This window comes from Ptychodera flava, unplaced genomic scaffold (assembly GCF_041260155.1).
Source record: "Ptychodera flava strain L36383 unplaced genomic scaffold, AS_Pfla_20210202 Scaffold_29__1_contigs__length_4469600_pilon, whole genome shotgun sequence".
In the NCBI taxonomy this organism is placed as follows: domain Eukaryota; kingdom Metazoa; phylum Hemichordata; class Enteropneusta; family Ptychoderidae; genus Ptychodera; species Ptychodera flava.
The window spans coordinates 4,324,907-4,469,085 of record NW_027248351.1 but is presented as its reverse complement, the minus strand read 5'-3'; the positions used below and the strand labels follow the sequence as shown (position 1 = coordinate 4,469,085).

General features: G+C 36.8%; 4 protein-coding genes, 1 long non-coding RNA gene and 1 pseudogene across 5 annotated transcripts in view; 4 read left to right on the top strand and 2 right to left on the bottom strand.

Moving 5' to 3' along the window:
• LOC139127159 (uncharacterized) overlaps positions 1 to 4,352 on the top strand; it is a 6,938-nt gene extending 2,586 nt beyond the window's left edge. The window contains exons 5-9 of the mRNA XM_070693079.1: positions 54 to 206; positions 628 to 789; positions 1,193 to 1,399; positions 1,982 to 2,269; positions 2,661 to 4,352. Coding sequence (XP_070549180.1) covers positions 54 to 206; positions 628 to 789; positions 1,193 to 1,399; positions 1,982 to 2,269; positions 2,661 to 2,782 — 932 coding nt within the window. The 3' untranslated portion in view covers positions 2,783 to 4,352. The remainder of the gene's footprint in view (positions 1 to 53; positions 207 to 627; positions 790 to 1,192; positions 1,400 to 1,981; positions 2,270 to 2,660) is intronic.
• A 374-nt stretch (positions 4,353 to 4,726) lies between these two features.
• LOC139127160 (uncharacterized) lies at positions 4,727 to 12,088 on the top strand. The gene is made up of 5 exons (XM_070693080.1): positions 4,727 to 5,019; positions 7,478 to 7,666; positions 8,102 to 8,418; positions 8,980 to 9,193; positions 9,796 to 12,088. The coding sequence occupies exons 1-5, from the start codon at positions 4,920 to 4,922 to the stop codon at positions 9,987 to 9,989; spliced, it is 1,014 nt and encodes a 337-aa protein (XP_070549181.1). The 5' UTR covers positions 4,727 to 4,919; the 3' UTR covers positions 9,990 to 12,088.
• A 3,469-nt stretch (positions 12,089 to 15,557) lies between these two features.
• On the top strand, positions 15,558 to 31,035 carry LOC139127231 (uncharacterized). Its single transcript, XM_070693145.1, has 8 exons — positions 15,558 to 15,976; positions 21,855 to 22,007; positions 22,887 to 23,048; positions 23,343 to 23,647; positions 26,892 to 27,108; positions 27,354 to 27,503; positions 27,777 to 28,075; positions 28,922 to 31,035. The coding sequence occupies exons 1-8, from the start codon at positions 15,670 to 15,672 to the stop codon at positions 29,144 to 29,146; spliced, it is 1,818 nt and encodes a 605-aa protein (XP_070549246.1). The 5' UTR covers positions 15,558 to 15,669; the 3' UTR covers positions 29,147 to 31,035.
• Positions 31,036 to 56,243: 25,208 nt separating this feature from the next.
• Positions 56,244 to 84,645, top strand: LOC139127210 (stomatin-like; annotated as a pseudogene).
• Positions 84,646 to 95,482: 10,837 nt separating this feature from the next.
• On the bottom strand, positions 95,483 to 96,766 carry LOC139127101 (uncharacterized). The gene is made up of 3 exons (XR_011550927.1): positions 96,648 to 96,766; positions 96,216 to 96,369; positions 95,483 to 95,600 (listed from the first exon to the last, which is right to left on the bottom strand). It is a non-coding gene; the product is annotated as an uncharacterized lncRNA (long non-coding RNA).
• A 5,194-nt stretch (positions 96,767 to 101,960) lies between these two features.
• On the bottom strand, positions 101,961 to 110,876 carry LOC139127155 (uncharacterized). Its single transcript, XM_070693074.1, has 5 exons — positions 110,869 to 110,876; positions 109,306 to 109,360; positions 107,975 to 108,040; positions 107,689 to 107,890; positions 101,961 to 102,049 (listed from the first exon to the last, which is right to left on the bottom strand). Exons 1-5 carry the CDS (start codon positions 110,874 to 110,876, stop codon positions 101,961 to 101,963), a joined length of 420 nt encoding a protein of 139 aa, XP_070549175.1.
• Positions 110,877 to 144,179: the final 33,303 nt, after the last annotated feature.

Sequence of the window (144,179 nt, the reverse complement as noted above, 5' to 3'; positions counted from 1 at the left end):
ACTGTCTAATTATTGCACCGTTCAAATAATATATCATTCTTCCTTTGCAACAGACATCAAACCCGGCACATGTCCAGCGCCTGGAGGCTCCAGTGTTGGTATTTGCATTGAGATGTGTAGCGGCGATGCCGATTGTACCGGAAACAAAAAGTGTTGTAGTAATGGCTGCGGTCATGTCTGTGTGTCGCCGGAAGTTGAACCAATAGGTATGCTTTCCATAAAGTCAGAAGCCATGCATATCATTCACGGACACTGCATTAGATTTGTATTAACATATAACCCTTGAATTTTCATTCCCTAATCTTGATGGTCGTAGACTATTTATTACAGTAGTGTGGTCTAACCCCATTCACGTAACATCATCAAAATTCTTGTCAAGTACACAGTTGAAAGAATAAAAAGTTGGGGTAGGGGGAGAAGTTGCTGCTACAACATAAGTCAATTGCACCTAGTATTAGTATATTTCATTTATTTCGTCAGCAGAGCCGTGAGTTTATACAAACAACACAAATTATCAATGGCATCATACGCTTACCCCATCTCGCTCCCACTGTGCTATGATGGTATTTACATAACAGACGTTCAAATTAGATTTATACAATCATTGTTTCTGCCAATGTTTTACAGTGAAGGACGGTGTCTGCCCTGCTGGCTCTGGAAGTAGTCGTACTAGTGTTGTTCGCTGCATGCAAGTGTGTGAAAGCGATCAGGATTGTCCCGGACGGAAGAAATGTTGTCAAATCGGATGTGACGTCATCTGTGTGGATCCTGTACCCGATGTACCTGCTGGTAAGTACGCATGTGCGGCAAACAGTTCTCATTCTTGTACGTTGCTGCCAGTGGGCATTCCCTGTTGGCGTTCTCTTCATAGCAAGGCATGCGTAGTAGACGTGGTCGTTTTAGTTTTGATGGCAGAATAACATCAAAGTAAAACATTTATGTGAAAGTAATGATTTTAGTTTTTTTCTATACATTCATATGCAATAGATCACAATTTTGTGCAGATTTATATGCCACGAGGGCGCAATTTCTATGCATGGTCGAAATCACATTTTCTTATCTAATGTTAGCTAAATCATTCAAAATCTGATCACGGCATATTTCTTACTGACACTCTGTACCGGTACTGCGTGTTTTTAATTGACAGTCATTATCGGGAATAATGTTTCACTACCTTCCGTCTTTTCCACAGAACCCGAATACGAGGTTTGCTGGAGTGGTAATATGTGCAACCAGTGTGACAGAGATTGGGTTGGCAGCATAAACGGGTTGGATGTCTGCTGCCCTCAGTGTCGACAATCAGGATTACGTGTCATTGCTGGAAACTGTACTTGTGCCAAAGATTGGTCTCCGGACGATGATGGTGAAGATGGCGATGGCGACAATGATGATAGTCGGAGTAAGATTAATACTTAGTAGAAGTGGATTTATATCGATATGAGAGGTAGAGAGAAAGAGAGAGAGAGAGAGAGAGAGAGAGAGAGAGAGAGAGAGAGAGAGAGGTGTCCATGTTTGCCACCCATAGGCACAGTCGCTGGTGGTTCGATGCACAACGGCCACTGTAAGGTGTGCATTAGAAAAGTAGGCCACGCAGCGGTGGTCGTGTATGGGTTCACAAGCGACTGTGTCCATAGATACCTTACGTACATAATGTAGACATTATCGTTTGAAGTAAATGCTCGGAACAAAGTTACTATGTCAATTTTTAAGGTATTGAGAAACTGGATGTTCTACAGTGTACAAGTCAAGCCCTGTGTTACAGAACAGTGATCACCTGCCTGGACCGTAAAAACCTGTATTCCCTGATGATATAAGTTGACTCAATTTGATTGAAACTACAACACTACAAACTGTGGTCAACGAAAATGCTCGTACAATGGTTAAATTTGCAAAACAGTCAACATTTACTATTTACTGCGACATTTTCTGTTTACTCTTCAGTTGAGAGCCTATCATATTATTGATCTTTTCATTTCTATAGTAACCGAACACTCGTGGACACGAAGGACCTTTTTATATGATGACAAATACAACGGTTGTCATGGTGACCAATATGTCAAGTTGAGCGGATATGACGTCGGAAGATATGTTGGCGTGATTCTGTGTTCGTCACGGAGGTACAAGATCTTCCTAAGCGATGACTTGGATGGCGTGTTCCTGAACGTTGCTGATTCCAGCGGTCATGGTCAGGACCACTGTGAGTTCCTTGGAGGTACAGAAGAGTCAAACAACATTGACAACGACTTCTGGGATTCGCCATTAACACGTGGTAAGTTTTGGCATGAATCATTTTTTTTTTAATTCTTTAAACGTAGCAGCAGCCTCCATCCAGATATAATCGACTTGAATATTGTTGAACGATCCTATACTTCTGACATTGGTCAAGTTTTACATTTATATAACAACATTGATCAGTTGAGGATAAATGCTTATAGCGTTTCAAGATACTACCAGACTATCACAGTATATTCCAAGCCAACATATTGCTTATATCATTTATAGACAGGAATTGCACATTTTACGAACCTTTGCTTGTTACAATCACAAAAATTTCAATGTGTTTCAAAGGATGAGACTTTCTGCTAGACGGTAAGAAGTGAATTTCTTTACCATCGAAACAGTTTGTACATGAAATGACTGCTGCGCCTTTGTATTTGTAGGTTACTACCGATCACAATGGGGACAGAGCCCTCGTTTGGCGTCGATTGGTGGAGGGACAGGAAGTACATGGACTGGAAAATTCTACGTGAGATGGATAGAGTGTGGATTGACAATTCCATAAATATCAAAAAACGGGCTTCGCTTTGAAAAGCAGTTCTTCATCGTCATTGAAAGTTGTCCTGGCATCAATGTCAAACACAAAAACTGATTTGAAATGCAATATGGGTATTGCCATATTTTCTGACTTGCTGTGACTTTCGTTTAATGTGTAGCACAGTACAACGTTTTAAGATAGAACGCGCCTTGGGGACAGATACTCGAATTCGCAAACTTGTACGATACTTCTCGGTCTACCACTTTAGCTTCATGTTGAAACCATAATATAACAGTGAAGCTTTCCCTGTCACGTTTATGTCAACTTTTGTTTCTTCCTATAGAGTGAACGCAGATATGATGGTTAGACTAGTTTACAAGTTTGTTCTTCTTAGTAGTAAAGACTGCACAGTGACCACTGATTTCTATTCTTGATTTCAAAAGAAAGGCGGTTCAAAGTTTCTTTGTCGAAAGATTTGGTAAAAGTTTAAGTCTTTTAAATTCGAAATGCGTTCTACCTTAAATGTGCAGAGAATAACACGATATGTGTAGTGTCTACTTGACCAGGCATTTCATTACTGTACAGTGCAATAAATTAAAACCGAAATGGACCACGGTACAAACAAACTCACGAGCGCAAAAGCGAGTAGAATATCACGCGCATTTTCTTGCGCGTTTACACCTGGTTTGTTTGTACCACCATCATGATCACGTAATATTTTGGGGATATTGAGTATGTAGAGCTCATTGCGTCCTTTTTATTCTAGAATAGAACCATTACATAGATCCCATCACCTTAAGAATTGTTTAGCTATTCGGTCTAATACTTTATTGTCAAATATTGTGACATAATATCTTCGCTGATTATTGGTATCAAGACATGCTTTTGTGTACACTGTATTTTATATAGTTGAAACTGCAAAATGAGTTTTATCTAGGAAAGTAATTTTTAAAAGTATTAATGTAATGCTAGTGACGTCAACATAATTTCGTGTAGTTAATATGAACGAGCATGTTTATTTCAATGTGTTCATTTTCGAATACCTGTTTTCTCAATAGCTTTTTTTTCTAAATCACGCATCATTCACTCGTGATATATATATGAAATGTTAATTTCCAAGATATATTTCATAGTTATGATATTATTTTTTGCATGCATCAGTCGGCTACAACTTTGTACATGTTCAAAGAAATTCAACAATGGTGTTTTGATGTTAAATTGCAATCAAACCAGCGCTACAGTACTAAGAAAAGTTGAAAATAAACACTAAACCAAAAAATATATACTCTTAAAAACAAACAAACAAACAACTTTGTGCTGGCCATAATCACGTGACGTATCCTTTACGATTTGCAGCACGTGCTGCTTTGTTTTTAAAGTAAATTATAACAGTATTCAGCAAACATTTAGCAGTTTTGTATGTGAAGAGTCGATATTAATGTATATAGTAAAAGTTTATTGTTGAGATTGGTAAAATATCATGAAGAAAAGAGGTCAAAGGTCGTAAAAACCACATGTCTTCTTTTAGATGAAGTTGTCAAATACTTTCTCAACGAAACAATAAATTTGGCGATTACTTTAAATTTTGAATTTGTAATCAGCGTTTCATGCGTAATTTTTTACTGTAAGACAACTCTTTCGTCTTTCAGTTACTTTTGGTTGCCGAAAGTTCATTAAGGTGATGTCTTAAAATGTTATATTCCAGACTGCAAACTGTGTCGTTTTCAATTATTGCTTTCGTGCATGACTCGTAAATGGTGACGTGATTTTGGTCATGACGTCATGTCTTTCAATTACATTGCAACAGAATGCTATTCTGACAGGATAAGACCAGAAGTTAAAATTAAAATCGACAAACAAATTGGAATTCGATGTCTTGTAATGGGTTCCAATAACTATCGGTCCGTTTCGCCCGTAAAATTACACAATAAATAACCCTTATGCCAAACTCGCGTTCGCAACAGGTATCTCGCGAGAACATAGAAAGAGAAATGGCTTGGAGGAAGCCGAAAGGACAGTCGAGATTTCAACGGTCATAGACCTTCCATAAAGTGTTTAATATAGTGCCCCTTGCCATATACATTGGGTGTGTTCATATTCGGGCAACGCGGAAGGTTTTCCAGGACAGGTAAACAACCAACATCATGGCGGAAGTCTTCATGTCATGCTGAAGTTTACAGGATCGAATGACTTGACAATCAGAGCAGTAAATGATACAAACTCTTGTTATAATTGGTATAAAATGTTCGCGCTTCAACTCACAGGTAAGATATCAGCAGTCTGGTGAATTTGTGCGCTTCTTGTCCATGTTGATAAAACTTACGAAGTGCTTTGTGTCAGCGACACACTCTCCGGTCATTGTCAAGTGTTCTCTGCACATTTTGACGCCCTGAAATCAATCTTGTCCATGAATCACTTGCTAGAACCTAGGTATCTGGTAGATAGGTCATGTTACATAGCAAGCTGACTCATCGTCTGTGTTGACACTCACACTCTCTGTATGGATGGATTGCTGTGTTCAGTGACAACGCAAACTTACACAATGTTTGTATTTACATGTGAATGGTCTTAACTGTAGACTGATTTATTGAAATGCCGAACCGTGACTAAATGCCATTCAAACCTGTTTGTGCTATTTAAGTACAATGTTCTTACCCATTAGTTGTGAATTTCGGAACTGACACGCTATATAAGCATTACATGAATGTAATGGAGGCCTGTGACCTGAAATCCTTGAAAGGTCAACATCTTTTGTCCAGAAAGTGTTTATTTGTTTTTGTTCATGAGACAGTAGTCGCCTGTATACGTTTTGTTCCGATCAACACTTTGATGGCGTCTGAGATCACACTTTCATTTCAACCTGACCACAGTCCCTCAACAACCTAGTCCCTCCACAACCTAGTCCCTCCACAACGCGATGCCTCAACCCTTGGAAGTCTTTGTTTACCTCAATGCTCCACCCCTTTGCTAAACCATACAGTTTCTCCACCACCAGTGTAGAAATGACCATTGTTTAGGGAGTGATTACCCCTATCGTGAGGACATTGTATTCATCTTGGAGATTGTTACCTTTTCCTATCATCACCAAGAACGGAACAACTTTTGATTGGTGACTCAGGTTGTACAAATACAAAGAGCTTATTCTGTAATGCACAAAGTCATAAATGTCAACTTGAAAACAGAGTAACCTTTGAACTCTCTTATTTCCTGTTTGCTGTCATATCCTTTGTTGAGCGATTACAATGCGGCAATTACGTACCCTTTTCACTTTTTGCTGTGTACAGAAACTTTTAAAATTCAACATTTGAAATCCGATGAAGGTAGAACGGCCATCAGTGATGCGACAGAGTCGGGGACCGTGTATTTAAACCAAGAGGAGAAATGCGAGTTGTTTCAATTTGGGTTAAACGCGGTTACTCCACCTTGGTAGAAATGAAATGTAAAGAACATATGATTCCCTATGGTGCTAATTGTCGCTTATCCATATCAAACTCTGTCACGAAAAAGACGCGTTTCTAGACAGGTGAACAAACAGAACAATTTGTTGTCAGTCGTCACTCCACCAATGGCCCTCATATCTTTGATCAATCTGTCAGCTCCAGAATAATTGCAACACGGTCGCCAGAGTTGAGATGATAAACAGTGTCCATCATGTCGACTAAACTAGAAAGAAGTAAAGGTTGTATCAGTACAACCAGATGACCAGAAGCCGCATTGTTAAGTTAGGGAAAGGAAAATGTTTCAAACTTAGGAATTGCTCCCTTTCATTGGAAAGCTTAATACCGGCGAAAGTCGCTGACAAGCCAACTTTCGCTATCGATATCGATTTTGAAAATTATGTAAAGTCGGCGGTGTGTTTTTTTCTATGAGTCGACAAGATCTGACCACCCAAATATGAGCATCACAACAGGAAATATCTCTTTCATATTAGACTCTATCTGGAGTGAGAAGATCTCTGCTTGTGACGTGCTATGGAAAAACGAGAATATTTACTGCTCAAAATTGTACAGTGCGAATATTTTCAACCGTGTACAGCGCAGTGTCATGTTTTATTCTCAACTTTTTTTCATGCTAACGTGAAAAAGATGATGAGACTGATATAAATCTACATGCACAAGTATGAGAAACAACGCCATTTGGCTTTGCAGCCTTTTTATTCACAAATATTAATGTATGGGAAGTAACATTAACTGTTATTCGCTGAAAATCAGTTGTCTGAAATATTGTCAAATGAATAAATCCAGAAATGTGATTCACTGTCGTACGAATATACTGTTTGGAAGCATGAAAGAACGCCATAAACGTACATTATTGTGTATAGTGCACGTGTATTTCCAGTGAAACAACGCCATGCGAATACATCACCGTTGATGGCGTAATTCCGGTTTCAGTGAACAGGACATATTACTGTAACATGATGGAATCTACAGTCATCTATTCAATGTTTCTGTATTAGTTCTTGTTGAAATTGTCTACATGTGATGTATTTTTGTCTTTTGTTCTCCTTCCGAAGATTTGACCAGTAAATCAACTTTTTAAAGGTAACACTGATAACAAAGCTTAAGCTTATTCCTTCAACATAAGCACATACATGTACTTGTAAATTGGATGAAATAGGTAATCCATAGAATATTATGAGTGTCACGTAGATCTACGTTCTCATTCAACTTCTGTTAGTATGTTACTAATTTTGAAACCTGACAAGATGAACTTTCTCTGCAGCGTTACTTATTTGCAGTGTGGGGATGTCTGGAGCTACATTCATCTGCATTGGAGATTATACGAATGACCTTTGCTCCTTGACCTCTGACCAGTCACCTTGTCCCCACCCAGGATCGCCATTATATCAGGACTGTGTCAGTGGTGTGTGTCGATGCACAGGTCAAGGTTACTCACCATGTACATGTCTGCGTACGTATCATTGATTTTTATTCATACGGTGAAATCTAATTTGTTTGCTGTAGGGGCTCAATCTCAAATATTGGCTTGTGAATGAAGCAAGTCTTCAGTATTGATAGCAGAGTAAACTGAATCTCATAGTCTGACATGCAACCACAATAATGTCACAAAAGTTTTGTTTTTAGAACTATCAAGTTTTTCAGAGGAAGAACTTTTAGAATCAAGTTGAAGTACACATATCAAAAGGTGACATTTTAACGACAAAGATGTCATCATGATTTTTCAAAGTGACACAATGTAGCAAATTGTGATTTTGTTGAACCAATATTTTGAAATATTTTCTGTATTTTCGGACCTTTGGTTATGAATTATTCGACAGTAATTAATATATTTTTGTTTTCACTTCTTCAATCATGTCATTAATGAATTGCTATTTCGACATCAAAGCCTCTGTTGGTGAGTGTGAAGTCACAGCAGATGCTGCTGGTGCCATGGCAACCTACGCTTATGGAAACGGGACAATCAGAGGCAACCATCTTTACAGCTGTAATGGCCGCCACGAGAATCTCGAACTTCACGTTATCGCCAACTACGAGAGTAACGGTCTCAGCAATGGAGACTATCACACCACGGGGAATACCAGAGTTCTAATACACGGGCGTTGTAATCGCGTACCAATAGTTCTTGTCTTTGCTTCGTACAAACCTGTCAATTGGATACTAGACTTTGCTGACCCGGAAGTAATTATTTCAAAAGTGTTACTTGTAAGTTTCTTTTTAATTATTTTAAACGATCGATTGTTTTGCCCTGGAATAAGTTTACAAATACGGAAAACAATCATTGATAAAAACTCGGTCCCAACGTTGAGTTTCCGTAGGTGTTTTAAATAGTTGATAAAGCATAGGTTTATCTGAAGAGTTTGTATGTGGTTAGAAAATATAGAAATCTTAAAGAATCTCATGTTCGTAACTTGTACTAGAAGCATATTATGCCAAATACAAAGGGTGTTGCAAGCATGTAGATTGATTCATGACATTATCATTTGGTATCATATTGAACATTTAAAATGCCAATGGATTGGTGACAAAGCTTACCCATCATGGAAGAGTACCGTATCGGGGAAATATCCTACGTCTTTTTGCGATTGAAATGCGACATGTGCCGATACTTTGACTTGCCTCAGGTAGGCAATTTGGTTTCATTTCCATCAAAATTACAACATGCAGACAGTAGGCTTGCCAAATTATTCTTAGATGAAAAGTGTTCGTGTCTGAGACCTGACAAAAAACAAGCAAATAATTGCTCCAGGAACTCTCCGTTCACAGATTTCATCATTTGTGGACCGTAGTTATATCAGCCACCAACACGGAAGAGTGACGAATATCGAACGCAGCGACCAGTTGCCATGGGGATATGGTGATGATAGCGAGGCTGGTGATACAGTCGGTCTTCTGAAATATTTAATGGGACGATTTGGTCACGTGACGTCTTTCTCTGGCACGCTTAAAGCAGACAAGTGGGAATTAAAGCTGATTTCTGGTAAATTACACAAACTGTCATTTCCTATTTTGGAGAATTAAGTCGAAAAAACTGTCAAACAGAATCTTCGAGTTATGACATTTCTCTCTAACTGAATGTCTTCACTGATTATTTGGACTTTTAAAAAATGTCGACAAAATTTGAAGCACTGGTAACCAAATATTAATAGTTTTTCGTCAAGTCACTCTGAAAGAGAAATGAGAGAGAAGGCAAGAGACTGAAAAACGGACAGACAGATGGACAGACAGACGTCGACAAACAAACGGACAGACAGACAGACAGACAGATAGACAGACAGGCACGCACTGGTAAACCAAATATTAATAGTTTTTCGTGAAGTCACTCTGAAAGAGAAATGAGAGAGAAGGCAAGAGACAGACAAACGGACAGACAGATAGACAGACAAACAAACAAACGGACAGAAAGACAGACAGACAGACAGACAGACAGGCAGACAGGCAGAGGCGGAGGGAAACATTCAAACTCACTGAAATAAAATTTCTTTTAGATATTGAGCAAAAAGTGATTTTTTGTACGTATGCTCAGAGTTGTGCGTTTATCCTGACAATAATATAATGACTTTACATATATTTCTCACTTAGAGGACATAGCGCTGGATGTAACAACAACAGGCCCGGAGCTTGAAGACTGCTGGTCGGGTGAGCAGTGTAATTCATGCAAACAAGATTATGTTGGTGCAATCAATAATATTCCAGTATGCTGCCAAGGTTGTCGCGTGCCTAGATTTGTATTCGTTTTAAACCGAGTGTCTATGTCAGGTAGAACAGGTTCCTGATGAACCATGTGTACCAAATGTAACGGACATGACGAATGAGACCACCACAGGACGAGATCTCGCCGATGCAGGACATGATCAAGCATGTTGGATAGGAGAACAGTGCGCTCCGTGTGCAGAGAGTGTTATCGAGCGATATAATGACACATTAGTATGCTGTCCACAATGTGGTGCCGATGGCTGTTACTGTGACGTCATCTTATTGAAAGACACTGGACCTGTCAGCACTGGAGTTTCCCAGAATGCATCTCTGTTACTGCAATATGTGATCAACGTTTGTGTACTCATTGTTGTTCGTACCGAGTTGTTCACCTCAGCTTCTGAAGTAATGGTTTGATCAGTTGCAAGGACAATACGACTGCTATGCTGGGTAATAATAGATCAAATTCGTCTTAAATTTGCAATGCGGTTCAGAATTGACCCTTTTTGAACTTATATTTCAGTGATGTAACTTTCTCGAAGAATCTTTAACTATTTCATTTGAAGATTCGGTCTTTAACCAGAAGACTGGAAGGAAACTAATTGGAATGAACATGTTTGATTTTCGAAGACATTGCTGTTCCAGTATGTAAAAATACAGCAAAAATGTCGGAAAATATACATTTTGGGCCAGATTGATGGATGGAGCCAAATAAATAGTGACAATTAATTAAGAACTGCTACACTACGTTGATGCAGACTGTCGACGGCCACTCCTGTGTTCCTTGTCAGAAACATTGACTTAGCCACTAGGCGTGGGTCGCCATGTCTCGGTGTATAAGTCTCATCGATATTCTGAGCATGCATTTCGGGCGCTATATATAATTTGTTCATGATTACAACATAATCAAGAGTTTTATGTCTATTTCTGAGGTAGGAAGGTAGGAAGAAAAATCGAAGAAATGGACACTTTCTCGCTTTTTGCGAGAAGTAAGCGAGAATACATAACTTTCTCGCAATAACCTAGCGAGAATTTAATTTTCTCGCAATCACCGGCGAGAACTGTGTTCTCTCGCTCAGCATCTGCGAGAAACTGAATTCTCGCGATCAGTCAGCGAGAATTTTTTTTTCTCGCTTTGAATCGCGAGAAATTGTATCCTTCTGTGTAAGCATTTCACAAAAATTTCACAATTTCTCGCAGATGCAGACCGAGAAAACATAGTTCTCGCTGATTGATTGCGATAATTCAATTTCTCGCATATGCATGTGAGAAAGCACAGTTCTCGCAGCTTGATTGCAAGAAAGTATGTTTTCTCGCTTACTTCTCGCAATACAGCAAGAAAGTGTCCATTTCTCGCAAATTTCTCGCAAATTTCTGTACTAGTGTAAAATGTTGATATGTTGTGAATTATTTGATTCAATATTGGAACCCAAAATTTACACATTTTCTGTTCATCGATATTTAGTTGAATATATGAGTTTATATTTACTTGCTCTCAGTCTTTTGGCATAGAAATATCAAAGCAGAGTAAACTGAGGGATACACTTAGCACACTGTCGCGTTAAGTGCTACTGGCTGTTGCGTTGGTGATATGATCATGATGAGTGATAGGCCAGCCAGTAACCAAACCAAACTTGAAATCCCTAATAAATGTCGTCGGCCAATATGCACATTTTGGTATTAGAGAAACAAATAATACTCAGCGACAACTGGAATTCAAAATGGCCTCAATTGATTCCTGTGTCATCTCCTCCATGACAAAAAATAAAATTCATGATTTTCACAAAACTAAGCTGGTGAGACCTTTATTTACTCGATAAGCTTCAAAAAGAGTTCCCACAAGTGGTAGACCAAGGGAAAAATGAAAAAGTTTGAGAGTCGGAATAAACGGCGAGAGCTCAGCTAAATCATTTCTGATGGTTTAATAAAGCTGATTGACATTCGAAGTTACTTGCAACGAAATTAAATTGCTGGGTACATATGTAACATCCGCTTATCTTGTTTTGACTTTCGACTCTTAAGTTTTGCCGAATCATCGAAATCAAAGTTTGATTACCTGAAGAAAAGTACATATACATCTACAGTGGTGGACATGAATCCTGATAACTTTAATTTGATGTTACATTCGTCAGACTTCAAATGTCAATGACACAGCATTAATTGAATGCACACAACCGAGTGAGATAATCTGGTGTCGTTTTGAAATATTACTAACAGCGATTGGCTGGTACATGTCACGTGGTATAATAACTGCACAAAGCGAAAGAGTGTTGAAAGTTCGTTAAATAGCTTACACTTCGCGGCATCGACGGATCTAACTTTTTTGTGCTCAGCTGTTCCAGTTACCTGTTAGCAAACTTTCATTCGAACTTGGAGAGTGAATTGCTATGGGTAACATGTTGAGAATGACTTTGGCTTTAACAGGTAAGGTACATATAGCAGTTTTTAATGGAGTACTCTGTATAGTGTTGCCACTGTGTACGTTCTAGTCTATGCCATACGTGTTCAAATCATATTGCTGATTCACAGTACCGATTCTAGAGTTCTCAGTTTCAATAAATCCTTACCCTTGAGGAAATAAGTACACAATGAAGTTTATACATAAGTACGATTTCAGACCATGGACGTTCCACGGCAAAGTTTGTCGGGTGGCTTTGCAGGAGCACAAAACGATTATAAAGAAAATGACGATATACATTCAAAGACGACAGTGAATATTTCATGTTTTCTTCAGTGAGTTCCAGCGCTGCTTTGTTTGTATTCATTGCAAGATGTCTGCCTTTTACGTTCATATGTTTCGTTGACATCTCTCTAAGCCATTTTGCTTACAAATACGCCCCACAAACTACATATAAAATATTTCACGTCAACTCAATAACCAGAACCAGAAATCGAAATTTGTTACCTACACACGGGTCATTATGCATGACAGTAAAGATGACACAGCCGCCCTCGGCTCGGTCACCACTGTCACCGTCAAGAACACTCTCCCTTGGACAGGCAACACATTATCTCCCTTCTATCATGTGTAATTATTAAATATAAGTTCATTTAACGAAGAGCTGTTCGTTTTGTAAGAACTGGTAGTGTTGAACTTTAGAGAAGAGCACATCTGTCCTCGGATAGTCATAGTAACAGATATGCACGTCACAGAAGGGCTTCAGATAACTTTAATCACAGAATGAAACCGTTTGGTGAACAACTTTGCAATATATAGCTTTGGAAAACCGTGTTCCGGTAGAACAGATATGTCGGGCGTTCACTTCTGAAACACCACAAGACGTGTGAGGTACAGCTTTACAAAATGGCATGAAAGAACTGGTTCTACGAAATGACCTGATGCGTTAGGTTTCCAGAAAAAGTGGCAAAAGAAAGCGAAAGTAACCAGTTACAATTATAGTGAAAATATTTACTGACGCGCGTTGGCAATACGGTGCAAATCATCAACTTATCAAGTGATCGGAGAACTGTTAGTTTATATGACGGAATATTTTACAATATGCTTCAATGCCATCGCAATGTTCAATTACGGGAGGAATATTAAAACGATCTGCTTGATTAATCTTTACTGACAAATCTTTCTTTTGGATAAAGTACGCAAAAGAACTGAGCAAACACCAAGTAAAGTGTCCGTATTGGTTCATTTGACAAACTTATAATTTGTGTGTCAAACAGAAAATAATGTCATTTACAAATCTATCTGTTTTCTCCTTAAACAGTTCTTTTGGTTTATTGCCTGTACGGCTGTACAGCTAACAGAGTAGAGTGTTGGGCTGGTGACCAGTGTGATGATTGTACAGGTCACTTCAGTGTTGCAGGTCAGCGCAGGTGTTGTCCGAACTGCTCTCCAGCCAGCAGTCTGCAGATCTCTAATAACAACTGTTTCTGCGGGCGAGAGCCCGTAGACCAGCCTGTCACATCGGCATTGTATACAACACATGCTACAACGGCTTTAGTTCGCGATGGACGGTTGTACAAAGCATGCTGGGAAGGCCATCAATGCGAAAAGTGCATGTCGACTTGGATAGATTACGGCCAGACAATGTGCTGTGATCAGTGCGGTCCAAATAATTACCTCTACTATGAGAATAACAACTGTTACTGTGGAGTACATGTCGAAACACCCGGGCCATTGATCAGGAACGGAATTCATTACAAGCCTTGTTGGAGCGGATCGTCGTGCGATGGCTGCGGGTCCACCTTTATGCAAGGTGGCGAATTAGCGTGTTGTGAAGATTGTGGTCCGACTAACAATCTGTACAGTTACAACGGTTATTGTTATTGTAGCGTCGTCAACACCAATGGTAGTCACAGAAATAAATCATTCACATTTTCAATAATAACACCGATTTTAGCCCGGATCATGAAAGGTATCATGCATTTTGAATAACCAATAACGTAGCCAATGATAGAGTGGGAATACTGATAATACTAAACCATCAAATGTTCTGTACTTCATATAATATAGCTTAGTAGCAATAATTGAGAATGGGATTTACTTTGAACAATATCAAGCACCAAGTCTCTTGTCTCATAGGTCTCATCACTAATGTTCATTATTAGTAATCAAGCTTAACATATGTCATCAAATTGTCGTTCATGCTTCAATTTGATAATTATGTAATCCTTTGGTATTACTTGTACTCATCAGTTTGTACACTAGATTAGACAACGTCTACTAGGGAATTGAAGATGATTTCAAGTCAAGTTTAAGCAGTTATTTTTTTGTATTTGTAGACATTCCGATGACGTCACTCAGAAAGTCTTCTTGGACTGCGCAGTACCATGTCTTAGAAGACAGCTGATATTAAAATCATATGTCAGTATATCCTTATCAAACTGACGTCGATTTTAGCAGTTCCTCTCGTATATGGGTTAGTTTCTGTCAATTCGAAGACGTTGGTCATGAAGAACAAGTTTGTACCAATGACCAACAAAATATTGATAACATTAAAATAGAACTGATTAATTCATTCGCAATGGCTTCTGTGGCTTTGAAAGACTTTGTAGCAGTGTTTACTAATTTTGAAGTGTAAACGTTTATCAGATACAAAGAAATTGCAGCGAATCTGTGATATGTACTACATTGATGACTTACAAAATTCTACTAATTTAGTTATAGACTTGTCGCTTTACATTGTTATGGCATTACATCTTATATGTAACAAATAAACATAAATTAATAAAATAATATAGCTATGTATTCTGACTATAGAATATGTTTATTTGTTGTTGAAACCCCTGATTTTATCACATGATCATTCCAAGTACTTTATCGGGATGTTTATTATTACCAAATTATACTTACATTTTTTTCTAGTCAAGAAACATTTGACAATGAATTACCGATAACGGCAGGGCAATTATGATTACATCTATACAAATCTATACTTGTCATTCACTCCATAGCTGTGAGTATAAATGACCTCTCTCTCTCTCTCTCTCTCTCTCTCTCTCTCTCTCTCTCTCTCTCTCAGCATGAAGCCATACCAACAACGGTATTTGCAAGCTTACACTTGAATATTTTCTTTATAAGTGTTTGATTTTTCTTTCCCGTTCCTGTTTACTGTTACGATTCTTAATGTTCAGAACAATTCAATTTTCACAAGAGGAAAGCAAATGTCTGTCGTTGAGGGCGTTGTCTCCACAACTTACCTGTGTTTTCCTTGAAGGCTGTCCAAGTCTTCTGTCACTCTCTCTCAAACCTTGGTCAGCGACAGAGGCTGAACACGTCTAGCAGTGTAACTGACCACACAAGTAATGGAAATCTTAACATCTCTCTTCAGGCTCCTCACTTTACTGGTGTTGTCAAGACTTTCATTCCAACAAGCAACAGTCGACAAAACCGATCAATGTTTTGACAGTCAATACAAGTGTGCGTCTGAAAATCAGTGTGCCTACACCTTCGTGTTGCCCCGACCCAATGGCGAGACATGCCCCTCTGTGAGGGATACTGTAAGAGATATGGGCAGACTGGTGTCAGAGAACGAAGAATTGAAACAAAGTTTGCAAGAAATCCAAGGCGAACTGACACGATTGAAATCTGAACAGGAAAACGGACAAACAGGTAAGGGAACGCTGTGATCCGAACATCGCTGTCACAGAAATAAATTTTGTTCTCACAATTGAAGCGATTTTGAAATACTAGTTTGGTGAGTATTTGTTTCGTAGGAAGCTGTAATTGATAAAGAGAATTATTCTATGTATCGTCGTGGGCTTATGTGAATTCAGTTAATGTAGAAAGGGTTGATGCAGACTTACCAGACCGTAACAATTCTCTCTGCTTTGAGTTTACTTTGCATTGTTATAGGACAATCTGTCAAGGTCATCCTTTGTGTCAGTGGTGCTGCAATGGAGTAAGTGTCTAATTTTAGGTTGCACACATTCTCATCAAGACATGTTTTACGCATAGTACTGTTGGCTGAACCTAACTCAATGCACTGTCGACTTCTCAAATCAAACTCTTTGGTTTTGCGAAATGTTATACAATGGGCGACAATTGAAGCTTTATAATGTCAGATAATGAAAAACACAATGAAAAGAGGAAGCATAACATACTTTACTGGACTCACTCAATATAATCTGAAGAGTTTAAAATAAACCGTGTTTTTCAAAAGCAAACCGTAGTAAGTGTAGTGTCATGTGAATTTAAACTCTGTGATTTTCATTACTCCGAGATTGTTTTCAAGCTTGTCCGCTATCATGAGCTGACCTTTTGAACTTAAAGTTGTCGAATGACACTGAGGTGCAATCAAACGATCAAGACATCCATACGAAAGATATAAGAAAAGGGCCATTACGTCTCACGAGAAGTCGGTGAAAATATTGACATTTATAGCGAAATCTGTTGATGTTGTTGGTGGTGGTTCTGTTGCAGTCACACTAATATTTGAAAAGACAATACAAATACGTTAATTTTGCAAAACATTAAAAAATCTCATCACGGAATCTAAAAGTGTTTTGTTGCGTGCTTATTTGCTCGATTCGTCTTTCAAGGGATGGCTAAATTGCCTCTCAACTTCGCTATGTAATGCCATGCAATGAGTAACTCCAACAGCCTCTCGCTGGATGACCGTCGAGGGACAACTAGCGTAAGATTATAATATTAATACTTTATATCAATGAGTTCATTTATTTCCTATTAAAGTCTTTGCAATTGGAATTCCATTTCAGTGACGGTAACGCAAAGTTTCAAACAAATCATAAAACGTGAAACCGAGTTTTATATTTACAGAAAAGATCACTGTTGCCGTTCACCGTCAGGAACAGAAATAATGGATAAGCTTCATCAGCCACACATTCCGTAAAACCCTGCATAATTATTTTTTAACCTTCCTTTTCATGGAGGCTTTTTCGGATACGGCGAAAATATGTAGATCAGCAAACAAACAATCTGTTCAGATACGACCTCGCCGGAGTAATTTATTTAATTTACTTTCGGCTCTATATTGTAACATTTTGCGAACGACATAAAATTTTAGGTCGTTTTCTATGACTGTATAGGAGACCTGATAATTATAACGTGCAAAGTAAAAAAACGGGATAAATTGTAGTCAACGGACAACTGACTATTTTTGACAATGTCCGAGTTCACATAATTTTTTTGTCTTGTTCTGGTATGGAACCGTTGCTTGAAATGTGATATCGTTCAATATAAAATGCTAAGCAAAACCGTTTTATTCGTAAGATTTGTAAGAGCACAGCAAATGAAAAGGTGGACATTAAGACCCACTACCAAATGCATTCATCAATTGTTTAATAGTGGCCCAGATTGCGTATACTATGGGATATTTCAGCATATTATTGTTAGATCTCTCCAGCGACCGAGATCATCCTGGTCACGTGTTAATATCGGACTATAGCAACTTATTAACACTCGCCAAACCATTATGTAATGATCGTGTCACAGTTGTCAGCATTCCGCCACGAACTGATACTCAAGATGTACAAGGGAAAATCGATGAAGTCAATCATGACCTGGCACTGCTCTGCCAACGCGAAGGTGTTACATTCATCGATAATGACTGTACATTCAAATTTCGTAACAATTCTGTAGACATATCTTTACTGTATCGTGATGGCATCCACTTGAGTGTCAAAGGAATACGGAAAATGCTTGAGAATGCACAACTCGGCCAGATGTTTATCCCGGTAAATCATTCAATCAACGCAATGAATACTCAAGAATGACCAATGCAGTAATCGACCAAGGCCTCCGAGACCAACACCCAGGTAATCAGCAACCCGTAAGTTATCACCATAGGAACAACATCGGTGCTAACAAAGCCAGGTACGAACCCCGCCAGCGAAACAGTAATCAACCGACTGTTAGATGTTTCGACTGTGGTACTTCAGGACATGTTAGAACCAGGTGCCCACTGCGTCGGGAGACAGATCAGCGACGTTTCCATTCTAACGTCAAGTGTCACAATTGTGGCGAAGAGGGTCATGTGAGCAGAGTATGCAGACACGGGATTTCAATCACTTGCTGGTCCTGCGGTTATCCCGGTCACAAGGCAAAGGATTGCCCTACAGCATAGGAATTGGGCCAAGAAGAGTGTGCCGTCCAATCTGAAGTCACGAATATTCAACCGTCGTCGCGTAATACGTCTCTGGACAAGTTATATCTACCCTTTCACAATGTCACCACAGGTAAAGGTTTGCGCATTGCTCATTGGAACATACAACACATTACCAACAAGATTGATGAACTACGCCTTTTACTTTGTCATAATAAGAGACCTTTTGATATTCTTATTTTAAGCGAAACTTTTTAAGTGACTTGAACCAAGACTCCGACTTTGCAATTTCTAATTACGTCATTTGTAGAAAAGACCGTCCTACGGTATGGGCGGCGGTCTTGTAGCTTACGTAGCCTCTGATGTGCATTTTATACGGAGATTTGATCTTGAATCCAATGATGTAGAAGCGATTATCCTCGAGGTAATCATTTATCATGCTCGCCCTCTCCTGGTAATGGGTATTTATCGACCACCAAGTTCATCCCTTTGTGTTGACCGCAAAATCGAATCTGTTATTGAGTCGGCTCAACTTGAAAATAAGGAAATGATTGTACTGGGGGATTTTAATATTAACCTTCTTGCATCGAATGGGGAGAATCACTATTTATACAGATGTATGATGTCATTGAACTTTGAACAACTTGTGAATAGTCCTACCCGGCCGGTTTCTGGTACTGTTTTAGACCATATCTATGTGAACTATCCCCTTCATATTTCTTCTGTGTGTGTACCTGAAGTAGGTCTCTCTGACCATTACCCTATCTGTGTAATTAGACGCCATAACAGAAATTGTGGTGGTACTGGTGATCATATATATGTTAAGCACAGACAATATCGTAATTTCGTTCCAGATAATTTTACCAGAGACTTGAACTCAGTCTCCTGGCCTTATGTTGACAATATGAATGACATCAACGGCACTTTTAATGAGTGGATTAATTCCTTTAATTCTGTTTGTAACAACCACGCCCCCTACAATGTCAGAAGAGTTAAAAGGCTAAAACAGCCACCATGGTTCTCTACACATATTTTAGATCTCATGCACGCCAGGGACTTCAATCTTGTCAAGGCTTCCCGTTCAAACTCGCCTGATGACTGGTTCCTTTACAAATCTCTTAGAAATAAGGTTGTTCACACCATTGCCTCCGAAAAACGTCGTCATTATAAAAATGTTTTTACAGAAAATTCCAGGAATTCTTCGGTTGTGTGGCGTACTGTTAATGAAATACTGTCCCAAGGAAACTCCACTTCCCAAAGTCCCCGTATTGTTCACAATGATGTGTTGCTCTCTGACAATAAGGCCATCGCAAATGCGTTCAATACCCACTTTACAAGTATTGTAAATAGTTATCGCCAAAGTGTTCACACTGAGCCAGACTTTAGTCTGATTAGAGCATGGGTAACTGAACAAATGGATCCTGCTCCCGTCACTTTTCAAATCCCACCTATTTCCTGTAGTTTTGTTATGGATCAACTTTCTTCATTAGATATCAATAAGACCGAGGGAAATGACAACATTTCCCCGAAACTTCTCCAAGTTGGTGCTGCCAGCATTGCTGATTCTGTCACGAAAATATTTAATTTGTCAATTGTAAATGGTTCGTTTCCGAAATGTTTTAAATGTGCTAGAGTTTGTACCAGTTCACAAGAGTGGGTCAAAACAACTTTTAAATAACTACAGGCCCATTTCCATTCTGCCTGCTTTATCGAAGATTCTTGAGAGGCATGTTTATAAGAGTTTCTATGATTATCTTCAAACAAACAATCTTTTGATCAGCTCGCAGTCTGGTTTTAGACAATTTCATTCATGCCACACTGCACTTCTTAAGCTTACAGACCAACTTTTAAATAATATTGATCTGGGTTTGTATAATGGTTTAATGTTTTTAGATCTATGTAAAGCTTTTGATCTTGTTGATCATCAAATTCTCATTAGAAAGCTTTCTATTTATGGTGTTTCTGGTTCCTCTTTAAGCTGGTTTCGATCGTACCTCACTGATAGGAGTCAGTTTACCAGCTACTTAGGGGAGAAATCATATACTTTACCAATTGTATGTGGAGTACCTCAAGGCTCCATTTTAGGACCACTTTTATTTCTGATTTTCATAAACGACCTTCCTTTGTGTCTAAATATGTGTAACTTAGACATGTTTGCTGATGATCAAACTTTATGTGTATCTGGAGATGGTATTGATGAAGTTGAAAAAACAATTCAGGACGATGTGCTACCTATCTCTACCTGGGTTAACAACAATGCGATGTCCATCAATACCACAAAGACAAAGAGTATGATTGTAGCGTCAAACCCGAAGGTTAAAAATTTAAAAGAGTCAGATGTAACAATTAATGTATGTATAAACAACTGTGAGATTTCAAATGTTTTCAGTCACAACCTTCTCGGTATTGAAATTGACAGTACTCTAAGTTGGGATAATCATGTAAATAAGCTGTGTAAGAAATTATCCATGAGAATAGGAGTCTTGCAAAGGCTGCGTCCTTTAACTCCTTATAGTGTCCTTATTTTAGTTTACAATGCCACTTTTCTTTCTGTTTTCGATTATCACTGTACTGTATGGGGAAACACCACAAAGAGTAATTTACAAAGAATTTACAGGCTTCAAAAGAGAGCGGCCAGGGTTATTTTAGGTGTTGACATTACAGTTTCTACACGTACACTTTTCTCTCGCCTTCATTGGCTACCCATTGACTTTCGAATTGATTATTTCATTGCTGTAATGACCTTTAAAATCTTGAATGGGCTTGCACCTGATTACTTACACCAGTTCCGTATATCTCTGACGTGAGTAATGTTACTACCCGTAGTTCTAGTAACAGGAATTTATACGCTCCAATTTTCAAAACAGCTACTGGACACAGATCGTTTATTTATCAAGCCACAACGATTTGGAATAATATTCCTATTTCCATCCGAAGTGTTGAAAGACTATCGCAGTTCAAATCTCAATTGCGCAATTTTCTTTTTCAAAAATTCATTAATGAGGGTTCATCACTGGATTAGATGCTTTCGTTGTATCTTTTCTTTTTTTTCTGTTGATGTATAATTAATTACTCTGTATTGATTTGTTGCTTTCTGGACGAGGGCTCTGATGTAAATTACAATTCATTTGTTACTCAGATTACCCTCTATAAATAAAGAGTAATAATAATAAAATAATAATAATAATGTAATTGAAATAATACAGGTGAAGAGTTTCTCTGAAAGTATATCAATAAGAAAAGATATTTCCGACGAGAGTGAACACTGTGGACTTAGAGCAATTAGCATCATCGCTGGTAACCTAGGAAGTCACTACGGTTTGCAATCATAGTCTACATACATAGTTAGACCTCCAGATTACTCTAATGGTTAGCTTCCCCTACCTAATCCTTACGCGAACGTATTTGACTGTATTCATTTTACAGATAAAAGTGGTTCTTGCCCTGTCTTCGTAAGTAATCTACTTAACGCCTGTCTCCTGATGTGTGACAGCGACTATGACTGCCCAGGCCGATCAAAATGCTGTCAGAATGGATGCTCTAAGGTTTGCGCTGATCCCTTGACAGTTTCAACAACGGGTAAGTCGCGGCAGTTACGGGCTAGTTGTGTGTGTGTGTGAGAGAGAGAGAGAGAGAGAGAGAGAGAGAGGAGAGAGAGGAGAGAGAGAGAGAGAGAGAGAGAGAGAGAGAGAGAGAGAGAGAGAGAGAGAGAGAGAGAGAGAGACAGACAGACAGACAGACAGACAGACACAGTGTGTGTGTGTGTGTGTGTGTGTGTGTGTGTGTGTGTGTGTGTGTGTGTGTGTGTGTGAGTGAGTGTAAGATACCATGTAAGATACAATGATGGAATTATTGAGACCTCTATGCCGTAGTGAAGTTTGAAGCATGTAGTTTTCTGTAGTTAAGATACGGATTCTTCTTTTATCAGAAGTTTAATCCTAAATGCCAAGTTTAATCCTAAATACCAAGTATTCCACACATTAGTATAGTCCGTATGTATGTGTTATCATAAATGTTACTGTTGACGATTGAAGTGTGGTGCTGACTGGATTCCATTAGTTCACCGTAATATCAGTGCATGCTATAGAAAATGCCTTGTGTTGGGAGGGTTGATAGTTTGTATATCAGTGAACCAGGCAGAAAGGGTATTTATTTCAAAAATTAAAAAAGATTAAGGAATTGTAAATCCGTTACAGACTGTTCTTTCATCTGCAATGATGTAAGTTAACAGATGTAGCATTTCGTCGGCGAACAACAGTCAACGGATTAGATCTGATTCATAATTAAACTCCGAGTTGTAGATGACCAAAAATTAACATCTCTGAATCCAAAATCGTGGGTAAACATATATGTTATAGGAAACATAATATTTAATCCAAGTATTTCAATTCAAGCGGAAAATCAGCATGCATAAATAACAACGCCAAATCATTCCTATCTCTGAATAAATCCATGCAGCTTACACAGGCTCAACGACATTTATACAATCCACCATGATTCCAGATGAGGAGAGAACGCAATGTACAGGATACTGTTCAGGAAGTTATAAGACGGGAGCTTCCTGTGTCAATGGTTTCTGTCAGTGTCAGTCACCAAACTATGGAATGTACACCTGCTTACGTAAGTTACTATATTGTCTTCTACTTGCAATCAAACCATATAATTTTTATTATACTGTTGCATAGAATATGTTCCTTCTTAATTAACATAGAAACAGTAATCCTTGAGGATAGCTTGATGCAATTCAAAATCCAAACTGACGACCAATACATGATTTTATAATTAGTTGTTAATGTCATAAGATATTATGCTACATGAATCTCCAAAGATTCAATATCAACAAAGTTGTTCTCTGATTTTCGTGATTTATCGGGTTCTTAATTTATTCAATTTTGTTGTTTTTGGTTTGTATAGCTGTGGTCGGAGGATGTAAGATCAGACGAAGAGCTGAGAATGCTGCAGCAACTGGTAAACTTGAAGGTGAACCAAGAGATATCTACATGTATAGCTGTGTGGATCACGGCAGCAATAATGACTATGAAGTACATGTGATTGGTGTGTATGAAGGTAGAGAGTACCGTACTCCAAGAAACAGCACTGTTTACATCCAGACGATTGGTCAAACAACAAAACCAATTGTGTTGGTACTTGGTACTTACAATCCAATAAACTGGGTGATACAAGTGCCTACTGATATAACTATTGATCGTGTTATTTCTGTAAGTAAATTGTCTATTTCTATTTACTACCTGTGAGTATGTATCGGTCTGTATGACACTTTCTTTGTCAGTATGTATGTCAGTACATATATGTATATATGTGTGTATGTCAGTTATATGTATGTGTATGTCAGTTTGTCGGTATGTATGTATGTATGTATGTACGTACGTACGTATGTATGTATGTATGTATGTATGTATGTATGTATGTATGTATGTATGTATGTATGTATGTATGTATGTATGTATGTACATACGTACGTACCTACGTACCTACGTACGTACGCACGCACGCACGCACGCACGCACGCACGCACGCACGTACGTACGTACGTACGTACGTACGTACGTATGTATGTATGTATGTATGTATGTGTGTGTATGTGTGTATGTATGTATGTATGTATGTATGTATATATATTAATGTATGTATGTATGTATGTATGTATGTATGTATGTATGTATGTATGTATGTATGTATGTATGTATGTATGTATGTACGTACGTACGTACGTACGTACGTACGTACGCACGCACGCACGCACGCACGCACGCACGCACGCACGTACGTACGTACGTACGTACGTACGTATGTATGTATGTATGTATGTATGTATGTATGTATGTGTGTGTGTATGTGTGTATGTATGTATGTATGTATGTATGTATGTATGTATATATATTAATGTATGTATGTATGTATGTATGTATGTATGTATGTATGTATGTATGTATGTATGTATGTATGTATGTATGTATGTATGTATGTATGTATGTATGTATATATATTAATGTATGTATGTATGTATGTATGTATGTATGTATGTATGTATGTATGTATGTATGTATGTATGTACGTACGTACGTACGTACGTACGTACGTACGCACGCACGCACGCACGCACGCACGCACGCACGCACGCACGCACGCACGTACGTACGCACGCACGTACGTACGTACGTACGTACGTATGTATGTATGTATGTATGTATGTATGTATGTATGTATGTATGTGTGTGTATGTGTGTATGTATGTATGTATGTATGTATGTATGTATATATATTAATGTATGTATGTGTGTATGTATGTATGTATGTATGTATGTATGTATGTATGTATGTATGTATGTATGTATGTATGTATGTATGTATGTATGTATGTATGTATGTATGTATGTATGTATGTATGTATGTATGTATGTATGTATGTATGTATGTATGTATGTATGTATGTATGTATGTATGTATGTATGTATGTATGTATGTATGTATGTATGTATGTATGTATGTATGTATGTATGTATGTATGTATGTACGTACGTACCTACGTACGTACGTACGTACGCACGCACGCACGCACGCACGCACGCACGCACGCACGTACGTACGTACGTACGTACGTACGTACGTATGTATGTATGTATGTATGTATGTGTGTGTATGTGTGTATGTATGTATGTATGTATGTATGTATATATATTAATGTATGTATGTATGTATGTATGTATGTATGTATGTATGTATGTATGTATGTATGTATGTATGTATGTATGTATGTACGTACGTACGTACGTACGTACGTACGTACGCACGCACGCACGCACGCACGCACGCACGCACGCACGTACGTACGTACGTACGTACGTACGTATGTATGTATGTATGTATGTATGTATGTATGTATGTGTGTATGTATGTGTGTATGTGTGTATGTATGTATGTATGTATGTATGTATGTATGTATGTATGTATGTATGTATGTATGTATGTATGTATGTATGTATGTATGTATGTATGTATGTATGTATGTATGTATGTATGTATGTATGTATGTATGTATGTATATATATTAATGTATGTATGTATGTATGTATGTATGTATGTATGTATGTATGTATGTATGTATGTATGTATGTATGTACGTACGTACGTACGTACGTACGTACGTACGCACGCACGCACGCACGCACGCACGCACGCACGCACGCACGCACGCACGTACGTACGTACGTACGTACGTATGTATGTATGTATGTGTGTGTATGTGTGTATGTATGTATGTATGTATGTATGTATGTATGTATGTATGTACGTATGTACGTACGTACGCACGCACGCACGCACGCACGCACGCACGCACGCACGCACGCACGCACGTACGTACGTACGTACGTACGTACGTACGTATGTATGTATGTATGTATGTATGTATGTATGTATGTATGTGTGTGTATGTGTGTATGTATGTATGTATGTATGTATGTATATATATTAATGTATGTATGTGTGTATGTATGTATGTATGTATGTATGTATGTATGTATGTATGTATGTATGTATGTATGTATGTATGTATGTATGTATGTATGTATGTATATATATTAATGTATGTATGTATGTATGTATGTATGTATGTATGTATGTATGTATGTATGTATGTATGTATGTATGTATGTATGTATGTATGTATGTATGTATGTATGTATGTATGTTAATGTATGTATGTGTGTATGTATGTATGTATGTATGTATGTATGTATGTATGTATGTATGTATGTATGTATGTATGTATGTATGTATGTATGTATGTATGTATGTATGTATGTATGTATGTATGTATGTATGTATATATATTAATGTATGTATGTATGTATGTATGTATGTATGTATGTATGTATGTATGTATGTATGTATGTATGTATGTATGTATGTATGTATGTATATATATTAATGTATGTATGTATGTATGTATGTATGTATGTATGTATGTATGTATGTATGTATGTATGTATGTATGTATGTATGTACGTACGTACGTACGTACGTACGCACGCACGCACGCACGCACGCACGCACGCACGCACGCACGCACGCACGCACGCACGTACGTACGTACGTACGTACGTACGTACGTATGTATGTATGTATGTATGTATGTATGTATGTATGTATGTATGTATGTATGTATGTATGTATCTATTATCTATCTATTATCTATCTTTGTGCAGGTGTGTAGTGTGCAGTTGTAATACTTTGAAAACATCGTCACGTCAACTGGAAATTTAAAACACTACTTCATTATAAGTGAATTCAGCGACATCCTAATAGTTCTGCTACTTTAAACTGCATACCGGCCTTGCGATTATATCGTGGTACTCTAAATGAACTATTAACAAAATGTTGACACTGTTACACCGAAATACATTGTTTGTCATTATTGTTTCTGATTACTATTATCCTAAGATTGCATATTATGACGACGACACCACCGTGGTTGCCCGTGAGGGCGCTGTGAACACTATCGAGTCATTGAAATACACCAATGCGATACCATCAGGCTATGGTGATGATAGTGGAGGAGGCGATACAGTCGGCTTACTCATGTATATCAATGGAAGATTTGGACCAGTGACGTCATTCAGTGGAACCTACAAAGCAGACGAATGGCAGTTGTCCGTCGGTGTGTAAGCTTGTGTATTAAACGTGAAAAAATCTAAGAGAATGAGAGAGAGAGAGAGAGAGAGAGAGAGAGAGAGAGAGAGAGAGAGAGAGAGAGTCACAAACTTGAACATTGGACCATCAGACACACACAATGCCATTCTCGTCGAACCATGCTAAACTCATAGTGAACTTTAAATCAGAGTTGTCTATGAACATCTAACGTTCAGTAACGTTTCCTTTGTATTGGTTCATACACTGCTACAGGCTCGACGGCATTGCAAACTACCATGATACCAGATGAGGAAAGAATTCCATGTACAGGATACTGTTCTGGAAGTCATAAGACAGGAGCTTCCTGTGTCAATGGTTTCTGCCAGTGTCAGTCTCCAAACTATGGAATGTACACCTGCTTACGTAAGTTACTATTTTGCAATCAAACTCATCTTTATTATGCCATTCAATTTGTTGCTTAGTAACATAGAATTGGTAGTCGTTGAGAATAGGTGGATGAAAGAAACACTGTATGTAGCATGACTATCAGTACATCGTTTATGATTACATGTTCATGTCATAAGATATTATGCTACATGAATCTCCAAAGATTCAATATCAACAAAGTTGTTCTCTGATTTTCGTGATTTATCGGGTTCTTAATTTATTCAATTTTGTTTTTTTTGGTTTGTATAGCTGTGGTCGGAGGATGTAAGATCAGACGAAGAGCTGAGAATGCTGCAGCAACTGGTAAACTTGAAGGTGAACCAAGAGATCTCTATAGCTGTGTGGATCATGGCAGCAATAATGACTTTGAAGTACATGTGATTGGTGTGTACGAAGGTAGAGAGCACCACACTCCAAGAAACAGCACTGTTTACATCCAGACGATTGGTCAAACAACAAAACCAATTGTGTTGGTACTTGGTACTTACGAACCAATAAACTGGGTGATAGAAGTGCCTACTGATATAACTATTGATCGTGTTATTTCTGTAAGTAAATAAATCTTTTGATAATCGTCACGTTAAATTAAATTCTAAACAATATCTCACTTTTACGATTTTGTGTTGACCTCATTATCCCTGTAAACTGAATGCAGTCTCTAAATTTGTATTGTGGTGTTTTGTTGACATTGTAACAAAGTGTTTATAGTATAACACCAAAATACATCAGATCTCATTTTGTCCAGTCATATTGCACAGTAAGTGAGGCTACCCACAATTCCCTTTGATTTGTGTGCTCAGACATTATTTGCTAAAGGCTTTTTCAATTTTATCAGTTTCTGAACAATTTGAAACTTAAATTTAATTTAAGGATTATTGGTTAAAACTATGTTCCAAAATTATTGATCATGTTTAAAATTCAGGAGTAAATTGAATGAGAAGTCGATGTTTGGAGGTGCTAAAAATTGTAGACTTGTCATGGTAAAGTTATCAGCAACTAAGATGGTCTCATCATACCACTTGTCAGACATGCAAATTTCCTTTGTTACAAACATTTAAAAAAATCAATACCCTTTCTTTTGCCAACACAGATGCAACTTATTCTCTTAGTTTCCTTGAAAATATTGTGTATGGCTGTCAAAAATCTATGTCGACAAAATCACAAAATTGTTATCTCCTCTGCGGAAAAGGGGTTGATCTTCTCATTATTCACAGTGAGAAATTAGAGAATTATGATTATCAAAACTATGGTCCCAGAATTTTGATATATGGACCGAGCTGTTCTGTGTACAGAAGAAATTTGCTCCAGTTCAGTGAGTGATCCCCGTGTGTACGGATCATGGAGAATTGTGGGTAGCCTCACTTACTGTGTATTGTTTCTGCATATATCCACAGATTGCATATTATGACGCCGAAACCACAGTAGTTGCCCGTGAGGGCGCTGTGAACACTATCGAGTCATTGAAATACACCAATGCGATACCATCAGGGTTCGGCGATGACAGCGGAGGCGGCGATACAGTCGGCTTACTTGTGTATGTCAATGGTAGATTTGGACCAGTGACGTCATTCAGTGGAACCTACAAAGCGGACGAATGGCATTTGTCCGTCGGTGTGTAAATACGACAATCCTGAGAAGCAAAACTTTGTTAATAGAAATGGTCATGAAACTGCCAATCAATGTACCGATTCAAAGGTGTTGACACACATTTTAAAAATACAACATAAAAACTACAAAAAACAAACAAATACAATGATATTATTGGAACACTTTAAAAGTTTCAAAAGATGGCTTTTATCATACAGAGGATATGTTTTATTGGTTTGGTGATTTCGTTTACGACATTGGCGACATTGCCGAAAGAAAAACTATTAGCAGAATCCATAATCTTTAAGATAATAGGTCTACCCATCTAGAAAGTGAAAGACATAAACTTGTACCCACACTTACCTCAGTGAAACGTTCGACCATTCCTTTCAAAATCAAAAATACATATTGAGCTCGTGAAAGAACGAATTATGATATTACCTATAACATATGTAATCTCCTTCATTTTATATGACTGTTTCTCCAGTCCCACCATCAAACTGTTATATCCAAACATCAATATGTTCAAGACTCTGTTATATTTCACTCATTCTTTCTTAGCTTTCGAAATTGAAATTTTAACTTTTTATACTGATTTTTTTGATGTGTTAACTCTATGAGAAAAAATAAAATGTTTGATGTTCAAAAAGAACTAAAACAATGTACATTTTTCCTACTCTAACAAATCAAAATGGGCCCCATAGATGGAAGACCTCACTTATCGTAAAGATTTTAGAGTCCATATATTTGTCCGGGCTCGAAGCGCATTCCATCTTTATTATCGTTGAACTTGCTATCACTTAGAACAGTGTGGTGTAGTTGTCTTCCACTCAAATTAATTTTTTTGTGTTTCTTTATAAACCGTGTAGTTTCCTGATACAATGAACATCTGTAGGCAGCTGTATACAGATTAAGTAGTAGATGTGTAGTAGTAGTAGTAGTAGTAGTAGTAGTAGTAGTAGTAGTAGTAGTAGTAGTTTTTGAGAAAAATTGATAAAACCCCCAAACAAACGTGAAACATAAAGGAGGGATAGCGCGTGCCAAATTTCACTTTCCCATAATTATGGATGTCCAAGATTTTCAGTAAAGACATTATGTGATTCATTATTTTTTTCAAATTTGAGCAGGTATATGTATTTTCATTTTGTCTGACATATGTATGTCTGTAATATCCGACAGCTTAATATTGAGGACAGGATGCATGTAATCAGTTTGTATATTTCAGTATTTGTTGTTGTAACGGTATACACGTTGTAATTACATTTAACAATTTACGTTGCTATTTTAAATGCAATCAAAATTGCACCATGACGACCGGAACTTGTCTTGTACTACAATACCACCTATGTTTCATTCCACACAATAGTGTGCATGAACATGCTTTGATTTAAAAGATATAAAAAGTGTAAACCAAGAAGATAAGATTCATTGGGCCTGGAGAGGATTAACGATGGAGAACCTGATGCAATTAATTTGAGAGAGGTTCACCATTTTCCATGGACACAGTTTTTGAATCGCACCAGCCCCCCTCCCCCTGTTAATTTTGTCCAGACCCTTAACATTTAGCCATTCCAATAAACTTTATATATAAGCAAATCCATGAAGGAAGTCTGGCTTCTACCTCCATGATGTAAGCCAATCCATGGAGATAGCCTAGGTCCTACCTGCATAATAAACACAACGAAATCAACACATTATTATAGTGAATTTTCGTTGTGAGATATATGCTTGGAAGGCTGGCTATCATCATGAGGTTTTTTGCTTTTTAGTCATTAACATTTACAAAATATTAATGATCAATTTACAACTTTCATGTGAAGAGGAGCTGCTTAAAGTAAACACCAATCAACTTTTACTTTTTCACACTGAGTGTATACTCATTAGAGTAATTCCAGAATAAATTCAACACAGTATTTTTAATAAAAATTGTCGTATTCGATTTCTTTAGTCTTAAACATGAACATAAAATTATCATGATTTTATAAAATGCAGCACACACATTTATTCATAGTACGTACATACAGAGAGAGAGAGAGAGAGAGAGAGAGAGAGAGAGAGAGAGAGAGAGAGAGAGAGAGAGAGAGAGAGAGAAAGAGAGAGAGAGAGAGAGAGAGAGAGAGAGAGAGAGAGAGATAAATACTACTGTTTATGTAACTGTAAATGGTACGCGTTGACAGTCTCATTGCAGGTGAGATAATCTGCCTGATAACTTTCCTGTATTATATACATTTTCAGACAGTGAATCAAAGAGACAATAAATAAACAATTGCTGGTGCACGTGGCACAATGTATAATTTTCTTATCTGACTGAGGTGGCGCACTCTTCCAAGATCCTGTGCGACTGGTGTCTGCTTTCTGAGAACAAGTAATCAGTTAAAACATTCAAAATGAAGAGAGCTATACAGCTAACATAATCTGTCAGAACCAAGTCACTTTATTGGAAATAAGTTGATAAGAAATGGCATGAAGTCAAAGGTCAAATTGGTTAAAAATGGGCAGACATCTTACTCTCGCCCATCGTCCGCTCTCACAGGTCAGTTAGTTCAAATTGAGTTGTCAACAAATACGCTACATCTTGACACTAGCTATTCTGACATGAATTGGAAAGTTGAAGAGACTGTGTCCGTAATACAAACAGGAAAAACAAATGAAGGATACATCAAAAGTCACGACCAATCAGTGTCGTGCTCAACCAATGTGACGTCATGCATATGCGTGGGTCACAAGACGGCTATACACCGTTGATGACTATTGTACATCGTCATGCCACAGTCTAGTCATTAAATCAAGGGTTGATTTTAAAATAAGCTTATGTAATAGACTCTAGCCCCGATGATGTACGACCTTTCATTCAAAGTGTAGGTGATAACTTCAATGTCAATAAATTTAACACCTATAAAATGCAGTGTGTTTTTTTTCCTACGGAACAATGAGTTCCTTATTAAAACCAGAATTCTTTCTATTGACAGATGGATCAATGACAAGTTTTAAAAACGCCTTTGTCCGGTACAAAATTTCTAAACTAAAAAAAAAACTCGACACCATCTTACTTTTTTCCTTGGCTTGTAATCCACAATGCATAAGGTTTATTAAATGACGCTTTTGTATATATCGATGTCTTCTTAAGCTGTGATTTGTATTTTCTTTGTTTTTTCATGTATTCATTATTTGCGTCATGTTTTGCATGTAAATGCATAAAACTTGTTACCGAAATCGAAGAGAAATTTGACAGCTTTCTTGGGCAATCCGATACACGTGTTATGGAACTGAAAAACAAAATGTAATGTCAGCTGTATTGTTCTGGAGTCGAGTCATTTATTGGAAGCTGTAAAATGTCCCTTTGTTTGCTGCAACGATGGAATGTTGGATGGACAAAGAAACCAACGCACTAAAAACTCCAAACCAAAAAAAATATGTTCCTTAACTCAACCCGGAACCAACCCCGGATACTGTGAGTTGAAGATTATGTAATCCTTTTGTTCTGAATTGGAATTTCCAATCGTGGTTACTTAAAGTTCGTTTCATAAATAGAAACTCAATTGCAAATGGAAATGCTACCCTAGGTTATCGATCATAAAACAGACTCAGTTTTTCATACAACCCCCTAAGTTATCGAGCATAAACTCAGACACAGACGCATATTCAACAAAAGCACTTGATTTTCTAGCAACTCCCTCAAGCTATAAATTTCGTTGACCCTGAAGGTAGACAGTGCCTGTTGGACAGATATTCGGACTCTCAAATTTTTACTTCATGCTTTATGATCTATCGCCTGCATGGGTTTATTTTAAATCTCTTGGCGTAAATGAACTTTTCAAATATTTTAATTCTCAAAAAATTTCCGCATTCACTTAACATTCAATTCTAAAAACTGGTAAGTTAAAATTGAAGGTAGTGTCGAACGGTGTCCCACGATTTTTCCTTGATTTTTTGAAAGAATGACTGAAAGTTTCAAAAAGGAAAGTTTTAGCAAAAGGTAGAAGTGTTTCAATGTCGGGGCGCGTTCTAACTTAAAGTTGACCCGAGTTCCGAGTTCGGTTATCATTATCGGATGACTCAATTCTTCACAAGCGGTTGCCATGGTTCTTTTCTCAGATTGCCAAATGTTATATGCTAGACTCTCCACAGTCGCTGTGCCTTGTTTTGTGCGCGCCAAAGTTAGGCCTGCATTCGAAGGCTGCGCTGTGCAGCTGTCTGTGAGCACGCGCTGCCAGACACAGCGACTGTCGGTTCTTGCAAGTATATGAATATTCATAAGGGTAGTGACGTCAAAAGAAACACCTATCTAACGGGGCGGAGAGAATATATACCAGTAGCTGGTAGACCTATATACGCGGTATGTTTTTATTTTTCATTTTTCATTTTATTTGGCTATGGTACTTGTCATTTTTTGTTTTGATGAACGGATGTGTGGAGTTCTATAAAGTACCCGGATCAGGCAGAAATCCGACCGGTCGCTTGCAAGAACGTCCAGACCCTGGGATTCGCGTCGCGTCTCTGAAGGGCGCGCGCGTGTTCCAACTGACTGACACTGGGAAGAACGCGAATCGTAGGGTCTTTGCTAGACTAGTTATATGCCTGTGGAGTACGGAGTTTTTTTACTTACTATATCAATGGTGGAACCGGTTTAAACCGGTTATGTATGCAAGAGTTGGACTGGACTCTCTACTATTATGACGTAGTATAGCAACGACCCAGCGTTTTACGTCTCATTAGTAAAATTAAATGTTCAATTTAAAGATGTGCATCCGGGGATTGCTGATGAGGGCTATTTTTCGTTCAAGATTTCATTGGTGAAGGCCCTAGGATCACGTGGTTACACTTCTGTAAGCCACATGAATAGATTATTAACTTCATTTTGTTAGAATCTGAAACAGCCATCTCCGTCTCTTTGAGAAGAAAAAAATAATTGTCATCGGAGACAAAGTCTCATCAGCTTTTTCTTTGCGTTAACCTTTATAAATATTCACAAATATGTAGGTATGAGTTAATGCGAAGACATGAATATGAGAGCCAGATGATTCCATTCATAACGCGACAATAATGATGATTAGTGTAGCCTTAGAATGCGCCTCGGGACAGATATTCGAACTCTTAAACTTTTCCAATTTTTTGGCTCACCACTTGTAGGGGCTTGTTTAATTTAAATTTTGTGGAGTAAATACAGTTTTCATCGGCCTAGTGTTTTTTTGTTTATCGGGAATTTTATTTTCCCTTATGAAGATGACATGTGACCATTTTGAATTCAAAGAAACGGTAAATATTTGATAATTTGTTTATCTACTAACAACTTTGGAAAGTGAAACTCGATTTTTATTCTTGATTTTGAAAGAGAATAGTTCAATAAATTTCATTTAGGAAAGTTTGAGTAAAAGTTTAAGTCTTTCATTTCAAGGTGCGAACTACTTTGATTAAAAATAGGCTAATTGTGTCTGACATAGTGGCTTCCTGGTTAATTTTTCATTTTTAATGACAGGATTTAATAGCAGTTGAGAATAATGTGGAGGAAGTACAAGAGACAGTGCAGTACGAGGAATTGAAAGTAATTTTATTTATAAATCGATGTCCTGACTCAGTTGGAATCGTGCAAGTTTTATTTTCATTTGACTTTTTGTTTTTTTATTCATTACTATTTGTAGTTGTATGGGAAGCTGGTCGTTAAACAGCTTGCCAGATGTGACTTACTGATTTCTCCATGGCTGAAAGATTACACACTGTATCGTTGTTAGACTTGGTTCAAGTGGGTGGATTAAAAAAAAAAATCATTTGTAATAGTTTCTTTTGTGTCTCTCTATTTCACACAAACCAATTTGGAGTTGGGCAGGACATGTTTTCTGGCGATTTAACGTGTTACCTTCGAGTCTGCGCAGTAGTGAGTTAGTCTTTGCCGGATTCACCTGTATAGCGTTCACCCCGCTCACGTGAAAACAGAACACAAATCACCGCGTTCACCCTCCTAAAGCTTTCACAAATCACAGACTTGAACCAAGTAGTAAAAAGTTGAAATGCGTGAATTTTAGAAGAGCAAGAACAGGGCCGGTCAATAATAATAAGAAGAACAACAGAAGAAGAAGAGGAAGATTTTTCAAATCAATGTTTATTACCAAAATAAAACTCCTGTACAGAAAAAGTACGTAGCAAATCATTTCAGTTTTTGAGACCAAAACTGAAAATTGAATTCAGACAAAAGGTAATAACATTTGATGATCAATTACTGATAAACTGAGCAAAGAAGAAGAAGAAAAAGTATAACGACAAGGATAATCATCATTATAAGAATGGCTATACATCTCATCAGAGAAACATTTAGATTTGTACTTCTTTTTGTTAGTGAAAAGAAAAGGCGAATCATCGTGAAGACGGCCATTTCATTTGGTCAGACGCAGTTACAATTAGGTCTATATCAGGTCAATTTGTCTTTCAATTCAGATTTGACACTTTTTTTCAGAATTGGCAAAGCGTATAAGATAACTTTACCCGAAAGAACAACATTTTCTTGTGAAAATTGATCTTGCTAAGATGCGGTAGTTTCGTCTGGTAATGATGTTGTGTGGTCGAAATTTCTGTCTCTTAGATTCTTTCATTTCCAGAAACCCTTAATGGTTAATTCCTCGTGTTCTTCAGCAGAGTGTCCTTACTTCACACTACGTTTTGTACACGTTTTCCCCTCGAGGCAATAATGCACTTGTAACCTCCACAAATGTAATAATCTCCACAAATGTAATATCAACCACAATTGTAATAAAATGCACCCATAAATGTAATATCGCCCATAAATGTAACAAAAATCAACCATAAATGTAATAAAAACACCAACCACAAAAGTAATAAATGGTAACTATAAATGTAATAAAAAAACACCCATAAATGTAATACTTATCAACCATAAGCTTAAATGTAATAAATCTACTTTGTTGTTGCAATTGAGGAATTAGCCCTTAAATATTGATCTATGTAATAAGGAAAGCAACTCCACACATTATTCATTTCTTAATTGTTTGCGTTTAGTGTGTTTTGCATATTTGAAAGTGTATTTTACGTTTCCCTGTTTTGTGTACAGAACTGATTGGCCATGGCTAGACACAGCTGTAATCTGAACGTCAGTGCAGTCTCTACTCCAGAGTGGAGGAGACTGTATAACACTATGATCCTTTAACGCCGTTTTTTTCGAAAATTAACTCTTAATCAACTGCCTCAAATTCGTCTTCAGTGGATAAATTGTGTGGAATAATCGATAGATTGTCTGTATTCTTATGTTGTCCCACTTGAAGTTTGTTCCTTCACTAGGGATGCCAGGATGTCTAATTTTGTTCTACTGTGTTCAAGGTAGTGTTCGTATTGTTTTTTACTAGATTGAAATATATGTTGTCGTCAACATGTTTTGTGTCGTAAGTTTCTGTTATAAGGTTTTATATTCTCTGTTATTTGTTCTGAGTCATATGTCATAAACTTTGTGTGGTATCACTTGTTGACGAGTTATTTTGACGCTTCCTTATTATGTAATTATCAGTGTCTAGAACTGCTGTTCCACTTCCATTATCTAACGGTTTGATCAGTACCTCGCCGTTTCCTGATAGCGTTCTCAAAGTATTCTATTCTGTGTTTCGGAAAGGAAACCTAGTTTCAGGAAAGTATGCAATAACATTACACTGGTCTTATTAAAGTTATTATTTACTCAGGGCATTGATAAACAAATGATCACATATGCAAGTTCAAGTTTATTACATTTATGGTTGAGTTTTATTACATTTGTGGTTAATTTGTTTATTACATTTGTGGTTGCGGGTTGTTACATTAGTGGTTGACTATTTTATTACATTTGTGGTTGATTTTATTACAATTGTGGTTGCAGCACTTCCTCAAACTAAAACCTGAAAGACTAGTGTGGTGGAAGTTAGGGGCTACATCAGGGACTGTTACAGGAAAAGCCCTACACATTACAACAGCCAGACTACACTTCCAACGTAAGCGATGACTTGACATTTGACACTTTGGTTTCAACACTGAATATAAAGACCGCTTTAGGTGTAACATGAGCTGCAAACATTTTGACCCCGTCACTAAGCGACATTTGTATAGTGACTATTCGTACCACGACTATTCCTTTCTCAATGAAGAGGGCGGTGAACGCGAACAACTATATCTGTTCAAAATCTACCTCCTTTCAATAAATTTAGTTCAAGTGTGTGATTCTTCAATGTCATTTCATTTGTTGTTAGTGATTTGAATTCATTGTGTATATTGTTGCACCAAATAACAAATGATACGGCAATGCGGTGGAAATTCGGATAAACTTGCTGTATTAATTTCTGAACCAGCAGCCGTTAAGTATGGACTGATCTGTTTACACTATACCATTGTATTCTACGTTTCTATATTTAGTTACGAGTCTGAGTTTTCTGTCAGTTGAAATAAAAAAAACACCTGAGAAAATTTAATAAAAGACTGTGCCATTGATACAATGTAATCGATACTCGTCCTCTTTTTGTATCTCACCGACTTGTACTTCGATCGCCTAAAATGACGTCATTAAGGTGTGACTGTACTGACATATGCATGACGTGCTGCCATGTTGATGCATATAATGATTGGTTAAGCGAACATAAGATGTGAAACGATTAGTTGCCGTGTAAATAAATAAATAAATAAATAAATAAATAAATAAATAAATTTAAATAAACTGTCTTTCCATCAGGATAAGATCTTTATTAACTTACAGTTTCACAGATCACACAAATCAACACACTAAATTATTTAAATTCAAAGTATGACTGAGAAAAAAAATTAAAAATAAAAATAAATTAAACGAAAATTGTATATTACAAAATACAAAACACGCCTAATCGACGAATCTTAAAACTGTTATGGTTCGAATCCACATTAGTAGTTTTCGTCAACGTATCGCACTCTATTGTGAGGGTGATCTCCATTTTCTATTGTAAATTCTATTCTCTAAAGGTCATCGGCATGGATGGCTGAAAAGGATTAAGACAGGGTACGTGGCGTTGCTAGGAGACGGTGAAGGGCATTGAAAAAGGGAAACAAAAAGTGTCTGCTTCATGTTGGGAAAAAAACGCCCTGAATTTATTGACCACTGTGACTCTAAACTTTAATTGCATTTTCTTTAACACAGACAGTACGCTAATAAACTTTGCATTGGGCCAAAAAATAAATTGATTTGTTTCTGGTCATCGCGCGCATCATTTCATAGTGTGTGCGTCAACTCTTTTTTTCCCTGTTTTTCATTTGCCCCTATGGAAAAAGAGGAAAATGTATCAAATTCAAACAAAAATAATTTTAAAAAATCGAAAAAAAAAAATCGCGTCACCGCATCATTTTTGCCACATGCCAATGACCAGAAACAAATCTATTATTTTTTTTGGCCTTACGCAATTAAGTAGAACATTGTCGTTAATTTACGGGATTGAGATATCATTACCAAAAATCAAAAAACAACTTGAAAATGAGTCCTGAACTGAAATGGATGCCACGATAGGTTATTACCCAGCGATTAACCCTTTGAGCGCTGTAATTTTCTCCCGCCAAAATTCTAGTGCCAAATTTTACCATTTTTTTGAATTTTTCTGTAATTTTTTGATAATTTTTGGACCAAACGGACATCACATTTCATTGGCTATAGATTTTTCTCAAAATTTTGGCAAAAATCTGAGAATAATTGACTGGGGTTTATTTCATTTAGGGAACAAAAATAGACTGGCTGCTAAAGGGTTAAAGCTCACTGTTCCCATTGGCGGAATAGCTAGCAAGAGAGAGTCGTGGTATAGAAACAGAGTAGTGGCTCAAAGTCTTAAGATAACACTGTTTATTTCTTAAATATGGATGTTACATACTGCTAGGTGTTGTCCCTTCTTCCAAGGTATTCGTAACCATAGCTGTTAGGCTGCGTTCACAAATAACGGTGGGGGAGGGAGGGGCTGAACGAATCGCGATTGAAGTCTTATTTTTTCAGATCCCAGCTAATACCCTAAAAATGTTTCGAGTCCTTTCCCCGTCTATATGATCAAAAATTTTCAAGTCTCCCCACCCTAATTTATGATATTGCCGCATTTGTATCGGGGATGCACGCAAAGAAAAAAAAAACATGTATTGGGCAGTTCTGCTTGTAGATGTTCAACACAGTATACCTGTTATTATCAGTGTTTTTGCTCTGCATGTTTATCGAAAGGGCCAATTTCTGCCTCATTTCTCAAAATTAAGGGACAGGCTTGACATTTCTGGGGGCAGTCACTTTTGATGTTGATTTTGCCTTCCTAGGAAGCGCTTCCCCGATATAATCGTCACCCAGTTCAGTTGCGTCGTCTATGTCTCATGCAGACATCGACCACGGTCCCTCCACAAATCGACATCATGTTTGTCGGCATAACTTGTGATGTGCTCGGCTACTGTCCGTCTTCTGTCAATTTGTCACCCACACGTATCCCCGACTCATAATTTGACATATTTGTTCCAATGGTCTGAATTTGGGGGTTGTAACTAACTTGACCACTATCATAACATAATACATAATATTGTCCTAGTATCCATGGAGATTAAACCGCAACTATGTCGTTGACTGTTCATTTCAATGCGTACATTCCATGCCATGCACGTCACCAAAGCTGAATGACAGGTGATATATTTTGTCTTTTCCGAGGGAGTATTATGAGTAGAAGCAACAGCAAATTCACGCTATGCGCTTTGGTCACCCCATTCTATATGTGGACGTCTTTGCTTGGTGTGCTTTGTGCGCGATTTTCGCGCTGTCAAGTAACTTCTTCGGGGCAGACAATGGCTAAAAATGAACAATTTGCGCAATTGCGCAGTCGAGAGAAAACCGTGTGTTACCAGTTTGCAGAGCAATATAGTATAAGCAATTCTCAAATTGATTCATCTTTAAACACATCAATTTAGCCGAATTGAGTTAATCCAACTTTGGCCAGGTGAATGGCACCTGCTGAAGAGCACACAAAATGACGATCATGAGAGAGTATGCAAATTGTGAATTCTTGGCTACATCAGATGCTACTGATAGGTTTTACAAAATTGACAATACTGGAGGGGTATAATATTCCATCAAAATACACGTTTTAATCTAAAATGTTTGGTATAATTATGGTAAATATGGTAAAATTTAAATAATTCCCTTTAGTCAAACATGGTTTCATTTAAATTAGTCTTTACTGAGCAAAGTTTTACTTTTTTGTTATTTTACAATGAGATGTGAAATTTAGAAAATCAAGCATGTTATGTTAACCTTCATCTTTTTTTTTCATATTTGATTATTCTCATATGCCAGAATAGAATTTAAAAACCCTTGATAACTTTCAAGCCTCCTTGTCTTCCATTTGTTCAGTTTGTTGTTTTCTGGTCTGATCTTCAAGTTGTGTACAAGTATGTTTGTCATTTGACCCAAGCTCTTCTTCAGCTACTGTTACGTGCAGAGAAAACGAACAAAAGGGTGAACTCAGCAGTTTCCGTTTAAACAAAATTTATTACGAAAACAAAACTAATTGCTTAGTCAGGGACAGAGTACAAGCTTTAAAAGTGTACAGACTACTTATCTCAGCTGGGACGGCAAAGCTCCAGTCTCAGAGTTGTAACAGTCAGTCGGATGAATGAACAGTCCTTTGGCTTGCAGGCTTGAAGCTGCACAAAGTCCACAGTATAAATCCAGCGTTGACAGTGAAGGTCTTGAAAAGTCTTGAGAATGACTACTGCTGGAGTTTAGTAACACACAAGAGACACGATCCCAAAAGTCTGACTGGAAGCTGTGCACGTCCCTTTTATAAAGGCACATAAGAACAATCTAGAACTTTTATTGACATGCTAATTACTGTTCTAAAATTATCTCTCTTACACAACTAATCAACTTTCCAGAACATTCCAAACATGACTAATTGAATTCAAGGTTGTGAGGTCATCAAGGGCAGTGACCTTGAGAATGTTCTAGACTAATTGAACTCAGGTCATGATGAGTGTGGGGGAAATGACCTACATAACACACCCCTCTTCAAAAAAAGAAAATTTTTCAAAGAAAAATCTTTCTTTTACAAATGTAATCTTGAAAAGGATTTAAGTACTCAAAATTTGTTTTACTCTAAAGTAAAATTTCTTGAAAGTGAACAACAATAAACTCTAAATACGAGAGAGACAGTCTGCAATTAAATTGTCTCTGCCTTTGATATGTCTAATGTCAAGATTAAAGTCCTGTAACATTAAACTCCATCTTAGCAATCTCTGATTTTTGCCTTTAAATTTCTGCAGAAAAACAAGAGGGTTGTGATCAATATGAACCACTATTGGCTGATTTGAAGAAGTAACATAAACTTCAAAATGCTGTAAAGCTAATATCAAAGATAAACACTCTTTTCAATTGTAGAGTAGTTTCTCTGGGATTTGTTAAATTTGCGTGAAAAATAGCAAACAGGATGATCTATACCATGACTATCCTCTTGCAATAAAACAGCACCAGCAGCCGTATCACTAGCATCTACAGCTAATTTGAATGGCAAAGTGAAATCTGGTGCAGACAACACTGGGGCACTTTGCAGTATGGCTTTAAGTGTATCAAATGCCTGTTGGCATTGCTCTGACCAAACAAACTTTACTTTCTTTTTAAGTAAGTTAGTCAAAGGCTCAGTAATTGTGGAGAAATTTGGACAGAATTTTCTGTAGTAACCAGCCATACCGAGAAAGCGCATCAGTTGTCGTTTGCAGTTTGGTACGGGAAAACTTGAAATGGCACTGATTTTGGCATCAACAGGTTTTACCTCACCCTGTCCTACAGTATGTCCGAGGTAAGTTACCCTAGCCCAACCAAACTCAGATTTGGCAAGGTTGACAGTCAACATTGCTTTGCTCAGTCTCTCAAAGAACTTCCGCATGAGCTTGATGTGTTCCTTCCAGGTGTCACTATACAGGACTACGTCGTCAACGTAAGCTGCACACCCGTCTAGCCCGGATATGACGTCGTTGATCATCCGTTGGAACGTTGCCGAGAGTTCTTCATTCCGAATGGCATCACCTTGTACTGGAACAATCCTTCTGGTGTAACAAAGGCGGATATTTCACGAGCACGATCCGTCAGAGGGACTTGCCAAAATCCCTTCAGTAGGTCAAATTTCGTCACGTACTTGGCTTTTCCCACTCGGTCGATGCAGTCATCAATCCTCGGGATTGGGAAAGTGTCTGTCTTTGTTAAAGTGTTGACCTTCCTAAAGTCCGTGCACATACGATAACTGTGATCTGATTTGGGAACAAGTATGCACGGCGAACTCCAGTTACTTTTACTGGGTTCAATAAAGTCATTGTCCAGCAGGTATTTGACTTCTTCCTGGAGATATTTCGCTTTTGTTGGATTCAGTCTGTATGGATGCTGTTTTACAGGCTTACTGTCCCCAACATCAACGTCGTGATAGATAACGTTTGTCCTCGTTGGAACATCTTGAAACAGGTGTTTATATTCATGGAGCAGTTCTTTCACCTGTTGTTGTTGTTCTGGCTGGAGGTGTGCCAACTTTGTAGACTCCAGCTTCTCCAGGATTTCTGAGTTCTGAAGCTTGACCGAGCCCAGCTTTGAGTTTAGAGTATTTTCACTCAAGTCAGTTTCAGTATCACTATCTTCATAATGGTTTGAACTGACTGCACTGACAGGCTGAGTTATAGTAGGATTATCCCTATCAAAATATGGCTTAAGCATATTTATGTGACATAGCTGTTTTTGTTTACGCCTGTCAGGTGTTATTATGATGTAATTTAAATCACTCAATTTCTTATCAATTAGGTATGGCCCAAAGTAACGAGCATGGAGTGGTTTGCCAGGAATTGGAAGTAGAACAAGAACTTTTTGACCTGGTTCAAACTTCCGTTTTGAGGTGCTTTTATCATATTTGGTTTTCATTGACTGCTGAGATGACTCAAGATTTTCTCTGGCTAATTCACATGCTTTAGAGAGTTTCGTACGAAAATCTGACACATATTGCAAAATATTCAGACAATCATCATCGTCTGATAGGAATTTCTCTTTAACGAGCTTAAGTGGGCCACGGACTGTATGTCCAAATACAAGCTCAAATGGGCTAAAACCAAGAGACTCCTGAATTGACTCTCTAACAGCAAAGAGCAAAAAATAAATTCCTTCATCCCACTGCTTCTCTGTGTCAAAACAGTAGGTCCTAATCATGTTTTTCAAAGTTTGATGAAATCTCTCAAGAGCACCCTGACTTTCTGGATGATAGGCGGATGACCTATACTGTTTAATGCCTAGCTGATCCATTACTTGTTGAAAAATACCAGACATAAAGTTGGAGCCTTGATCGGACTGGACACATTTAGGGAGGCCAAATAAAGTGAAAAATCTGACTAAAGCTCTCACTATAGTCTTTGTCTTTATATTTCTCAGTGGTATGGCTTCGGGGAACCGAGTTGATGTACACATTATTGTCAGCATGTACTCATTCTGATCTTGTTTTTGGTAGGGGCCCAACACAGTCTATTAGAATCCTACTAAATGGTTCTTGAAATGCAGGAATTGGCTGTAAAGGGGCCTTTGGAATGGTCTGATTCGGCTTTCCTACCATTTGACATGTGTGACAAGTTTTACAGAAATGTGCTACGTCCTGCCTGAGATTAGGCCAATAAAAGTGACTGAGAATTTTATGATAAGTTTTCCTTACTCCCAAATGACCAGCCCAGGGCGTTTCATGGGCCAGGCGCAATATTTCAGCACGATAGGGCTTTGGAATCACAATTTGATGTTTTATAGCCCAATCGTCATCAACCAAAACATCTGGAGGTCTCCATTTACGCATGAGAATACCAGATTTTGTATAATAGGAAACAGAGCTATCTGAAGTTTTACCTTCATCATCTACCTGTCAAACAAAGACAAAATATCTGGGTCTTTGTGTTGTTCTGCAATGAGATTTGATCTAGAAAATGTCTGACTTTGGTCAGCAGAAGTTTTACTGGAAGTTTCAAATCCACGAGGGATAACGGAATGCTCCGTGTCAAACACCTGACTGAGAAAGGTGTCATTTAAGTCAACATCTGTGACATTATTTTGAGAGTATTTTGATTCTCGGAAGTTTTCTTTGACATGGCTCGAGTAATGGCACATGAAGGAAATAAATCGGGTATCTCTTGTTCAATTGGCTCTGGATCCTGATCTAAACTAGGATTATCAGTCACAAGTGGATTAGTAATGACCTTGTCCCCAGCAAGGTCGTTTCCAAGAAGAAGGTGAATCCCTTCAAAAGGCAAAAAAGGCCTAATACCTAAAGCCACAGGTCCAGAAACAAAGTCCGAAGACAAATAGACATTATGGAGAGGAACAGGAATGTAGTCATTGCAATCTACCCCTTAATAAGAACTTTAGAACCTGAAAATGACTTTTCAGAAAACGGCAGGGTATCTGCCAACAAAAGAGACTGGGAAGCCCCGGTATCTCTTAAAATTTTGACAGGGGTAGCGGAAGAAAAATCACTAGAAAGTGATATAAAACCATTATGAATAAATGGCTCGAAAATACCCATAATGCTATCTTGAGAAGAATTGACCTTGACCTCATTAATTGGGGATAAGAGGGGTTTAACCTCAGAAAATGTGTTACACACATTATTAGACTCTAATTGAGTTGATGAAGAAATAAAGCCGGTGGCTTAGATCCACTTTGACCACTTTGACCTTCACGTTTTCTTTTCAACTTGAAACACTCTGACATTAAATGGCCGTCTTTCTTGCAATAATTACAAGAACGTGTACCGAACTGTTTGTCAGAAGGAGATTGAGACTTGGGATCTGATGATGTGGAAGTGTTACTTGAACTCTGTGAACTGTTGTCATTTGATTTCTACTCTCCTTTGAAAAATTCTTGGATGAAAAGGAGGAGTTAAATTTACCTGCATTGTTTCTGTATGAAAAGGACTGGGATGGTTTGCTGAGAAATGAAGATTTGTGGGTCAATGAATAATCATCGGCCAAACGTGCAGCAACCTCCAATGTATCTGCCTTTTGTTCATTGATAAACGTCTTGATGTCACTCCGAATGCACCTCTTAAATTCCTCAATCAAAACAGTTGTCGTAATTTGTCATAATTCTGACTGACCTTTTCAGAAGAACACCAACGATCAAACAGTTGTTCTTTTGTTCGAGCAAATTCAACGTAAGTTTGATCCTTCACCTTCTCACAATCCCTAAATTTCTGACGGTAAGCTTCAGGCACCAATTCATAGCCCTTGAGAATTAATTCCTTTACAGAATCATAATTTGAAGCCTGCTCTACTGACAACTGAATGTAAATTTCTCTGGCTTTACCCACCAAAGCACTCTGCAAAAGCATAGACCAGGACTCCTTAGGCCAATTCAGACTCTGAGCAATTTTCTCAAAATGGAGAAAATATTTATCAACATCCTTTTCTTGGAAAGGGGGAACTAACCTGAAATGCTTAGTGATGTCAAACTTGTCTGAAGGGAAGAATTTTCCTGACTGTCCAAGCTCTAAACGTCTCATTTCTAACTGCAGTCGGTGTTCTGCTAATTCTCTTTCCTTTTCTTTTTCCTCTCTTTCTTTCTCCCTTTGTCTTTCTTCCATTTGCAATTCTTTTTCTTTCATTTCCAATTCCCTCTCTTTCTGTCTTTCTTCCATTTCTAACTGCATTTGTATTTTTTCTTTTTCTAATGCCTGTCTCTCCTTTTCCATTTGTAATTCTTTTTCTTTCATTTGTAATTCTTTTTCTTTTTCTAATGCCAATTTTTTAGCTCGAAATCTGCCTGTATTTCTAATTCCAATTTTTGAGTTGGAAGGAAGACTCAAGCTCATAATCTTTTAAGGCAGACTCCTCAAGATGGCCAGAATTAACTAAATGTTTTGCAATCTTGAACTGTATTTCTCGCTTGCGCATAGATCTTTTGACATCTACTTTAAGGAAATTGGCCAGTGCTATGAGGTTGTCTTTTCTGAGGGAATTAAATGTGTCCTGATCAAGGTCATCCATAAATTCGTCTGGCTTGAATTCCGCCATGATTGAATTTCGCTGAGTTCACAGTATACAGTAGTTTTGAAAAGGTAGGCAAAATGTTGTCAAACGGCTCAAAATATTCGTATCCCGGACAAGCCCCCAATTTTGTTACGTGCAGAGAAAACGAACAAAAGGGTGAACTCAGCAGTTTCCGTTTAAACAAAATTTATTACGAAAACAAAACTAATTGCTTAGTCAGGGACAGAGTACAAGCTTTAAAAGTGTACAGACTACTTATCTCAGCTGGGACGGCAAAGCTCCAGTCTCAGAGTTGTAACAGTCAGTCGGATGAATGAACAGTCCTTTGGCTTGCAGGCTTGAAGCTGCACAAAGTCCACAGTATAAATCCAGCGTTGACAGTGAAGGTCTTGAAAAGTCTTGAGAATGACTACTGCTGGAGTTTAGTAACACACAAGAGACACGATCCCAAAAGTCTGACTGGAAGCTGTGCACGTCCCTTTTATAAAGGCATATAAGAACAATCTAGAACTTTTATTGACATGCTAATTACTGTTCTAAAATTATCTCTCTTACACAACTAATCAACTTTCCAGAACATTCCAAACATGACTAATTGAATTCAAGGTTGTGAGGTCATCAAGGGCAGTGACCTTGAGAATGTTCTAGACTAATTGAACTCAGGTCATGATGAGTGTGGGGGAAATGACCTACATAACACTACTTCATAGTCAGAGTTGTCTCTGTCACTCGGTATGCAGTGGCAGTGACACTGCCTCTAGGCAGTAGCAGGGCAGTAGCTGTATATAAGGTAGCATGCTCCTCGAAAGTGAAAGACTTCAACTTTTTTACTCAAACTTTCCGTATGGAATCTTTCGACCGTTTCAAGAATAAAAGTTAGGGGCCACCATGCAATTTTGGAACAGAGGAAGCAAATTACCCAATATTTTCCGATATTTAAAATTCAAATTGTGTTAACTCTAAGGAGAAAAAAAAATGAAATTTTCGATTTTCGAAAAACTAAGCCGGTGAAAGTTTCCTCCAAGAGCTTCAAAATGAAACCCCACAAGTGGTATATCAGAAAAGAATTGTAAAAGTGTGAGGGTCCGAATATCTGTCCCCTAGGCGCGAGCTACCTGAACTGTGATAATTTTGACAATAATGTTGTTCAGTTTATATATACAACTGCATTCTTGTTCTACTTCGTACAGTGTGTTGAACCGTTCAGTATTCAGCTTGCCAACACGGCCTGTGAATATGTACCATGCATTTGTATCATTGACAAATGACTTTCAGTCTGGAGTCTCATTCAATTATCAACCAATATTCATATATGTAGGCTTTTGTCGACAAACCGAATATTATGTGTTTCAGCATGCTGTGGGGAAACAGCAAGAACAGTATTACAATGATTATATCATGCTACCATGCACCATTCTGATTGGACGAGAGCTCATTCCACCGATGCTAAAATACTGTTTTAGCAGTGATAATAGTGGTAAAACGGGTCCCTTAACCATCATATTTGAAAATTTCCCAATTTTTGCATTTTGAACTCACTTTAATATCTAAATTCAATCCGGAACTGTTCGTTTTGTTTTAAAGACCAAAGTCCGAATTTCGATACACAGATAAAGTATGGGTCCGTAACTCACCTCTTGGTGAAAATAAGTTGAGATCGATGATGAAAACAATCTCCGAAGCAGCACATTTAGGCAAGGTGTATACAAATCATTGCATAAGAGGAACAGCGCAACTTGCACTTTGCCGTATTCAGGAGGAGTGGAAATGCGATAGGCCTCATAATGTACTTTATAATATACCGCTCTTTATCACATGAACTGGCCCGAATCGCTTCCTGTGTGACGTAGAACAGGACGGATTAGAAATCCGAATTATCATTGTTCGACGTCATCAACCGGAACGTTTTTTTGTTGCACTTTGCCGTGACTCTTTTGTTCACAGACCGATCTGTCACCATCGATGCCGTGCTTTCATGACATTTTTACGAAGTGGCAATGGAAACATGGAAGGCATGTCCAACGAAATTTTGAATCGCTAACGCTGTAGCTTTTCCAAGGAATAGAATAGTGTGCCGTCACGGTAGCGACTCTTGTTCCAGTCTACAGTCGTGCGGGCAGCTCAATGTGGACGTTGAACCTGGCGATAAACCCGACAGCTACACCTCAACGTAAGTTCAACTGAATAAATAAGTATCATGTGATCTTCGGAAAGCGACATAGAAGGCAAAAATCATTCGACGAACAACTATAAATTCCCTTCATCATATAGAAGAAACCGTAATTTCTCGATTGGAATCAAAGCTGCAGCGTGTAGCTGTGGCGAAGACATCAACTTCAGATCTGTAGCCTGAACTCTGCAGTTCAGTGCATCGCTACTAACTTGTGTTACCGAAAGATGAATAAGACAATAAACACAGTTTCAGTCAAGTGACAAAAATTGGATGTATCTACAGGCGAGATATGTGTCACTGCAAACATCAAAGTTCGTACGACATAAAATATTGACGGCCGGGATCGGGATCGGCGAGTATACACTGACGGAGACAGGTAGTGACGGCCCGTTGTGGCCACGTATTCATTCTTGGTCAGTGCAGCGGCTGCCACCGAGTTGAACTTTTTGGGCACGCCTAGATCGTAAGCTCGTAATATTGTGAAAGCTACGACACCTCTTAGAATAAGAACTACTGTTTCGATCTTGTTGTTGTCTTCCCTTCATAAATATTTTTGAAAATATTCTTAATAACTCTGGATACATATTATCCATATGGCTATCAAGCGGTAGCGTGGTGAAGCACCCCTGGCCAGCCGATGGCAGACTTCCTTAGCTTTCGTCTCTGATAGTGTGAGTTGAGTATGATCATTGATTTCTAGCATCGGGACAGCGCGAGAAAATGATTGACACGTGACTGAATCCGTACACTATGATATCTGATTGGTTAAGATGGCATTCGGTGTATCACAATTTCAACGTAATCGGAATTATGAATGAAAGTATATTTGCATATCTCCAGGGCGATGAGCCGTTTTACTCATTGAATGAAAGTAATCCCGGGAAATGAAACCCAGATCGCGACAATATTTTTGCAATCCTTGACTATAATTTTGATTCATCCACATCAAAAGAAAAGCAATTAAATAAATAATCCCATGGTATTTTTCTCTGTTTGACGTCATCGAAAACTCGTGTTTTTCGCGGAGCCGCACAACTTCTCGCCTTCGGCTTGCAGTTGTACGGCTCCTCGAAAAACACTCGTATACGATCATGGGTCAACCGTTCACTTGTGAGAATTAACCAGATTGATTCACACCAGTAGTCTGGCTATTGTGTAAAGACTTACAATATTTGTAGAATCTTTGCAGGAACTTTTGGAATTAACCTTCTACCCAGTTATATTTGAAGGTTGTGATCCGAAATTCTTAGTTTTGGCAGCCACTTCCTATAGGTAGAACATTTTATATCTAACAAGTAACTTTCAACTTCAAATTTTGTCTTAAATAGGGTGTTCAAACGATGTGGGATAAAGAACTTTAGAAGTTCAAAATAACAAAAGCGATGACTCTTGGCCCCTGTGCGACTACCACTAAAGTTGACATCTGATACCACTAGCAGTGTCAGCGTCAAGCTTTCACTGATTCGGTCCAAATTATAAATCAAAAACAGCACCTGTACCTGTGACTTTACTGTATCACGTTTGCGGCGCTTGACGCCTACGGTACAGAGTGAGACAAATCTATTTTTAGTATGCCAAAAGCCAGGACTATTGTTCTTATGTAAATTTACGAAAGAAAATGTTATTTTGTCTTTGAATTCTGTGTCTGTGTCTGTCACGTAGAATGGCAAGTTAGTTTTCGCGTTGCGTGTGAATGAAATGCAATATTGATGAATGTAACGGATGTTATCGCTTGATACTGTGTGCGTGTTTTCAACATAAATCCTATAACTTATGCAAAATGCTCGGTCTTGGGCGATGACTTTCCAACGCTCGATCTCTCTCGTCCCTCTATCCACCGGTCTGGAAACGCCTATTGTAAAAGGTGTCAATCACCTAGACCGCACAGCCGAACCGCGATACGAGAGCCAGTCACGTGATAATGCGTAGCTTGGGTTTGTCCTGCATGCCACAGTCCCCGATTGTGTGTACGCTTTTCTCGAATTTTCGCTGTTTTTGGCTCTATTAAGTGTTCTCTGCGTCTATCTACGACACGAAGACAGAAATTATCATATCCTGAAACCGGTGTGTGTTTTTGGTGATCCTTATCCCATCGTAAATGATGATAGTGTGCGATAATTTCTGGGGTTGACCGCTGCGAGTGTGTTGACGTACGTAGCACAAGCAACGGCTGGAATCACACCGGAAAATTTTTGGTCCCTTTCTCTTGCAATGCTAGTAGTCAGTGTCTCCAAATATGATCTAAATATGTTTTCTGTGTAATATTCTGTGAAATCATGTCTGTTAACTGAACAGAATAGGAAAGACAACTGCAGAAATGCATGTAGATTTTAGTTGTGTGGTCGCACATTTTCCCATGCAGCGTCAATATGGCGAACTCTCGATACGTACGCTCGCTCAGGCACGGCTGGAAACACACCGGAAAATTTGTCGTCCATTTCTCTTGCAATGCTAGTAGTCAGTGCCTCCAAATATGATCTAAATATGTTTTCTGTGTAATATTCTGTGAAATTATGTCTGTTAACTGAGCAGAATAGGAACGACAACTGCAGAAATGCACGTAGATTTTTTTCGCATATATATTTTCCCATGTAGCGTCAATATGGCGAACTCTCGATACGTACGCTCGCGCTCAGGCACAAAATACCTTTTACAAAATGCTATCATGTCAACACAATAACAAGTTTGGTAATGAACTACTCAGCTGTCGATGTTAATATTCAGCTGATTTTGCCTGTCTTCTTGATTTCGGGCAATAGTCCGTGACACTTGCGAACAGTGCATGGCCATTTTGTTTTTCGATCGTGATCATAATGCAACCATAATGTGTGGTCCCTTTCAAGCTTTATCTAGAGGGGCAACGTTACCCATTTAATGAAAAAATAAATTGTTTAGTGTTTCTAAAGTGAGCAAGTTGTAATGTTTTGTGATATTCTTAAAATAACAACCCACAAACGTCATGTTTTTGAACGATCACATTGCGGCTGTCATCATGGTCATAGGATCGTGGGGTAGCGACATCGATATAGCGGCCAGTTGAACATTGTCAGTGTCCTTTGTTTAAGGTGCGAATCGTGTATTGGTTCATATCACGGAGTGTCACAAAGAAACCAGCCACGTTTCCAGACCGATGGATAGAGGGACTGTATGCCCAGTTTTCTGCATTCTTTGGGGCTTGAAGAGACAAAAATGCCCGAATGAAGAAAGACAAACAAAGACACACAAGTTGATATAATAGCAATAACCACCGCCACAGTCGGGTGTCAAATCGATTTTGGTACAAATCGCTCCATATAGCACTCGCCTATCGGCTCGTGCTATATGTCGCGCTTTGCACTCAGTAAAATCTCGTGTATACCCGGTACTCTCCTTCGGCGGCAGGGTTATTGCTTAATTTGAGAAATTGCATAGAAATATTGATTTAACTGTCAACAGTTGCAGCTTTTGCCCCAATACTAGCACTACTTGTTTGTTTTTTACGAAAATGCACAAATTTTGCGATTTTTTCTAGACAAAACGAATGAGACAAAATGCTTGCAGATCATATCTTGTTTAATTATTACAAACAGAACAATTGGAGACTTTCAATTTACAGACATCAAGATATTCCTAACAGTTTTATATTTTAAAGTAACGCGCCCGAAGGGCACGCTGAAAAATGTTAAACATACAGATATCTCTGATATATACATGTTGATATATTAAAGTTTTGCACTAGGACGGGGCTCTTAAAAATATGTCCTATCATTATTAAAGTTACGCGCCCGAAGGGCGCGCCGAAAAATGCAACTGGATGATGAAATTTGTGGCTTGAACAATGCATTTTAGGCAAGTATTAGTCCGTGTCGAAATTCAAAAATACACTGACCCCCCCTCCCCTACTGGGCATTTCAAAAACATGGTAACTCCCCTATCACCAAAGTCAAAAACAGGGTGAACCCCCCATAAATCCCCCCCCCCCCGGCCGAAGAAACTGACCAATCCCTTACGTGCAAGTAAAGCATGGACTCCTCATGTCATCATCTGTACATGTGGATATCACGCGTGATCAGACCCAGACTGCTGCGTCAATATCATTATCATTTTATGGTTTTGTTTATGATTTCTTGACTTATTGGTCACTATGCGAAAGGTAACAAGTGTAGGTATATTACGTAATAACAGCAAAGTTGACGCCGAAGTGAATGACCTCTGTAACAAGGTGATAACTTTATTAATCATAACAGACTGAAGATCAGATGTTTCAACAACAGAACGTATTGTCTTATCATCAATATGCAGTTCTCACTCGTCATCGACTGTGTGATAAATCTATTTTGGTATAGAAGTGCAGACGATTACAATATGCCATGTCGCTAGACTCTCAGTGGCTCAGCCTATTTGCAAAACATAGATATAATGAATTAGACCACTCTTCTATTTGTCTTTTCCCTTTCAAATAAGTTCCAGTGATTAAATATCTATATTATCTGCGACTTCTCAAATGGTGAAGTAACAAATCTATAAAACAAGAACAGAAATAACCATATACTTTATCATTGAACTTATAGAGCTGACTTTGACCTACAGCTGCAATTTATGAGTCAACGAACAAATCACAATAATGTCTACAGGTACATTTTTTAAATGTCATGTCGAATAATCGACAAAAACACTATGAACTATTGGCTTTATTGGTTTTATTACAATCTCATTATGACTCTTTTTCTGTTTGTACACCGCTGATCTGACAAATTTCTGGACAAGTTGGACGTTCAACTTTGTTGGCGGAAAATGTTATTTGACACTGAGGGTTGACAGCTAATAGAGTAAGTGCTGTGCGCTATTGTGAAAAATAACTTTACTCGTGTTCGCAAATTAGAAATAAGCCGAGTTATAGAGAAAAGACAATTGAAACAAAACAACTTTATGGACTAAGTGGATAGAAAGTCAAATTGCTCGTAATGAGGATTATAGGCAGATGTCCCGAGACTTTTTTAAAAAAGAAGCAGCTTTGAGCAAACAAAACAGAACTAGATATAGTTAAACAAAATTACGAAACAATCAACAACAACAACAACAACAATAACCAACAAACAAAACATTAGTCATCACATTTCGTAAACAGAATATAGAGGCAACGAGCATTGTTCAGGCTTTGACATCGGATACAAACTTAACTTCAATCGTTCATAGGGCCTGCATAGAATGAGGGGGGGGGGGAGGATGCGTTTCTAATGCTGGGATGTATGATAAATATCGACCCTCTATTGATTGCTGGAAAAAAGATATTCTCCCTTTTCCCCGAACAACATTTTTTTCTTATCGATTCAGCTGAATGATGATACATATTCATTGAAACACAAGTTAGACGCTGTGGTCGGAATGCGTATGAGGGCGGGTTCATAAAGTTATATTTTGAGTTACGGTCATCGTATTTGTTGTTAAATAAAACACCATATCCACATTCAGTGTTGTCAGTGTTTGAATAGAACATTATCCTGTTGTATGTTAACATTTGTGCCATTCTTTGTGCGTATAGTTGTGGTCGGACAGATTCACAGGACTTGTTTGTGTGATTTACTCAGGCCAAAAAATAAAAATAAATTGTGCTGTAGAGTAGGTCGGCAGGAGTTTTTCTCCAAGATATTCTTGTTTTGAAATATGCATTTTTCAGGGGTTCAGGGCGGTCAAATACTGGCAACAACATTTCAAGGAAAATGTGTCATACATATAGAAGGAAAAAACATAAAAGACATCCTCTGTCAAGCAAAAATCAAATGCCAAGTAACGAACGCGTGATTCAACAGTTTTTTCTTTCTTTTTTTACTTCCGTATTTACGTACCTCTAAAAAGTTTAGGGCCGGCAGGTAAAAAATAGGGTAGGTCGGGTTATTGGAACAGCACAATTTTTTTTGTCTGGCCTCATAATGCATATTCATCACACTGTGCACGGTTTTGCAGCCTTGCCAAACGAACAGTCATTTCCCAACCCCTGCCCCACCCCATCAACCAAATCAGTGCTACGATTTTGACGTCATAGGGAATCGGCAATGTTTCTTGAAAATTGCTCGCGATTGGGAATTCATGAATGGCAAATCTGAAAAACGATCTTGTCATCGACATAGGGCCTATATGATGATTATTGCACATACTTATGACCCAGCCTGGTTGGTTCTGACCTATATAAGCAGATAGCGAGTCAAAAAGGCATGCACGTGAGTCACGGCGTTGTCGGAAGTAGCGACCTTTTAGCACTGAGAGGTGACCGAACTTTTAAGGTACTGAGCGCTATCGGTGACAAATATTCAGACTCTCAAAGATTTAAAATATTTGTCGGTGTTTCATTTAGAGCTGGACAAGTAAGTAAAGTTGTCACTTGCTTACTTTTGTAAATCGAAAATACAATGTTTCCCGCTGTCAGAGTCAACGCCATTCAAGAGAGGGCGGCCATGTTAAATTTAAGTTTCCCTAAATATTATAATTTGTTTCCCTGGTAACAGAGTTTGCCGAGCTGATTTTTAAGCTTACTTTTTATTTTCAAAGGGAACGATTTAAAAATTATTTTCGGAAATTTTTGGCAAAGTTTAAATGTTCCAATGTCAAGACGCGTAGCTTTTCTGTTACGAAAAATTAAAGTTTGTTAGTTTTCGCGGTGTTTCGTCTTCTTCAGTTGTTTGTTTTGTTATGAATAGATCTGCAGCTTGTAGTCGGAACATTTTTGTTCATGAGAGCTTACAAATTCTCTGATGTTAGTTAGACCTCATTTGATACGTGCACGTGTTGATCATGGTTGTTACATTCCTAGCAGGCCTACACCTGTAGAAGGATTAGACAGACAGATAAGAACATCATTGAGTTCACACGAACATAAACAGTAGGAATCATAACAGAAGCCATACATTGACTGACAAACGCTGAATAATTTAGACGAATAACCTAGTTCTATCGCCGTTTTCACATCACGGGCCCTGGACTTACACCTTGTCAAATAACAATCCTCTCATTCTGTTTGTCGACAAGGGGAACCGTTCCTCGGTTCCATGGAGGGTCATAACCAGCTAGGTATTTACGAAGATAATTAGATCGTGCTGTGGAAAAAAAAAGAAAAAAAAAAGAGAAAATGTTGAAGAGCTTTCTAAACGAGCTATTGTAGAAGGTTTTAGAGAAATATAATGATCGTAATATATCGGATATTTCAGATTATGTTTATAAATTTCAACGTGTCGTTCAGAACAAGCTAGATTAGAAAGTTCGGAACGATAGTTTAGGCAGATCATCAATGTCTAAACTTGAGGATAAAATATGTAACTTTATTTTAGAAGTTTAGACCGAGGCTATTACAGTTTAGCTTTCTAGTTGTTAATACTCCTGTGAGCCCGATAAGTGCAAAACTAGGCTACACGAACTAACGCAGGCCGCCACGACATTTACCACACATCACGACCTGCACGCAAATTTTGTGTCACAGTTTATTTTTAGGATCAAAAGGTTGCTGGTTACGCGAGTCTCTTTTCTACTGTCTAAGCTTATGGTTACACTGTACCGCGTCTTACACTCTTTTATTGTCGCGAGTTTAAACTGACAACAACGCTAAAATCAAGTTTTAGAGTTCACAATAGACTGAAATCCCAAGATATCGATCATGACCCGCAATGGGCCGTTCGGCAGAGTGGTGGCCACACGCGAGCCGACGACCGCACACTTTCATTTGTCTACGTTATTTGTTGCGTTGCGCCTATTGTGGAAGCGCATTTACATTCAAATTTATACGATGACGGAAATTTTCCTATACACCTTTCATGATAATTGCAAGGTTGGAACCAACCCAAAACATTTCCCCACTATGTACATGGCTTTCAATAGGTCAATATTTAGTTTAGTCTAAATACATGTTTACTTGTGACAGTTGCCTTGCCAACATAATCTATGCGCAAATATGACCTGTCACAACAAAGTGAATCATGGGAAAATCTTGAGGAAGCTAAGGGGTCTTAGCGAATATAGAAGTGCGTGTTGTATGATGGCCAACTGACAAAGATATCGTCAGTTGTGGCCTCTGCTTGCTCCAAGACTCTAATCGGACTTTGTCACCACATTGGTCAGAGATAATAATCTCTCACGTAAGGAGTACACCCACCGTGCATGTCTACGAACAGAATAAGTCAAGACCCTGGCTACGAAATGGCTGATCGAAACAGTAAAACTATGAATTTCGACGCTCCGATAGGAGGTAAGGTCACGAAATTTTTGACATGTTTGACCGTGGCAACGTAGTGTGTACCTCTGACATGAACTGCTGGACTCAAAATTGTTAGAATTTATGAGAGACGTCTTTGGTACAGTAAATTAAAACTGATAGCCACCCCTTTTGTCTCATTCATGCAGATCTGCAGCGATCTGCACGAAGGGTGAATATGTAATTAGTCGTGCGTGTGTTAAACTGTTGAAGGTAGCGGTGAGAAATTCTCATATCAGGGTTGAGATGTCGTGGGAAAGTAATATTTAGCACCGTCCTTCCATGGTTGCAGGGACAAGATTTAAGAGTTTCAACGATGGTTTCAAGGCGTTGACCGTGTTCATGGCGTATGATTCCAAAGTCTTGTACTCTGTGTGTGTCGAAGCGACGTAGTTGTGATGTTGAGGGTTACACGTTTGTTCACTAAAATAAAAATAAAAATAGCTGCACGCGCTGCGACATTGGACACTGCTTTCAAAAATTAAGACAAATTTCAGTCAATTATAATGGCCGTCTTTACAGCTTGTAGTCTAAGTTGTTGATATATCTTTCAGTGTCGATTGTAAAATTAACAGTCGCCAATTAATTTGTCGTCATTCTTGTATTTGTATTTCAAAATATGTAGTCTAAATTTACAGACAAATATTATTTTCGCATATTAATGAGTCGTTAATTGCGAAGCAAATGAACTGGCATCTAAAGTCCTAAATATTGATCTTGTCTCGAAATGTTTACAATGCAGATGTTGTCTAACTTACGTTAATACTCTTGAGGTAAAACATTCATGTCTACGTTCAATTGGAATTCTAAAAAAATGTAAAAAATGTGAAAAAAAATAACGGCGTGCCTCCGAACAAGGCGACAACAACACAGAAAGTATTACAATATTCAATTCTCGTATTTATGAGTTGCAAATAGGTAACTTGAGGCGATGTTAAAATAATCAGTTCTCTTGATTTTGAGATTTATAGGAAATTTTAGGTAGTAAAAGCAATGTTTTGACGTGACTTGTAAAATTTCTTGATAGAAAGTGTCATTTCTAGCCCCCCGTAAGAAATAATGGTAGTCCCCTGTCTCACCAGGGTGTGTCGATATTGCGGCCTTCAGGGAAAGGGAAAAATATCGATGTCGACAAACAATGTGATGAACTCATAAGGAGATTCAGCTTTGTCGTTTATAGTTAAGTTTAATGTAGTTTCCATCAGTTAATTCGGGTAAAACTGCGAATTTTCGCCCATTGCGTGTCTGAATTTCTGAAATTTCTAGCCAGATGGGAGTGTATGTTTTGTTTGCGCGTGACGTCAAGACTCGATCCAGGTTACGCAACGTGTTTCAGTGACACAACATACAATCGATAACGTGTAACAACGACATGCTCCAAAATTAAATAGTAAAGTTAACCCCACAATTGATTAATATGGAACATGATTTTTATCGCTATTGAACGGAGTTAATTTGATTTTTTTGAAGCCCTTACAGTAAGTGAGTTGATCGAGGCTAGTTGAACAACACATCGATCAGTGTCACGCGAAGCCCTTTTGGGGTCAAATCATGCACTGAGTGCGTAGTGCACAAACCTATTGTCCTTTTTGTAACGTCAACGGCCTTTTCATCTTTATACATATCACCCTGACCTGGGGTTGGGTTGGGTTTCAGGCAAACAACGTCTAAGGTCGCTCTATGAATTGGCCACGCTGTTACAAAATACGCCACTGGCAACCCTTTCAATGGAGAGAGTTCACAAAATGGAACCATGGTGAAGAGCAAATTTTAACACCTTCTTGGCAATTAATTTAAACGCTTGATGACAAAACAAAAATGTACCTGCATTGAATATCACTAATATAGTGTGTGTGTGTGTTTGTGTGTTATATATATATATATATATATATATATATATATTATAACTGGACCACAAGTTAGTATATTCTGATTATATTACATTATTACCAGTGAATTTTTCTGATGTCATCCTCTTAGAATATTATTGATCATGTGTACAATTATCGAGTATTGTGGCCCCAGATGTGTTCTACATCTACAAATTCCCAGGCATTGCCACAACTATAAAATAATAGTAATAATGTTCCCCCTCCAAGACCATAATGGACTCAAGCAAAATTTGCACTCCATAATGTGCTGGCTTGGCCTCATTCAATGTTATGCAAAGTTTGCTTTCATCAATTTTGGTCTTGGAGGGGGTACACTATTGCGTTAATAACACCATTGGAGGTAGTAGATACAGATGACACCCAGAGAATACAGTGATGGGGAAATTAAGTGACTGTAGTTTCTCAGAAACATAACATTCATTAAAATGTTGGTAAATTGATGTCATTTCCCAGTTCCGTAAAACACTCAAATATCACTTTCAAATGATTTTTTTTATAGTATCATATATTCACAGCCCAATATGAAAGATGCTTGCTGAACGTTTTAGGTTGTTTAGATATTGCAAGCTTACAAGTGTGTTTGTTGTACTTTCCAAACATTGTGAATTGTCTAATTAATAGTAATACACAAATCACTCTTCTAAGTTTGATGTTGGACAACCTTCAGATTTTCCAAATGTGAACTTCATAATGACAGAGTTCCTAGGCTGGTAATGTTAAACTTGCGCAATATTTTTCTCCTTTTACATGCTGTCAGGATTTTTGGTCAAATATTATCTGAACACAAACAGTTGACAACAGATAGTTATTAAAGTAAAACAAGTCAAAGCTTCAAATATGACAAGGCTGTATGGAAATGTCCTCCAAGATACTTGATCAGTTCACAGTCTCTGTGATCAGTGATATGTAGAGAGGCAAGGTGACCCTGTTTACTGTCAGTCAGTCACATGCCTGATATTTGCATAACAAAAGCCAGACTCCATAGCTCTGCAAATATGGACGTTCTTTTTTGCTGGCAGAGTAACAGAGTACAGCTAACTCTGTATTCTGATAAAGGTTTAATTTTGTAGAGAGAAGAGACCATTTTGATTTCAAGAAAATCAGAACTGTTGAACCCTTTTAGAATCCTAAATTCAGAAATTTTCTGAACATAACAGAAGGTTGATATTACATAACTTGCCGTATACCTGGTACAGATATTCTTGTAAGTTTGATTACATAACATGACATAATAGGATAGATTTTAGTTCATAGGATTTCAGCTTTTCAGCAAATTCGTATTCTTACATTTTATTAGTCAGAACCACACTGAAAGAGAAGTTTAACTGAAGTGTACTGACACCCATGTTTACAGACAAAAACGCCGAGAAAAAAAATTGGTTTTGAAGCAGTGCCATAATTTCTGATGGTCAGAGAGAATACATGTATGTATATTAATGGTCCATTGTAAATTTGAGTACACAGTTTTATGGACACATTTGCTTGATCAACGTGTGTTTTATCATAGACTGTAGAGGGGGATGGTTTTATTTTGGTTGTGTTTCATAATGTAGAAGTGTATTAGATGACTTGATTGGCTGCTTGACATGGATAATTACTGAGTCATCAGTTATCTTCAAGAAAACAATAATTTTATTCAATCCACAAGTCTTGTCAGAGTAATATTACAATATTCACCTGTGTTTTTGATAAGAGTAAAACTGACTCTTCCAAAGTTAATTATTCAAACCTGTCCTATTAGTGTTTACTTTTTGTCTTGAGGGCTGAGCCATTCACATTCTGCATCATATTTAAAGCGCTGTTCACGTAAAGCTTTTGATGAAGTTGTCCCTATTTTTAACTTTGTCTTTTTCATATTCGACCCATAAAATAATTTCAGAATGCTGATGTTTGCTCACCCTGCACCCCATGTTCACCAGTCTTTCCAATCGCTGGGTTGCCCTCTGGTTTGCCCATGTCAGTTCCCTACAGCTGTACCTCTAGTACCCATACTCATGACAGTATTCCGTGACAGTGTTCACCTAGCAACACTCTTTGTGTGTTCAGAATGCAATGTCACTATTGACAAATGACTTCCAGTTCAAACTAGAATTCATTTGTCAACATTGTCATTGCATTGGCAGACCTAATACACAGGGTTGAAAATTTACGGGGTAAATTATTCCACCTCCCCAGCCCCCTCCCCAGCCCCTCCCCCTAGTACATGTATAACAAATGCAATAATTTGCTTTTTGCTGAAACTGTTGAAAAGAGGAAGATTGTTATACCAGTAAAGTAATTGACAGAGATAATTCATTTTGGCTTTAAATATTTCATTTTGTTTTGTTATTCGCAGTATAAGTTTTCTATAAAGTATGATTTTTTGGGGAGTGGGATATACCAGGGTAGGTTGTGAGATCAGCAGAATATATTGCAACTTTCAACACTGTACACAGTAATTTGTTACAAGACAGTATGACATGTGCTTCCCACCAGACATGCAAATAATGAAATTATGTTGACAGCTGCTTTCTGAAAAATGACAAACTATAACATATGTTACAATAACACAGGTACATTTGGCACTTATCCTAATTCTAGGCATAAAAATTCATGTGTATTTTGTACATGCATATACACTGTACCTTGCTTAGAACAGTCAGATGGTTAGGCATTTTTTTTGGAAAGATTCTCGGTTAGCAAATAATTAGTGGTGACTGTCACTAGCAGTTTATGAAAATGTTCTCACTTACATTATTTTTGCCAACTGCGTCACAAAAACCATGTTTTGTACATGAGTTGATTGTGTAGGCAGATGTTACTTTTACATTTATAGATACACGATACAAATAGTTGTGATATCACATTTGAGATATGTGGATGATATGTCTTGTTCAGACCAATGGCTGCAAAATTGATAATCAAACTATTGTCTTGTATTTTAGAAATCATTTTTTTGACCTGATTTTAACCCTTTGAGCACCAAAGTCAATTTTGACGCCTTTATAAAATATACCCCAGTCAGCTTTTTTCAGATTTCTGCTGTAATTTTGTTAAAAAACTTTAGCCAATGAAATGTGATGTCCATTTGGTCCAAAATTATCAATAAATTACAAAAAAAATTCATAAAAATTGGTAAAATGTTGCACTAAAATTTTGGTGGGAAAAAATTACAGCGCTCAAAAGACAACAGTTTTTTCAAATCATTACTTTGGAAACTGTAGACTGGTCTTTCAATCCATGCATATCAGATGTATTCTTGCTGTATACACCTGTGGAATTTTGTGTCCAAAACTGAAGATAGGAACTAAAAGAAGTGCATTTTAAAAAAACAATGCAATCTTTTGATTATATGTAATAGGATTGCAATTGTGGCAGGGTTGAATGTATGTGATTGCCAGGGGCACACTGATCCTTTTCTCAAAGCCACAAGTCAAATAACTGTGGTTTGTGCTCTCAGAATATTTTTACAATTTACACTTTTAGCTCTTGAACTTCTGTGAAGTCAGCTTGAAACTTTCCATTATCTTTGTAAAGGGGAGGGGAGGGGCAGACTGAAAATGTGTTTTGTTGACAGATTTCAATAGATGAAAGAAAGTAATGGCGATATGGCACATCAAAATTGACAAATTTAAGACATAAAAGAAATGTCCCTCAATGTGAAGTACAACAATAAAAGATTTGATTTGTAGTTACCTATCCAGAACCATGTTCTATTTTTGAAATTTCAAATTTCAATTTTATGTATGCAATTATATTTATGAACTTGAATTTATTTTCGTGAAAATTTCAGGCTTTCAGACAAAATGAAAATTAAAAAAATGGAAAAACAGGAGATATCTCATGTGAGTTTATCCGCATGATGTATTTTGACACGGCAGGTTTGACAAGAAATCGTAGTTTGAAATACAAATAGTGTTGATCAGAAACAGCACTTGTATTTTATTCCGTCAACCATGAATTGTCAAAGCCTATATTTTGATTAGTTTTTGTGGCACTTTTCGATTTTGTCGTTTGTAGTTAGAGTGATTTCAACAATTTCCTGTCTTGTCAATACAGGTCCCACCACCTGTGTCACATTGTAAACATTGTGCGCACAGTACATAATATGACCATAAAATATTATGAATAATGCTGACTTATATTTGCCTGCAGTGCTAGTCCAATATCCCTCATTAAATATATTTTATTGACTATGGTATAGCATAGATTCAGGCTACTGCACAATAATTAGGGAGCAGTGGGAAATAGCTTGGGGAGGGGGGGGGGGGTGTCAGGACATAAATGTACATGTAGCCCCTGATGCAAAGCACCAACGTTATCTGTCAAATTGATGGTAAAGAATCATGTGACATGTCAGAGATGATGAGTTTGATAAATTTATGGTTCCTGCTGTGAACAGTTTCAGAGAATTGAATCATTTTGATTTCAGACACATACATTTACTGCATTCATTCATGGTATGGTTTTTATTATTCATGAAATTTCTAATTTCTAATACACAGTGTTGTCCAATAACTAATTCTTCCTGCCATTTTCATAAGAAAAGTCACTCTCTGCTGTTACATTCCTATAAAATGTATTAAATAGTATCCTAGTTCATGGTACATGTACATGTAGGGCTGTGATGTCATCAATAAGTTGGAGATACTTTGTGGATAAACTGAAATACCAGCATTCAAACCCTTTCTGTAATGATTAATAATGTGCATCTTAATCTTACTCATGTGGTCTCTTGATTTGTTTGTGATCATTAAAAGAGAGATTTATTTCCCAAAATGTTGTCATTTTGTATTATGTAGTCATCAAAATGTCAAATATTGACCTATAATATCTAATTTTCTCATGATAAAATTTGACCTGACAATCTGATTTCTGAGGCTGGCATTTCACATTAATCATTGGTAGCCAGGGACTGTCCTTGCAGTATTTATGTCAACTAGAGCAGAGGTAACACTAATGTCAAGGTCATCAACAAATAGTTGCCAAGTTCACATTCAGATAGTTACCATGGTTACTCCCTTGTGTTGATTACTTGTGTAAAGTTTATAATTTTACACATTTACAGATTAAGCAAGTTATCACAATGTTGGAATATCTCGTCCAAGTAAGGTAAAAGTGAAGCAATTGAACAAATGTTTTCTCAACCATTTTTTAATTGTCATATTATTATGTCAACAACATTATACCTGGTCACTTGGTTACCTGTGTGTATTAATAGCATTTATAACAATTAAATGCATCACATTTATGACATCAACCAGTGAAGTGTATGGGTTGAACCCATCAAGGGAGCTGAGTGTCTATGGATGTCACATTTTATTGATGAAGTCATTTCAACTCTAATAATGCCAATCCATTTAGTGTGGGAATAATGTATTGATCTTTTCAATTCAATCAATCTGTGATACATGGACTGTTCATAACCCTGTCAGAAAGTGTCTTTTGTGATGAAATGTCAATGTCCCTGTCATTCTCTGTGTACCAGGTAGATTATGTAGAACACATGACAGTATACCTGTAGGGAAATCACTGTGTGTTCTGTACATGCATGAGTCTGGGTGTGAACTGTATGTGTGTGTGTGTGTTTATGTATCTCAGTTGTATATGGGTGTGTGCTGCATGGTAACGCTACCTACCAAGGCTACCTACTTACTTGAAATCATTGTGTGGTATATCTTGTCATGGCGGTGAGATAAAAGATAAGATTTGTGAACTTTTTGAATCAAATTCAAAATTGCTGCAGATGTCCTTGAATGAGCTGCAAAGGTAGATGAGTACAATGTTGAATGTAATAGGGTTTGAGTTAAAGAGTAAAGGCACTTGAATCAGTAGTGATTTAAATTCAGTAGATGTGAAAGCAGCTAGCCAAGCAATACTGTACATACACAATGACATATAGGGGTGTAGATTGTGATGCAAATTTGTGAACCTCAATGACAATTGTCATGATTGTGAAGGCAATATAAGAGCGACACTAACAAGACATGCTTGTGTCTTACATTGTGGATGTTGATCAACAGTCCAACACATCTTGGGTTATACACAGTTATCATCAGTCCAATATCATGGGTTGTACATTGGTGTAGATTGTATGCCAGTATATGGAGCCCAGATCAGTTTGTCAAAATTTAAATGGAGGTCAGATCAGTCTGTCAAAGCTGCTACTGTCATAAGGTCAAGGTCATTATCATCATGGTTGGCCAGTTCAAGTCAGTGAAAATTAATCATTGTGTTCAGTTAACTAGGTCAAGGCTATTACTGAGCTGAGTGACTGATGTAATAAGTTACATGTAATGGCAAAAGATGAATTTTTAAGAAAAACAGACTTAGTAATTACATCAAAGTATATAATACAACAAATCTGTGTCCCTGTATGGTACCGTATAGTGACAGTATGTCAGGACATGGCTGACTTTCCAAAACTGAACATTTGAGGTCTTTGGTTGGTCCTGTTCTCAAACTTTTCACCAGAGAAACTGTGTGCAAAGTGTCACAGTGGAGATATCTATCATTATTAGTGCTTCACTCTGCCTGCAGTGTGTTAGATTGCCTGTACATACCAATTTATCATCCGTTTTGTCCTCTGTACAATGAGCAATGTTGATATTGATAAATTCACAGATATAACATCAAGTCTGTCAAAGCCTGACTGATTTATTACTAAGACTGGCAAATACTTCATCAAACCCAGAAGGCTGTACCATTTAGTAGTATGGATGTCAACTTTGTTTAGGGCAGTGCTTCATCATAACCAGTCAACTACATGTAGATATCTACACCAGTTCTTCAACTTGTTTGAAATTTGCTTTGTTTTCAGTTTGCTTTCTTTGATCACTTTTCAATAATTTTATTTAAAAGCAAAAATAAGTTCACAATTTCAGTAGTTTTCATAATATGACACCCTCCAAAGAGTCCACAGTGGAGATATTAATGTTTGTACATAGATAAGTTAGCAGGTATTTTTGTGACTTGTTTTTGACAAGTATTGTTTGTAATGTAAATATAAATGGAGTGAAGTCCTATTGTCCATTCTCTTTGGTTTATGATGCAATTCCTTAGAAATGCCAACCCATGATACACTGCAATGAGATTTTAAATTTGTGTCTGGCACTACTCAACTGTTACAATCATGTGAACATGAAATAAACTTGAAACTATTTTGAAAACAAAATGACTGTATGGGAGTCAGATGCTGATCCTTATGGTGCATGGTTGATGACGGCCTGTCAGTATTTCATAATCATACATACATGGCCTTTATTCAAGTGATGACATATGGCATGCCTTGAGGAAACAATATTTAAATTGCAAAAAATTTTGGTGATAGTGAAGTGAAGCTAATGAATATCGAGTGTTTTTCTCAGAGAATTGATTAAATTAATTAAATATCTAGATTGTAGAATGGTTATTGTCACATTGAGCAGTTTTTTCTTCATCCTAGAAACTCTCCAAATTGTGACTTAGAGGTCAGTGTGTTGTGAATTTAATTGGTACACGTCTTTGAGTTGCATTCATGCTGAGTGACCTTCAAGCACAGTTTGGTATTGAAAGACCAGAGACCTTTAATGTGTTGACAACATCTTGAATGGGGGCCTAGTATGGTGTTTGTATGCGCTGGTACAGTGGATTTCTTCTATCACACTGGGGGCCAGTGTATGGGGCTGTATCTTATTGCCTGGCAACAACCATGACTTTGCATATTTATCTCCTTGAAGAAACCTGAAAGTAGACTTGCTCCAAGTCTCTAGGCAGAGTATCGATATGAAAATGTAAATTACAGCAATATACTTGTTCATGTACCCTGGCACACTGCTGGTCAGGCAGATTGTCGGTTGAACATATTATGCCTGAAATTGTTGGATATGTCAGATAATTTAGGCCAAGTGACCGGTGCCAGTCTGGCAGAAAGGTGCTCCATTATCATTGATAGCTGCTACATTGATATGTCAACAGACTTCTGTAACCATGTATTCACTGTTCTATAAATAGACCTGCATATGAATAATTTGGACATCTATTGAAATGACATTTCAAATGTCATCACACACTTCATTCTATTAGCTTGCCATCATTGCATATCGATCAAATGGTTAATTAAGTAATTGTGTTCAAAGCTATGGATAGATTAGTGAAACTGTAGACTGCTGATGGCAAAAATGGTTAAAAATACATGTTCTCATTGTGTAGATGAAGCTAGTAGTAGTAGAGAAAGAGTCACACTAGTCAGTTGTAAAGCAGGTACAAGTTGATTTATTCAAATACTGATATATTTATAATTATGCGACTAAATCAGCGACCCTGATCCCTGCATAATGGGTGGCTCGGCACAGTTCTATAGCAATGGCCCTTAACCCCAGTACCATTGATACACAACAGCATAGCTAGGTATTCACATAGATACACATATATATGATTGCTTCTGTTTGTAGTGTCACTCATTTTGCCATAGAAGTGTCCAAGGATATATACAGCAATACATCTCTGATTAATTTATAGAGTTGTTGCTTTTGTAATTTGATAAATGTGACATTTCCATGTGCCATGTTAGTTTGGTGTGTGTCTATATTTGTGTATTAGATTGTATCAATGGATTTTGTGGGGTTTTATCCAGTCAAACCCATTTCTTCAAAAATTAGCACGTCGGTTACACTAGTACGGTCTGCAGCAGAATGTCTTGCTAATTGCTAGATACAGTACATGTTTGTGAAATTATTAAAATTTGTAGGGATCAATGTTGTTTAATTGTGTTTGAAAAACTGAAGTTTTAATTTTGTTGGCTCATCTAACACTAATTTGCAAAAGGGAGTGTTGCTTTGTTGCTGTTGCATTGTATTACATGTATGGTACATTTTACTTCGTGACTGTACAGCTGCTATATCAACAGCTCACATATCACATGTCATACATTGTACATACAAACATGTAATCGGCAACATCCCTGCACTTCTGTGTAACAGTCTAAAGCAGAGAAGTTGTTACTCATTGGAAAACTACAGCTGATAAGTAACACATGTATAAGTTTTCTGAATAAAGTAAGTGCCAAAACTGACGCACAGTGGTTTTTCAGTTTAAAATTCTGTATGATAAATATTACGTCATTACAACTAAAATTATTGTTACCTTGCACTGGACTCCTAGTCTTTCTGCGTAATTACTGTAAGTTAGAGCGAAATAATGATGGTAGAATATTTCACAATGACACAAAAGCTGATGAAGGCTGAGTGATTCAGTCAAAATATTCTACTGTACCTGTGAGTTGCAGGAAATACGGAAAAGGAATATAATATTAATGTTAATTTACAAGTACCTTCAGGCAAAGACAAATTTATACATCCAATACATGTAGCAATAGTCAATGAATTCTCCCTGTCGCAGTGTGTGCTGTACATTTTACATAACTTCCATATTTTCTCATTATTTGAAACAGAAATGAGATAGCTGTCTCCATTTCTGTGCAGTAACATGTTAGTAGACTGTAATTCCGCATTAAACTAGGCTATTTGGTTTATCAATAATCAGGTCATTATGCCCCAGGGGATGTAGTAGTCGTGTCATTACATACATGTATGATTTATTGTGTACATTGCAGTTTTCTTTCTGCAACTTTCAATAATTCAGTGAGCTAAAATGTTTCAAGTCAGTGTGGCATGTTGACAGTTGTACTTTTTGTGATGGCCATTCTGAATTTCATTAACCTAAATTGTAGAGTTAATTTCTGATGTTAGTTTGCAGATCAGATTGGCAAGTTCTGTTCAACCAGACACTGTAAAGAACAGTGAAAGTGATGTTTAATAATTCAAATCAATTTTGAATTTTTTTATATTTAATGTTGAAGTAATAAAATTAATATAGGGAGTTGATATATCAAAATTGTGTGGAGATTTACGAGTTGTAGAGTGACAGCAAAATCCAGTGTAGTAAAATAAATGGATGAAATGTCAGTTAGGAATTATTCAACTCCGAATTCAGAAAGCTGTTGGTTCAACTCCGAATTCAGAAAGCTGTTGGTTTGAAATTGTAAATAGTACACACACATGTGCCGGTTCATTGCATAGATGGGCTAACATTGCATTGAGTGCAGTGTGTGAGTAGACTGTGAAATAACATGCACAAACTACCAGTAATATTGTAAGGTTTCGAATAACGGTACAGGATTACCTGGCATTGTACTGTAGCTCAAGTTTATCATTTGCAGTGATGAGATTGGACCTTGTAGATGTGGCGTGCATGTGTAGATGAGTTCAAGTCTGACTGCAGTATTGTTACACTCTCCATCTCAAATAAATAATGAACTTAGTAACATCTATTGTCAATTATTTCTTGTCATCCTTTTAAATATATTCAGAAGTTCTTCGAGAGCCCGCCCCATAACCATGTCAATAAGTTCAAACCCCCTACGATTGTGAAGATTTGTAACATTTTTGAATATGGCTCTGCATTGTTGACTAGATGAAATATTGGCCCTGCATTCTTGTCTAAAGAATATTGGTCCTGCATTCTTGTCTAAATGAATATTGGCCCGCATTCTTGACATAGATGAATATTAGCCCTGCATTGTTGACTAGATGAATATTGGCCCTGCATTCTTACCTAGAGGAATATTGGCCCTGCATTCTTACCTAGAGGAATATTGGCCCTGCATTCTTGACTAGATGAATATACCGGTACGCCTGCATTTTACCTAGATGAATAAGTATTTATATCAGTGTTTCCCTGTTTGTTAGTCCCCACGGACACCGTCCGGGGGGACTTATAGGTTTGGTCATGTCCGTGCGTGCGTCCGTGCGTGCGTGCGTGCGTGCGTGCGTGTGTGCGTGCGTCCGTCCGTTCACACAGATATCTCAGAGATGCAAGAAGCGATTTCATTCAAACTTGGTACAAGGATTACTTCATATGTCATACAGATGCACGTCGATTTGTTTTGGGATACGATCCAATATGGCCGCCAGGCGGCCATTTTATTACGATTTTTTCATGTACAGAGCCATAACTCAGACATGTTTCAACCAATTTTATTCAAAGTTGGTACAAGGACATTGACCAATGTCATAGATATGCACGTCAATTTTCTTTGTGATACGATCCAATATGGCCGCCAGGCGGCCATTTTATTACGATTTTTTCATGTACAGAGCCATAACTCAGACATGTTTCAAGTGATTTTATTCAAAGTTGGTACAAAGACATTGACCAATGTCATAGATATGCACGTCAATTTTTTTTGTGATATGATCCAATATGGCCGCCAGGCGGCCATTTTATTATGATTTTTTCATGTACAGAGCCACAACTCAGACATGTTTCAACCGATTTTATTCAACATTGCTACAAGGACATGACCATTTCATAGATATGCACGTCGATTTGTTTTGTGATACAATCCAATATGGCCACTAGGCGGCCATTTTATTACAATTTTTTCATATACAGAGGCATAACTCAGGCATATCTCAACCGATTTATTCAAAGTTGGTACCAGGACATTGACCAATGTCATAGATATGCACGTCAATTTGTTTTGTGATACGATACAATATGGCTGCTGTGTGGTCATTTTGTTACGATTTTTTCATATACAGAGGTATAACTCAGGCATATCTCAACTGATTTTATTCAAAGTTGGTACAAGGACATTGACCTATGTCATACATATGTACGTCGATTTTTTTTATGTGATACGATCCAATATGGTTGCTAGGCAGCCATTTTATTACGATGTTTTCATGTACAGAGCCATAACTCAGACATATTTCCACCAGTATCATTCAAAGTTGACATTGACCTATTTCATACATATGCTCGTCAATTTGTTTCACGTCATGTAGCAGTAACATGTCAATTATTGAAGTTTCGTAAGTAGGCTGATATGTCAAGAAATATGTACTGCATCAAATTCATGAAACTTTATACAGATGTTAACCGATGTTAAGCTCACATTGCTTTAACATTGAAAAAGACATTTATCAGTGTCATTTTAATTAATTTGTAATTGCATAAGTAATGAACTTTCCTAATTAGGGTGATATAGCCACAAATTAATACAACGTCAAATGTGATGAAACTTGATACAGATGTTGATCTCATAGTGTTGTAAATACTGCATCAAACTTTATGAAATATGGTACCAGTGATAATCTGTTAAGTGTTAGAATTGTATGCAAAAATGTTTTGCAACATCCTGTTGATTAATTCCTAGTTGACTCATTTTATGAACTTTAGGATGGTGGCCTACATTGGTTTTATGTTTTCATCACCATGGAACTCATTCTTGGCCATTGAGCGCCATCTGTATCAAAGTATTTTTATCACAGACCTAATTAATGAAGAGGACTCTATCCTCTCTAAGGACATGTAATCAAAGTACCCATTAACAAGTGGGGACTGTGTCATCAACGATGACTTGTTTGTTTTTTCACTTACAGCGGACGATACTGTGGACTATTCACTGGGTTGTTGTGGATGGATACTTACGATAATATCATGGTTCTTTGTCCTGATTAAGGTAAGCAACCCTACCATTCTCCCTGTGTATCTGTATTAAGGTAAGTGACAATTTGGTGAAATACATCATGAACTATACACTGCCAATCAACAGCACAGTATTTTCTGTCAATAAGCATGCATCATCTGCTTTTAAAAGCAACTAACTCAACTTTCCAATATCAACCGATTAGAAAATAACAACAACATAGCAGTGAAATTTGTCAGTGGTATAAAATTCATGAAAAGATGATTGCTTCAAGCAAATAAGATTGCATGTTATCAGCAAAAACCCAACATCAGGGATGTCAATAGAAATGAATAATGGCTGGTGTCAGAGGTCATAACGGGATTGTCCTATTAGGTAATGGGGCCCACCGAGTATCACGGAATCATTGTTTTAAATTCATTTGATATTCCATCAAAATTTGTTCTGTAAAAGGTGGAATAAAATTTATAATTTCATTATGCAATGAAATGTTATTTCAATGATATTTGTATGAAATGTTACAGGTGGTGCAAGAGTATGAACGTGCAGTTATCTTCAGACTTGGTCGTTTGTTACCAGGTGGTGCTAAGGGACCTGGTAAGTAATTGTCATGGATTATATGGCCTAGTAAATGATTTGTAAACATACCGGTACCGTAGAGAATCTCCCTAAAACACAGTGTGTGCCAGTAAAATATAGCATGCCCCTGCAATACAGTAACTCTCATAAACCACAGTGTGCCTGCTTAAATAGTATGCACCCAGAGATGAACATGTCTTAGTAAATAAAGTCACTTATATGAATTGAAATACTGTGTCATAAAGAAGAATAATTTTAGTTCAAGCAAGCTTCAGTAAGCGAATTTGAAGAGCGCCCTCTAGGGACTATCTTTTAGAAAATCCAATGCAGTATGGTTTTAAAGAGGAGGATGTGTCATATCGACTGTGAGGGCGCACTGCAAGTTTCTTTGTACACTACTGTGTCAGATACAGAAGCTTATTCTGAAATATACATTTTGCTCAGAGGCAAGTGTGTTTAGATGGAATGAAACATTTAGTGAATTGGAAACAGGACTTTCAATGTGATATTAATTTTTACACACTGAGAACCAAAGAAAAGGTGATAAAGTAGTTTTCTTCAGGGTTAGTAGAATACATGTTCAGGATGGATTTTTGTTCCAACTGGTTGTCTTTTCTCTCAAAATGCATCATTTCTTATCTGACATGGAAAATTTATCAATAAAGAAACAGCCTTATAATTTTACATCTTTCAATTTTTCAGGTATCTTCTTTGTGTTGCCCTGCACTGACAGTTACACCAAGGTTGATTTGAGAACTGTCTCATTTGATGTACCACCACAGGAGGTATAGTTACATCTCAGTCTTTCATCAGTTCTTTTACAATCCATTGCTTTGTGGAAAGGAGATTACTTTGTGGGCAAGTAGAAATGCCACCTTGCAAAATTCTTTGCCCAATCTTTGGATGAGAATAATCTGGTGTTCTTAGGCTGTACTCTTATAGAAAGACAGACTTTTCCACAAATAAACTTTCAAAAATTATCTTTTAAAATCTATAACAAACAATTCAGGGGTTTTCTAAATCATTACCAATGTTCCAAAACCGTAGCAAAAAACACTTACATTGATATTACCATGCAAATTTTGCTGTTAGTGAAAACCATTATCCAATATTTACTGTTATCTAAAATTCAAAATGGCCGCCATTCCTGTGTTTCTCTATTAATATTAATAATGTTCAGTACGGGCTCATGGAAATCATCAAAATGAAGCAAAAACACATGGTGTCGTTTCCAAAATTGTTGCCTGATTAGACCAGCCATCGGTTGTACACCCTAGTCATTAGTATTAATGTCACGGAGACTGTACAGACAATGACATGCCGTGGCTTTCATTTGACACAATGTAACATGAACTGTCATGAAATCACAACTACTGCCTCAATTGCTGTGACCTTGAAAAATATAGCAAGAAAGCATCGCAACTGTGAAAAGTTTAAGATATTACCAATAGTGTGCTTAACCCCTGCCTTATAATGTACGTAAATATTTTTCTTTCACCATGGTGAGAAAACATCTTTAGTATCACAAGTGTGGGGATTGTTTTCTTTCAGATTCTGACCAAAGACAGTGTGACTGTATCTGTGGATGCTGTTGTCTACTACCGTGTCAACAATGCCACCATCTCAGTTGCCAATGTGGAGAATGCAAATCACTCCACTCGTCTCTTGGCGCAGACAACTCTGAGAAATGTGCTGGGAACCAAAAACCTAGCTGAGATCCTCGCTGATAGAGAGAACATCAGCCACCAAATGCAGGTTTGTTGGTGTATTTGATATCAGCATCATGTTGCATTTTCTGTCAGAAATGATGCTCACAGACAGCAGTTTTCTTGTTGGTGTTTTTTTCTTTTATTGGAGACAAAATTGTAACCGTAGTATCAGCCACCGAGCATTGAAATTGTTAAAGAATTATTAAACATACATATTTATTTCAGTGTAGTCAACTACTTAGGTACACTCACTACATTGTTCATCATATGGTATATGTCTATATCATGTCACACATGTCTATCAGTTAAAGCATGGAAATGGCAGATTTCCTCTTCTTTGTTCAGTGGTCTTTGGTCTCACAGACACTCCCGTACTTTGCAGAAACCAAGTAAACAACTTTCTTGTGTGAAAAAATTCTGAGAGTTTGTTGAGCAGTCTGTACGATATGAAGCTTTACCAGAATGTTCGACTTCTAAATATAGGCGAGCGGCAGACACACCCATTTTTCACACTTAATGTACCCACCTTACATACGGCCACATCATACATCATTTGAAAGCTTATTATCTCTACTTCAAGAAAATTGACGATGTGGAGCTGCCAAGTAGGGCCATAACCCCCTAATTTGCATAATTCACATGGGTACCCAATTTGCATAAATGTGATATAAAATTAGGAAATTCATTGTTAACTACTCTAAACATACTTTTAAACTATTGAGTGATATATCAAATGAAAGGTATTTGCATGTAGAATACAAAATTGATATCCAAAAAGAATTTTTAAAATGGTTTTACTGAAATATTTTCATATTAATACTGAAAAAAATATTTAACCCTTTTGAATAACAATATCTTAAAAATTTGAACACATACAGCCACATCATACAGCCACATTATACATCATTTGAAAGCTTACTATCTCTACTTGAAGAAAATAGACAACATTTAGTTGTCAAGTACGGCCGTAGCCCCTAATTTGCATAAATCCCACTGGTACCCAATTTGCATAAATGCGATTAATATTAGATATTTATTATTCACTACTCGAAAAATTCTTTTAAACTATAGAGTGATATATCAAATGAAAGGTATTTGCATGTAGAATACTAAAAAGACATCCAAAAATATATTTAACTTCATTTTACTGAAATATTGTCATATTTATATTGAAAAAATATTTTCCCCTTTTCAATAACAATATTTAAAAAAAATATAATACAAAAAGCCAAATCGTACAGCATCATCATACGTCATTTGAAAGCTTACTATCTCTACTTCAAGAAAATTGACAATGTGGCGCTGTCAAGTACGGACGTGGCCCTTAATTTGCATAATTTACATGGGTACCCTATTTGCATAAATGCGATATAAAATTAGAAATTTATTAACTACTATAAACATACTTTAAACTATCGAGTGATATATCAAATGAAAGGTATTTGCACGGAGAATACAAAATGGATATCCAAAGAGATATTAAAATGATTTTACTAAAAATTTTTCGTACTAATGTAGAACAATATACTTTCCCCTTTTTAATAACGAGATCATAATAATTTTATCACATAGAACCGCATCACACAACCACATCAAACGTTATTTGAAAGCCTATTATCTCTGTCTCATGAAAAAAGAACGATATGCAGCTGACAAATAGGGCTGTAATGATTTAATTTGCATAATGCAAACGGGTACCTAATTTTCATGAATACAATATAAAATTACAAAAATCAATTGTAAGTACTCTAAACTTACTTTTCAACTATCAAGTGATATATCAAATGATAGGTATTTGCATGTAGAATAGAATCATGAACTCCAAACGTGTATTCAAAATATTCTTATTGAATATTTTCAATTAAATCGTAAACGTTTTGACTAGTTTTATAACATTCAAAATATTGTGTACTAATAACGAATAATGCTAAAGTTTTGGGGATAAATATCTGAATTTGTTTTGCAATTGATTTTTTGTTTATTAAGGATACGAAAACTGGAACATTTTCCTGTCTAATTCCCATATAGCTGAACAACAAGAATACATATAACCAATTGGAACTAATTTGGGATAATTGGGTCTTCATATTTTGCAAATTTTCTAAAGCGTGTTTTGTGCTCCATAGTTGAGTGTTGAAATATAACAAGTTACTCTTAAAAACATTACAAGTAAAAAGAAAAGCAGATGAGCTTAAATTTGCAAATTAAACCGACATTACTTCACCATCCAATTATCCCAAATTAGTTCCAATCTTGTTATAAATAGCTGTGTGTTGAATGACCCTTTTGTATTATTGATGTCATTTTTGTTTCAATTTCTCTAGAAATCTTGTTTGATGGAGACATCATTGGTTACTACATCTGTGTTACATCTGTATTTTCAGTTCAGTTATGTGGAATATGTAATGTAGACGGAAGGCACCATATTTCATTTATCGTATTTATTGTCATATAATGAAGGAAAAGCAACTCAACACACCGTTCATATCTTCGTTGTTTTGTATTTTGTGTAGGATATTGTGTATATTGTCAGTGTATATTATGTTTGGCTGTTTTATATAAAGTGTTAATTAGCCATGGCGATTATTCTAGTTAAGAGTAAAACACTAGCACCACTTACAAGTTGGTACCTTATGCTAAAAATTCAAGTGAACAAAATGACGCCCACGAGGAACGTTCGTGGCCGCCCAATTATAAGTGGATGATGCAGTCCAACCTTTCACAGATCAAAATTCATTGACTATTTTCTCAAATAAATCGTGAAGAAATAAACAACATACATCAATGATACGACTGATTTTACACGGAAAATTGAGACACTAAAAGTTCCGGCCAATGCGACATTGGTAACACTAGACATTGTTTCAATGTACACTAATACAACGCACAATGAACCAATGGAATCAGTCGACAGAGCATTAAATCAGGAAAGATCATCAAATGATTGCATAATCAAACAACCAACAACAAAATACATGATAGCTATGCTGAAAATAATCTTGAAAAAACAACACTTTCAAGTCAACAGTGAACTTTACCGTCATGTATTTGGGTGCGGTACGAGATCTCCAGTTTTACCAGAAATTCCCGACATTACATTTCACAAGACAAAATGAGAATAATTCAGCAACACACTGAACAAATATCGCTCTGACTGAGATTCAGAAACGATGTATGATTCTCATTGGAACTCAACACGAGCTTAATGAATTCATATCAAACATGAAAAAAATGCATCATACTTTCAAATTTTCGAAAGCTCTTCTCAAGAAATCATATCGTTACACCTCATTATCTATAAAGGTCATCGGTGGAACAAAGAGGACATTCTCGACTGCAAAACACACACAAAACCAACAGATACATTGCGGTTCACGAAACCAAACGGCAACATTCAAGGGCCTTGTTAAACGCGAAACATTACGATACATTAGAACAATCATGCAACAACAAGGCAATAGAGAATACAAGATATTTTCGAGATAAAAGTAATGAAATGCGACCAAACGATTCTAAATCTTGTTAAATTATTACTAACTTTGGACAATCGGATGACATTTAAATGTTATTAAATTTTCATTAAATTAATTTCAAAACCTTGGAATCGTAAATAGTAAAAGGGAACCAAAACATTTTCAGGTCCCCTATATGCTGATCAAAATCTCCAAGTACCCCTCTACAATCTCCCAAAATTTTCGAATCCAACCCGAATTCCTCTGCCTCTCACCGTTATTTGTGAGCGTAGCCTAATCACATACATAAGAAACGGAAATATAAGCGTTACGATGATGCCAAACTTCACAAAACCTACAACAGTCCGATCTCCGATTCAAATGAGCGTACACAAATACAGCCTGAACGAACAGTAGACATCCTAGCTTCCGTACTTGAACAACTGAACTTTCAGTGGAACAACTCGATTGGTAAATCCTACAATCATTCAATCAGTGCACATGTTTCACCAAAAAAATGAAGGACTGATGAAGACAGCTCAGTACTCTCAAAAGGTAGCATCAAAGGATCGCAGTGTCACATTAGTCTTGCTACCCATAGCTATAGGGCAGGACACGTAGATTAGGGTTACGTCTCGCCATGGCAAATCAACACTATACATAAAACGGCCAAACATAACATAATATACACTTACAATATACACATGTACCGTACACAAAATTCAAACAACTAAGATATGAACGATTTTGAGGAGCTGTTTTCTCTTATTACATGTCACCAATTGTGTCTGCTGTCGAATTAATCTTCCCTGCACAGACCTTTGTTCCTGCCAAGGCAGCGATAACTGTGGCAACCCTTTTACTCATGACAATGCTGGTGAAGAAGAGGATGATGAATTCCTACAATTACTAGATTTACTGGAAATGACATGAATGATTTGGATCATGAATCATGCCATTACTTTGACTGCAGCTTACTCTGACACATTGTTTCAGCTACAAAGCTACATTTCAACAACTACAATAGTGTCTTTCGTGTGGATCTTTTTGTTGCATTGATACTTAAATTAATTTTTTTTAAATACCATTATTAAAAAGAGGAAATATTTATTTCGACAGAAATATGAAAATATTTCCGTTAATTAATTTAAATATCACTTTTAATATAAATTTTGTGTTTACATGCAAATACCATCACCACAGACCATATATCACTCGATAGTGTAAAAGTGTGTTTAGAATAGTTAACAATGAATTTTCTAATTTCATATCTAATTTCTGCAAATTGCTTACCAGTGTAATTTATGGACATAAAGGGGTACGGCCTTCCTTGAAAGCTCCACATTGTCAATTTTCTTCAGGTAGATATAATAAGCTTTCAAATGACGTATGATGTGGCTGTATGATAGGACTCTATATGTTAACATTTATAAAATATTGTTATTCTAAAGGGAAAAATATTTTTTCCATATAAATATGACAATATTTCAGCGAAATCCATTTCAATATCTCTTTGAATATTCATTTTGTATTCTACATGTAACTACCTTTCATTTGATATATCACTCGATAGTTTAAACGTATTTAGAAAGTTAACTATAAATTTATAATACTATATCGCATTTATGCAAATTGGGTATGCGTGTTTATTATGCAAATTAGGGGGTTATGGCCCGATTTGGTAGCTCCAAATTGTCAATTTTCGTGAAGTAGAGATAATAAGCTTTCAAATGACGTATGGTGTGGCTGTGTGTTGTTGCTGTATGTGTTAAAATTTTTAAAATATTGTTATTCAAAAGGGGAAAATATTGTTTTCCATATAAACATGAAAACATTTCAGTATAATCAATTTCAATATCTCTTTGAATATCCATTTTGTATTTTACATGGAAAGACCTTTCATTTGATATATCACTCGATAGTTTAAACGTATCGTTAGAGAAGTTAACAATAAATTTCAAATATTATATCGCATTTATGCAAATTGGGTACCCTTGTTAATTATGCAAATTAGGAGGTTATGGCCCTACTTGGCAGCTCCACATCGTCAATTTTCTTGAAGTAGAGATAATAAGCTTTCAAATGATGTATGATGTGGCCGTATGTAAGGTGGGTACATTAAACTCCTAAAATAAGGCCCTTTTTGTGGATTCGCCGCTCGCCTAATAGGATTGTTTTTGGTGGAATGAACATTGTTTGGGTGATTAGCCTGCATTTGAAATTTCTATTTTTGTCCAATTGAATGTCAGAATTGGAAATTGCTATTTTTGTCCAATTGAATGTCAGAATTTGAAACTGCTAATTTGTCCAATTGAAAATCAGAATTTGAAATTGCTAGTTTTGTCAAATTGAATGTCAGAATTGGAAATTGCTATTTTTGTCCAATTGAAGGTTAGAATTTGAAATTTCTGTTTTTTGTCCAATTGAATGTGAGAATTTGAAATTGCTATTTTTGTCCAATTGAATGTCAGAATTTGAAATTGCTATTTTTGTCCAATTGAAGGTTAGAATTTGAAATTGCTATTTTTTTCCAATTGAATGTCAGAATTTGAAATTGCTAGTTTTGTCCAATTGAATGTCAGAATTTGAAACTGCTAGTTTTGTCCGATTGAATGTCAGAATTTGAAACTGCTATTTTTGTCCAATTGAAGGTCAGAATTTGAAATTTCTGGGTTTTTTTTGAATGTCAGAATTTGAAACTGCTATTTTTGTCCAATTGAATGTCAGAATTTGAAATTGCTAGTTTTGTCTAATTGAATGTCAGAATTTGAAACTGTTATTTTTGTCCAATTGAATGTCAGAATTTGAAATTGCTGTTTTTGTCCAATTGAAAGACGATTTCATTACTTCATCAGACATCTTAGAGAATTCACTTGTATCACAGTGTATTGAATATACTTCAACTTCATGAAAGATTTTCAAAATGCCGAGTGATGTCACATCAGGACATGCATGCAGCGTCTTTATCTATTTCAGTGTTGTCATTGGATGGTGTGATTGCAGCTTTTTTGGGAGCAATGTTTTAAAGTACTTGTACTTTTGAAAAGAATTATTCTGAAAATTGACAAATGCATGAAAATGATCGAGATGTGATGAGAGTCGCATCAAGGAAGCAGTGATTGTATTGAATTCATTTTGAAACCTAGCAAATATCTCTAGATGCCACTCTGCTTTATAATATTTCAGTGGTTGTAATTTTATTCGTGTTCAAGACATTTTGGAGGTCATTTGTTGGTGTAGATGTTGTTTTGAAATCCTTCAGGAGCAACGTTAATTGTCTACCATATTGATGAACACGGTTTAGTTTGTTGACTTTTGTCCAGACAATGTTAAAGGATTATATGCAGCAAAATTCAAACTTTGTGCGCAGTTAAATTGCTGCTTTGGGATTGGACTTGTCAGTTTAGTAGTTTGTTGTAATGCACTTTGGAAAACGCTTAGGTTTGCAGTCTGTCAGTGATTTTCTGTGCAAACAGAAAATAGAAAAAATTGATGGCCCAGTGTAAGAGGGGTGTAACATCTGTGTTAAAGCATATAAGATATGCCCTTCTTGCACTGGGCCATTGAGATTTCCATTGAGATTCTCATAGAGAATTATTTCTGAGGCAATGTAGATGAAAATACTATATCATATCCTGCATGACACACACTTTTTATGTGGTGAATGTTTTGTGGAATTGTTGTCATAGGAACAGGATATTAGCATTATTCTATATCATTCAAAGCAGAATCCATGAATGGTCTTGTCAATATGTTGTAGACAATACAAATATTTGTTGTAGGTTGTGTCGTGGAGTTGATTACCTAGTGTCATTGTTTCTGTTGTAGCTCACAGATAGTTTCTTTTGCTTTTGCACCTGTTTTCTGGATTGTAAGAAAAAATTACTTTTTCTACTAGTGGCATGGTTCGTGATTGTCAGATATTGTCTTCTATTTGGCTTACTTTCCATGTTTACGTCTGATTGTTAGACAAAGTCAATCACAGTGCTTTGTCCTATGTTATTTTCATTTTCATTTAGAGCATCTTGGATGAGGCCACCGATCCATGGGGCATCCTTGTTGAACGTGTTGAAATGTGAGTAAAAAATGTAAACACGACATTATCACAAAGCTAACCATTCCTTATCATGTCTAATTTGCCAACCGTCTTGACATTCTAGCATGGTCTTGATGAAGCGACAGATCCTTGGGGTATCTATGTGGAACGTGTTGAAATGTGAGTAATCCTACAGGCGCATCAAGACAGGATCTCACAGTTCTCTATCATCTCTGTTTGTTATTACTCACTGTCTTTTCTTTCTTATCTCTTCGAAACTTTTCTTTTCCAAATAATCTACATTTTTTTTAGTTAGTTGTGCTGTCAGAGAAATGTGCAAGTATGGAGAAATATGAGGGTAAATTCACATGAAAGTAAAATTGTTTACGTAATATGACTTTGATTTAGGTATTAATTAATGTACAGTTTCTTCAAGTAACTATGCATTTTCTAACATATGATATAATTGAGTTAATCAAGACAGGAAATCCAATGATGCATCAGTTAGCAGTATTGTTCACCTTTGACCCAACGTTGACAGTCAATTAAAATACTCGGATCTCCTTGTGAAATAATTTTGTAATCAGAGAACATTTTCATGCGTCTTGTTGTCATACCCTCATGTATAGATACTGTGGTTTCAATGATTTTGTTCTAGTTACATGATAGCTCTTTTATTTTATAATATGTAGCTTTATGTCTTTTTGCAATGATTATTAGCAAGATAGTATAGTTACATTTGTTATTTTGACTAAACTTAAAATACGGGGATTAATGTTTAAGTATTAACAGTATAACAGTTCAAGATAGTATGGTAAAATTTTACTGTAAGGTTTATGAACCTGGTAGTTTCCATGATTATACATGTATATTTAAAGACTGTTTTCATAGTACAAAATAATACGAAGACAAAGGACATAATCATGGTTGAAAGAATTCAAATTTTAATAAAAAATCTCGTTGCCAAAGACTCTACTTAGGGGTTAAAACAGACCTAGTGAAATTATTTAGTTGTCAGACATCTGCTGTAATAATTTATTGTACTTTTGATTCAAATATAACAAGTCATAAGTGAAATATACACCAATCCTTTACTCTTCATAAATACCACGTGTTACATTTCATTGTCACAAGCAGTTCTTATTTGCTGTCGTCCATGTCATTAATCATTTACTGGACTGTGTGTTTTCAGATAATGTTCACAAATAGAGAAAGCTAACCTTTTCACAGTTAGACTCTGGTTCAATCTTGTTATCTTCAAAAGAGTAAGTAAGCAGGCAGTGTGAGAAAACTGAACAAGGATATTAACAAAGTTTGGAATTACAAAGCAGTTTCCCGATAATAGTTGAATGAAAAAATTTTTACTTTCAATCAAAGATAATCAGTCAGTAGCAAAATGTAAACACATTCTATTAAATACTTTGAGTTATATGTATAAATGTACCACTGAAAGTAGTTCATGTATATAAGTTTCTATGCTTCCCTAGCCATTCCCAGATTTGAATAATCCATAATTCCCTAGCCATATTAACAGGAAAATACAAAATGCGGGATCAAAGTGGTTTAGCAAGATGGAAACTCATTGATTGGAATGTTTCCTTAGTCTGTTAAATGAAGAGAAAAGTCATGTCTTTTTGTTTGTGTTTAATTTTTGCAGTAAGGATGTACGTCTGCCAGTTCAATTGCAACGTGCCATGGCAGCTGAGGCTGAAGCTTCAAGAGAAGCCAGAGCTAAGGTAAGCCTGTCTGGTTATATCAGAAAACATATACAGTATTGAAGAAAAGGGGTTGTTTGGCAGAAGAGGTGTTATATTAATGCTGAAAAGTTTGTAATATACACAGGATTTTTCAGTTCTTGCAACATAAATCCTGGCATAGGAAGCTGTCTATCTGGTTTTCATCTATTCTTAGGTCTTTGAGTGATTACTCTCAAGTTTAGCAAAGGACAGCAAGCAATATTGTTTAGTTTGTATATTTTGTAGTGTGGCAATTAGTACTGAATCTCTCTCTTTCACAGCCATGATGTAAATAGTTGCATAATTTCAAATCATGAGACACGCTAGTGTCATTTCCACATTAAAACTGGTCATATCTCAAACATATCTCAGTGAATTTCTATGAAATTTTGTAGTTCCACACGACAAAAATGACAAAAATATAAGATCAAATGATTTACCTGTAGGTTAACATTATTGTTTTACCAAGTATAGCTACAATTTCCATCCAATCATTTCATCATTGCCATCAATCTTGGCTGTGTAGGTCTTATGCAATGCAGTGTCTCTGAAATTAATTCATGATTATGTCTAACACCATATTTGATTGGCTTACAACATCAAAAACCATATTTGATTTGGCTTACAACTCTACAATCATCCAATCAATTTCATTCTAGGTTATTGCGGCTGAAGGAGAACAGAATGCATCACGTGCATTGAAGGAGGCTGCTGATGTGATCAACGAATCGCCATCTGCGTTACAATTGCGTTATTTGCAAACCCTGAATGCAATCTCTGCTGAGAAGAACTCCACCATTATATTCCCATTGCCCATTGAACTCTGCAGTAAGTGCTCTCTCTATTGCTCGCTCTCTCTGTTTCTTGCTGTATGAATTTTAAGTTTGCTCATTGCAGTGGTGTCATTTAATTGATCACATGATTAAGAATGTAAGGTGTAACTATTTAATTTGTCACTCATTATTTTCAGGGGGATGATGAAGAAGTAATGGCTCTGTACAACACATCTATGGCTGCAGGGTCAAAGGTCGTGGAAGTAAAATGACGTTAATCAGATGTAATTTCATTGTCCACACTCTTCTTTATTATCTCTTCTTGAGATGAATTAATTGATGAATTTTGATAACACTGTTAAATATCCTGAAGACATCAACCCCTGTATGACAAGATGCACTTTTTAAGAACATTCAGTGAACAAATAACTATTTTATAATATCACAAAATTTTTAGGTTAGACATTGAGGCTTGTTATTTAGAAACTCGTAAAATTAGCATCTTGTCAAGGTATTTGTCATAAACAATTTGTATCTACGAAAATATAATATGAACAAAAGTGGACACAATGTATAGTGGTATGTTACAGAGTGTTTTTAAATATTCAAAATGATGATATTGCATAAACTATTTCTATCTTTCAACCTTTCACTCACATGTTCCAATTAAGTGGTCCGAGTTTATTTAATTACAAAAGGGGACAATAAAAACAGACATTACAAAGTTGTACCCTACCACCCCCATTTCCAAATATAGTGGCCCAGTTATCAACAGCAACAGGGAATACCAAACCATGACAGTGAAAGGTTGAAGGGTTGGTTGCAGCAAACACAACAATTAGCATATCAGGTTTGTTCAGTACAAATAGTAGCTGCATGATTTTTAAGAGAAATTAATGTGACAAAGATGCAACCTTTTAAAACCTGGCTTTTCATATTTATAAATATCATTTCATGTGACAGTTTACTCAAAATGTTGAACCATCTGTCAAAAGTAAAATTAAAATGGTATTCACTATATGCAAATATATGCAAATTGTGCATCACCTGATATGTTGAATTGTTACAATGTTATAGTTTCACTTTTCATTTGAATGAGATTGTTGCAATGTCATAAACTTTAACATCATTTTGAAACAATGTAACACAATGTAACACATTACATGAAAAACATTTTTATTGAGGCTTACTACATTTTCGCTGACTTTTGACAGGTTTTCATTTATTGGATGTTTACAAACTCTTTTAACCTGTCTTTTCAATATTTACTCATTATTTTTCCTGGATGGATATCTTCGTTTTTGACTTTTTGTTTATCTCAATAATGGATTACATCTGGGTTGTAGAAACAGTTTAATTATTATAGACAGAAATTTGAAAAGTCAATATATTTAAAAACCTAAATTTTGTAGTGTATGTGGTAGAGTAGTAATATTTCAAAGTAAATTACAAATCTTTGTACATTGTGTACGTTATTTTCTATCACCAGAAAACAATATACTATAGATGTTGAATAGTGTGAGTTTTGTCATTGAATGTATTCTATCAGAATATTTGGCTGAATTACTCTCATGGCTGTTTATTGTAGGATTTTCTACTTCAAAAACACAACATGTACAATAGGTTACAACCTGACAGGTACACATAAATTTACTCTGGCATATCCAGACTTATTCAACCCCAGTCACTCATGGGCAGCTACACAGAAATCACCACATACATACCCACACATACCCCCTGACACATAAACAAAATGCTTGCTTATAGGTGTGTCTTAGAAGACAGCATAGATTCCACTATAAGATCATTAGAATGTTATGCAATCCAAGACCCATACTTACACATACCGTTCCATACATAGATACTCACTCAGTCCTACAGTGGAGCATATACATACACAGACATTATGGAGATAGGACTGTAAATGAATCCTCTATTTTGTAGACCTTATTGCTGATATTTTAGGCTGATACTCATAAGTATATTGTTCTGAATTGATGGATTTGTATTACAGATGTATAAATCATTTCTACTCAATGTATTCACTGTGTTATCTTCACAAAACTGACAAAATAAAATCAAATAGAATCTATATGTGTGTCATTATTGTTACAATCTTCCCATGACTTGCATAAACATGCCCTTCACAGTCACTGGTTCGGACATTAGATATCGGTATGTGGCAAGTTCGTTAACCATTTATCAATCTTTCATTTTCCAATGAAAATTGCCATCAACTATGAGAGGATTTCCTGTAAGATAAATCTGGTGAGAATGTCATTTAAGGCTTACTTGTGTCTTTCTATTTATCATGTGCACTTAGTGATCCACTGTATGTTTTGTACAAATATGGGTGTCTTATCTAGTAACAGTCACTCGTACAGTTTCCCTGGTGTTCACGAATCAAAGATATTTTGTATTATTAGATGATCTAGAATGATATTAATTCAAATATCTGTCTCCGATCTGCATTCTACCTTAACTTGATGCAAGCAAAATGAAGCGGAATTTGAATGAAAGTCGCTGCCTTATTGACAAGCAGCAAGTATGCAACAAAACTGACATTATTTGTGTGACAAAGCGAATACATATACATGCTACAGTGGTTTTAAACTTTATAATTAATTGTGTATGGTTAACAAGCGCATAGAGTTCGGTGGCGGGCAAAAAAAGAAAGAAAAAATTTCAGCGAATGTACTGTAGGGTACTGTTTTTTGCATTATTCAACTCGTGAAGGCTGAATTGCACAATTGCAACTTGCTCATGGTGGGGGGGGGCACTTTCATACTGTAAATACTAACTATGCTGTATTCTATTAAGAAGATATTCAAAAAGGAATCAACCTTGAATCCGCTCAATATTTTTTCAAAAAGTCAGATTGGACAAAAACAGCCAATAATAGCACTCTACTTAAGTGAAACCGTAAGTGACACCATGTTAACTCAAAGTGCAGACAGTTATTTCTTGTTTCGTTTCCTTTTATTTTCTGCATTTGTAAACTTTTTTCCAGTGTCAATGGAACGTTTAAAGAGATTGTTCATTGTCAAGTTTACCTTAGAACGCCGTTTGTATTTGTGTTTGAATTTTCCGACCTACAAACATACTGTTCACCTAGGATTACGGGCGCTCTTGGATTGCAAAATGAACTGCTGCCAAAGAGCACATTATTTCCAAAGAAGCCTAATCTTTCCGTTTTTAACCTTGTAATTCAAAAAGATGAATTCGCTTAGCAGAGTTAGCTTATACTCAATCGTATATTACTTACTTTTTCTGAACATATAGCCGCCCAGCTGGTGAGCTGAAAAATGTCAAGTCGTAGGTAGATATATATCTCGTCAAATACTTACTGTTAAACATTCGCCACGAAACAATCAGGAATCAGTTCAATATTTTTTCCCGAAACTAGGTGGGGCCAAACAGCTAGTGGAAGGATTTGTTTTAGGAAGATTGCCCGCACTTCAGTATACCAATTCACTATTGAGTATTCCAACCTTCGGTCATGGTTGTCTCAAATTTGGGAGTAAGATACGTGAGGAATCGATTTCATGCTCCTATTGGAGTGTAGTTGCGATGAAAAATATAATTCGAAAAACTAGGCCCTTTGGCCTCGAAATTAAAATTACCCCCAGAGCGCATGAATTTCCCAAAGTGGGTGAATCCTACTATTTTCCGCCTTAAAATTCAAAAAACATAAAATGCCTCACAGATTTTGCTCATGTCAAATCACATTAGGCCTAATAATGACCTGTTTCGAACATACAGCAGACTAGCAGGAGGTCAACCTTGGGATGGAAAATCTCATCTGAATAGACAAACTTTAATGAAATCAAAAAAACTAAGCATGTTACATCTGAAACATTCAGCGCATGCGGCATGGACTCAATATTATTCCAAAATTAATCGGGGCCAAAAGCAACAACAGCATGGCATGCGTAAAATTTTTTAACTCTTGTGATCTTCAAAGTCAAACCAAAGTGTCGACAATGGTTGTTTTTGTTGGTTTTTTTTGTGCCCTAGCTAGCCTTTTCCTAATATCTGTTGGACCTTTGTAGAGATTAGTAACTGACATGCGGAGTGTTTTGATTACACATAAAGATTGTCCGTAAAGAAAGTAGTCCCTCTAAAGGAAGCAGAGTCGAGTATTAGCTTTTGCGGGCGCTCTTGGGTAGCCAGACAAAGAGTGTCCGCCGAAGCGCAAAGTTTCTAAATTGGCCGACTTTAGCCGTTTCCCCCTTAAAATGAAATAAACTTGCTTTTTGCAGATTTAGCTTACATTTAAGCTCATAATTGACCCTTTTTAACATACAGCGGCCAAGCAGGTCATTTTTTTTTGGACGAAAAGCCTCCAAACGTATGGTAGACATTTGTTCAATAAAAGAACTAACGGTGCTACATTTTTTAAAGAGAACATTTAACCACGAAACAATCAGTTATCAGGTCAATATTTTCCCGAAGTTATTTGGACAAAAACAACAAGTAATCGCATGTGTGAAAGTGTTCCAGTTAGGTGAACTTCTACAGTAAATGACTTAGAGTGACTCAATGTTGACCCAAAGTGCAAAAATGTGTTTGATGTTTCGTTTCCTTTCGTTTTGTTCTCTGTACTTCTTAACCTTTCCAATGTCGGTGGAACCTTCCGGAGGTTTGTTCTTTGTCATGCGGAGTGCTTCTAGGAAGATAGTCGGGAGGTAAAGCAGTCCAGAGTTTGAGGCTTTCACCTGTAGCCATGTTTGTTTTACGTAAGATTAACTGATGTAAACTATATGTGAGAAATCAGTTTGATTCTCCCTGAAGTGTGCAATGAGATGGAGAGTGAGCGTCAGGAAATGTTATCAATTCCTCGGGCGTAGAGTCAAGGACCCAGTCGTGTGCGGGCGCTCTTAGGCTCCAAACTAAAACTGCCGCCGGTGCACCTGAACTTTTCAAGGTAACTGAACATTACCTTTTTTCCTTTGAAATCACAAAAAAAATCTTGTTTAGCTAATATAGCTGATATTCATTAATATTACTGCCCTTTTCGTAAAATACAGCCGAATAACGGATCAACTTTGTCATGAAAAATCTCCATACGTAGGTAAACAATAATCTGTTCAAGATGTGAAAGACACGTAATAAAGCAGTGTTTTTCTCAAATGGAAGGGTACAGTGAGGAAAAAGTGAGCGTTAGAAGGATCTGTCCTTCCCTGGAAAAGGAGTATTTATCGACCTCTGGGTACTGTTTTCAGGGCACCTTCAACCGTTCTTTAACTTCGTTCTCTGTCACGCGGGTTGCTGTTATTACCAAAGTATAGTTCCTGAGGAATGTCGTATGTCAGTTCTAGTTTCCAGACACAGTTTATTCAGTGATTGTTTACGCAGCAGTCGTCGACTCGACTAGGATTTGCCACCACCTAACAACTGTAAACACCGCGTCAACAGTCCACACGAAAATTTGTGTGCTGAATCGAGTAAGGTAACAATTGGCTTGCGTTAGGAAAGGTCAGTCCACCATCCGTCAAAGTAGTTGATCTGAAAAATCTCCACTGTGAACCAACTACATGAGTGGCTGTTATAGTTGTACACGTAGTTCCATGGGCTTTCCATTGTCATTTGTTACCAGCTATGTTCAAAGTGCGTCAAGGTACGAATATTTTCATGTATGGAGTTACAGACATCGGTGAAGTACCGGGTACATTGATTTTGTTCAAAACCACTGCCTGTTTGTTCCTCCTGTTGTTTTTTGTGTCCCTAAAGTCGACTGGCTCTATGTTCTATGTTGCGTACACACATACCTGTCAGGATTAAGATTTCCTGGATAAATATATGCACTCATAGTTTATTCCGCCTCTGACGCAAAGATACACACTGTTTTACATGTGACACTCCTAGGCCCTGGGATCGATTTCCATACCTTTAAGCTTTATATACGAAAGCTTTATGAGAAAACCATTGCATGCTCCGATGGACTTAAATGGTTAGCTCACCGTTGAGCGTCGAAAGATTATGCCTTTTTCCAGGGATTAGACTCAAAGATCAAGCCACGAGCGGGCGCTCTTTTTCCTTCGACTTCACATTGCCACCCCAAACGAATGATTGTTTACGTCTTCGCCGGGAAAATTCAAATAAGTAAAATTGCTTTGTGGACTAAATTTACGTACGGAAAATCTGCACACGTTAACAAAAACCAAAATGGGCTGCATTCCTTGTAGGAAACACTTATCCTTGAAAATATCTGGCATCAGCTCAGTATTTCCTATAATTGTGTCACACTACACTAGTGTATTACAACAATGTTCAGCGCCTCAAAAACTGGGTTTTTTTTAATGGGCTGAATATCAAATACATTTGCTGATCATTGCAAAATAGGTACACGGCTTGACAACAGCCTTAGTTTAAGTAACTGTGAACGATCACAATATATGGATTAGCCGTAAACTTCTAGGGAAATGCATAAACGCTCACTTACGGTTTCTTTATGCAGATCTATCAGAACTTTCACTACAAGAATCGTGTCTTATATCATACAACACTACGAAAAGGCAGCGATGCAATGACAACAGGGCAGGGGCCATTCCTGTTGCACGTTCTTCATATAAAAACATGTCAAATACATTAAAAACAATATATAAAGGGGAATAAAATTGGTCGTGATTATATGATTTGATATCAACCTTTAATTCAACTAAATTCTCCACAATTAGTTGTTCTGATTAAAAAAAGAAATATGCTGTAGAACTGTTCTGTGTAATCATAAAACTGACAATGTAGTGAAGAAATGTCAAGCAGTGCGACTTGCTATTACAAAAGTATGACCATACTTCAAAGGATAGTAAATAACTTTCACAGACTCTATGTTCCATAGAACGATCAAACTTGAAGCCTTGGCATATATATTGGTATCCTGCAAATTTATTGAAAAAAAGAGGAAGGCAATGGGGTGCGTGAAACGTAGCAGAGAGATGCGGTGAGAAATGACATATAAACAAAAATTACGACTGAGTAAACCCTCGAAGCATCGTATCGCGATGATACAATTGTCTATGATTGAGACATGTCATTATACCGATCTGACCATCGTTAGAATTATCTGATTACAAATATCATAGAAAAAAAAACAATTATGTTCAAAATCTAATTGAACAGAATTTATATTAAATACCATTAGGCATACAAACTCACATATGTAATTGGCAACTTTGTCAAGAAGGAAACATACAATTAATCTAAAAACGTCGTGGCATCTGTTCATCATCTCTCTTTTCAAAAAGTAATATTCTAAACCATTGAAACATCAGCTCCTAACCTTATGAATAAAACGTATTATATACGTGCAAATTCAAATCGTGATCAGAATGTTGTAAATAATGGAATCTTAGTCGGAAGCTTACAAAAACAGTCCAGTTGACAATAACATGTAATGGTAAATATATCAAAAAAGAGATGGCTTATAAAATCTAAGCATTAAAATGAAATTAGCCGTTTCAATATGTATCTAAACTCAAATGTACTTCACTAGAGTAGGGTGATTGAAAGTGCATTGTGTACAAGAAAGTTCATAATGGAATTTCATTGCAAAGTGGCTGTATATGTGCATTTATATATGTTTGACAATGAACGTGGATTTACTTCACCAGAATATGGCGATTAGGAGGGTATTTGTGCACAAGACATTTGATTTGAAATTTCACCGGTAAGTGTCATTTCACTGTACGTGGTTGTGTATAATGCAAAGTATGAACGGTTTGTTTCCATAAGTGCATTTGTATATGTTTGACAATCGAGGTTGATTTAATCCACTAAAATAAGGTCATTTAATGTCGTCGGCGTAAAACAAATTTGATAAACGAAATTTCATGAAAAATTATCTGTGTGTTATACATGAAAATCTTTTGGGTAAACTATGAAAAACATTTATTTGAAAACTATATCTATTAGATCAATTGTTTAGCTTTGCTAATTGTCTACTTTTTGTACCCCCATGCTATTTCTGTCCTTTCTCAACAGAATACTTTTACAGTCAGCATTATAGTATTCAGAAAGACAAATTGTCGATGATTGAGACATGTAATAATATTGTACTCACTATTGATAGTATTGTCTTATTACAAATATCATGGAAGACAAGCGATTGTGTTCAAATTCTTATTGACTAGAAGTTTATATTACATACCGCAAAGGCATGACAAAATCATACGTGCAATTGTCAACTTTCTCAAAATGCATCACACTGAATCTAAAAATGACGTGGCATCCCTTCATCGTCTGTCTTTAGATGTTATGAAAAAAATGTATTGCATACATATACGTATGGTGTAAACTATGAATGTTTTTTTTTTTTTCCCGTAAGTACATTTTTATATGCTTGACAACTGAGATTGATCAAATCCACTGTGTATAGCGGTAATTAGACAAATATTAAAATGAAATCCATTAAAAATATCTCTAAATTATACATACAAATCTTCAACGTTCACTTTAAAACCAATTGTATCTGTGAGATTGATTAATTTGGCTAAACGTCATTTGTCTATCGACTTTTTAGTAACCCCATGATAGTAAACTATATTTGTCATTTCTTATTCCCACACTTTATACCACAAACACGATTTGAACTAACTTGGAATAATTGATTGTGAATTAATGCCTCTTTAATCTGCAAATGTGGGTTCATCTTCTTTTCTTTTTAAGTAATACACTTGTTTTATGAGTTATTTGTAACATTACGACAATCAGGTACAGGACACCTAACATTTTTGAAAATTTGAAAAAATATCAAGATCAAATTATTACACATAATTTCCTATCGTGTTCACATGATGGTATGTAAAAACACAAATGAGCTGTCCGGGAGACGATTTTGACAATCAATAACACGAACATAAAATTTAGAGATCATTACTTTTATTGATTTATGACCAAAACTATTTGGTATTTCTACTGTTGCCAAATTTATCAATTGCATTTTAATGAAGTAATGCTAATGGAAAATGCGATACTTTCGTGATCTGTTCAATGAATCATGTTTTAAACGACTTCATGTGAAAAAAGCATATAGCTTCTTTACCTAATTTTACTGAATGTGATTTTCGCTCGAAATAATAAAAAAGAAGATACACTACAGTTAGATATATGGTGTGATTTCCTATTCTTTCGTTTTGATTTTCGAAATCTCATCGAGGATGTCTTTCTTCATGATGTCAATTTCGTCTTTCAGCTCCAATCGCAGTTTACTTATACTAGACTTGATTTCACAAACTTCAAGGACAGCTTTGTCCACTCTGGCATAAACAAAATTCAAAATACGCAAAGTGTTCAAACTTAGGACTAGATAACCATGAAATATATGTCAGAAGTGTTATAAGATCAGCTGCATTACAAGGCGGTGGTTTGGGGAATGACTGAAAACACAATGGATAGATAGGTGTGTATTTGAATGAACAGTTTCGGTGTCGGTTAGGTCGAGTCTAGATATACCATTCAATGACAGGTAACAGATAATGGATTGAGTGAAAAGTAAATGGATGGTTTGATGACAGTATAAAGGACTGACTGATAGCTGGTCGAATGTATCGATTTATGGATGAATGAACCAATGCATTGGTGTTTTATATATAAATTGAAGATTAGATGATTGGGTTTAATGGATGGATAAATTACAACGTGCCTTGGTGATCTGCAAATACACTTAGTTTAAAACAATAGGGTACCTTTCATCGATGGATTTAACTCTTCTTTCAGTAGACTTAATCTGTAGTTGGTCTTTCTCCATGAAATAATCATTTAAGAGTCTTTTCTCTGATTGTTCAGATATTGTTGTTGTTGTTGTTCTTCTTCTTCTTTCAAGCACTTTTCTGTAAGACCTGAGGACAAATACCATTCAAAAAAACACTAAGCTCACTGAACTTTGAGTATAGTTGCAATCACTTCGTGTACAGTAGATTTCTGGGTTTAGCTAATTATCGAGCTTTTCAGTTACTTCAAGTTAGATTCATATAACTTTAAAAAATGTCCTGTAACAAAACTGATCGTTGTAGCTTATTATCTTCATTGTATATGTACACAAAAAAGCATAACAGTTGCCCAGAATGTCCATCACTCGAGTTTAATTCATTCGGGCAATCGTCAAATGGTATTCACTTTTCTTTCTTTATATTTACATATATTCATATCATGAGATGTACAGATGAAGTCCTACTTTTAGGGCAAAACGTTGTATCAAAATTACCAACAGAATAAACAGAAAATATACAACCAGATCAGTAGATGTGTGCAATTAATTCATCCGCTATTCATATCATTAATAGTATTAATAAAAAAAGGTCCATAAGCCCGGTTAAAAGGATTTCAAGACATCCTCGCTATTAACCCTTCGCCTTTGGTTATAAGGCCTTAGTTTACTACATAATAACATGAATTAGCAAAGTGAAAACAAATAACTTGCATTTTATATATTAATATTGGTATAGAAGTATCGTTTCCGGGTAATTATTCTACAAACAATCACATTTTAAACCACAGGTAAACAAATAAATAGGCATCGTACAGAGTCGGGCCAAACTCTTAAATGATTGCACCGACGACCATGGCTTACGCTCGAAAAATGTTTTCTACCGACTTTAAACATGGCAAGCTATTTTGAATTTTGGTAAGTTTGAAAGCGGAGCTAAATTTATATGAGATGTGTAAATTAACAAGAGGGTAAAGACTGGCCTGAATAATTACATATATTATATGAGAGTGTTCAAAAAAGAGTCAGTCCAACTACAAACCATAGATCATATTGCGGGAACACACCAGGATCATGGCATAGATAATTTTATAAAGGAGGCAGTCCAACTTGTACTCTTTTTCTTCAAATGATCTTTATGTCAGTAAAGAACTGAAATGAAACTGCCGGTTCTGGCGTACCCCCTCTCTAAGCCTCCACATCAATCAGGAGGCTCACAACAAGCAAGCATGCAACTCGCCTAAACACGCAGCTCTCGCAAAATCATGCGAGTTGTATTAGACTGGTGGTTCAGGGATTATAGTGAGAGCATCCCCCGTCTTTAAGCCCAAGCTCGCCTTCCAGAACCACCACCAGTAGCTCTTTGCCCTCTTTGTGATCTTCGCTGACTTCGAGGCCCTGAGCATGGGTAATTTGCGAGGAGGAACCCGAGGACAAGTCAAACAAAAGATTCTTGGCATCCTCAACATTAGTGTCGCAATAGCAATCAGCATACACCTTCAGTAGCGACTCCGTAACATAAGGTGCATTTTACAGGCAATAAAGCACAGCAACTCGTCGATAACGATATCATTATGAATATCCGAACGATTATTGGCGTCATCTTTATGACGCCAAACTCATTCTCTCTGACAACTGTCACATCGCCATTCATTGTCGCACTGTCTGTAAGACCTAAGCGTTTCTTCTTGCACCTTCTGACAGAGCATAAGATGTCCCTGACAGAGCTGCGACACCTTACTTGCAGTTGTTGCATTCCATTGGCGTGAATATGCAAATTGCTGCTTTACAAAGAGTTGCGCGTTCTTTGTCGGACACCACCATCTCGAAAATCAGAAACTCACCAAACCACAGAATTGACCTGCTGGTTTGATGACTGGGTGGCGTCAAGATATTAGTAAAAAACTCAGTACTGTATAATTGCTATTCAATGTTACAATAACACCAAAAATGGGTTTAGTACCTATGCATGTGAAATCGGGTCCGTCCTGACATTGTGCAAATCCTCATAAACCTTACAAATCCTCCTAATGATCCTTCATAGTGAATAATGCTTGTTTTATGCCATTATTTCTATTCTGCCATCGATGTTAAGGGGTTCGCTATTGGTTTTGCCTGTCTATTGACGTCGCTGTAGCTTAGTTGGTCAGATTGTTTTTAGTTCTCTGTAATGTTGTGTCGTAATAGTTTCTACATCGTGATTTCCCGAGGATGTAGGAGTTTCATGTTTTTCTTTCGGCGGCGATGAACATATTCTTAGAGTTGTCGATGCTTTTAAAACAATAAGGTTATTATCACAATTCGGCATGTAAGGCCCAAAATCCATGTATCATGCAATGACCTTATATTATATGCACATTTTGTCATTTCAATACGAACAGTCAAATTCGATTATTTTATTAGAGGAAAGAATAAAAGCATATTGCAGCACGGATAAAGCTGCCTTTAAGTTAAGCATATACACCATTAAGACGTTACTTTACTGTTTTTGTCGTTTTAATCGAACTTCAATGTTAAATGACCCAACAAAATCTAAATAAGCGAAACGCAAATATATGAATGGGTGTAATAAAATCAGCTACAAAACTTAATAGGGAAATATATTACTTACGCATTTTTAGGTATTTGATTAACCTAAACACGTGTTCGATGATGATGAGTGGTGGTGCTAATGTCGGTCTATCTACATATTCAAATATCAGTGCATATCGATGAAACTTCCAGATTAACTCTGCGTTTTCTTGCACTTTTCCAAACGTAAAACTGTGAGAATGAAAAAAACCTGAATCTATGGCACTTAGAAATATAACTTATTGTTAGTGCGCCATCGGTATCGATATTCACACTTAAATTTTCACAATAACTTACTACGTGTGTTGAGTAACTAAAATTTTCATCGTCTTGTTTGAAGAATCGTAACTGATTTTCCACACAGTGATAACATAGGATAATGCAGCGAATATATCCAATATATTTACATTTAGGCAAAGCGTTTTTTCGTATCAAAAGAGAACTGATCAAATTGTACCTGCGAAAAAGATTGAACAAAGTTTTACGTCTTTTAGTTTTCAGGTACATTCTACTGTTACTGAAAATTCATGTCTTTAATCAAATTTTGACAATAATTATCATTTTTGTATGCTGGAAAGCAAATTAGTGTCACGCAAGGATAGATACTTAAAAGAAATTTTCACAGACATCAAATTACAATGTTAGGAGAACAAAATCTACTTTGTGGGTATAAGAGGATTGCCCAATCGATATCACGACTCCGTTAATAATGTACTTGTATGTTACTTCAATATCAATAATCTTTTATTTCAACAAATGTTATTATGTGGCTAGCTAATCAATAAAAATTATGACAAGTGATCTTACCTGAACATGGCAATAAGGAGATTTATGAGTAAAATGTTGGAAATAAGTAAGTAGATTGCCGTTAGACCATGCACCACCCACTGATATTCGCCAACCTGGGGACAGACATTCATGAATCTTGGATCTTCATAACAAGTCACATTGTCAATGCGACCTGAGAAGAAAAACAAATATTACAAGCTATAATTGATTAATTTATGCAAGGCATCGAAACAAATGATTACGCTTGCTGTTGTATCTTTAATGTATGAGAGGATTTTGAGTGTATAAATAGTCACTTTCTTAAGTTCAGTAATATTTCCACCACAGTATTCATAGTTAAACCTATTCATACCATATACCATTTTTTCTTCATTGGAAAATGCATACGGGGATAACAGGACTGTGATCTTAAACAATTGAAGAAAACATGGAATCATCATAAATATATACCTTCGATTTCTTCCAAAAATAGTTCGCCATAAAGGTGCCAATAGGGTCTGTACAGAGTTCGAGTAATTAAATTAAGCTGTGGGTCCAAGTTTGGATACAAGATAGCCTCTACAGCAACACCAAATCCGACAATGAATAATATCAGTATGAAGAGGAAATAGGCGAGATCTTTCATCTGCAACAGAAAAGTAATTGATCGAGATTAAAATATTAAGCGAGTCCCTCCATAACTAACATTGCAGATGTCTCTGTGGACCATTACAATACGGTGGCTTTCAATCAAGTAATAAATTGTGACATACGGCAGTCCGTTACCTAGCGGAGAAGCCACACAAAGAACCGCTCTGTCAAATCCCCACAATTCTGTCAACCAGCAGAGCTATCAACCACGGGTAGAAAATACGGTGATTTCAGTCGAGTTCGAGCTCACAAACTAGGGTATCAGTCACCACTGAAGAAGCAACGGGCTGAACCGCTCGGCCAAATCCCCACTCTCAAAAAGTGTTGCAATAACCGGCTCAGTTGTTACATTTTTTCTGACTAAAAAGACCCCCCCCCCACACGTTGCAGATTTCAGAACCACTCATGCTCGCACGCTCTCTATCACACGTCGCACACAAACTTAACCGAAGCAATGGATATACATCGCTTAAACTGAGCGAAAGACAGCCTCAGGCACAATTTTGGGTAGAAAATACGGTATTATAGGTCGTTTACAACGTTTGAATTCCATTCGAGCTTCAACGGGAAACAAGTGTCGATCAATGAGTACAGCTGCTGTGATATCATCGAATTCTCGAGTCCGCGAAACAAGGTAAACTGCAGCATTTGGAAGTGATTGAAGGCTTCCGAGCTGAAATTTCCCAACACCATACAAAAGACTATTGCAGTAACCCAACTGAGAAGTAGCAAATGAATGGAACATCTTTCCTGTGATGGGTCTGTCTTGACGGATCTTGCCAATTCTATGCAGTGCATAAAACCCGTTCTTACACATGCGACCGATATGGTCTGACATCGGGCCGATGTGAGTAATTTTCACACCGACATTGCGAACTGTAGAGGACGGGGCAATATCCTACTCGCCAATTCTTAGACTGTAGAGTTTCACTGCATCGATCATTGGACGAGACGAAAACTTAACAACCTCCGTCTTCTCATCATTGAGAATTTGCATATTGGATTTCAGTTAGCTGAGGATTTCGTTGGCGCAAATCTAGAGGGAAACTCGAATTTCATAGGTCTACTACAACCAACATAAATCTGTGTATCATACGCATACATCATTTGATTATATCTTCGAGTGATGCTGTGCACAAAGTACAAAAAATCGTGCCCACAACCGAGCGATTTCGTCTTGCACGTTATCGGTGCTCATGTTACCGATATTGCGACGCGATTTTCTCGCCTGGGACCCATAACATGCTGTAAAAAAGTTTGCACTTACGCTCGTACACTCGCTATCACACTTGGCACACAAAATCTTTACATAAACATCCCTAACCTAAAAACCAAGTCCTTCAAAAAATAGAATGTGTAAACAAGATTGCATTTTTTGTAAATCGCCTCTTACCATTTGAAATATCATGATTGTCTTAGGTCCAACTTCTTTTAAAACAAAACCAAACTGAAGAGGGCGGAGACAGAATATGATATACGTCATGCAATACATCACTCTGGCGGCGACGAATACATTTGGTGGAAGGATAAGGCGTAATAGAAAAGACACTGCAAACAGCAAATACATGGCGAAATCCAAAATATTCCATACGTCGGAAATCCAGCTGATGACTTTGTATTTCATCGATTTTGCGGACGTGCGATCAACTGATCAAGAGAAAATGAGGTACAATTATGGAGAACGTTAATCAAAGAAGTATTGTGTCAAGCATTTGGAATATTTAGCGACATGTCATATTTTGCAAGGATTTTCGGAGGTGTTTCATCACGAAAGAAGGTTTCTCAGTTCACTTTGAAAAAAAAATAATTGTTTTAATGATCCGATATAATAAACATGACAAGTTACATAAAAAACGTAGCTACACTTCATTTATAACAAACTTCTACTAAATGCGGAGAATGAAGCATATATTCTGAATGTCAGAATGATAAGCAGAAGCTGTATCCTGACCTGTCTGCCTTCTTCCACTGCCATCGTAGTGACCCATACGACAACAATCCATTCGATGGTACGGGTGAGTTTGCTTCTCCGTACGGTCTCAAATCGGTCAATATAAAGAAGGCAAACAACAACAACAGTACTATGTACGAGACCTGGACCAAACATTGAATAAAAATGTCAGGAATCAGATTACAATCTCTCTTGTTTCACTTTTTCACGCCAAGCCATTGTTTTAACCGAGCTCGCCTGAATCTTCAGCATGGATATCAATGGCTGAGCAAATCCTTCCTTCTTCGTTTTAGGTAACAGACAATATCTGTTATTTTTTCTCTAGAAGGCAAATGTATATAATACGCTTTGCGTACAATTAGATATTATTTCCTAATATTTTTCTTCGTTTAGCGAAGAAAATACGAGTGACGTAATGACCGTGTCACCACGAGTCTTCTTCGACTCGTGGTGACACGGTCATTAAGTCACTCGTATTTTCCTTTGCTGAACGAAGAAAAGTATTAGGGAATAATATACTTATCCCATGCACAAGCCAAGAATTCGTTATTTTTTGCAAAATAAAATAAGTTTTCCTTGACGATTCCGCGTTTAAAACTTTTGAACTACTTTAGGAATAATATCAGTACGCCGTGCACAAGTTGTCAATCATTTCCAGTCGTCCGTCGCGTGCGTGAGCGTTCACGTTCGTTCGTGTGTGGAGCAAATGACAGCTCTCGGTGTACACGTAGGCTGCCTTCCGCAAAGTTATACTCTATTTCAAAGATAGCATAGTCCTAGAAATTTATCACAGACGAAGATACGCTATTTTTCGGGAACAAATATCGACTGAATCTCGACGGCGCGAACACTGTAAACGTCGCGCCTGACCCTGTTTGCAATGCTTACGGAACCCACGGTAACGCGACCAGCTTCGAGTTCGTTGTTTCCGCAAATTATTCACGTAATTCCTTCGGAATATACAGGCGGTACACTCTTGTGTTTACATTGTTCGGATTATTAATGTCGTAGTCTGTGAAAATATCGATTTCATTACATGACTTTTGGAGGCATGGACACCGCACTTGACCCCCTTGTTGCAGTGGAAACCGTATGTCTACCACATGAAAGTACACAGTGCGTCGAAAGTTCAGGCGTCGGCGGGGTCCATACGAATACGAACCCCCGTGCATATCGGCGACAAAACTCAAACACGAGGTCTAAAAAATTGCCCAGTTGATGTATTGTGAGATTCTAATAATCAGGACTAATGTTTGCGATATTTTCACGTCAGACACAGTTTGATCATGGGAGAATTATCGGCCGCCATGTTGTTTGTTTACATATTTACGAGGACACCGAAGATCGACCAAAAAAAAGGTCCAACGCACCAAAATTGATGACATAGACGAGGGTTGTCGTGACGTAGAACGACCAGAGATTTAATCCCGTATTTTTTGTTCGGAGACGACAAACTTGGCTTGTGCATGTGATAATATCCAATGAATTTTCACCCCTAAATTTTTTAAGGACTTAATCAGGGAGCCTAAAGAACACTTTGCGTTATTTCAATCATGAGGGGTACCCTCTATAGCCTTTGGAAGCAAACGGATCCCCTACGATCATGTAATTTTTTTAAAATCCTTTTCTTTGTCATAGTCTCGTTAAGGTTTGCCTAAACAAGAATTATGCAATGAAATCTTACTGGATACTAAAATGTGCAGTTAAAAGTTAACAAGAATAGCTGTGTTGCAAAGTAGTTGACAATACCTGAAATAAAGGTTACAGTTACGGTAATAGCGCCTGAAAAGTGAAAAACTTAAAGTTTTGCTTAATCTTTCCTCCAATAGTATTTTAAACATTCTCTTTAAAATCAAAATTATAATCTTGGGTCACCGTTCAAATTTTGGTACCAGATAAACAAATTGCTCATGATTTACCGATTTCTTGAAATCAAAATGGCCGCCATCCCAGTGTAAATTCAATGGGGAACAAAATTGTCAGTTTTCTAAAAATTACGACGATGAGAAGATTTTTTACAACAAGAGCGTCAAAAGGAACCCTCATATCAGAAGAGAATTGTAAACGTGGTGGTGTCCGAATATCTTTCCCCAAGGGACATTCTCTCTTTATGGATCTTTCAAAATGGATTAATGATTGGTTATCATCAAAAGATAATACAATTATTCAATGTTTTTATTTCAGTTTTGTTGTAGTTTGGTTTAAAGTTAACATTTTATTGCACAATTATTTGTTTGCTACTCGTAAACAAAGAGGAAGAACTGGATGCTTACAAAATTATACACAATTTGGTGATCGGTGCTGTGTAATAGGTTCTCACTGATATGAAGAAGCGTTCAATCTTGCCAGGTTTTCCGGAGGCTCCCTTTCTATTATCGCTACTTCCAGAGCTCTCTTCAGGATACTCGTTAAGAAGCATCATGACTGGAAAGATTGGTAAAATAATCCCAACGAAAAACTGTAAATTAAAGATCGAGAAAGGGTTGGATACAAAATGAGCGAGGATTTCCACGCAAAATGGTTACTTATCATAATTTACATTCAGCTTCAATAAATGGAACGGACTCAGTTTTGCACATGATGATTAATGTAATAACTGGCGAGATACATTGTTATGATTTATGATTTATTTTCAAGATCAACAAACAGTCTATTTTGTCTTTAAGAAAACGTAATACGGTACAATAGAGAGACGTTCATCGCTAGATTGTTATTGCAAAGGCGATGTTGGAAGGTGATTTCCGTGATAATACTACTAAAAAGTATCTTAGAACGTCAATCATTTAGGTATACGTACAACAATCCATTGCTTCCTTGAAGAGATAGACAAGTTTCCGTTCCAGTCACTCTGAAGTTTGCTCTGACAACAATCGTGTCCCATAAAATTCCTGTTATTGCTCGAATATGCAGTGGATAAACATGTAGTTTTTCCAAACGCAGGTAGAGTGCGCACTACTGCCAGCTCACAATTTCTGCTGTCAGCCTCATACATCCTCTCCAACGTGCCGAGGGCCACATCTTCAAACTCACTGAAGGGGTAAGAGAAGATTTGCAGAAGTATGCAATGAAAGTTATTTGTGAGTTATTTGTCGTGCGATATAATCACGTTTACATAGGCGCCATATTGATTGATTAGAAAATTGCTTACAAGCATAGTCCAATGGTCACTTACCATGCATGTTCTAAATGTCAGAGTGTAAGGTAAGTTTGTTTTTCCTCTTTGCATACACAGACAATTCTCGAAGGATTCTACTGGCGATTAGAGCTGTACCTGTGACGAAAGGAAATAACTTGAAATTCAATGAAATTCAATTATATATAGTGTTTTTACCACAAAGGTATACTTCAGATGATCGGTGACTAGCTTTTATGTAATTTTATTCCATGACTTACTGAAGAGGCGACACGGCACCACTGTCATAAAACAAAGACGTCTTAAAAAGTGGCTCTGTGCATAGCTATACAATGCATTGTGGGAGACTGCATTTGGAAAACTATCGATAGACAAACTGCAGAATTTCAATTAGATTGTTTGGGCACGGGATATCCTTGTAATGGTTTATTTCGTGGCTTAAATAAGGTTATTTTGTTGAACAGGTACCCAGACAAACTCAGCTGATGGATTATACAAGTGTTCATTTTCATATGATATACATTCTCAATTTCGATTACTTAGTTGGGTTTGTTTCAGAAATGTTGTAAAGCTTATTTGGTTTGACCGTTACGATTGCATGCAGGCCAGTTATTACAGCCGGGGATGGGCCATCAAAGTCCAGGGGTACCTTAAATTTGAAAACTGCAAAGGGGGGGGGGGTGTCATGTATTTTTCAAACAGCACAGAAGGGTGTCACTTAATTTCCATAAGTATCCGTCCTGTCAAAAAGCTACTTCAGTATTCAGAAATATTCTTCGGAGATAAAAATGATTCGCTGCATGATTTCATTTTCTGAAGTCATTTAAGGTAAAGGGCGACGAATTCGGACGCGCACACGCTTTAGAACGTTTCTGCGCAGATTTGACTCCAGCCTGCCGCAAATGGGTTATTTTGTAGCGCATGTATTTAACATCACCTGTCATTTGTTGAAATTGCGCTTTACCTAATTTTTTGAGTCTTAGAAATGCATTGTGACCTATAACCTTGTCATATTTTGACCCCTAGGAAGCTGGTTTTTATTCAATATGAGCGAAAAATTAACATTTCTCTCCCATTTATATGGCGCAAATTACCCATTCACCTGGAGATATTGTATAAAGTAGCGTGGTGACACCTTTTATTAAAGTGTAAACTAAATGGTATTATGTCAGGAGTTTATTCGCCAAGTTTGGTCAAAATGACACCATTCAAAACGACAGGAAGAAAGTTCGAAAATTATGTAGTGATATACTTTCGATATCGTCATTTTGTAATCGATACTTATGTTAAAATTTCTTCACAAACATCATGAAAACTATACATTCAATAAATATGGATCTTAAGTCTTGGTATTTATTAAAATTAACTCATTTGCTAAGCGTTTTATAATTGCTTTCTTTAGTTTAAGTGAATTATATCATTTTTATTTATTTCTAATGACGCCATTTTAACGTCCGTTTCCATGGAAACAAGCGTGGTGACCCCCATTTTTTATTTCATTTTTGCACTTGCACAACTTCCAAGAATATCTGTGCAAAGTTTCAAGAAAATGACACCACAACTTAATTTTGACGTAATTCGTAGTACTTCACCTCAACTGTAAATCTGAGCAAAAGTGTAATAATCTGTCACATGAACATCTTGCCTTGGCGAAACTCTGAGGCTTTTCGTCTCTTAATTCGAGCTCAGTGAAGGCAATGACCGAAAGCAATTACTTACATATTAAAGATATAGCAAATTTTGTCAGGGAAAATATTTAACAGATGCCTGTAGACTACTAGCACCATGAAAAGTAAAATTATACTTTTTGGTGAAATTCCAATATCATAATTGTTGTCCACATCTGAACGTTCAAAACCATATTTGAATCCAGTACTTTTGTATCAATTGTCAAAAACCTATAAAAGCACAGATTAAGTTACTTTAGCATTGTGAAAATAATCATAGTTTTCTCATAGACTCCAATGTAAAGTGAATCAACGTATTGGTGAAATTCCAAAATCCTATTTTTTGCACACATATTAAGCTATTAGAAACCAACTACTTGATGCAGCCTTTAACAGTTCAAAAGATTTTTGGTCGATTTTGAAAGAAGTTGTCAAACGAGGGGATGATTCATCCGTTGATATGGACATCCAATCATGGTATAAGCATTTTCATAATTTGTTTAACAATATATATATGGTTCTGAGAATGATAACATTTTTCTGAATAGTGTTGAAGAAGAATTGAATAACAACATACTAAGTAACCAAGGTGACCTGGATAATGACTTTGATGATGGCAATGTTGACTTCAGAGATTTTGTTTACTCTAGAATCACAGAGGAAGAAGTTCTATTTAGTCTTGCGGAGTTAAAACATCGTGCCAATCTTAGTTCAACTGTTCAATTTTATTACGGATTCTTGTGTTTTCCTTTCAGAGTGGACCACAGCTATTATCATCCCTTTGTTTAAAAAAGGTGGCAAATCTGATGTTAACAACTACAGAGGAATATACTTTTAAACAATTCGAAAAATTTAACCGCAATTCTAAACCGTCGGCTTTGCAATTGGTCTAAGGTTACAAATGTACTCTTTGACTGTCATGCCGGATTTTCCTAAGGCCATAGCACTTTAGATAATATTTTTGTACTATATGCAATTATATCTTAGTTTCAGACATGGAAAAGTTTACTGAAGTTTTATGGATTTCTCAAGGGCATTTGATTTGGTAATCATTCTCTCTTACTGTATAAATTGAAATGCCTCGGTGTAAATGGAAAGATGTACTGAATTTTACACTCCATGTATAGTGATTTGAAAGGCTGTGTCAGATCCAGAAATGTTACTTCACATTATTTAAAATGTCCACCAGGTGTCAGACAAGGGTGCATACTAAGCCCAATACTGTTTTCGTTTCTTTATTGAGGAGCTGAATTCCATGATTTCAAATACTGGCAGAATGGGTACACAACTCACACAAGACATTATTGACCTTTTTTGCTTGCTCTATGCTGATGACATGGTAATTTTTGCCGATTCTGTCCGTATTTTACAAGCTCTTATAGACCTGCTGTCCCTATTCTGCCAAAAATGGTGTATGTCTGTCAACCTTGAAAAATCTAAGTTTGTCATTTTCCGCAAAGGGGGCACCAAACGGCTCAAGAAAATTGGCTTTTTAACAATTCCAAAATTGAAGTTGTTTCTCACTATAAATATTTGGGCCTTGTTTTGTCCTCTCTTAACATCTGGTCTAAAACTGTTTCAACGTTGGCAGGACAAGCTAACAAATCCCTTAACCAGTTTCCTAGTGCAAGTCATAGAATTGGACAGTTCCCATTTAAGTGTCATTTTAAAATTTTAGATTCTTTTATTATACCAATTTTATGTTATAGATCTGAGATAAGGGGATTGCAATATTATGATGTAATTGAAATAGTTCAAGAAAGTGGTATCGACGTTTACGATAAGTCAATAAGACTACCTCAAACGAGGCAGTGCTCGGAGAATGTGGACTGCTTCCTATTTTCGTTTTTACAGTCAAACGTTGTATTAGTTATTGATTAAAGTTGCTGCAAATGTCTTCTGACAGACTGCCTCGTCAGACATATATCATGTTATTTAACCTTGATTTATTAGGGAGACATACTTGGGCAACATCAGTCAAACATTTTTATTTTCACATGGTCTTGGAAATGCATGGGTAGCACAGGAAGTCGGAGATGAAACCACTTTTTAAAACTTGCTATATACCAGAGTGTCAGATATCTGCAAACAAAGCTGGTCTGAAAAACTTGTAGAAAAGCCAAAGATGCGCTCGTATAGAGTGTTCAAGAGCTTACTGGAACCAGAGAAGTACCTTTTCCTGAATTGTAATTGTAAATTTATCCAAGCTTTTGCACGTTTTCGTTGTTCGTCCTCTGATTTAGCAATCGAGGTTGGTAGACATGAAGGTATAGACCCACACCTCAGAATATGTAAGATTTGTAACACAGGTGACATCGAAGATGAGTACCACTTTCTCTTAATTTGTCCAATGTATAATCTCCTCAGAATCAAGTTTTTACCGCGATTTACATATGTTGAACCAAACAATAACAAATTTCGAGCACTAATGTCTATGTCAGATAATAAGACACTCATCGACCTTTGCAAATATGTATTCAAAGCCTTGGAGTTGAGATCTTCACTTGTTATATCTGCGTAATGTGTTTGTGTTATGTAATAACTTGCGCATCACCTATAATTATTATTTCACTACTAGTCGTATATCCCTTTTGCATATGGGCTGGAGCGATAAACCCACTAATATCAATATTTAACTATCTTAGTCTAATAAAGTACTTTGAAATGAATTATCAAATGGCTATAAATACACAGATTTAGCTTGTTTTGTGTTAAAAATTATTCATAGTTTCCTCATAGACTCACATGTATAATGAATGGACGTTTTCAGTGAAATTCCAAAATCAAATTTCTTGTACACATTATATGCACCTGTAACCATCATATTCTAATCAAGTACAATTATGTTATTAATTATCCAATGTCTGTATATATACAAGTATAACAAGTTTTTATTGGAAAAAAAAAATATCCAAAGTTTTTATCATAGACTCCCATGTCTAGTGGATGAACATTCTTGGTAAAATTCCGAAGTCAAATTTTTTGTACACATACAAGTTGTAATTATGTCAATTATTAAATGTCGATAAATGCATAGATATTGATAATTTTGTATTGAAAAAGTATTTACAAGTATTACATAGTTTTGTCACAGACTACCATGTAAAGTGAATCAACATTATCAACAGATGATTATCAATTAAATCCAAATGTCAAATTTTGTACACTCACGCTTGCGCCAAAAAAATTGCGATCCAGTTGTAATCTCTGCCCAATCCCTTTGTGAGGGAATTTTGAAATCATAGCGTATAAGAAGAGGAAATTTGAACATAAACACCTTGTGAGTTTGTTAGGCGGATCATTTGAAAAAATCTGGGAATCATTTTATGGGTTTTATTGCCACAGGTGCTTGTGTATGCAGCTTCACTAAAGCAACGGGGGGGGGGGGGTGTTGTTATCTTAAAAGGGAGTCATGAATGTTTTGGTGCAATGGGTAGGGGGTTGACTTATTTTGACTGATGCGCAGGAAGAATTTGCCGGCCCTACCCCGGCCATAATAACTGAACGCTCCCTCCTCAGAGGTCTTCCTTACTTCAGGTAGAAAGGTTATACTATCAACTCCTTGTAGCAATATTCAGCTGGAGTGAAATTTTGATTGTTTCTTTTAAGGGGACAAAGTGGGCCATTTTTAAGTATTTTTAAATGGGCCAAATAAATAAAACCGTCGCAAACATGAATTAATGGTCATGACCATTAATTCATTTTCGCAATGGTTTCATGTATCATTTCTAAAACCGGGGTTGAATATATGTATGGTCACCCATTCATTCAGTATCTTTCAACATGTCAAACATTATAAGTAGTATCTCGCATTAAACAAAATTCATAAAAACTGGCTGACTTTGTCCCTTTAAAGCTCAGACATGATATACTGAACTTTAAAATAGCAGTATTGTGTTTGTTCTGTTTTGTTGTTTGTTTGTTTTTTTTGTTTGTTTGTTTTATCTCCGAGTCCATGCTCGTTTCGGTGCATTCCCTTTGCCATTTGACACTGAAAAAGTCCTCGCTTAGGAAGAAGTCCTAGTACACCTCTGTTACAATGTAGGTAAATGTAACAGTTAAAATGACGTTGCTTATATTTTCCAATTATCGAAGACAAAAGACACAAACCGATACTGCCAGTGGTCAGTCTTTTCAAGAACAAAATGGCCAGCTTTCTTCTATTCAGCAAAACTGCCCACAGGAATAGGTGTTTGTTAGGATCTGATACATTGGCTTTCTCTGGTCTCCCATTAAACTCTTTATAGAGCGCACTGTATTCATCGCCTGTCAGCTTCCGAAGTAACGATCCGATATCTTCCAGACATTTCTCCTGAAAGAGATTAAAATGAGAGTGACACCAGTGTGAAGTGTTACGGAGCATAGCAATGAACATGCAGAAGAAAAAGATACTTACCAATTTTTCCCTTTTTAACTCTTTCTTGAACATATGTAACGGGTCCTCGACGTCCATCTGAAGAACCTGTATACAAGAGTGGTAAAAGTATTATTTAATATAGGGCTCATTTTTTTCATTCATAGCCATAATTGGCCGTTCGTTCTTATATCACCAATATTTTATTCGATACTTGTTAGAGGTGTTTATCCTTTAGTGACTGTATACCACAACATTTTTTTTACAATACAGCCTACGATATCCAAAAGGCGTATTCAAAATGTTGAAGAAATTTAGCAATTATTCTGGGAATTCAAACATTTTGAAACATTGTGCGATTTTCAAAAGACAAATCAAAAGTACGATAATTTCATTTTTGAAATGTGCGACCGTAAAGATAAAGAGCACTAAATACCTTTTGGTATAATTCGCACAGCCTTCCATAGGTCAAATATTCGTTAATATCCACGATATAGTTGAGTAAAAAAAGCTCCACAAAATCGGCCTTATTGTCGATCAGCAATTTCGAAAAAAATTTCGATGATTTCCTGCAAAGTAATCATGAAATGCTCTCTATGCTTCAGCAAACGAAGTAAAGGGTAATAGCATATATATATATAATATATATATATATATATATATATATATATATATATATATATATATATAGTAGTATAAAATCAGTAAAATTCAGTTTTTACCAGTAATTTTCACAGTAAATGAGTTTTAGAAATAAACTGAACCACCATTACAGCTAAAAATCAAATACGAATGCATCTGAAATAATTATATGTATTCTAGGTGTTCGTCAAACGTAAAGATACAGGAACAATTTACTAGGAATAATCATTCAAATAACAAAACTATGTGATGATATATTTCAGAGGAGATAAAGTTTGCTCGAAATTATGAATTGATGCTGAAAAGTGAACGCCATTGTTGTTTTTATACATTTAAAAGTGGTTTATTTACGGAAACTGAAAGGCAAAGTTGAATGCTATAATGCGGACAATTTCGAAGCATAGCTCTTTACCTAAACTCAAGCAAAAACTGTTCTGTGTTAACATACAAAATGCTCTATTTAGTACGTAGTTACGTTTGATAAATTTGAATAGGGTCCTCGAAATCAACGCCTAAAGCTGATCACAGTTTTGTTTTTACTAAAAATGAAAAATCAACCCTAAATCATACAAAGGTGCAAATAGTCATTAAAAATGACAGGGGACTCACCAAAGTTGATGCAACAATCTGGTGACAAAATTATACAAAGCGGAACACTATTTAGAAATAGACGTAGATATAAAACAAGGTGTTTTCATGAATTGTTTCTTGTTAATTTAAGTTTGTTATACCTCGGGTTTCTGTATTCTGTCCGCCTTTTCGAAGAGTTCTTCGACAGTATCATACCTATTCAACACAATAGCCAATTTCAGTTCTTCAAAAGTATCAAGGCTGTCATTTTAGTTTCTGCAAAAACAATAACAATAGAATTGTTTTGTCAAAATATTTCAAGTGTTTGATGATATAATAAGCGTCATTTGATACCATAGAACTTTGCCATTGAACGCTTATTTGGTAGCACTTGTATGGATTGATTGCCTCTTGAATATACATCTCTTGAAGCAAAGTGACTTGTGGGTCAGTTTTTTACATATTTTTTCAATAAGGTCGATAAAGTTATTATCCTGGAATTTCCTTGAAAACTTCCACGGTGACAGAACACATTCATACCCAACAATTGACTGTATCAACTAGCACCCGTCTGAGACAATATTCAACCAGCAACAGGATATATAACTTGAAAAGCTGTAAATGGAGGAAAAATTCTAATGTATCCCGTTGCTTTACAGGGAGAATTTGTCAGTACAGTTAGGTTAGCATTCACTTTTTACTCGGAGGGAGACAGGTGAAATTTAAGTAACGTAAGAAAAGTTGATCGCCTAAAAAGTCTTCATTCTAAAATATGGTCATAACTAAGTTCAGCGCATTGTAAGATATGATCAACACAGTAAAACCTGATGCGATCGATAAAATAATGTTGCTATGGTTTGCCATCAAGATGTAGAGATACGTGGAATTTAAAGGCACAGCCACATAACTTTGATCTGTGAACACTATCTATAACTTTGGGATACTTGTAAAAATTTGGTTTTGAGTTCTTAAATTCGAGTTTCTCCTAAAATATTTATTTATTGACGGTAATGTGTGGCATAACTAATGGCAATTAAAAGTTAATTTTAGTCTAGACTTAAATGCAATTTTTCACAATAACAACACTACTTGCACACATATTGCATGTGTTGAAAAGCTAAATAGTTTGCATTTCATCCTACTGTTTTAAAGATAGAGGAGCACGAAGTAAAGCTGATTGTGTAATCTCCTTGTCACCTGAGAAACTAAACTTTTATTATAGTATTATTAAATTTTGATTGTCTGTCATCAGGTCTAATCTTCATAGTAGCATGATTATTTGTAGTGTACTATCTATTATTTTGAATCTTCTGTTCTACTTTCTTAATGCAATTGTTCCAACCAAATGTTTTGTAAATAATTCCCTTCAAACTGTCTGTAGTAAAATTTTAAAAGTTAAAATCCACGTAACACTTGTATAAAACTCGAAATCCTGCCCTCACACCCCACATACACCCCTATAATCCACACTGGCCACTTCCCCATAAAATTTAGGCATACAATTTAACATCATTTGTTAAATCCTCTTGGCGACACCTTGTAAACTCCCACATGTGACGATACGACTCAAAGTACATGCACAGTATAAGAAAGTCAAATGTAGGTCGATTCATATTTTCCAGAGAATACACCAATTAATAGACACCAGCACAAAATTACTTTAAAAAATACCAAAAATACTGAGTTTTAGCGGTATTGATGTTTTCGAACAGTAAGCCACTTACCTTTCCATATTTCATTTACGATATCTACAAAATTCGATTCATCCTTTTGGAATATGGCTATCTGAAAGTAAACATATGCCCGAAGAATATTTGCAAATGCTTTTTTTTCAAGCTATGAGATAAAGATCAACACATATACCTGTTATAAGATTGAGCACGTTTAGAAAAAAATCAACAGTTTATGAATTTATCTTGGAGAAATATCATTATAAGTGATTTATTACGATTGTATGGCTTTTGATAGCTGTCGCAGAGGGGAGAAAGGCAAATGCACCACTTCTACTCGAGAATTACTTAACCGAGCCTCCCAACACTTTCTTCATTTGTCACTGCAAGTGGATCAAGAGGGCGTGTCTTCTCTACACTGCTTTTCAGACAGATGGAGAGCCCCTGGGAAGGCCCATCATCCTCTCTGGCCAGAGCTATTCATTTAGATTGAACCGTCGCCTGCAGTATACCTCAGGTACATGTGTTGCAATATGCTGTGAACATCCATTTAGAGAAACCCGTAGCTTCCCTTGTAGTCCGAACACCAAGTTAGAGAAATATTTGCAATATGATATTCCCACAGCATGGCCACCATGGATGACCTGACCAAAGAAATGCTTGCATAAATGCCTGACCCAGTTCCAGAGGGTCACTAGTTCATCTACCTTGATATTCAGGTCCCCAAGCCAGAAAGGTTTGCAGCGAAGAGTGGACGGTTACGGTCCTTGATGAAACTCGGGATAAGCGGCTTGACGTCATTGATGAAATCAAAAGAGAGTTTGAGCTCGATGGTGCCACCAAGCGGGGGTGGGATGGAAAACGCGGACCTGCTTGACTTCTTTGTAAAAGAAATCACTGAGGGCATTCATATCAGGGCTTGTCGACTTGCCTTCAATGCTCACATGACAGCCACAAGGGCGGCATGGCTACTTGCCTCTCTTCCTGAGGATGAGTTCATACAAAAACTCAAGTTCTCGCGTGAGCACAATCATAGCAACTTGGTTGTCAAAGATCAGTTTTCACGCGGTCCAGGCCAAGAGGAAAAGGGACAGGATGTCAATTCATTGTCATCGCATACGAAGCCAGGTGTGCTGACAGGGATCGATTGTGTGTGCTATGAGAACACCTACACCTACGTCATCGAGATCCACAGCCTGCGAACTTGGCCCTACTAAGAGATGATGACCTGGACTGTGTATCCCAGTGAGTCGTACAGAATTTTGAAGGCGTCCTTAGGGGTCAGGGCACACACAAGACGCCTGAAGAAGAAAAAAACAGAAGTTGGAGGAGAGAGTTCATGAAAGTGGTCAACGATTTGATCAAACCAGAAAATGTACTCAAGAGGGCAATTATTCTGAGAGACATCGCTAGTGAGGATATTTATATTTTTGGAAGTACCAGCTTGGCAGGCCACCAACGGCTTGCCAACTAGTCATAAAAAGCGTGCTTGGACATAGATAGGGAGAATGCTGGTGGCCAACACTCCCTGGGCAACGTATATACCGCCTTTGAGCTGGCACGCCAACTGTATGATTTCTCGATTATTGAACCAATCGGTTGTTTGACACAATCTTCATGATATTGGGGATTTGGCCGAGCGGTTTTGTTTGTGACTTTTTTGCTAGGTGACTGGGTGCCGTACATTGAGAGTTCAAAGCCTGATTGAACTCACAGTATTTTGATACTCCACCAGTATGTCCTCGAAGGATGCAATGAACCTGTTTTTGTCCATCACCCTATAATGATGGAGGCATCGTTAGGCAAATAATGAAACAGCCCTTCAAGCTATCACTCCCATTATTTTTGCTTCTTGTTCAGCATTGGGCTCTACTTTTGGGTTGCGGCCTATAATCCCCTGGCCTGCAAGCAGATCGGCGGTTGGGATGGGTGCAAGAGAGGAGTTTTCCCCTGCAGGGGGCTTGTCATCCGTGAGACTGTGTGTTTTGGTATAGGGCTCTCAATCTCGAGGGCCATATTTTTTCTTTGATTCGTCATTGACACCATCATTGTGGCCAAAATGCATTTGGCAGTGCTATGCTACAAGTGATTATCAGCACCTTGCTTTGCATCAGTAGGAGAACCAGTAAAACTTCACTTTGGCGGCGTCAATCGTGTCTTCCTATCTTCTGTAGCCGGCCACTTTGTCCAGCTTGGTTATCTTATATTCCAGAAGCTAACCCAGCTCTTTCCGCACCTCTTCTGTGCCTCCCGCTCTACCAACAACGGCGGTTCTTATGCTGACTAGGGCCTCCAGAATGCTGTAAACATAGACTCCAATGCTCTAGTTCAGTCTGACCGTGCCTGCCTGTGTCAATCCACTGCCAGCGCCCCTTCCGCCACACACATGGATAAACCAGTAAAACAGCCCTTCTGCCCCTTCGTTTCTGAAGAAATAGTAGTGGGCCCTCTCGCTGCCCAGAGTCGTATGTTTGCGTTTTCTGCCAAAGAGTTTGTCGGTGTACAAATATTTGTCATGGCTGATGAAAAAGTCTTGGCTGTTGAACTTTTTGCCTTTGCTCAGCAAAGGGCCTCTGTTGGTGCCCTACTTCTAACAATTGCCAAGACCGTATTTGCCCTCCAGCTATACCTGAAGTCTTTGTTGTCACTTATGCTAAATTCATGGCAGAGGGTTTTGTAACCAACTTTGTCATAGGAGTTGTTCCAAACCTTGAAAGTGCAATCATCAGGCAGCACAACCACCCTCTCACGGAGAAAGTGCCTGGTGGGGAAATACACATGGAAACGGAGAAGGGATCTGATCTGAGGAGGCACGGTAGTGGCCAACGAGTGGTCTTGAAAAGTTTCACCCCGAGCGGCCTTGGCGTACTAAACAGGGAAGTGTAACTGCTTGGGCTAGTACTGGATGTTAGGGGCGGCTAACCAAGCCTGTGAGTAAGAACATTTTCTGAAATTATATCTTGGGTCGCTGACGAACTTTTCTGTCCTAGTCAGGAGATTTCAAGCCCTGTGAGAAGCACCTCAAGATCAGCAACAGGTGGTGCATGTGCCTCATCCAAGGCTGGGACCACTGGGCACAGATCCTTGTTGAGCTTGAAACTGTCAGGGTAGCCAGCCATCCTGCCTATATTTGTAAGTATGTATTTCGCGTGGGCGAACACCAGCTACTCATCCTCAGTAAAGTCATTGAGCCTGTACTTCCAGAGGGTGGGCGAAGCACTCTCATTTTTGGATCTTGAGCGCCTAATCAGAGATATCCTTGATAACGGCTGAGTCGAACCACTCTCTTATTCATGTGAGCAGCTGCTGGTACTAAATGTATTGCATTTTGATTCTTTGCTTTCCTTGCCATGCCTGTTCTCGTCTTCATGACATCGATGTTAACGCCAAAAGGTCGGCTGCCCCACGGCCACCGGCAGGGCAGGAATGTGAGCAGTCAGTGTGCTGCTGATGAGCGCGTCTTTTGCAATGTGAAGACCCACATTAATTCGGCCCATCAACTTGTAACTGCGCCAGTAGGCAGCAACTGTTCTTTCAACATAATCGGCCAATTTGGTGGCGTCTTTAAAGATTGAGACATGCACTATGGTCCTATAATTTTAAAATTGAATCTCCATGAGATTGAAATATGTATCAGTTTTTTGTGTCGGTGGTCAGCTTCAGTGTACCCAATATTCGTTCAGATAACGTTGCTGTTGACTGTGTTCTGCATATGGAAACGCATCTATGAAGTCCACTTTATTAAAAAAGTTTGCATTTTGGCAGTAAGCACAAAAGTTTCTCCCTCCAATGTCTCATTTGGATCATTCTCATACACATCCTCCCCAGTTCTGATAACACTTACGGAAAATTGAGATCTACATCTAGTCTTCAGTTGATCTGCAATAGATCTATGCAGTAGATCTCTTGCTTTACCTACTTTTGTGCAATACTAGGTAATACTTCAGAGAGTAGATCAAATGTTGACAAACTCTAGACAAAATGTGGATGAAAAATTTGATAAATTTATATCTTAGGTATATAAAATGTAGAGAAAATGTAGATCTATCGCTTCATGTACTTTTGTGCATACTAATCAAGTCATAATTCAGAAATATAAAGAAGCCATAAAGAAGATATAAAGTAGATAAAAGACAGAAAAAAATGTAGATGGAATGTTCTTATGCATAAGGTATGGTGTAGACAAAACAGGAAGCAGATTAATTTTGCATGGATATCATGCAAATGTGTTGAAAATGAGAAATTATGTTATCGTATTACTGAGTTGTTTTGAATTGACAATTAAACAATGGCAATGATGTGACTCCAGTTAGGCTATACTCGGTATGAGTATCACAATGTTAGGCCAATTTTCATCCTGCATGGGGTATTCTCAATGCGGTGTGTAAAGACAATAACTTTAAACACATCACAACTACACCCTCTTGATGTAATTTGGTGGCAACTTCACTGAGAACCATGATATACCATGAAAAATCTCACACTACAAAAACAATAGATCAATGTCTGATGAGTGGTCATTTTCAGTTCGAAGTAGAAATCAACACATCGTGCAGGGTCACTCAAAACTTTCAAGCCAGTTCTAAACTGGTACAGACTCTAAATAGGGTAAAAGTACAGACTAAATACAATTTGAAACATTTCAGTACATTGCGACGACGCTATACTAAAAATTTAGAACTGAAATATTCTACATACTACACTATCAGAATTCATTTCCACGATCAATAAACCCTGCCTATTTCACTGGCCTACCATACAAAAAAATTACATTGCCAGTCATGGCACTGCAATCGTTCGATACAAACTCAACCCGATGTAAATCTCGATCGGAATACCTTGTATATATATCAGAATTGATGTCGCTAAAAAGAAGTTTTAAAGATGTAGAGATGACAAAAATGTGCTCGAAAAGTAAGTTTTGTCGAAGTAATAGGAACGGCGTGAGCTTGCTTTTCTCTCCGACGTTCCAAATGAACAATTGCATGTTTGAAAACATGGCGTCTTTTTTAATTTGTTTCGTTTATTCGTCTCTCAATATGTTTAAAATCTACGTAGCTTTCTCAAAACAAGTCTGCTAGGAAAAGAAAGAAAAAAAAAACAACAACAGCAGCAATTAACCAAAAAACACCATGCAAAGGCCACATTTAAAAACTATTTCACTATGCTTTATCACTTTATTGTATATATTCACTCTCCTTTGTAATGTTTAAATACTTAGTTCTTCCTCTAAAAATGTTCAGTACATTTTTCATTCAATATCTTTGTTTTGTATTATGCAATAATAGCTATGCTTATAATTATGTTCATCTCCTTAAACCTATCAATATTTAACATTTGACCATAACAACATGTTTTCACAGTATTTTAAAGTTCGTTTTCCACACCATATTAACAATCTCATTGATTTTTTTGCCAGAAACGGATTGTAGTCGTGCACAATCGTCTTTCTTATGGCATGCCTAACACTCTTAGTTATACCTATGCGGTAACGTATCATGTAACAAATAATAATAACCATGGGCAGTTTTCTTTATATACATCACCTTTAGCTTAAACCATCACACCTTTTTCCATATACCCTTCTACACGTGAAGGCTTTAACCATAGATTCAACATCAATCATTACAAATTTCCCCTCTTGTAGTCTGTTTATCACAACTATTAATTTTTTCCCTTTTCCGCTTCCATAAAAACTCAAAGAAAGGCTTACTAATTTAGTGTAACACATCTTTCGGCAAGTATATAATCGATGCACAGTATAAAATTTTAGTCAAAGCCGACTATTTTAGTATGACAATTTTCCCAAACACTGAGAGATATCTTTTTTCATGAATCCAGCATTAATGCAATATTGTCTACCTTTTTTTCCAATCCAGTTTTTTCAGCTCATCTTTGTCATATCCAAAATAAACGCCTAGGCTTTGATCGGATTGTTTTGCCATGAAATCATCCTGAATCTTTTCTAGTTTTCCAGTTATGAAACGTCATACCTTTAATTTTATCTTTATTAAGTTTCAAACCTGCATATTACCATATTCATCAATTAAATTAGGGCCTTGCTAGGGACTTTACCCTACTACTCTATATTTGTGTGTCGTCTGCAAGCTCTGAGATTTTAAAGACTTATTGCTTTCCCCGTTTTAATTTTGAAAACCTCCTATGCTGAATCACTTCTAATAATTACATGCCCTAAAACTCCAACAACAACATCGAAAAGCAGAGCCGACAGTGGACAACCCTGCTGGACGCCCCTCTGCACTCTAAACTTTTTTGAAATACATCCATTTATTATTAAAGCGCTGCTACAGTCGTTGTTAATTGTTTCAATCCATCTTATAAAAAACTCTGCACTCGTGCAATCGTTCGATACAAACTCAACCCGATGTAAATCTCGATCGGAATACCTTGTATATATATCAGAATTGATGTCGCTAAAAAGAAGTTTTAAAGATGTAGAGATGACAAAAATGTGCTCGAAAAGTAAGTTTTGTCGAAGTAATAGGAACGGCGTGAGCTTGCTTTTCTCTCCGACGTTCCAAATGAACAATTGCATGTTTGAAAACATGGCGTCTTTTTTAATTTGTTTCGTTTATTCGTCTCTCAATATGTTTAAAATCTACGTAGCTTTCTCAAAACAAGTCCGCTAGGAAAAGAAAGAAAAAAAAAACAACAACAGCAGCAATTAACCAAAAAACACCATGCAAAGGCCACATTTAAAAACTATTTCACTATGCTTTATCACTTTATTGTATATATTCACTCTCCTTTGTAATGTTTAAATACTTAGTTCTTCCTCTAAAAATGTTCAGTACATTTTTCATTCAATATCTTTGTTTTGTATTATGCAATAATAGCTATGCTTATAATTATGTTCATCTCCTTAAACCTATCAATATTTAACATTTGACCATAACAACATGTTTTCACAGTATTTTAAAGTTCGTTTTCCACACCATATTAACAATCTCATTGATTTTTTTGCCAGAAACGGATTGTAGTCGTGCACAATCGTCTTTCTTATGGCATGCCTAACACTCTTAGTTATACCTATGCGGTAACGTATCATGTAACAAATAATAATAACCATGGGCAGTTTTCTTTATATACATCACCTTTAGCTTAAACCATCACACCTTTTTCCATATACCCTTCTACACGTGAAGGCTTTAACCATAGATTCAACATCAATCATTACAAATTTCCCCTCTTGTAGTCTGTTTATCACAACTATTAATTTTTTCCCTTTTCCGCTTCCATAAAAACTCAAAGAAAGGCTTACTAATTTAGTGTAACACATCTTTCGGCAAGTATATAATCGATGCACAGTATAAAATTTTAGTCAAAGCCGACTATTTTAGTATGACAATTTTCCCAAACACTGAGAGATATCTTTTTTCATGAATCCAGCATTAATGCAATATTGTCTACCTTTTTTTCCAATCCAGTTTTTTCAGCTCATCTTTGTCATATCCAAAATAAACGCCTAGGCTTTGATCGGATTGTTTGGCCATGAAATCATCTAGTTTTCCAGTTATGAAACGTCATACCTTTAATTTTATCTTTATTAAGTTTCAAACCTGCATATTACCATATTCATCAATTAAATTAGGGCCTTGCTAGGGACTTTACCCTACTACTCTATATTTGTGTGTCGTCTGCAAGCTCTGAGATTTTAAAGACTTATTGCTTTCCCCGTTTTAATTTTGAAAACCTCCTATGCTGAATCACTTCTAACTCACTATAGTGGTGCGGCATAACCAAAATTTTCATAACAATTGTGCATTTTGTGATAAAAGCATGAAATTTGGTACGAATGTAGATTATCATAATATAAATTAATTTGGATACCGAGCCACCACAGGTTGAGCCTCGTTCTGGTGTGGCGGCCATTTTTAAATATGGCGACCATCAGTCACTATAAAATCCCATAGTTGCTGCTCTACAGATGATTCTGTGGTGAATAGAGGACATATTTCCATCATAAATGCCTTTTAAGATTACCATTTGCATATTTGTTTGTTTTAAAATCAATTTGGATACCGATCCCTCACAGGTAGAGCCTCGTTCTGGTGTGGCGGCCATTTTTAAATATGACGACCATCAATTACTGTAAAATCCCATAGTTGCTGCTCTTACGGATGATTCTGTGGTGAATAGTGGATGTATTACCATCATAAATGCATATTAAGATTACTATTTGCATTTTTTATTGTTTTATAATTTCATTTTACCAGAAAAACGGGTTCTCTTAATAAAATTATTGACAATATGGTTGCAACAAGGCAAAAGTGAAAGATTCAAAATTGTCAAATTGAATGTTTTATACGATGATCAGCTGTCAGCTGTTCTGTGTAGTTAGACTATCAGAAGGTACTGTTCAGAGTTTTTTTTATTTTATTCTTATTTGTAATCGTTGATGCACCAGTTTTAAGCATTTTTAGAGTTGTAGCTGGTACGTGCGACACTCACCAGGTTTTGCAAATAGGCCTAAATCGGCCCATGGCTGTGGTGGGGAGGGTATGATGCGTCCGAGTGTAAGAACAGCCTGTTCCATGTTCTTCCAATTGATGGAGTGTTCTTGAGTAGAAATGTTGAATATGTTCAATATTTTGACATGACTAATTATCTTTTCTAATTTTATAAGTCAGCCGGCCCATTGACAAGTTTTGCAGGGTGTTCTTAATCACAAGGCCTGACATGGAAAATTGTGCGGGGAATTTAACCCAATCTCTCACTCTTGTTCATCTACATTCACGCGTAGGCCTACATACAAAAAAGCACAATAATATTTACTGTATAACAAACCTTCTAGTTTTAACGTTAAAAACAATAACATTTTGGGGGAAATCTCTTATCCCCATAATTGTCAATGTTAGAGATTTATCATGTAACTACAATTAGTACATAAGTGCGGCCGTTTAAAATTTGACCACGTGGAGAAAACGATCATATTTTTATATTATTTTTCGGCTATATGTACTATATTTTATACATTACTTTTCATAATTCATTTCACATGAAACTGATCTTGTGTAATTTGATATCTATTTCATGATTTAGATATTGGTTTTATAGTTATTTCAATGTCAATGGTCTATTGCATGAATATGGATTCATGCCTATAATATTTTGAACATCGTATATTTTAGTACTAATTTCTTGGTCGTACATAATTTGTTATTGAAATGCAAAAACGTGGCACCATAAATTAAATTGTATTACTCCACTTTCTTTTGTTTTAACAAACATGAAAGGTAGAAAAGCAAACCTAAAACACAATCCTGCACTTTTGTCCGCCATTTCCCTGCTTGGCACTCCCCGGATCTCTGCTTGCTTTTGCATGGCTAGTCAGCTGGCGAGTATTTTATTCCTTTCCATGGTGTTTACATAGGCTAAGACAACAAGTTTAAACGACAATCCTAAATATTTGCCAATCATTTTCTTGTTATCCACTTGACACATACACCCAAGACCTAAGCAAGGTAGTGTTGGCTGGCCAATTATCTGATTAAATGGGAACCTTCCTATACAAACAGTGACCCTCCAGTCAAAATTGAAACATAAACCTCAGATATTTCACGCAGTTCAGTATTCACAATAAATCATTTGCACATTCAGTGACACACAATTACTGAAAAGCTATTACCAAATTTTGAACGTTTTGAACATGTCAGCCCAGCTAAATTTGAACTACTTTATAAAGTATACTGAGTGTAGAAGCAATAATTAGATCGATCAAGTATCAGATACATGCTTTTAAACTATAGAACATCCTTTGATTCAATTCGTAAAGATTAGAAACGATAATTAGATCGGTTCAATATCGGATATATATCCTGAAAATATTTTACTGAAGAATGCCAGCTAAACTTGAGCCAATTTATAAAGTTTAGAAACGATAATTAAATCGACCAAATATCGGATATATCCAGGAATAAAGTACTTAAGAATGGCTAGCTAAATTTCTGCTTATTTATGAAGTTTAGAAATTATCATTAGAGCAGCTAAATATTGGATATATCCCTATTTTGTTAATGAAGAAAGCCAAGCTATATGACATAACTTTAGACACTTATGCTAATTTATGAAGTTTAGAAACGATAATTAGAGCAGCTAAATATCAGGTATATCTATTCCATAATATTTTGTTAATGAAGAAAGTCCAGCTTTCGGATATCTATACAAGTTTTTCTTCAGGAACGCCCAGGTAATTTTGATGTAATGTATAATGTTTAGAAACGATTATTGGATCAGCTAAACTGTTGAATTAGCTGTGCTCATTGATACAGTTTAGAAAACAAAACCTTTAAAGGCTCAATTCCGCACATTGCTTGTCATTCAGTTGGTTGTATAATTCAGTATAATGCCTTTCTTTTTTCATCTCCATTACAGCGAGTAGAACACGTACCATAATCATTTTCAAGAATTGCTCTGCCAAAAATATTAAATTACAGTTCCACATAAGAACCTTTAGGTCTTATCTTATAAAACAAACTTGAAACAAAATAATTTAATATACGATGCTAATAATATTTTGAGATCATCCGTGACTATGATTTTGGCTGACTTCTTTCATAAAGACGTGTTTGATAAAAAATTATATGTTTCAGGAAATTTGCCGTATCTGTGTACCCCTAGAAATATGCTCTCAGTGGCGACTAAATGATATTAAGTTCACTTCATATTTTGACATACGTCTGTTTCAAACAAAACGGATTTCATATAAGCATTATATTGCCTTCTGTATTGTGTGGAGGAAAAAACAAATGGTAGAATGTGAGATAAGCCGCAACTTGAAATGTAATGTTTTGGGTATTAGGTAAGTCTTGGTCCTATTTCATGAAAACTGTAAAGGATATTTGCATGTTACAAAAGGTCACCTTAACAAAAATAAATCGTTTTACTAATGATACCCCACCACAACCATGTTATGTATAAGTTAGGCTCGGCATATGACTTAAACAAAGACAGGTTTAACAAAAATGTTCGTGGGTCTCAAAATCATGATTTTGCGGTACCCTTCAACACATGACTGTGACAGCTATTGCGTCCCAGTATTTTTTCATTTAAAAGTCTATTTCATATTTGTGACTTGGCCTTGTAGCAAATAAAACAGATTTCACACAAGACATTACCCTTTATCATATGTCAAGGTTAAAAATGGTAGAATTTGACGTTTAACAAAAAAGATGCGATTCGCAATACTTTGACTTTACAGTTCCCTTTTCCAATATTTTTTCTGTTAAAAGTCTCTTTCATATTTTCATATGTCTCCGTAGCAAATAAAACAGATTGCATAAGCTTACAGAGAATTGCCCTTTGTAATATGTTTAGGTAAAAATTGGTAGAATTTGAGATAAGCAGTGACAGTAATTTTGCAATATAAAGTTTGGGGTATAGGGTAAGTTTTGGTCATATTTTATAAAAGCTATGAAAGATATTACATATTAAAATATGTCATCTAAAAGAAGAATAAAATCCCTCTCCAATGTAAGCCGACAAGCTAGGTTATGTAAAAAATAAGCTCAGCAGATTACTTACAAGAAGACAGGTTTAACAAAAACGCATGCGAGTTGGCAATACTGTAATTCTGCGGTACCCTTCAAAGTATGACCGGTAGACCTATAGCATCCCAATATTTTTCCTATCAAAAGTCTATTTTACATTTAGACATGTCCCTGTAGCAAATAAACAGATGTCATACAAAGCATTGCCTTTGTATTATGCCAAAGTAAAAAATAGGTAGAATTTCAGATTTTTGGGGTATTGGGTAAGTTTTGTCCCATTTCATATAAAATCTATCGAAGATATTGCATATTACACATGTCATTTTAAAGAGGAATAAATTTCCATTCTAATGATATCCAACAAGTCAGGTTATGTTAAAAAAACTTTGCAGATGACTTACAAGTACTACAAGAAAAATGCACGTGGGTAGCAAAATGGTTATTTTGCGGTACCGTTCAAAAGTCGACCACAACAGTTATTGCATCCCTATATTTTTTCTGTCAAAATTCTATTTCGTATTCTAGGGATCCCAAGGCTACTGCAAAGACAGGTTTGTTATCCCTGGGGTACAAGTAGACCCCTCTAGCCCACGGCCTAATATTTCTTGACTGCTGACATAGCGTCATCCTTTTATAGGATCTAATACCGTGCATTTTATGTATAAGAATTGTGTTTTTTGTCTGTATTTACCCGTTTAACAAGTCAGGTGGTGAAGAAAATTTAAAAGAATTTTCAAATAACTCTTTTCAGAGTTTCTTATTGAAAATATCCAACCTAAAGTTACCCAACAACTTCTGCAGTTGACATTTACTAGGTGAGAAATACCTGTCTGGCAGCCATTTTGAAAAAATTGGTTGCCATGGCAACGCTTCGGTAGATTTCAGTGGCTCGGTATCTGAATTTGTTCAGCACATATTAAGACACATCTGAGCCAAGTTTGGTGCTTTTATCACAAAATGCACAATGGATTTGCTATGCCGCACCACTATAATAATTACATGCCCTAAAACTCCAACAACAACATCGAAAAGCAGAGCCGACAGTGGACAACCCTGCTGGACGCCCCTCTGCACTCTAAACTTTTTGAAATACATCCATTTTTATTAAAGCGCTGCTACAGTCGTTGTTAATTGTTTCAATCCATCTTATAAAAAAACTCTGCACTCGTGCAATCGTTCGATACAAACTCAACCCGATGTAAATCTCGATCGGAATACCTTGTATATATATCAGAATTGATGTCGCTAAAAAGAAGTTTTAAAGATGTAGAGATGACAAAAATGTGCTCGAAATGTAAGTTTTGTCGAAGTAATAGGAACGGCGTGAGCTTGCTTTTCTCTCCGACGTTCCAAATGAACAATTGCATGTTTGAAAACATGGCGTCTTTTTTAATTTGTTTCGTTTATTCGTCTCTCAATATGTTTAAAATCTACGTAGCTTTCTCAAAACAAGTCCGCTAGGAAAAGAAAGAAAAAAAAAACAACAACAGCAGCAATTAACCAAAAAACACCATGCAAAGGCCACATTTAAAAACTATTTCACTATGCTTTATCACTTTATTGTATATATTCACTCTCCTTTGTAATGTTTAAATACTTAGTTCTTCCTCTAAAAATGTTCAGTACATTTTTCATTCAATATCTTTGTTTTGTATTATGCAATAATAGCTATGCTTATAATTATGTTCATCTCCTTAAACCTATCAATATTTAACATTTGACCATAACAACATGTTTTCACAGTATTTTAAAGTTCGTTTTCCACACCATATTAACAATCTCATTGATTTTTTGCCAGAAACGGATTGTAGTCGTGCACAATCGTCTTTCTTATGGCATGCCTAACACTCTTAGTTATACCTATGCGGTAACGTATCATGTAACAAATAATAATAACCATGGGCAGTTTTCTTTATATACATCACCTTTAGCTTAAACCATCACACCTTTTTCCATATACCCTTCTACACGTGAAGGCTTTAACCATAGATTCAACATCAATCATTACAAATTTCCCCTCTTGTAGTCTGTTTATCACAACTATTAATTTTTTCCCTTTTCCGCTTCCATAAAAACTCAAAGAAAGGCTTACTAATTTAGTGTAACACATCTTTCGGCAAGTATATAATCGATGCACAGTATAAAATTTTAGTCAAAGCCGACTATTTTAGTATGACAATTTTCCCAAACACTGAGAGATATCTTTTTTCATGAATCCAGCATTAATGCAATATTGTCTACCTTTTTTTCCAATCCAGTTTTTTCAGCTCATCTTTGTCATATCCAAAATAAACGCCTAGGCTTTGATCGGATTGTTTGGCCATGAAATCATCCCTGAATCTTTTCTAGTTTTCCAGTTATGAAACGTCATACCTTTAATTTTATCTTTATTAAGTTTCAAACCTGCATATTACCATATTCATCAATTAAATTAGGGCCTTGCTAGGGACTTTACCCTACTACTCTATATTTGTGTGTCGTCTGCAAGCTCTGAGATTTTAAAGACTTATTGCTTTCCCCGTTTTAATTTTGAAAACCTCCTATGCTGAATCACTTCTAATAATAACATGCCCTAAAACTCCAACAACAACATCGAAAAGCAGAGCCGACAGTGGACAAACCCTGCTGGACGCCCCTCTGCACTCTAAACTTTTTGAAATACATCCATTTATTATTAAAGCGCTGCTACAGTCGTTGTTAATTGTTTCAATCCATCTTATAAAAAACTCTTCAAAACCAAATTTCTCCAGTGTCATTAGCATGAAACTGTGTTCTGTAGAATCAAAGGCCTTAAAAAACAAAAACAAAACAGGGACCACATTGATTCTTCTTTTCTGCAAAATATATGACATCTTTGTGAGACGAACATTTGGACCAAAAAGCGTCCTTTTAAATAACCAACCTGTTCATCATTATTAACGATATTTGGAAGCACTTTTTCAATCCTGGTTGCCATTACACACGGCAAGATTTTGTAGTTATGGTTTAGCAGCGAGTTTGGTCTACAGTCTTGGAAATTTGTCCTCGTGTCTTTCTAATAGATCAAGATAGTAAGACCAACACACTGTGACCTTGCCAGACGTTTCTTACTATAACCTTCATTGATCAAATAAGGACACTTTCTCTGAGCTCATCCAAGAAAACTTTATAAAATTCAAAAGGTAATCCGCCTAACTCTATGGATTTTCCTGTTTTCCTTTGCCATATAGCTTTCTTACACTTAAAATTGTAAACTAATCCTTCGCAAAATCTACCTGTCCCCTGATTCAAACTGACATTGATACCGGTACTCTTTATGTAATTCTGACAACCTAATTATCTGCTCAATTCAATGTGTATAACTATTTGTTAAATTAAACGGCAGAAATGTGAGTTTGTTCTTGATCTGTAACAATACTGCCTTCAGCCAAGTGCTTATTAATTTGCTTTGATGTAAACAACTTTTTCTCCAAATCAAGAAAATATTTGGTGTTCCTCTTCGCCTGTCATAACATTTCACCCTCGATCTTACTTGTGCCCCACGTAAATTACTAGAATACAGCTTATCAAGCTCCTTCTTCTTCTTCAAATACCTTTCTTCTAGCTCTAGATCCCTCAGTTTGAGTTCATTCAAGTCTCTCTCCAAAGCGCTTGTAGGATCTTGCAGTAAATCCCTTTTGCTCTTTATATCTCTTCCTTAACTCTGTGCAAACCTTATTGACTTTTCCTTAATCTTTATTCTAAGCAAATCTCTAGCACATATCTTTGATCATTATCTGACCTATATTCCCTTAGTGTAATACGTATGTCTCTCTTCACCATGGTTTGATAATTTTTGTCCTTTAAAAGACTGGTGTCCAACTTCCGATATCCATCTCCCTCACAATGTTGGATAAAATCAAAGACAAGAGAAACGGCACTGTGATCAGTTGTTACTACCGTGCGGATATCTGCCGATTTAACACCTGACAGAAGGGAACAGACATAAACCAAAAGTCTAACCGACTTGCAAGACCGATCGAGATTTGTCGCCATGTGAACTGCTGTTTTTGGGGTTTAGCTCCCTCAAAATGTTATAAAGGCTAAAAATGTTGTCAAGCTAAAGGCTGTCTTTCTGGAAGGCACTTTGAGGTCTAACACACAATTGAAATAACCTTCAATTTAACCTATTATTCTCATCATCTACAAGTTTGTGAATCCAATGTTTTAATAAAAAAATTCTCTCGAGTAACCTTCTGATTTGGTGCGGAAACGTTCACCAAAGTAAAATTAAATTTTAATTAATTTTAAATTTCATATTAAATTTAATTACATTTTCGCCCATATGTGTTTATTCGGCGATAATCGATAAAATAGTTGGAGCCGACAAACAACGAACAAACACGAGTATTGGCGATTGAAGTCTCATGAAGCCTAATTAATCCAGCGAGGACAAAACGTGAATTTCATCCAGAACATTCCCTGTGCCATCTTTCTGTTGAAACATCCGTATTCTAATACGAACCATAATTCAATAGGTTTCGTCGTCACTTCCGCATTTATTCGGCAATATTTTGAGGCCGCCGTTTTGTGGTGAATTTCACGGTTTTCGAACAATGAGCGATGATTGGAAACGTACGTGAATGAACTTCGCTTCAATAAGCTGCTTGTGAGGTATATTTTGCAATTAAATGTATGATAATATATTTGAAATAAATTTCACTATTGTTGAACATATTTTTAATTTAATCTCTAGGTAATAATTTGTACGTATGATAGTTGTTCGTACTGGGGCATCCTCTTGATTTTCGGCGCACTCAATTTAGAGCAAACGGTGTATTATTCTGAGACAACAATCGGCCCCATATTTGAAGTTGTGTCCGCAATCGACATTGGCATTGGCAAATTCGACGTCAATGTGTAGTTGTACAAAACCTCAACTACACAACCAAACTTAAGTTTAAGATGTCAAATGTTCTTGAAAAATTACATCCGTAAAGTCGAATTCTGTTGTTAAGATTGTGATATCAAACCGTAGTTTCTACACATTTACAATCGCGGCAACAGTAGCTTTATTGATCATTTGAGTCAAGTCACAGTGAACAGTCTACAGAGAAGCACTGAAGTGTGAAGCAAAACCGTAGACTAGGATAATGTCAAAATTAATGAAAATAAAACCAGCAATTTCTTACTCTGTTGTTTAAATTTTGTAAACAAACTGTATTTGAAAGTTATTTAGGATTACCGGGCCGTATTTTAAATTCGAGGACAGTGAATAGCCCCCTAAACTAGCAAACATCGGTAAAATCTTTGTTGCAGCGTGGATGTACAAAAGTGAATCGAAAGCAAAGACATAAAATCTAATGAAAATTTCACCTGAAAGTCGAACTCTCCGCTTTTTCCAGGTTGAGATCATCTGAATTTGTAAGAATTTATGATCGTTGGGAATATATCTGTAGCCCTGTGTCACCCATGTGCGCCCTCTTTGAAATTAGGTGGCTAATAAAACAGACAGCAAGGGCAAATTCTATGTCATGCCATGATCATGAAACATAATATTTGAGATGAGAATGTCAAAAACTAATGCTTACAACATCCTTATAATCTAACACGCTTGTTCAATTTGTAGTATTAAATTACGATTTTGAATAATTTACGATTGCGGCATTGATCATGCACAGCACACTGAATGCTGCCCCAATGCGAGCTGCCCACCGCCCGTTCACTGAATCCGATTTAGACCTTTATATAAGCTGAATACAATTTCGATTTTAGGAAAAAAAACGAGCTATCATTTAAGTGATTTTTTTGTGTGAATGGAGTGAGTATGGTGAAATCAATTTTAAAGGATCACTGTAAAGTCTACGATTAAATGTTTCCACCTCACTGACTACGGTAACGTGTAGCCGGGTTCAAGGACAGAGGTGACACATTGTGCCGGTTAGCCAGCCAGATTGTCGTACGCTGGCGGATTTTCCGTTGTCGGCAAAAATTTTTAAAACGTGCATTAGTACGATGTATACTGTCTGTTACACAAGAGTACATATTACTGATGCCATAAAATGGTAAATAGTATATTTTCAATAATATATTAATAGAACTTTGCGTTTTCTCAAAGTTTGATGTGCCTCGCGCATTGTCTATGACCTGAAAAAAGCCTTACAAGAGGTTTGATTGTGATTTGTATTTCTTTCCTTCAATTATGTTACTAATCCGTAACAAATGTGCGCTGGCCATTCAAATCAACATTAGCAAGTATTTTCCTCCCACATCACCATATTAGACCTTCTTAATTAGACATTCAACATTTATATCAAAGAAAATGGATATTCCTCTGCTATGATTATTACGAAACGAGTGAAAAGCTTGCCCTTTCCTCTCTTTCTCAAAAAAGTCGGCCAAATTTTTATCCCAATACGACTCCTGTGGGAAAATTACTTGCGCTTTTTTCATATCGACACTTGCATGTAATTTGCTATCGCTTATCCTTTCCTCTCGAATCTCTACTGTTTAATGACAAAAAATACATCTAATAATAAAACAAAACAAACAAAATAATTCAAAGACAGTCTACATAACCTATGCTTTCATATTACAGCTTATCTCTTAACTCTTTCCCTTCCTACGATTGCTTTCCCTCGCACAGTGTATCAAACTTGCTTTTTCTGGCTCCCCCAGACCAGCAGTTGTCGCCTTACTTTTGTTTCAAATGAACTTGAACCTTTTCGTGGCAATTCACTGCACAAGTCCGACTTTTCACACCGCTGACACATTCCTTCGTTTCTACACAGTCTTCTCAAATGGCCAGGCAGGAGGAAAATTTAAACAGCACCGGAGTGACATGCCTGCTTCTCTTTGTTGCTATGTTTCTGTCCGTTCTCTGGACAGATTTAACACCAGATAATTCCCCATTTGAACCTGCTATTCTGGAGGTACTGGCTTCTTCATATTCCCAATACACATATCTATAAACCATGCGATGTTTGTCAGCTTACCACCAATTTGACATTTAGCTAGGATCATTTCCTAACATTCATGCCAAGCTAGATGCATTTCTGTTAAATCACGTCATCATCGACAGATAAATGTATGGTTCTCACTATTATCTTGTCGTTCTGCTCTCTTTGCATTTGTCATTGTAAAACTTGCTTTCGATCCCAATGCTACGTCTTCTTCCTCGTAAAATTCCTTACCAGATATTTGTGCATGGGCTGATAATTCGATAGATATGCCAACAATTTATTTCTTTTCGGATCTGCCTCACTTTCGTCAATCGGTTGCTGTCGTTGTCAGTTGTTGAAACTAGTGATCTTCTGTTTAACAATGCCGACAGATTTTGCTATATTACTCATGCCTCCTTCACTCTCTTAGTTGTTATGCGACAGTATGGTAACACATTTTTCAACCATATCTAATCTCCCTTTTTCTGGCTCCCCCAGACCAGTAGTTGTCGCCTTATTTTTGTTTCTCAAATGAACTTGAACCTTTTCGTGGCAATTCACTGCACATGTCCGACTTTTTCACACCGCTGACACATGATTACTTCGTTTCTACAAAGTCTTCTCAAATGGCCAGGCAGGGGACAATTTAAACAGCACCGTAGTAACATGCCTGCTTCTCTTTGTTGCTTTGTATTTGTCCGTTCTCTGAACAGAATTGACACCAGACAATTCTCCATTTGATCCTGCTATTCTGGAGGTATTGGTTTCTTCATTTTCCCCATACATATATCTATCACCATGCAATTTTTGTCAGCTTACCATCAATTCGCCATTTAGCTAGGATTATTTTCCTTACATTCATGCCTAGTTCGATGCATTTCTGTTAAATCACGTCATCATCGACAGATAAATCTATGTTTCTCGCTATTATCTTGTCGTTCTGCTCTCGTTGCATTGAGATTAACGCTTTTGTCAAAGACTGTTATACACTTGCCACGTAGATTAAGGTAGCTAAATACCTTATAGCCACTTTCAGATTTTTATTTTTTTCTCAATTGAACACGTCCCAAACCCAAATAAAGTATACATTTTCTGAAAGCCCTGATATAGAGCTATCCGGCCAAGCACAGTACATTATTTGCATAAGATTCACGTGACAAGCGTTTTGATGAACCTTCCAAAAACCGGTTTTTCCCGCCTTATGTGAACACGCTTCAAGATTTCCGGTTGGAATTTCTTCATTGACAAGCCTTGACAATATCCTTCAAAACCTGTCTGCGATTTTTCCCGGAGGCTCTATTCAAATTATATGGCGTGATAATTAAAATTCCTTGAAAATCACCTTCATCTAACACCTTTAAGAGCGCATTAAAAAAACAAAGGCATATAAAGAAAATCCCAGACACGGTTTTGAAGGATATTGTCAAGGCTTGTTCGGCAAAACGCTTGTCACGTGACTCTTATGCAAATAATGACCGTGTACTGTGCACGGTCGGATAGCTCTATATCAGGGCTTTCAGAAAACGTATACTTTATTGGGGTTTGGGACGTGTTCAATTGAGAAAAAAATAAAAATCTGAAAGTGTCTAAAAGGTATGTAGCTACCTTAATGCAACCTGTTAGTAGAATAATCCTCTTGGCATTGTCCTGTACCTATAACCTCTAGAAATCTTTAATTCTCTGGATACCAGTTATTCCATCAGTATCAATGATTTCCATTATCGCCTTGTATATTTCGGGCAAAGAGAGTAAAATTTTATTTGGTTGCACTACATTGGTATGCTTGGGGAAGATGGGTTTTACCCGCTCCACGTTGCATTACTCAAAGCTACCTTCTGCATTATTCTCAGTGACGGGCTGTCATTATCTCTGTCCGAGTCAAACGATGACAAACATGACGCCTTCTGACTGCGGATGTGCACAAGGTCAATGCAAAGTTGACCCATAAATCGAAGCTAGGTGAAGATTATATACTCACGACAAGTGCAAGAGACTTCAGGATGTCCATCACGTGAACCCCTCACAAATATCGAACGGAATACACTTTCGAGATTAAGAAATTGCTCCTAAACAGTACTGGTAATTTTGAAAGCTGACTCGTGTTATACATGTACTGCAATGCTATTGCTAACATAACTCTAACATAATACTAGAGTATATAGGTTATACGTAGATTCCAGTGGTTGTGAGAAGTAAGTAAAATAAATTAAGTAGATTGCAGTGACTGTGAGAAGTAACAAAACTAAATTAAACTTGAAAGTGTGATACGAGTATTGTTTTGATGATATATTTTTAAAACAAAATGGTCATTAAAACAGCTGATTTGTTGGTTATCAAACCGAGAACATTAATAACTTAATCAGTTATTAAACGTAAGAATTATACGCAACTTTATCGACTTATATGAAGAAAGTATCAATGAAGACATGCTGATTTTTATTCTTTTTCAATTAATGATTCACTTTAGACTCACTTCTTTCAAGATTTCGTAGATATGCTAAATCCTTATATTTTCAACCTTAACTAAACGATGAGTCATAATTGTTCATAATTGTACCTAATTAAAATAGAATTGTCTATCATCAGCAAATTTTGGCGTTCTTGGGTAAAACAAATAATCCATGCACACATACATGCGTATACCATAGCAGTTAGGCAAAATATTGTGTTTCACAATCTTAAATAACACATTACCTACTTACTCATTTCCTTCCAAATCTCGTTCATAGGGTTTTTCAAGCGGTCAGCATAATTCACGTTTGTGTCAACAGTATGTAGTTGTTATAATTTCACAGCAACTTACATTTATTTCATATGGACAGCGAGCTCAAAAATGATACGCGGCGCGCAGGTCTTCTTTAAACCACGGCTCCAGCCAATCAGATTGCTGGACATTGACTTTCCTGTTCACGGCAGAAGTGGAAGCGGCGATCTATCTGTCACTCTTGCACAAGTGAGGCCAAATATTGAATTCTTTTATAATTACATAAAGAGTACCATTTGGACAGAAATCAGTATCGAAAACAAATATTCTGATTAGACATATAGGTACACAAATAACACAAAACTTAGTCCTCAGTGACCTCAGAGATATTGATAAAATTAAGAAGAGGCTAAATCATGGTAAGTCTTTCCTTGTTTTGTACAATAAAGACAAGGATATTTTGTTATCAGCACTATTGCTAGAACTCGCAACCTAGGAAATCAGGCCTCTCTATCTGGTTTTAGAGCAGAAAGCACATGAGTCATCGTTTTATTTCTTCTAACATTATCAAGAAATTATCTTATAATCTTATATGGTGATAATGACCATGGAGGCTATCTCAATGATTTTAATAATTTCTTAACTCTTAGCATTTTGTAGCCTCAATGAAATATCTAGGATTGACACTTTTTTCCTTAGAATGTCAAACTTTGCATTACATACCAGTCTTCTGTTCTGAGGAGCGATGATCTCTTTCAAATAATCTAGACATTCTTTCACCAGTTTGATTCTCAGTCGTCCAGTCTTTACATGGGCTATCAAATCGCGTACGTTTTTTTCTGATCAGAGACAATCCTGTCGCTGCGATGAAAACAACATTTTTCAAAGTTAACACTATATTCTTTTATATAGATCGTGATTATCCAAAAGAAATATTTGATGTCGTTTAGCAGGTGTCATAACACCTTGTGGCGAGTGTCAAGGGACACCTCTGCGGCAAAAAGTAAACTTTCGCTGCAGCACAATGAGTAGTCGGCTTAATGAATTATCAAGAAGCTGCCTTGCCACGAACACCTTTGACAACGAGGCGCATCTGAAAAATAGCTTTATTAGAAACCCATCAAATAATATGAATAATAAACTGTCAATGTATCGAAATTCCATAGTTGCACGAACTTTTCGGTTCAGCTTTACTGTGATATCAAAATATTCGAAACCATTTTCAGTATGGATACTATTATGCGCTCGCCTACCATACAGCGACAAAGGCGCTATCTTTATCCCGTTCATGCTTGTAGACATACCTTGATGCTTCGCTGACATAATGTATAAACAATAAAGTTTGCCATCAACATATTATATACTGTATGGAGCGTATGAGTTGAGCAACAATGATTGATATTTCAGCCCGTTTCCATATGAAAATAATCAACAGGTTTGATATCATGTTAAAAGATAGCCACTTGACTCCTTACAGGGTCAAGACTTGAGTGCACGTGGAATGTTATTCCCATGCAACCATTTATACTGCGCTTTTGAGCTGAAGCATTTCACTGAAATCGATATAAGCTGAAACTGAACAACTTTTCTTTAAAGGGATTTTGATAAACATTTTTCGTGCAGATGTCTTCGGTTACCATTCAAAATACTATTACTACGAATGGCTTCTTTTTGAACATGAGTAACTGTAACTCCGTTAGAAAAAAATAACTGTGTGCACACAGTCATTTTTGTTTTCTATGCGATCTCTGACGGTTGCCAAAGCTCTCAACATTGTCGTAAGCAATGTTGTAAGATATTGTTTGACGTTGCTTATGTCCCATCTTGTTGCCAACAGTCGTATTCAATATATACTCTCCCTTTGAAGATTCCAATACTAGGCACACTTGTTTAATTATGATAGAAATGTTACAGTAATAAGGTATAAAGACTGATGTGAAATATTAGAGACTTCTGTTTTAACTCTTGTAATTACTTACTCAGACATTTCTGTATTTCTTGACCGTAGATAAGCCTCAGCGATAATATCAGCAGCTTTGCCGCTTCCCTTTATGATAACCACTGGAATGCCAGCAGCATCACCTTTGGCACCTTTGTCCTTACTGTTTTGCCCGAGAGTTTGGTACACGTTTTAATTGTATCATAACTACCTTCAATAACTACCAACACAACTGGTACTTGTGCATCAGTGTTTCCATCTATTGAATTATTTGTACCTGTGAGAAATTCCGTCATTTTAGAGGGTTAATATCAAGTTGCTTGAATTATATGCATGAATAAAGTACTCAATGGTGTCGACCTCTTAGATTAAAACATGAGAATTTCCTTGCAATGACTGTTTGAGAAGCTCAAACCTTGTTACAGACATACACAATCCCTTTATGTTAACAGGGCCTCTCCGCACGACTGTCCTTCTGTCGTATATCCTGATTGCCAACTTTGGTATATTTTTCAGCTTTCGTGGCACTCATTCACACCACTTTTCTGCCTGAAACATTGTCAAACTCTCCGTCTCAAATGTCTGAAGGTTGTCAGCATATAAATAATGATAAAGCTTCTTACCTCCGTGTTTAGCTATATATCGTAAAACGTCCGTCCGAAAACCAATGTCAAGTCCGAAGAACGGTTTGCCATGGTCAACAAGTATGAAGTGGGTGTGATTGCAATCGAGTATCGTGGGCTTGAATTTATATCTGAATTTTTCTGGTTGGAGATCTCTTTCGTCGTATTTCGCAGGCCAAAAACCTTCATTTGACTTTTAACAATTAGAGGAAACAATTGGAAAAAAACTTAGAAAAACGTTATCGAACAAAATATTGTTAAAAATTTCTTTCAAACATCGCAAAGCATTTGATAATCTTTTACACTCTACAAAATATCTCATAAATGTATGGAAGTACTGTAAGATTGGGCTATATCACTCTCATTTTGGTTTGTGATGTGTGGTGAAGGTACGTAGCGGGGGTCCCTAGTCTACCCCTAAAATTTGATGATTACTCGGCAAGTGGTCACACTGAGCATCGTTCGGCATGATCGGACTTGAATCTGTATACTTTATACATTTAGACACTTTCTACACTGCACTGCACTGCACTGCACTGCATTGCACACGCACATTCAACGCAAAATTAAAATGAGCAGTACGTCCACGATTCGATTTTGAAATAACAAGCGATGTATTTTCGAAGGAAATGAAAAAGGATTGCATCCCTACAGTCAATAAGGAACTTCAAACATCAACGTTCAATATAATGCCATTCAAAAAGTTGAAAAAGCTGAAACACAATGAAATGCCAGGCATGAAGAAAGCAGAATGTTCCTGCATGGACATCAGCGAGCTGCATGGTATCAGCTGATCGTTACTATCAAAATTATGTCGTTCGAAGTACAGAATTCAATTGCAAACAATATCAAACAGAGTTCAGCAGCTTTATTCAAATAATTAAATTTTATTAATAATTTTGTCTATAAATTTAATTTTAAATTTTCGACGGCTTCTTGATAAGGGCCGGCGTATTTTTGAGAACGGGAAAACTCGATGTAAACGGATGCTTGAACGATACGGTTGACAAATATATGTACTGGAAGGTCGCCGTCAGGAGCTGGTCTAAACCTATGATGAAGGTTGTTGGCGATTACAGCCGGTGCATCAGAAATAGGAAACCGATAAGCTTATGTAAGATCAACGGAGAGCCAACGGTCGTCATGATGTTGGTCATAGCTGACTTTGAAACAGGCTTTGAATGACTCCGGAGTAATTTCCGAAGACGCCATCGCCACCGGTCAAGGTTAATGACAGCTGCCGGTGTTGATGACTAGTTTCAGTAGCTTTTCACGCTGACCGCGTTTACACGGCCACTGACTTATAAATATTCCCTGTGTTATGTAGGAATTTGCAAGCGTACTAAGTACTGTACACACTGCAGCGTATCGGACGCTGACAGTTAAGCCTGAGTCAGACAGAGTAGACAAGAAGTGCACGCGAGAGGACTCAAAATATTTGATAAATCGTGCAGTTAGACTTTATCGATAATGTGCACCATTAACAAGATTTATCGCTTTATGTGTTAATATTATATAGGGCTCAGCCCTTGGTGTCGCACCAGGCGTTGAGATTAAAAATGTTATTTGTATCGATTCATGATTAGTAATCATAAAGGATAAAATAGAATTAATTGTTACTTTCTATATACGTTTGTACAAGTATGACCGGTTTACCCTCTGATGACAGTTCACGTACACGATGTCAGTCCCTGTAGGTATAGATTTTCTGATTTGTGTAAAAAAGTTTGACATAAATTTGCAATTTTTACCATGATTACTATCTATTGTGTTTAACAAGGGACGTATTGTGCCATCATTAACTTTGCAATAGTAACTGTACCGCCAAACTTCCGATATTGTAAGCTGAAAACCAGCGTTACTTCTAAAAACAGGTAAATTTTGCATATAGTTATTGACACAGAGGGCGCCTTTCTAAGATTCAATCCCAGCATTCTTTGCGAATGTTCTCGTTCATATGCACGACAGTTTTCTCTCTTCTTTTAATTTTTAGGCGTGATAAGAAATTTTGTATAAGCGACAGGGTGGATAATAATACTTACTGGCCAATAGAAAAGAATATTTTATTAAAGGCATGTTATAAAATGATAGAGAGCACGTTTCGAATTTGTTTATTTACGAGCACTCAAAAAAACATGGCGGCGCCCACGAAAGAAGGGTACACTGGCACAAGACCACTAATTCATTTCCCATAGGCCACCACAGTAGCGTTGAGCTCGATTTTCCTATTTTAAAACATTCAGCGGCACGAATCCTCTTAACAGGTGTTAGGTCAATGTCAGCTTGACTACTGATTAATTTTTCGTGTGGGCAAGTCCACGGAAATTTTGAGATAGCGATGAAAATAGCGCCATCAGTGGTGTTTTTGACAAATTTCAGGCTTATTGTTATGATTTCTATTAGCCCTAGAACTCCTCATATTACCACCAAATGCTTCAGCCATTATTCACAACAGTCTGCATTTTGATTCAGGCAGAAAAATATCTTTACAAAAATTCTTGACGTTAAAGTTCAAACTAAACAAGCATCCATGCAGATATCAAAACTTCAAGGTCTGCACTATTTTTCTTCCGAACTATCTTCGTGATCTTGTGCCAATATAGCGAACCTTAAATTGACAAAAGTGCACAATTTTAACACCAATCAAAGTGCTGGTGGATATGACTCAATACTAAAATAAAAGAAAATTTAACCTTACACTTCAATTGCTACACCTGCCTCAAGACATACATTCATCGGCCCTATGGCAGCAATTTGCGTCACCTCTCAGTGTACCAAGCCATATGACACCATATGACATAAAAACACATTCCTGGCAAACAAATTTTGTGTCCCAAACACTCATATCAGAATACTTTTACAATTGCTTAGTTGTGTTCTTCCCAAAAAAGATAATGATTTCACAAATAGAATCTCTCCCCGAATTTAAACCCCGGTTTCAAGGGCTAGGCCTATTTTCATCGACTTTTTACGGAAATTTTGAATAATAAATTTCTCTGTAGAAAACCGCTTTGGATGGATTTGCACGAATTTTGATATAAAACCAAGAAATTGTATGTCTAAACAATAAAAGTACTGGTTTGACAAATTAAGTTGAATTAGGAGAGAAATTGACAAAAAGCTATGCCATACCCCTATTCCTGACTGAGTCCAATATGGCCGCCAGCAGGGATTTGGGCCCCCCAAGTATATCAAAATTAGTGTCTGAGCTGGTTTCCACATACCTTTATATTTCCAAGTATTGTTCGGAGTGATAGAAAGTGCAAAAGGTTGTTATTTTTCAGCATAGGAAATCATACGTACTGAAATATGTCCCCTATAGGGCTTCCTTTGGGCCGTCAATTAGGCACAAGACCACTAATTCATTTCCCATAGGCCACCACAGTAGCGTTGAGCTCGATTTTCCTATTTTAAAACATTCAGCGGCACGAATCCTCTTAACAGGTGTTAGGTCAATGTCAGCTTGACTACTGATTAATTTTTCGTGTGGGCAAGTCCACGGAAATTTTGAGATAGCGATGAAAATAGCGCCCTCAGTGGTGTTTTTGACAAATTTCAGGCTTATTGTTATGATTTCTATTAGCCCTAGAACTCCTCATATTACCACCAAATGCTTCAGCCATTATTCACAACAGTCTGCATTTTGATTCAGGCAGAAAAATATCTTTACAAAAATTCTTGACGTTAAAGTTCAAACTAAACAAGCATCCATGCAGATATCAAAACTTCAAGGTCTGCACTATTTTTCTTCCGAACTATCTTCGTTGGTAAAGAACCCGGAAGTGAATTAGTGATCTTGTGCCACACTTCCGGTTACTCGCATAGTATATTATGAATACGCGCATGCGTAGTCAGTAAGCCGCTGGCGCGACTATTATATTACCATGCCCTGCCTGTCGCATTTTGATTGGTCGAGCTGAACCACGTGACTGACCACAAATACACAGTAATGGTTTGTCTACATTCCCGTGAATATGAATAATAAGATTAACAACTCTAAGTATCGTAACTTTACAGCTCAAACGTAAATCATAATCAATTACAAAATATAATGGAGCACTTGTGGGTCAAGTTGAGATACTTTTTTTCTGAAAATATCTCGGGATTTGCCAATTTTTTACAGCGCGCGTGACAGTGCGTCGCGTATTGCTCAGTTCTGCGGCTCGTGAAAAGCCAAATTAATGGGCTCGGCAAGCCTCGCCCGTTAATTTTTGGCTTTCGTCTCGCCCATGCCCATAAATAAACGTTAATGGTCAGCGCATCGCCCGTTATTTATATAATGGTTTACCCCATTATTTTCCCCTTTTTAAATGCCCGGTCATTTATTCATTTACAAACAAAACCTTCTATATGCTCGCTGTGGGGCCACAATACTTGGTAATCGGACACCTTATTAGTAACAATCAGGGGGTATGACGTCACAAAATTCACTGGTATTGAGAAAGCTGAAATATAATTTAGTAACAATGTACCCCTCCCAGCCCAAAAAGAACGAAAGGAATCTGTGTACAACATAATGTACGAGACGAAGTCGAATACATTATTGAATGCAAAGTTCGCTAAGTCCGTTATGGTTTGGGAGGGGGATACATTATTGCTATTACTTAAGGTTATGAGATGCAGTGAAATTGTAGATATGGAAAACATCTCAGGCCAATCTTTTGGATAATTGGACACATTATCAGTAATAATCTGGTGGTAAGACGTCACAAAATTAAGATAAGCAATGAATCGCTAGGAATGTTCCATGACTTTTTTGGCAAGTCTTGAGAGCCTGTACCACACACGCCACAAGCCACCGACCAACAATCAGGAAACTATTACACTTTGGGTAAGAAGTCACTTTTTATAACCTTTGTGGGTAAGCTAAGGTACAACACGCCACGTTGCATAGGAACAAATAACATTTTAGGTAAGTTGAGTACCCTCCCATATCCTTTAACTTTTAAGGGTATGCAAGGGCCTCCACAAAACGCCATGGACAAAAATGAAAGTGATACATTTCTATGCTATACTACTTGCGGAATAACATAATCGCACATATATTTTTAAGTAACGTTCTGACCTTGGCTGTCTTGATGAGTGTCTTGATTACGCCGGCAGCACTTTATCATATGGATTCATTGGGTATTTCGATTACTTGATTTGCTCTGAAATCACTTACATATTTTCGCTCATTGTACTATTTCTGTCATACAATACGGAGTCATTTTACCAGCAATCTAATGGAGCTTTTTACAACCAGATATTTGCATTCTTTTACTTTAATTAGTCATAGACTTACGGTAGAGTTTGTTAACACTTCGTTATTGAGTAAGACATTCCAGGTAGTGACGCCCAAAATAACAACTTCATTATCTTTGTGTTCCTTGGCTTCTTTCTCTGATTACGTCCCCGACAAATTTCGTGACACCCGATGATGTTCCCTCTGTTACAATCCATGTACCTAGAGAACACCGAAAAAACAATAATGGTGATGATGATGAATCCAATTATTCCAAATAAGTTCCAATCGTGTTAATTTAATTCTGTTCTGGATTAAAATTAAAATGTAAATACATAGTGCCTTGTACTAAAGAGATTATATGTTTACAAGCCAAATAGTGTCAAGTGCATTGGAGAGAACTGGCATTTGAAATAGAAAATAAAATCGTAAAACGTGATCATATGTAAGGATTAGCTCCACGTCATGTAATATTTTCATACTGCCTCAACACTGATCTTCTGAGACTTATAAATCCAGAGTAAATACGTATACTCGAATACCGGGGGATTTTTGTCAAAAATGAAGGATTTTTTATTGACCTACGTTTCTGTATCAATATGAAATAAAACGTTTTATCATGAATTTTCTGCACTCAGTTTACAATCAGTAAATCTTCGGCGGCATTGACTGTGAAGATATGTTATATTAGCAAGTTACCTGGCTTATTGGCTGCGTCATATAACCTTCACCGAGCAGTTTCTTTAATCTCTCTTCTATAAAGAGGTACTGGTGTCCACCGATGACACAAATTACAGTCTTAGGTCTTGGGATTCTCCAAAGATCCACGAGCAATTCCCAGACGATTTTAATGTCTGTGTGTTCGTCCAGGCGGACGTACTGTAACACCAAAGACGAACAAAGTATATTGGTGTTGTGACATACTCTTTTTAGTTTTTTTCATTAACACTGGTAACAAACAACAATAACAGGTTTGGCTACACGTTTTACGTGAACGTGAACGCGTAGAATTCACGTTTGCATTGGCATACACGTATCACAGGGATGGCTCAATGGTTATCCGGTATGCCGCGAATCGACGACGAAATATCTTTGAGGATGTCACTGTCATATATTCAACTAACAACGTGCATGAATGATTCACAGTTTATATCACATTTTGATACCTAAAGATGACAATAAGTTTACATGTTTACAGATTATGTGAAAACAGCTGTCTTCACGTCCATACGCGGCGCCTGCTCCGTGTACTTGAAAAACATAAGCTTACGCACAAGTCGATGACATCATCGCAGAAATTCGTGACGTCACGCGTTTACGTTAACGTAAAACGTGTAGCCAAACCTGTCTATTTCTGCAATTATACGCGATCTAAAACAGCAGTTTTATTCGTTACATTGCTGTTAAATGTCAGACGTCGTCAATTGTCTCACTTCGAAAAATGTGGCAAGATTACCATTCACAGATTTCACTTTTGACAGTTTCACTGAACATGCAAATCGATCCATGACAATGCATAGTTACATGAACTCATAACAAAAAGATAAGCAAAACATTTGATTTGCAATTTAAAAATTCCAATAAATTTTGCAATTAAGTAGTTTCATAAGAATGACAACCTGCACGAAAGCAATTAAAGCCTGATAACGTTTTCCAAAAGTGATTGTTTTTGTAAATTACTTTAAAATTGTATCAAGAAAACGAATAGAAGACAGTATTTGAAAATTATTACTCTGATTTCTATTCACTTCTTTTAACAAAACAATGTAATTGATAATACCATGACGTTTTAAAGATGATTACCTGAGTTTGATTTTCAAATATTTTAATTCACCACCAAAACACCAAGACTCTCAAGGACCTGTTGGCGTCTCTGAGTGAACATATTAAGATATTTCAACATTGGATATTTGAATGAAATTACTTACCGGAGCGATTCTGTTTGTATTCTGGCCGAAACCGACAAATTCAATCTTTCCAAAAGAGTCCGCATCTTCCTGCTCTTCTGCATTTTTTCTTTGTTTGATTTTCTTAGCCTTGATAAATTTTATGAGCTGTTCTTTCTTTCAATTGACAATAAACGAAGCAACAATGAATGTTTGACAAAGAAAGTTCATCAGTTGTGATCAGGATATGTTGCTCCAACCATCAGATGGGCGCCTTACAACGAACAAAAACTTTTCAATAGATTTTTGTAACACCCGCACAAAGGAAAATTTCTGCCATTAGCATGTACAATTTTGCCCTGCGTTGTGTTGCAATATTTTCTTAATACTGATGGGATTTACAATAATTAGTGACAAACTTGCTACTGTTGATATATGTTTGATGATCGTACCGTATCAGGTGATACCTGGGAGAATTTCCTGAAGACTCTCACAAAGTACATATCATACTCACCTCCTTGGTTTGGAGATTTTCACACGCTGTCTGTGTTGCTTTATCTTGATCTTTACGTGGTTTCAACGGCATTCCTTTATCTTCACCCCCATTCGATCCATTATCGCGACCGGCCATTGTTATTGCAAATGGTTTCTCGGATTTTTCTTAGCTAACGTAAATTGTTGAGGCTTCTGGCCTCCTGAAACGTAAATTGTGAAGTTGTCACATCACATTTTAAGTCGGAAATGTCCTATATGCTTAGCAGTAAATTCAAAATATTAACTTCTCCACTGAAGCTCAAATATGACAAACGAGATCTCATATGGGCATAGATAGAAATATATTATGCAATTCCATTGTGCTTAAGTTTTTCATGTACAGAAAAGCAATTCAGATGTACAGAGAGCATAATGCTCTGAAAGTTACTTTTAGGACACAACCGTCTGTGATCGTGTGCATTCACAAAGTCAACCATTTTTTCAAGTTGATACAGCAATACTGAACTATTTCTTATATTTGCACAATGATGTTTTGTTGTAATTTTTTAATGTATGACTGTAAATCGGCCGCTTTTGTTGTTGCAACTTTTAGCTCCTCGGTTTTATATACTGAGGAGCTATTAGAATTGAAAACCAGTATGGCGGCGTCAACTTTTACTTCCTTATGTCAAGATTTGGCCTATTAACTTCCGTCTGTGTGTCCATGTGTCATGTGAATAACTGGTGCATGTTGGGGCCTATTAACTGACTGCCAACTTCAATGTGTTTTTGGTACATAGGGATATTTATGGGAGCAAAGTTTTCGACAAAATGTCACATGACCAGCCACTTCCTGTACCTCATTAATTATGTACATACCTAATTCTGGGCTTAATAATAGAGCTAGAGGTCTGATTTTTGTTATGAAGGGATAAGTATGGGATACAATTTTTTGACAAAATATCACGTGACCTTGATGACCTTTTACCCAAAATATACAATATGTCCATAACTCGGTAACCACAAGGGCTACACCATTCACATTTGGTATTATGGGACACCGTATGACGCCACAACCTATACCTTATTAATTATGCACATATCTAATTTTTGGCAAGCCAACAGAGCTAGAGGTCTGATTTTTGGTATATAGGGATAACTATGGCATACAATTTCATTGACACGATGCCACGTGACTGCTGCTGTATTTCAGAGGATACAGAACTTTGGCAGAGGAGGCTGACATTCTGTTCTGGTACAGTGTGCGTTATGATAACACGGATTATTCAAATTGCAGTCGGCAGTGCACTGATGCACACCCTGCAGTTGGTCACTCAGAACTCCGGTACCGATGTAAAATCAAGACGACACTATATACACTTGGTTCACTTCTGTAGGCAAATAGCTATCAAAATTGAGTAACTTGAAGTAATAAATTTCAGCTGATGGTTGCTTTAGCGGCACAGGTGATTGCGAAATCCAAGCAACATAGTTTGGCAATGTATGGTAGGCTGTCGAATGCATGCGCAGTTAACGCAATGGCCTTTGGCAGCAAGTAAGGGAACCGTCAGTATTTACGACCGGGGGTCATTCAAAAATTGAAAGCTATAAGGGGGTGCTCAAAATGTTTTTCTTTGTCTTACTCTGTCCTCAATGACATAATGATTAGTTGATAATATATATGTTACTCTGATACATGTTAAATAAAAAGAAAATAAATACTTTAACAGAACGATTAATATCAACTAGATGAAGCAAGGCAAAAAACTACAAGTAGCTGCTACTACTAGCAATACTTATTATGAAAGAGAAGATAGTGACAATGAGAATAATATCGTTGTTCATGTACTCAATGGCACCAGCGACAGTAAAGATGAGGATCGATAGTGGTGATGATGATGTCACACAGTAGTTTTCTACAGTCGTTACCAGAGGTGGAAAGAGAGGCTTGGTCATGGAGAAATGTTCTCGACAGATATCACTATAAGTGCACAGGATCTAGGACAAAACTGAACTGTTGTGAATTCATCCTTTATATTATCATAGAAATGTAAATTTAATTGACTTGAGTTCAACAACCATTTGAACATTTCACCATACCATAAT

What these genes read in the sequence shown, in the direction of transcription:
- LOC139127160 (XM_070693080.1), top strand. Translation starts at nt 4,920, where the DNA reads ATGCTGAAGTTTACAGGATCGAATGACTTGACAATCAGAGCAGTAAAT. An exon ending in GTTCGCGCTTCAACTCACAG is followed by an intron (nt 5,020 to 7,477) that starts GTAAGATATCAG and finishes CTTTCTCTGCAG; the next exon opens with CGTTACTTATTTGCAGTGTG. An exon ending in TTATTTCAAAAGTGTTACTT is followed by an intron (nt 8,419 to 8,979) that starts GTAAGTTTCTTT and finishes CTCCGTTCACAG; the next exon opens with ATTTCATCATTTGTGGACCG.
- LOC139127231 (XM_070693145.1), top strand. Translation starts at nt 15,670, where the DNA reads ATGGAAATCTTAACATCTCTCTTCAGGCTCCTCACTTTACTGGTGTTG. An exon ending in CTTGACAGTTTCAACAACGG is followed by an intron (nt 22,008 to 22,886) that starts GTAAGTCGCGGC and finishes AAATCCATGCAG; the next exon opens with CTTACACAGGCTCAACGACA. An exon ending in TGGAATGTACACCTGCTTAC is followed by an intron (nt 23,049 to 23,342) that starts GTAAGTTACTAT and finishes TGGTTTGTATAG; the next exon opens with CTGTGGTCGGAGGATGTAAG.
- LOC139127155 (XM_070693074.1), bottom strand. An exon ending in ACAGAATACAGAAACCCGAG is followed by an intron (nt 108,041 to 109,305) that starts GTATAACAAACT and finishes TCTTGTATACAG; the next exon opens with GTTCTTCAGATGGACGTCGA. An exon ending in AGTTAAAAAGGGAAAAATTG is followed by an intron (nt 107,891 to 107,974) that starts GTAAGTATCTTT and finishes AATCTCTTTCAG; the next exon opens with GAGAAATGTCTGGAAGATAT.